We start from the raw sequence: 142,324 nt of genomic DNA on the forward strand, positions 1-142,324 counted from the left end.
TTTGAGAGTTCTTTACAGACAAGAAAGTAGGATATTTGCAACAGTACAGAACCAAATTTTGGACCATAAAATCTTATGTCAGCGCGTTTCAAATTGCACAAGCTCGATTGTCCGCCACATAGCACCAAGTTACCAAAAAACTGGCCACAGGCAAAAATGCTTTCAGAAGTCTTAAAAAACCACTCCATGGTGTTGCAGAATGTTCGCAGATTTTGAAGCGGAGACGCCGTTACAACGGAAACAAAGCCACGAAGCATCACTTTTGTAAGACTGCTGCCGCCATCTACAAAAGAAGTATTGAAGCAAGTTCTCACGGGCATGTCCTCCGAGATTGGCTTTGGAAACGTGCCGTTGCCAAAATTAATCTCGGAGGCCACGTCACGGTTAAGTAAATGTTTGCAAAAACGCATTCATTTGAGCATTGGAGGCTCAAATATAACTGAAATTATTGTACGTTTATTTGTTAATACAACAGACAACGTGAACAACGAGAACCGCTGTGTGTCACTGTGTGTAATTCTGAAGTCAGAGAGGAAGTTAGGAAAGTCGCTTCATTCGTCTAGCAGTTGAACAAAACGCAAAGAAACGTACAAAGCGCGGTAAACGCCGGCCTGTAGCAATTTGCAGTGTGTCCGAGAGGCCCCTAAAGTTCGAGCGTCATGGCCAATTACCATCGACCGGATGCGAAGGTGACGCAGGAACTCAAGGACATAGCCAACAAGCTTCGAATTCTCAGCATCAAATCGACGATCGCCAGCAACTCGGGGTAAGTCGGTCGTGCCCGCTTTCCTGCCTGCCGGACCTGTCCACCCCGCGTTTCTATGGTGATAAGCCGCGGCATGCGTTTGACCAAGCTGAACACGGTAGCCACGTGCCTACTCCTGCTCTCAGCTATCAATTATGGTTAATAGCGCGGTTAGGAAACCGATGTGGACATGTTTCCGCAGCCGATTAGTAGACGCACGTGCCTGTCTGCTCTGGAATCGATCGACGGTTTCCGGTCCCCGAGATGCCCACGTGTTCCGTTTTGCATTTCCCAATCGTTACCGAGACACACCTTCAGCGGTGTCCTATTTATAGAATGACGACGGGCCGACCAAGCCTTGCCTCTCAAGTTCCGCGCGTAGATTTCGGCTGCTCGTTTTCCTCAACGAGCTTTCGCATTGCCGCCAGCGTCGGTGTGGACTGGTGTCGCCGTCTGTGAACGCCTGCAAGTTCCATTGAGTTACAAGAGAGAGACGCGGCTTTTTCGAATCCTTTAGATTGACGAGCCTGTTTTACCGCTGATATGACAGTACCAGTGATAATAATATCCGCGGTGCTACGTGCCAAAACCACGATATGATTATGAGGCACGCCGTTGTGGAGGGCTCCGGAAATTTTGGCCATCTGGTATTCCTTAACGTGCACTGACATCGCTCAGTACACGGGCCTTTATAGCATTTCGCCCCCATCTAAATGCGACCGCCGCGGCCGGGATCGAACCCACGACCTTGGGGTCAGCAGCCGTGCACCGCTACACCACCGCGGCGGACCGAGGGTACCAGTGAAGAATTAACCCACATAGAAGGATTTCCTTTTGTTGTAGGCCAGCTACAGTTAGGTAATACAGTCTTGCTATAAGTATGATTGGAACGAACCTGCATTCCGTTCAATTCAGTTTTATTTCCTCGGTAGGAACACGCAAGACAGAAAGCTGTGAACCCAGCTTGACTGAGGTCCAAATGCAGCAGCTGCATGCAGTATACATATAAAACATGTAATATAAATGTCTATACAAACGAATACGTACATTTAAAATTTAAAAAAGAAATTAAGCGAACACGAAATATTTGTATGATGTATGTTCAGTACGAATCTCGTACTGGCTACTTCCATGTCTGTCACGAGTCTACAGACCCCGACACAGTCTTTTAAGGCAGTTGAGTTGGTAAGCATAAAAGTTGTATAATAAAGCAAGTTTAATATCGTTTTCCCATTTAACGTACGTATACTGTATATAAATTAGTAATTGCGCGTAGACATAATGTAGACAGAAGATAATCCTGCAGTCTATAATAATACTTGCACGCAAATTGGCTTTTTCGCGAAATTAGTGCAATTACCGGAAGCTCAACCACCGCAAGATATCTCCACTGGCTGTCTGTATAAGATGTGACGAATACGCAGACTTGAAAAGAAGTATCGTTCGAGGTGCTGAACATCCAAACAAAAGCGAGAGAGCTTAGTGTCTGCGCCTGCTCCTTGTTTCGTCCGTACACGCTAAAAAAAAGTAGACACAACACGCTTACGCGCTATGCGTTGCAGCGGTCACTCCGTTTTAGAGCTGTGCACGGGCCGTATTTCCGAGCCCGAGCCCGGCCCGGGCCCGCTGACTTTGTCGAAGGCCCACCCGAGCCCGACGGCAAAGGGCTGCGAGCCCGCCCGGCCCGGCCCGACGTACAAAAACACAATCCCGGGCCCGGCCCGGCCCGGCCCGGCTTTTTGAAGATTCGCTGCGAAAACAAAACATCGTTTTCCGGTAATTTGGCATTTTATTGAGCATATCAAATATGACCAAACGACACACGATGAACAGTCTCTATTACACAGATTACAAATTACAAGTAGGCGGCCTCATGCCAGCAACAATAGGGTTCGCTCGCCAAAGCCGTCACGTGTATGGGGTATGCCCATGCAAGCGTCTGCAGCTTGCACGAAGGCGATCTACGTCGGGTCGCTCGTGGCTGTCGCGTGCATTTTTACTCATATGGGATTTTAGCCTTAAATCTAACGCGAACAGTCGCGTGGCGCCGTCACTAGCTCAGGTGGTGTTACTTCTCTGTTTGTCGGAGTGCAACAGAGGCAGTGCTTTACCTGCTTCCCTTTTGTGTAAAGTAGCGAATGGAAAAGAAAAGCGGTAAAGGGCGGTCGCGGAAAAGGCGCTGTATGCGTGCTGGAAAGCGATTCCCGCTCATTCTCTATATTTCGGGCTTGAGTCGGGCTTTGTGCAGGGCCCGAGTTCGGCCCGATAAAACTCCAAGAAGCCCGAGCCCGGCTCGGGCCCGAGGTGAAAATACGTCGGCCCGCCCGAGCCCGGCCCGCGGGCCGGGTCGGGCTCGGGCTTTCGGGCTACCCGGAGCCCGTGCACACCTCTACTCCGTTTACTGACACGAAACTGCAGCAGCGGTACAGTTTATTTCTCGCTTCCTCTTTCTATCTCTTTCTGTCGCTCTCTATATCTTTCTCTCTCTCTCTCCCCTCTCTCCTTGATTCTCTCTCTTTCCCTCCATATTTTTCTTTCTGCCTTTCGTTCTCCCTCTTTCTTTCTTTCTTTCTTTCTTCCTTTCTTTCTTTCTTTCTATGGTATGTTTTATTCTCTCCTCCTTCTTCTTCTCCTCACCCTCGCATCTGTCCTCCTCTCCTCCTTTTCTTTTCCCACCCTTTTGCTTATAGAAGGCTATGCTGTGCTCTGCTATCCGGTCGCCTTCGGATGGTGTGTACGCGGGTTCGAATCTCGCCTCGCGAAGAAAGCTTTCTCGTATAATTTCTCTCTTTCTCTATCTTTATTTCTCTTTCTCTCTCTCTCTGTACTCGTCGTCTCGTCCATCAGAGTTATTGCATCTCGCGCCGGAGAAATCGGTGCTTGTGTTTTCGGAGTGAAGCAGAAGATGAAGACGATGAGACGACGAAGAAGAGGGCGAAGAGAACGCGTGCATACCGGTTCGTGATGATGTTTTTGTGGTGACACCGCACAAACTACGGCGAGCTACAACAGCTTCTGTATTAAAATTTCTGGCTAGGCTGCTGTAACCCAGGGCCCCGATACATGCTTAACAAATAGCTTCTTGAACGTTGCACAGTTTTACCGAGGCATGGCACGCATAACAAGCGCCGCCACCTCGGTAAAACGTCTTAACTATACCTGTAACAGGAAGCGAAGCCGGAAGCGAGGCAACAATTGCTGCAGTGTTTCGTTTTCTAGAATTTCCAAGCTTGCCGCGGAGCGAACCAATAATAACTGGATCTTTTTTGTTTCGTTCTCTCTGGCCAGCCATCTTTGTTCTTTTGCACTGCTTTACTGGCAAGGACGATTGCTTCACGTCACCTGTAAACGCTACGGCTTACGCCTAGGTCTTTCGTTCTTTCTTCATTGCGGTTTTTCGAAGCGGCAAGGGCAGTCTTGCAGAGCTGCTCTGCTCACGGACGCAGCCGGTCCTGGAATACGCTTGGCCATCGATGAGTGATTTGTGGGCGGTGTCTGTCTGGGTCGTGCTCGTGTGGCTGCGATGGCGGCAATTATTGTGCCCGCCGTCGACGCAGTTCCGGAAGGAGCGGTTGAGGGCGCCTTCTTTGCCAGAATTCGGCTTTCTGGCTTTTCTTCTGGTTCCCATTTATCTTGCGTTGCAACTATATATAGATTACAGATGGAACTCGCGTGGATGAATTCCGTTTTGGTAAAGCAAGTTACAGTGTTGTACTTCGCACCAGTTGATGCGGCAGTACTTAAAGGGACACTAAAGAGCAAAACGATTTTTCTCATATTAGTAAAGTACTCTTTCACGATACCAAAAACACCACGCTTGTTGCCAAAAGACGCTCAGTAAGCGAGAAAACGCGCAAAAACAAAATATGGGTGGCGACGCCACCTTGAAGTTTCCGCACAATTCGCCGTGACGTCACATGTTTTGACGGCGCCTCCTAGGGACTACGTAGTTCCTAATTGGAAAAAATTGAAGTACATTGTCCTCTGAGGGGGCCATAGACTTAACATACCAAGTTTGGGGTAATTTTGTTGAGCCAATGGCGTCAAAATACGATAAATACACTTTGAAATCCGTGACGTCACGTGGGGAGATTTTGGCGTGAAATTTAAAAATGAAACTTTGAACTTGATTTTCTCCTCTGTTAATAAGCCTGTGATGGCGAAATTAAGCACAATTATCGATCTAAACCGATTCATTGTTTCTCTTTAGTGTCCCTTTAAGTAACGTGCTTGTTAGTGACGAGGTGCTGCCGGAGCCAACTTACCGCAGCGGTGCTCGAGTGGTTAGAGCGTGCGCTTCCAATGCGGGAGGTAGTGAGTTCGATCCTCAGTGCCGCCGGCCACCCACCGGCTTTTCTTATGGGGTGATAGGTAGCCTGGCCGGGCGCTCGGTCTTGTGGGTACTCGTATCTCGATAAGGCGGCCTCTCCTTTCCGCTTTCTTCTATCACTGCCCTTTCTCCTCCCCCCATCGACGCTGAGTGGTGCTCTATTATGGGTCGCAGAAACAAGCGTATTTTCTATCCCCGAACCACTACTACAAGAACGCTGGGAAGTTGCTTGACAGTCTAGAAAAAAAAGTGGTTCGAAAGTTTATCTGTGCGAAGGAACAGGTAGTAAAGACTGGTAGATACGGACGGACGTACGGGGATAGTGATGAAAAATCGCTTGCGCTTATCGCTTTAACCAGGGTCATATTAGAGAAAATGTATTAGAGGAAGCCGATGGAAAAGGCTGTGCCGTTTTCCATCGGCTTTGCTATAACTTCGCGCAGCTGCATGCTAAACTTCTTAAACCCCCAAACCGTACATCTCGTCGCCTTTTTAACTCTTGTAGCTTCTGCAGCGGTTGCACGGTTCAACGTCTTCCTTCAATCAATCATTTTTGCCTATCGTCATTGCGGAGTGGAACACTTTGCCAGACAATGTTGTCACCGAGCGTAATCCCATTGTGTTCAAACAGTTGCTTACTGATCACCTCACGCTGTAATATTCATAATGACCTTACACAGATTTTTTTTCTTCCTCGTTGTGTCTTGCATCTAAACAGGCATTGCGTTTCTCTGAGAGGTGTGCCTCGATGTTGTGACCCGATCTCTTTTATGTTTTACTTCCTATGGAACCCCCCCCCCCCCTTTCCTTATGCAATACCCCGAGAGGGGCCTTTAAACATGGTGTTGATGATGGAAACATTGAGTATATTTTGCTTTGCTCCTTTTATGATCTACTTCAAATCTATTAATTGGCTTTGTTCTCCAACATATGCGTATGAAAATTACACATGTGCAGAAGGATGGAAAGTTGGGCGAGTTGGTATACTTGCACGATGAAATAGAACAGCGGGAAAAACCGTAGACACAGCGGAAGCAACGTAGCAAAAAAAAAGAAAACAGGACGAGCGTTGACTTTCAGGCAAATTTATTAACAGGAGAAACGTAACATGCATACATCCGGAAGACGCAACTAGGGAAAAGATACAAAGCAGAGGATGGTGAAAAGTACTTACAAGAAACGCCACTTGTGAAGATAGTGCGATCGAAGGCTGGCTTATGCGTTGATCACCCTTACGCTCAACGTGCATTACTGCACATGCGCATGAGCTATTTTCGTTCTAACCGCGGACCTGGTGCTAAAATTTTTACATGTGAGGTGACCTTCAGTCACGAAAATGGCCATGTCTTAACTGTCTCTTGCTCGCGCATCGAGCTTCTGCTGCTTTTCACGTTTAGATTATCCTGTCATGCTGCCAAGGAATATATTATTTCGTGACACCTTCCGGTGCGACTGAAAGAATGCTCCATGAATGCGGAAGTTTGTATGTAGGTACATACCCAATCAAGATGCACGCGCGCGAGAGCACCCATGCTCGTCTTACTTGGCATCAAGTGGTTAAAAATAGTCTATCGCGATTAGAGCATCGGGATCGATATTACCAGGAAGATCGCACAGCGAATACTGTCTGCAAGTCCGCCATTCCCTGAACCGGTTGTGCTTGCTGGTGGAGTTTCCTTCAAGGTAGTTATAGCAACGTCAAAGATTGGGTTTCTGGTTAGTTCTTGACCTAAAACGTTACATCGAGAAATCCAGGTAGTTGCACCTAATTTTTCTAACCTCTACTCGCCCTTACTAGCCTACGAGCATACGGTAGATCCTCAGTGCGTTACCAATGTTTCAGGTCACCTTGTACTCATCAAGGGCCGAAATCACAAAACTTCTCGTTCGGCGTTTTGCCATTGGTCAGCCGGCTTGGCTTAAGATATGTCGCGCATCGTGATTGGCTGAAATATTCTCTTACGAAACTTTTTAGCATAAGAAGATTTTGCGAATTCGGGCCCATGCCTGTATATCCGTATACCTGTACATGAATGCGACGCTTGCGTATACCGTAATACTCCCTATATATAGCGCATCATCACGGTTATTACACGGCCCGCGTAAAATGCCGCTTGCATGTGTCCATCGTTCGACACTTCTACGCATTCTTTCCTGCAAGCGTTTTGCAACGCAACCTTTCTGGTGTCTGCAGGCACTGAAACTGCACCATACATTGACATAATTGGGAGGGGGGGGGGCGCTGCGGCGAACCTTCGCCCCCTGCCCCTGAAGGGGAACTCTGCGCACGCCTATGGTCAGGAGCAAACCGCACCTCACCTGGTTATAATAACGACACCTATAGGAGCTACGCAAGGACATCTGTAACGAAAAGCAGACCATCAGTGAAGCGTCATCGGAGAGGCCCATCGATGGCCAGAGACTATTTTACTTCCCTTTAATTCTTTGTGCGCAGCGCCTGACTTCCACCGGAAAAAAAGTGAGGACACGCTTACGTAGTCATGCGTTTCCTCCATGTCGAAAGATTGTATATATAATCGTCGCTGCCACGTGCATGCAGGGCCCATTATTTCTGTTGCATAAGCGTTCTGTCATATTCGTACGGGTCGACATCACGGTTGACCTTGGCCAGGGTATACGCTGAAGGTCATTGCAAACACGCACGCGGAAGAGATTGTAGTATTGTGCGGTTTGTCATCATGCAACTGACCACCGAGTTCCGTAAATGACTGAAATATATATATATAGAAGGCGGAGAAAAAAGTGCCTGTAACCGGTGGTTTTATTAACGAAACAATTGGAGTGTATCAAGGACTCGTTGTCTTTGTTAGGCACAATCTAATGAAACCAATGGACAATGAAGCCAATAAATTTATAAGGTACATTGTCATTTAAAGGGACCGACAACTGAATTTTCTCGACCCAGTTTTTTACGACGCGACAGGAAGCTTACCCTTCGTAGCGTTTGTAGCTGCAGTGGTTTATCCTAAAAGCACGTAGTTATTTTATAAGCAGTATTTTTCGATCTGAAAGGCTCCAAACACGCATGAAGGCTTGCTCCAGCAACGCTGAGAATTGATAGCGATGCCGCTAGCCCTTATGAAAGCTTTCGTTGTTCTGCTTTCGCAGGAGTTACTGTAACTATGCTTAACCACCTTTATTTTGAGCTTTCCAGCCATTTTTGAAAATAGCAAGCTGTTACAATGAGATGATGTGGCTTTATAAACCTTCTCGGTATTTGTACAGCGTTGTGTGCGCCTGCACCCAAGGTTGTCTGCGTCTGTGTTAAGGCTGCCTACGCCAAGCGAAGGCAGCGCCACTTTGTTGCATACAACTAACGCAGGCCTATATGTACATTTTTTTGAGTAATATCTTTTAATATAAAGAAATGAGCAATATTTCAGTACTAACAGAAAAGTCATCGAACGCGCACACCAATCAACGGTCACGTGACCGGCTTCATCGGACCATTTATGATTTTGCCGCCAGAGGCGCCAAAGGTCATTTTTCGCGACTTTCAATGAAGAAATAAAAATATAAATCCACCTCTCACGAGATAAACAGGGTTGGTTTGAGTCAATGCGACGGACAATCTTTTCATCAGTGCAGTGATCTCATTTCATGTTCTGGGCAGTTGTCGGTCCCTTTAACTGTAGTGTAGTAAATATGATATGAACGTAAAGAAATTGAAGTAGACGAAAAGACGACTTGCCACCTGTAGGGACCGAACCTACAATCTTCGGATAACGCGTCCGATGTTCTATACGCTACGACGGCGTTCGTCCTCCCGTCCACTTCATTGGGTATTTTTGTGCATGTAAACGTCGCAGCGTTAGCCAGCGCCGCTCCTAGCCATGACGGCGAGTGTGGAAAACTCTTGTTTGCTTTGATACACGTTTTGATATGCATATTGAACGGCTCTCTTTCAATATCAACCTTGAAGTGGCAGAAACTGCACGTCGCTGAACGCGAGGTCCCTGAGGACCTCGTGCCAAACCAAACTGCGGTGCGTGAGTAGTGACGTTTCAGATTTCGAGGTATTTCCTAGTGTTTGGGCCGTTCCTCAGCAAAACGAAAGCGCGCACATGGCTCGTTATCTAGGTTGGGTCTTTAGTTGCCTTATTCGCAATGCAGTGCTTATTTATTTTATCGTAAAGCTATTTATCTCGTATTTCCCGAACCGCGACCAATACCACCTAAGAGGTCGTGTGCTCGGCGATAAATGTTGCATTAATATATTCTTAGTTTTGAACACGTTCTTACGTACCCCGGTAATCCAATTTTTTTCTTTTCATTTATATATGACGTTCTTTTCATTTGTGTATGACGTCATGGGTTTTGACTGCGTGTACTGGTACTAGGGCTTGCATAAAATATGTATCGCAAATAGTTAACTGCATTGTGTTCTTGTATGTTATCGAATACTCCACATAGCAATTCTCCGAAAATTTCATTGAGCAACCATGGCCAAGGCACGAAAAAAAAAAAATACGTTCAAATCAGTGGTGTAGGCAGAAATTTGTCTCGGCGGGGGGAGCAAGGACCCGGTGTTCCACCCACTGGCTACGCCACTGCTTCAAATCCCTGAAAGCACGAAATTTAATAAATAAATAAATAAATAAATAAATAAATAAATAAATAAATAAATAAATAAATAAATAAAACTTTGACCTTCATTTTCTCTTCTAATAGACAGTCTGTGATGTCGAAGTTAACGACAGTATATATAGTTCTAAAAAAATCAAGTCTAAAGAGATTTAGTGTTTCACTTTAGTGTCCCCTACATTGGAGTTAGTTTAACCCTATAGCCACTCTCCTTTCAAGATGCCTCGCATCTCGTCTCCAACGCGTGCGCGCGCCCCCACAACGTTTCTCTGCGCGCTTATCAGCCCTAGAAACAAATAATGTGGTCTCTCGTTATCTCGGCGCCGTTTTTCGTTCAAGTACGTGTATGTATCTCCTCCCGCGTGGGTTCGTTTTCGGTACGGATATATATACCCAAAACTCCCTTCTCCTATGCGACAGCTATGTTGCTCGCCCTTCTCGCTTCGTCTTATCGGCTTATCGCTTTCGAACGGAGCTCCCCGTCTGTTTTGCGAGACAAGGGCAGCGACACTGAAAACGACATCTTGCGATACCCGCCGTTTCATCCTGTTTGATTGCGCACTCGACTTGGTTCACTCAGCACGGCGGCAAAACCCTTTTCCTTATTCTTATTTATTTATTTATTTATTTATTTATTTATTTATTTATTTATTTATTTATTTATTATTTATTTGTTTATTTGCGTTCGTAGCAGAAGTTCACGCTTTGGAAAGCTGTTTACACCTAGGTGATGTGACGTTTCTGTAGAATCTAAACCAGTTATGTCGTGGAAAGCCCTGACGTGTACAGTAGCAGCGCCGTCGTCGCGACGGAATAAGGGAGGCAGAAAAATACCAATGTGATACATACCGCGGAGAAGCGAAAGATATAGGAGGTGTAGGACGAATAACGCACCCAGTTTCGCGATGGAGCTCTACTGCAGATATTATTATTATGATCCTTATGTTGACTTCTTGTTAGTGGCGATGGAGGCGAAAAGTCGGAGGCTCGTGAAATTACCGGAGCCCTCCTCTATACGGCGTCCCTCGTGATCATATCGTGGTTTTGGGACGTAACACACCAGTTGTGAATTTCTGTTAATGGCGCTTTGATCTAAGTGTGCGTGCGTGTGTGCGCGCGCGTGTGTGTGTGTGTGTGGGGGGGGGGGGGGGGAGTCATCGTTCATTTGTCGGCAAACAGAAGTGGCGTTGCTTCTGCAGTCCATGATAGAGCGCAGTCCATAATCGATCGATCGATCAATCAATCAATCAATATAGAGTGCAGTTCAGCGCCACAGGGAAGGGAGTACTGTATAGTGGAATGAAAGAATTGAAGAGATGGGAGACTTTTGTACCAACTTTCGTAGCGGCCATCCGCGCACACTGCAACCACCATCGACCGACCGACGAAGGCCGTCTCGCGCACGGCTGCCACGGAACGAAAAACAAATACTAATCAGAAAGACAATGTACGATACAAGGTAGAGCCGAGGGTTCTTTCAATTGCATGACCGGCTTCGATCCCTCTCCTTCTCATCCCATTTCTAACCCCCCCCCCCCCCCCCCCGGGCGATATAGTCGTCATTTTACTTTTTTTTCTTTTTTTTGCTCACGTAATACTGCTTGAAGGACGGGCTCCAGGAAAAGAAAGAAACAAGGAAAGATAAGGATAATCGAAAGGAAAAGAGCGCTTGACTCACGGCAACACCGTTTCATGGGGGTCGCCCACTTTCTTGGCGTCGTTAGCGGTTCACGCACTCTCGTTGTTAGCTCGTTTGCGCGATCGTCAACCCGAATGACCAGCGGACCACGGCCCTGCATGGATGACAGGGCCCGTGCACGACGCGCTGACCTTGGGTCACCACAAAGTGGTGAAATCGAGCTGACCCCTTTGGCTGTCATTGCGTTCTTTGCGTAATTTGCGTAAGCAAGCAGCCGTAGACGCAATGGTGGACGTGTGCATCGGTGTGCGCATAGTGAAAAGGCGCGAGGGGGGGGGGGGGGGGGGGGAGGCGCCCCCCCATAATCATTGCAGAGGGGTGCCAAATCTGCTTCATACCTTTACCTTGTGGGACCTGTCCTGTCATTGTTTACAGGGGCGTAGCCAGAAATTTTTTTCGGGGGGGGGGGGGTTCAACCATACTTTATGTATGTTCGTGCGTGCGTTTGTATGTGTGCGTGTATATATACGCAAGCAAAACAGAAAATTTTCGGGGGGGGGGGGTTGAACCCCCCCCCCTTGGCTACGCCCCTGATTGTTTAATAACAATTGTGGGGGTCTTATATCCCAAAACCACGGTATGATCACGAGGGACGTCATAGTGGAGGGCTCCGGAAATTTTGACCATCTGCTTCTTTAACGTGTACCTAAATCTAAGTACACGGACCTCTAGCATTTCGCCTCCGTCGAAGTGCGGCCGCCGCGGCGGGTCCCGTCATCTTTCTTTCTAATAAGATCGCGTGGAGAGTTCTCTATAATATTGACGAAATCTTGGTTTGGGCCATTCGGTGCTTATCTCAGACTCACGTCGCGTAAAACTACGAAACACAAATGCACATAAGGCAAATAAATTAATAAATAAAAGGGAAAGCGCACGTGGGGAACGTTGCATGACTTCTTGCAAAACACTTTTTATCATCTAAACAGACTCCGCACTATTAGCGAATTCCTTCCCTCCGCCAATTAAAAAACACCAACTTGCAGTATTTTTTATTAATTGTTTCTCTTTTCATTCTACAGGCCTACGGAAATTGCGCTTACTAGGATTACATTTGCCACTTATCGCTGTTTTCGCGCTAAATATAACAGAGCGCTGGCAGAAAGTGAACAAACCCATTTCCTCTGCGCGCGCAGACTACTCGTGCCGCTCATTTTTCTTCTCGGCGTGTGTTCTCATTCTTTATTTCTTTTTCGCGCCGTCATTGTCAGCGGATGCCGGTTCCGGAATGGCGCGCCGCCCGTGTAGCCGTAGCCGCCTTGGGCCACCGGCAGACCGACCGTCATGCGAAGCGTGTACCACGTGACACTGGCGAACTGCCGCCGCCGCAGCCGCCGCCGCCGCCACCTTCTCTCTGATAAAGCAGCGCACCCGGCGAAAAAGCCCGTTTTTCCCCGTTGTTCGTCGTCGGCGCGGCTAGTAGTTGTGTTCTCTCCTCCTTCCTCCGAGACGGTGTTTCCGGCCCAAGCTGCCCAGTGCCCACCGCCGCACACGCCTGCGACACTTGTGCCCTTGAGACGGAGCGATTCGCAGGCGTCTTTTTCGGCTTGCCGGTAGAATACGTCTAGAGCCTGAAAACATGGACGCGAGCAGCTACCAGGAACTGCGAGACATCGCCAACAGACTCCGCATCCTGAGCATTCGTGCCACCAATGCCTCGAACAGCGGGTTCGTAGCCTTTACTTGCAGAATCGTCTCGTTTTTTTTCCGGATAGCCTTGCTAACTCGGAGCGCTCGCAACGACCTGTTCATTAATCGGCAGTTTTCTGTAGGCTTTTTTTTTTTTCTGCTTTCCTCGGGTGCGATAAAGACCTGGGAGCAAGTCATGCCGAAGCACGCCGTTGTGCCGATAAATTTAAAAAGCTTCAGATAGCCCTGCACTTAATCCCAGACTGAGCGCGCGCTATCGCGCTGCCTGCCCGGTGCGGTGTCTCCCGAGTGCGTGTGGCGATTTCGTTCGCGTGATGCGCTTGCGTGCATGTGACGTGAAATGTTCCGAGCACTTGCAGGAAACGCGGCCTTCCGTCGTAGCTCAATTGTTAAGGCATCGGGCGCGTAATTTAAAGGTTATAACGCGGAATTACTATATAGAGGCGCTTGTTTTTTTTTTTTTTTTTTTTCTCGTTTGAATGTTAGCCCCGCCCACTTTCTCTGCTCGGGCTATCTATCTCTCGCGTGAATTTCAGTGTCTTCTCGTGTTTGCTCTTGGGCAGTTTTCAGAACCTTCATTTGTATTGCGCTCGTAGAACATCGTTGCTTGAAGTGCCCGTGCCCGATATGATTTCGGGCACAAATATGATATATTTGAGCTTGTTACTCGAACTTTATTAGGTTGCAGCACGCGATATTTGGCCGTTTCATGCATTATCCCAACATGCTATTGCGTTTATCTCTAGCCTTGTGCTGTACCTATGTCAGTACGCGAATCTGCACCCCCCCCCCCCCCCCCCATTTCTTAGGGGGCGTGTTGGGGGTAGTGATGCAGAACTATCGGTAAATTGACTATCGATAGTATCGATAGTTCTTTTGAAACTATCGATAGTGTAAACAAACTATCGATAGTGCTACTATCGACAAACTATCGATAGTGCAGTCGGTAGTACCATCGTTAATATTACTATAGCGATATTACTATATTACTGCCACGGGTGTTTATTGCTTTGTTTTGACGTATTCGGGTTTCACCCACAAAGACTGTTAGCAACGTTTGACACAGACCGCGCCGTAATGTGTGAGAAGCTTCACAACTGTTTGAGATCATTCTGTTAAGATTACGCGTCGAACGCGAATAGTCAAGTTTATTCGAGAGCTTATGCGAGCAGCAGCGATAACGCTGGAAGGTTTGATGACTGATGTATAAAGGACGACGCGTTCCACCGATGATCAGATTACTCAACGGCTGACAACTGCTCCCGCCGCTATCAGTGCGCAGCATGTATCGCTTGTATTTTGATTTTTGATTTTTCTGAACAAAAGTTCGCCCAAATAAAGAGCTCCGTATTTCTCAGTCTTGCTGCAGCATTCTTCACCGTCACAACCACGTGACAATAGTATCGATAGTGGTGTGAATCATGATGCGGTTGCTGGCTGGCCATATTGCCAAAATATTTGTGATAGCCTACTACCAGCTTCGCTTAATTTGTGAGCAATATTTGGCAGAGAAATTATTTCCGCTGTCAAAGTGGCGGAATATGTCCATCAATAAATTCGTATCCAAAAACATCAGTTACACCTCACAATTAACTTCTTGGTATTTTTTTATTTTGAAATCATAAAATGCAATATCACTTTGAAGCCGCGCAGTCCTACCACATGTAAAGGCTTCCTTTCCGCTACAGCTGAACAGTTTGACTTTATGATCATGTGTCAGCAAAGCACTCTGGTGAAGAACACAAGCATGTCCACTTTCTTGCCCTTCAGCCCCTGCTCCTATGGCTCCTCTGTGTACCACGCGCGCGGAAAACCAAGTTTATTCTGCAGTGAGTTCGCGCTGTTGATTTTATACTATCGATAGTACCATCGAATTTTTTACTATCGATAGCGGTGTCGTACCATCGATAGCGGTGATAGTACCATCGAATTTTTTACTATCGATAGCGCTATCGATAGTATTTTTCACCATCGATAGTTCGATAGTGACTCAGCTATCGATAGTATCGATAGTACCATCGATAGTTCTGCATCACTAGTTGGGGGTGGAGGTATTTTTGAATACATATTAAGTATCACGGAAACAAAATACTAACGAAAGCACAATGCAGCGCTGATGTTGTCTTTCTATCCTAATATTTTTCTTTTTGTTACACTGTTGGTATAAATCTGTACTGGCTGGTGAACAGCATGTTTAAAAAATCAGGATTAGTGACTGTATCACGCGATTATGGCAGATTGTCTTCGGTCAAGTGAAAGCTTGACTTACCTGCGAAACATTCTAGCCCATACCTTGTAACCAGACGTTTCTTCCGTATAAGGCATGCGTTCTGTTTACAACTATAGTTGTATACTGGCACTCTGTCTCTGTGGTGTCGACTATACTTGAGTGTATACCAGGGCTGCTATTTTGTGCTGATGCCTTTTCTTGGTCTGCCTTTTGCACTGAGTCAATGGTGAGAGCAATGGTCTGCCAACGTTGTCAGTGGGATATGCTGACCATGAGCAGTGGATGATAAAGCTAGCATAGAACTGAGCTGAAGGCATCGCTACAGAATAGCAGCCCTGCTCTAAAAGACTGCTTGTGCCCTGATACCACCACCGTAAAAACAGTTTAAAACATTCAAGCAAATAAGATTATTTAAACCTTATTTGAACTGGTTTGCAATGGCCCATTGAGGTTTGACACTGTATTAGGTAAATAATTCTTCTGGAAGAACAGCTACACTTACCTGCTGATATGAGTTCTGATGAAATGCAATTGCTGCTTGTATCGAGTAGTGCTGACTTGTTGAATAGTTGAGCTGGATAATTTTTAAGTGCGCATGTAATTTGTTCATTAGGCAGGTTTAAAGACCTGCTTGATGTTGCCCACGTGAGATAGTGTTTATGTAAAAGTGACAATGAGCCAACATGGGAAATCTCTGCCTAGAGCCAATGCTTCAACAGTGGTATTCGTTGAGGCATTGTCTGCATCCTTGTGCAACTTTCGTTTGCCCTGTGCCTCTACGATAAGGCTTCCATTGTTTATAAACTATTGATGGACTGTTTGCTCTACATCGATCCTCTTCACCCTCTTTGTGAACATTTGTGCGTGCCAAGATAGTCTGTCAAGAGCACGAGTAAAAATGAAACATCTTGCAACTTGAAACCTTTCATGGTTGAATCCGTGCTGCATGTTTGTATAGTCTCTAAAAAATATTAGTATAATAGTAAAATAAATTTTAAGATGTATTCCTGCATGTCTATCCATCAATTTCCAACAGTTGCCATGTTCTGTAATTAACAATGACGCAGATTTAGAAATTCTAAGGCTATTAATTCGAGCTTTACCACAATATGTAGGTGTTTGCTACAGCCGCCCCACATAGTCGCGGCCAGTATGAGTTGTAACACGTCGTCGGTGCTCAAAGTGGTGCCAACGCTGCAAAGCGACACCGACATAGCAAAAATGACTCAAGGAGACACTGTTTCAGATGCTGGTATTCTCTAAACCAATTTGAAGTTTGCCAGGGCAACTGTTCAGGCATGACCAGTGTTGCAACACGTATTGAGCACAACTGTACCTTCCCGCCCTGAAATTTGTGTGCATATACATGCACACATCAACACATGCACATACATACACAGCAATCTGATTTTCCCCCACCGTCCCTAGGTTTCACTTCATGATTCCTTTTCACAATAAGGCATATTTTTCAAGTGAAGGGTATCACGTACATATAAAAGTTCATGGTTGGAGATGTGACAATTGTTAATCCCAGTGGTCACGTTCTGTAAACATGACAGTCTTGTGAATAGAGAATTGCACTTTGCCAATTCAAAAAGGGCTGCACTCAATTTTATACATTGGGTACAGCATTATGGAGGCTAGCAAGACTTTGCAGTAGATGCGTTCATGCCAAGAAATAGTTCAATGATTTCACCACCTTCAATGCAATTTTTTTCGTTTTTAGGCTGAGTGATAAAGATGCTTTATGCCTTAGAAATCGATAAACCTCCTTATACGGTTGTTAATACATTGCTATGGATTACTTAGCATTTTGTTTTTGTTTCTTGATGTTTCATTTGCAACCCATCTCAACGCTTCACGTGCAGGCTTGTGCTTGACTCGCACGAATGTTTACAGCGGTGAAAATGAAGCGCCAGATGCACGGCATGGAGTAAAGAAATGGTTTAAGTGCATCAAGGGATTACCGATGTGAAACTTGTACTGCTCATTCAAACTGTACAGTAGATGATGCACGACTGTTTTTACGATGTGCAGGCACCCCACATCATGCTGTTCCATGGCAGAGATCATGTCGGTCCTGTTCTTCAAGACGATGCGCTACAGATTGGATGCACCTCGTGATCCCTCCAGTGACCGCCTCATTCTCTCCAAGGTGTTTTTTTTTTTTTTTGTCTTTGCATTTGGGACACTATTGAGGCACATTGAATTCTTCTGGTGGTTTGAGCACCCCAACCCCCCTGCCCCTGTCCGTGCCACTGATTAGGACCAGGGTTGCCAGATGCTGCAGAGCTAAGAAGAAAATAATCATCCCTAAAGAAGCCCTACAGAAGTGGAAGTTTAATCAATTTTCTCATACCTCATAAATTATAAGTTTCCCAAATACGAAGGGAAGGTAAAAAATAACCATAATTATTTTGTACATCCAAAATAAGCTGGAAAGTATGTGCAACTATGAACGTGTTTACGTTTTAAGTCTCCAAAGCAGTGTCCACTCTTTTCAATGAACATGTGCCAGTGCATTAATGAAGATGCTTCTTGACTCCTCAAATATATGTTAGATATCAACGCTAGGCTGCAGTCATCGACAAACTTTATTAGTGAACGTGAGGACTACTAAAATAACTATTTGCAGTAAAACTTGTGCATACCCAAAAATTGTGGCAAGCCACAGGAAACTTCCACAAGCAACTCGGTGAAAAGAACTCCAAATCCGCATATTATTAGCAGAACTGGAATCTGATTAGGAGATCCTGTTCTATGCAGAGTGAACTTGAGCTTCAGTTAAATCTCTTTAAAACATGGGATATAACAAGCAAATCATAATTCCCCATAAATCCCTATAGAAACCGATGTATTTAAAACCTAGTTCTAACGAGGCGAGAAATCGCCTGTTACGGGATATAAGGAACAAATTTTCCAATGTCTCGACAGCGCGTTGTGCAGATTTGAGACGGTGTGCAACACAACTGCATTTAGCAGTTCAAAACTCCCGTCGCGCATCCACCAGCAATGCGCACAAAGCTGGACGACGTGCCATGTGCACACTGCTAAGCCTGCGAAGCCATTCTTGCCACTCGTTGCACACGGCATACAGCCAATGCACACGGTGTGCATATCCGTGGTGAGCCTGCCTTTTTGCCCGCTATTTGTTTTGGGTAAGTACAGTGCATATTACTTGCAATAAATGCCCGCTGCAGCTATAATGGAATATTGCTTATAACGAGAAAATCGCGCTGCTCCCCCCCTTCAGTTTAGTTTTGACAAGATTTAAAAACTGTCTGCCATCCACCTTTGCAGGGCCACGCAGCACCCATCCTGTATGCTGCCTGGTCGGAAGCTGGGCTGTTTCCCGAAACGGAGCTGCTGAAGCTTCGCAAGATCGACAATGACCTTGAAGGCCACCCAACACCTCGGCTTCCCTTTGTGGACGTTGCCACAGGCTCCCTGGGCCAAGGGCTGAGCTGTGCCGCTGGCATGGCCTACACTGGCAAATACTTCGACAAAGCCAGGTGTGTGTGTATTTAGCTATTGGGTGCAGGAGGCCGAGAGATCAGTGTTGGTACTAAACTTCTCCATAAAGGGAACTGAATCTGATTATTTTAAAACACGGGAAAGGTCAAGGTTACTATTAGTGCAAGCTTAACAAGCGAGAAAAAAAATTAATCAAAGACAATGATACCGCTTTGGCATTGCAACTAAGAACGCTTCGGTTTTGCAAACTTTGGAAGTTCTCTCCAAATTGCTAGCTAGCGATTTCAATAGCAAGGAAAAAGAAATTATCCGATCAGGCCTCTTTCTTCGCACAACAGCCCTATGCTTTATGACGGGGGTTGAGTACTTGTGGGCAAGGTATGGTTTATACAGCCATACCATGCGCAGCCAGCAGCTCATGAGCTGCTGGAATGTATACAGTATTGCATCATACGTGAAAAGATGTTTTTACATTTGAACAGACACGAGTTCCAAACACTCGTACACTGTACTTGGTTGCATATTGGACGCCAGGTGACCACATAACTCGGAGCCCTTAAACTATGGCATCCTTCATAACCCACCACGCAATTTTAGTCTCTTAAGTTTCATTTTGCAAGTTGGCTAACTGCAGTGATGTGATAGCTGCGCCAAACATGTTTTCATATTTCAAAAACGAAACTAATCTCTCGAGGTCGGAACGCCCTAGCATGCACCTGTCCTCACGTGCAAGCACCACGCTACAGTGGCTGTGAGTAAGCGTAAATTAAGGAAAATGGTGTTCGCTTGTACATTGGTGGTCGGACTACCTTTCTATTACATAGACCGCATGTTTAAGTCGCCAGAGGAACGAATATACGCACTATAACCACAACACCATTTTTCAAAGACTACACATGTGCAAGAAGTGACGGAACAGGCAGCCGTGCCATTCCAAGAATAGTCGTGCGACGGGGAGGTGAATTCCCGTTTTCTTCAATTTGCAAATGTTGAAAGGTTACTGTTCGCGAACTGGCTGTGCCCACAAACGAAAGCAAAAAAAAAAAAACACAGCGCTGTAGAAGAAAGTCTCGGACTAACTTTTCAGACTCCTTGTTTACGCACAGAATTTCCCCGCGGAACGGCAGTCGATTTTCCACATAGTACTTTTGATTTCCCTGACGCGATGTTGAAAGCAGTGGCGAACGCGAACCACCACTTGAGTGTTGCACATGCAAGCCCTCGTTTTTGTTGACAATACAAGTAGTTGCAATCAGATTCGGGAGGTTGTTTCCATCTACCCCTTTCAGAATGTAACCGCTGCAAAGCTTTTCGTTGACTCGGCACCAAACCGTACATCTGCGGCTGCTACCGATGGTGGTTACGTGGTTAGTGCTCGTTAGGCCTGGCCTGCGGGTTTGCAATTTGGCATGCCGCACCAGAAAGCTTGTCTTGGCCAACATGAGATCAGGTGCAAAAGAAATCGCACTCACGAGCTCAACCAAGGGCAGCACGTGTAAAACCAAGTTTGGGTTTGCGGTCTAGAGAACAGTCGCGACAATTATCCTGCAAAAAGCCTGCCAAGCTTGCAAGTCTGCCTGCTGGTGGCAAAGGTGGAAGCGGCTGCATTGCAAAACCTTTAAATTTGCAGATCATCGGCTCACTGATGGTGGAATGCAAGGTGCACGCTCGATATCTGCTCTCTATGACGACTTAACTATTTTCTGGCCAAAAAACAAAGCCGAACAGCGGCATCGTCCACTTGGCGCAGGTGCCTGTTCAATGCGGAGCGTGCGGCAAGCAGCCTGAGGTAAAGCTTCTCCAGCGCCTAGACAACGCCCGCGACGCATCCTTTTTCACCCCGCTCCGCTCCTCATTAGTTCACTAATGGTAATAAGCGTATGCATATACATGGAGTTGTATGTAAGGACAAATGGGAGTGAGAAGACCGCATTAGAGCTGGTCCTGCTTTATAAGTGGTTATGCTACAAGTAGTCAGTTTTACATGTATGGAATGTTCTGGAATGGTGCTTAGTTCTGCTTTATTTAGCTGTTTTAGTTGTCACAAACTCATTTTTCACTCGGCAATGAGCCTCTAGTGGCTCCAAAAGCCATTTTCTCTGCTCTCAAATTCGTTTATGGATGCTCCGAAAGCCTTTCTTCCTGCTCCAAAATGTGCTTTTGGCTGCTCCGAAAACCCACTCCGAAATGGCTTCAGCCGATCGCATCACTGTAGTTGTCATACTCTGCAGTTCAGCTAAGCCAGATCACCTTCATGGCAGACAACAGAGCACAAAAATGCTATACAATGGTCTGATCAGGAACAGCACCGAAATAATTAGCTTTCCTACAAGCTTCATTGTAGTCGGTGGGTACACCCTGTAGTCCATCGGTCGAGTAGCTAAGGTGACCTCCTGGCAAGCACAAGGCTGAATGTACAATGCCCTACCATGATGGAGAGAACGCAAAGAAATTAATCTTCCTTCAGTTAGGTGAATATAACTTGCCTCGTCAAAATGCAGTCTGAAGCCTTCCTCCAAAGCATCCATCACACTGGCAGTCTTTACTGTGCTCTATAGCAACTTGGAGTACAGTACTATTGCTTTACAGATGTGGCCTAGGCAAAGGTTGTTTCCAGAATTATCAGATAGTGTTGACTTGTACATAAGTGCATTTTTTGGATTGTTTTTCATTTATTTTCTACCCAACTTGTATATTGTCACGTGGTCGTGACGTTGATGAAGACAGCAGCCGGCGTGTTCAAGATGAAACTGTTTATTTGGCCGAACTTGTGGCCGGGAAATGAAAAGTCAAACTACAGCAATACACACTGTACACTGATAGCGGCAAACAGGGTGTCGACCGTCGAAAAACTGCTCATGGCTGGGATGCGCCGTCTTCACTGGTTGTGGCGCAAGCACTGGACTACGCGTCTTGTGCGCAATCTTAACAAAACGATCTACTACAATCGCGAAGCTTCTCGAACACTGCGCCGCAGTCAGCTTCGAGAGTTGATAACTGTCCTTGCTGGTCAAACCCGAACATCAAAATAAAAGAAGCGGGCGTGGCAATATACTGTATACAAACCTGCAGACCATGTTGTGACACCTTAGCATAAAAGATTAGCTTTCGTGTATTCGTGCCAGTAGGGTAACTCTGTACTGTTCCTTTCTGCAGCTATCGAACCTACTGCATAATTGGCGATGGCGAGTCGGCAGAGGGTTCCATCTGGGAGGCCCTGTCCTTTGCGGGCCACTACAAGTTGGACAATTTGGTGGCCATCTTTGACATCAATCGTCTGGGCCAGAGTGAGCCAACAGCGTTCCAGCATCAGATGGAGGTCTACAAGAGCAGGCTTGACTCCTTTGGGTATGTTGCACTTGACGTCTGCCACAACAGTACCGTATTTACTCGCGTAATGATCTCACTTGAGTAGTGATCGCACCCCCCTGAATCTCTTTCAGAAAATAGCGCGATCATTACACGAGTAAATGTGGTGTTTGGTTTTGTTCGTGCATGTTTACGCACTTATATGTGCAGGTTTGCTCTGAATGTGCGTTGTTAGCTGCTACCGTACTCGCAAGATGTGTTTGTTAGGACCGGAATACATTTCCTAATGAACTGAATTCAGAGTTATCGAAGTATAAAGAAAACAAACGTCACTCGTTTTCTTCATCAATATGTAAATCCTGTACTTTGCATGAGAGCAGTGTAAAAGCTGCAATATTTTCACCAGGTGACCATGGCTCAAGACCCCCCCGTGTTAATTCACCTGAAACGTATTAACCCACGTCATTGTCTTTATTGTACGGTTCACGCTGATGACTGTGGGAACGCAGGCTGCGCTGCCTTGTTTTGGTTATTCGCAAACCGTTTTTGCTCCTTTTTGCACATTTGCGGTGCTTCGCACTCCAAGAATCGTCCGAATTAACAGGGTTGCAGCCCAGTATGACCAAATTAACCAGATTTTGATGCCTTTAAACGATTAATGTGCTTCCCAGGACCAGAGAACACCCACAAATTATACAATTTTCCGAATTCATGAGGGCTGGATTAATGAGCGTTTACTGCATCAATTGTACGGGGCTCATGATGGTGCCTGCTGTATCATTGGTCCAAAGTAGCATTGGCGGTCGACATCTCTCATCTCTTGGTGCTCATGTTTGTTGGTTCCACAGAGTAGATGAGCAAGAGTCTCTGCTGTAAGGGTAAATAATGATTGTGCTTCAAGAATGGCAGCATGCACCTGCATTTCCTGCACAGTTCAATGACTTTTGATGTCCGTGCGCAGCTTCAACACGTACGTCATTGATGGCCACAATGTCGAGGCCCTGTGTAAGGCCTTCTCGGATGCCGCCGATGTCCGCAACAAGCCGACTGCAGTGCTTTGCAAGACATACAAGGGCAAGGGACTTGCAGGTACAACCTCTGCTGCCGAGGTCTCTTTATCTTCCCTAGTCAAGGTTCTGTTCATTATTGAACAGGAAAAGATGCATGCGGTCTGTCTTTAGAATCGGGTCTACCGCTCGGAAGTACAGTTGAACCCGGTTGCATTGAGCTTACGCAAAATCGCACGAGTTCAATGTATAAATCTTCTAAAAGATTGGATAACATGTTTTTGTACTGTATGTAAGAGCACCTTATCCGAGAAACAATCATTTCTGCATGTTGTCCGAGGAGTTGGAAACTGCAACCGTTCATTCATGTGAAAACTCTGGTCTTGAGTGAGTTCACCTGTCGCCTCGGAGGAAGCGAGAAAAGTCCTATTTGTTCTCCTCCACTTTCAGTTGTGAGCCAATTTTTCGACAAGTGGTCTTGCATTTTTCAAGGCAGTCTTGAAGTCAAACCACTTATTGAAACATTGGCTACAGCGACATGCCCCTGTTAAAGGATTTTTCATCTCTTCAAGCCTCAGTTTTCTTTCAAACTCCTGCCTTGTTTGGATTTCCTATTTACGTTTGTGACGTAGCCATCTCTTTCGAACCCTCCCATGGTCGTGACACCTTCGTCCGTAGTCACTGGCTGCACCTGTTCGTCAACTGCTCACTGAAATACAGACTGTTCGCTCCAACCTGGAAATTTTTTCTGCCAGAGACAAGAGCCACGTCTTGGAATGCACTCAAATAAGTCGGTTATTACGAAATCTCCTTGACATTTGTCAGTAATGCATAGCATTCACTGTGCAGAGTGTGGGCATGACTGAATCTAAAATTGTCGGTGACACTTTACCTTTCTTACAACAGTTGTTAATTGAAAAATGCCATAGTGTGTATTCATTAAAGTTGCATCGTGCTGCGTCATATGCTTTTGAAATAGTACTCTGCACGCAGAGTAGCCCAGTAACACTGCTGTTGCACTACTTAGTTGGAGTTCACTGGTTTCCTCGAAAGACGGCTGCCTTTCGATAGGAAGCAAAATGCAAAAACTTGGGTACTCTCATTCAGGCTCTTCATGAAGGAGCTCCCAAGTGGTAAAAAAATTCGAGTTACTCGCTTCGACGTCTTTCATAATCCGACTGTGGTTTTGTCGCGAAGTGTCCCAGAATCTAATGCAATCCTTTACTGAAGTGCACCGCTAATGCTAAATGCTCCGTCCAGGAATCGAGGACTCTGACAACTGGCATGGCAAGCCGTTGGGCGACAAGGCGCCCGCTGCGATTGAGGCACTGGAGAAGCAGATGGTGAGCAAGGGGCCATGGAAGCTGTCTCCTCAGAGGCCCGAAAAGGAGGATGCGCCCCCCGTCGACATCTCCAACATTCGGCTGTCCGAGCCTCCCAACTACAAGATTGGGGAAAAGGTGACGTTGTACCACTTCTGTCACCTGTTGTGAAATAAATGGCGGGGGTGTTCTGTTAAATCTATAGTCTAACCTCATTACTATAATGAACACTGATATAGATATAGCAAATTATCGCTTATAGCAAACTATGAACTTTGGTTGGTCACACTTAATTGACATTGTCTAGCGAAACCAAAAATGCGAGAGCTGCTGTGATGTTTGCTAGAAGAAAGAATATTTGGTTTGCATAGGCTTGAAACTAGAAAGGTGGCAAGAATATCAAAATATGTTGAGTGACTATTCTCAAACACATCATTTTAAATTCATGTGGTTGTGAATTTGTGTGAAAGGATACCAGACAAAAGACCGCATCCTTCTTCGAATAAATGTGAGCTTGTTTTGTGAAGCTATTTTGTTGCAATTTCATCTTCTCATGCTCTAGTCTATTTAGTTTGAATTGCCACAAGGAGACGGGTAAAGATTACCTTGTTTATAATGGGTTTGAAGCCTAGAATGATTTTTGTCTCCAGAATTCTTGTGCGAGCCAGATTGCAAATGTTAGAGGCTATTTTTGTTCCTACTGCTACAAAAAATATTGGATATAACAAACTAATTGATCCTGATGCTACTTCGTGACGAGATTTGACTGTATATCTTTTGCACATTCATATACTGGTATTGATTTTAGGCCTCTACAGCCACTATGCATCCTACACTGTCATTCGGCAGTTACCTGACATTCGGTCATGGCACCCTTTGTTTTGGTCACAACTGGCCCTTGCACCAATAAACGCTATCGTTAATGAGATTCTGCTCAAACCAGTCACGGTGATATAGTGCTTATGGTGCTCTACTGCTGACCCTAAAGTCGTGGGATCAAATCCCGCCCGCCGCAGCTGGTTTTTCGATGGAGGCGAAAATTCTTGAGGCCCGTGTACTTAAAATTTAGGTGCGCGTAGAAGAACCCCAGGTGGTAAAAATTTCCGGAGCCCTCCACTGCGGCGTCACTTTTAATCATATCGTGTTTTTGGAGCAATAAACCCCAGCAATTCTGAGATTCTGACACACGTGCATTTCTAGCCCGGTTCTCGGTAAAACGAAGTTTCATATCTCTTCAGAGGACACGCATCCTTGGGGAACCTAGCAGCATGGAAATACCACACCTAAAAATAAGCTTGTCTTTTTGTTTGTGCAGGTTGCAACCCGCCTTGCTTACGGTGTTGCGCTGGCAAAGCTGGGTGCCAACAACAGCCGCGTCATTGCGATGGACGGCGACACCAAGAACTCAACATTTTCAGACAAGTTCAAGAAGGCTCACCCGGATCGTTTCATCGAGTGTTTCATTGCTGAACAGAACTTGGTAAGTCCTTTTGTTGGGACTGCAAGAAATTCCCCCGAGTCTTGTGAAAGTTGTCACCCATGGCAGGGAGCACGAGAAGCCTCGGCGTGCAGATGTTTTAGCTCTGGGCTTCATTGCTTCAGAGTAATGATGCATAGGAGTTCCTTGGATTTATTTTCAAGCTGTGTGCACTTACAGGGCCCTGCAACACTTTTCCAGGTAACCATAGAATGGCTTCACTATAGAGCTTATGGCCTCGTGAACCAACCACTGCAAAAATTTTTAGAAACCAAAGTATGAGTGGAGTTAGATTTGTCACACGCTGCAATTGCTTTCTCTCGTCCCGACGAGAAGTGCGGCGTACTTAAAGGGACACTAAAGGCAAATAACAATTTATGTCTTGGTGAAACCTCAGTGTATGACGTCTAAAACGGCAATATCAACAGCAGTGCCCTACTTACAGAGAAATTAAGTTAAATGTGTCGCACGACGTGCGCCACAAGTGGGACATTTTGGAAATGATCCCGGTGATGTGAGAGCGTCCGACTACAATTAATCACTAGTAATCAAACTAGTTGCAATAAAAAAAGAACCTTCCGTGCATCAAGAGACGTAATAAAATGCTGCTTGGTCTTTTCTGTTTGTTTCATGGGAAAAAAAGAACCTCTTTGGCGTTGCCATGGGGAACGGCGCGCGTGGAGAGTCGCTGCCGAGGCTGCTGTCTTAGTGCGCAACGACGCCGTCACTACGAGCGCGCAGCAACATGCTGCTTTCATCGGGGCTAAAGTCGATGAATTGGAGCCCAGCATCGCGAGCCAATGTCTAGTTGTCAGGTTCACCATCGACATCAATTACGGCGATTGCGGCAAGCTTCGATGGCTTCGATGGCCGTTGTTGCTGCTGTGGCTCCCGCTACTAGTGTCGGCGACCGCGCAGTAAAGTCGGGTGACGTTGGGCACGGCAACCGTGCTGTGCTATGTTTGGCTCGCATGTTCTAAGGAACCTTGCCTATCAATTGGCAGAGTTTTCTGACCATGCTGAAAAAGTGTTGCGGGACCCCTGCAAGTTCATTATAACAACATTTAGCTTTGCTATTGTGAGATCGATGTTTCTTTGGAGGAAAGTTACTCGTCGTGGTAGCTTGGCACATAAGGAATCGTGCTGCTAGGCTCGAAGGCACTGGTTGAGCCCTGGCATACTCATTTCAATGGGGGCAAGGAATGCCAGTGTGTTTACATTTACGTGCACATTGAAGAACCCCAAATGGTCTTAAATTAATATGGAGACCCCCCACTATTTCCTCACATTATATCATCTTGGCCAAGCAAAACCCCGGTATTCATTATCTCTAGCGGGAACTTTGCTTTGCCAAAATGAAACTTGCGAGTACTGGTCCATTTTGGCAAAATAATTACCAAGGGCAGACTGAGCATTCTTGCAAATGCTGGTTGGATGTCTTTGTTACGAGAGCCATGTGTGCATTTTTCATCTTGTAAAATGAGCCAGCTGTGCCCGTATTCACTGATGTATCGATTAGAGTAATCTTTAGCTTTGCAAAATGCCCAACAGCAAGGAGCTTCACAGCAAGGAGAAAAAGATCTAGAACGAAAAAGTGAGACATTTGGTTCCTATTCATCTCGATGTGCAGCACAAGCAAGGACGACAACCAACGAAATGCTCTTCCTGTAGTTCCTTCTGTCTTCATTGTTTGCACTGCCCACCGCAATGAGGGAAGGGTCTGTTGAGGGGCAACACTCAAGATTGGGAAAAGTGACCCAAAATATGCTCGGGACAAACATAAAGCGGGGTTGTTTCTATGTCCTGCTTGTTTTTGCAGTTTGTCCTGCACTTTTTCTAATCGTTAATCGCCACCTGGCATACACCCATGCCTTTTTAAGTTGCAGAGTTCAAATTTGACATATAGTGTCCTCGTCTTCAGGTCGGTGTGGCAATTGGATGTGGATGCCGTGGGAGGACCGTTCCTTTTGCGAGCACCTTTGCCGCCTTCTTCACGCGAGCATTTGACCAGCTGCGAATGGGTGCGATCTCGCAGGCCAACATAAAGTGTGCTGGTTCCCACGCTGGCATCTCTATCGGTAAGCTCTCCCTTTGGTGCGCAATGATTGCAAGGGACTGTCCTTTTAGCGTGAATAAATTATGGGGACCTGTTCCAAGTGTACAGATCTAAGAGGATGACAATGTCCTAGTGCTCCCGTGGAGCAGTTTGACCAACTAATGGTGACAATACTCATTTTTAGAGTGTACGAACAGTTTTCTTGAAGTAGGACATCGCATATGCAGACATGACTTGTGATAAAGACCACTCTTTTTAAGCAAGCCTTGTGGTGTGTGGCTAGCCCAGTTTTCATTTCAGTGACGATTGAAAGATCTGTTGGGCACATGTGCATTTTGCACTCTTGTGAATTATGAAAAGGGTTTACGCTCGAAGCTGATAATCTCATCTGACGCAAAAAAAGCTTCATTACGTTCAGGAATTTGTTACAAGCATATATTCATAACACTACCTATGACAAGACCATTCATCAGGGGCGTAGCCAAGGGGGGGGTTGGGGGGGTTCAAACCCCCCCCGAAATTTTTCAATTTTGCTTGCATATATAGGCACGCACACATACAAACGCACGCACGAACATACATAAAGTATGGTTGAACCCCCCCCCGAAAAATATTTCTGGCTACGCCCCTGCTATTCATTATAGCCAATAATTCGTTACATCATTGTTTGTTACATCGAGGTTTAAGTGTACTTTTGCCAGATTGTGGATGTTCTCTTAATGTTGGCAGTGTTGTTGTGCCACTATAATGGGTCACTGTGTACGTTGTCAGACCTTCTACATTTAAATTAAGTGGAGGTCCTGTTCGCAGGCAATACTCTCTTGTTTCATTTTCGATAAGTTTTTGCAACTCCCGTGTACTTAGATTTAGGTGCACGTTAAAGAACCCCAGGTGGTCAAAATTTCCGGAGCTCTCCACTACGGCATCTCTCGTAATCATATCGTGGTTTTGGGACTTAAACCCCAGTGATGAAGTTTTTGCAACTAACTGCACGTTTTGCTTGCCAAATAAAAATGTAAGCATGCACTCCAAACATAATATTGAGAACTTGGGTTTTTTGGTGTAGCATTGCAACCACCGGCGCACGATCGCAACAAGGACAATATCGCAAGGACAATGTGTCGTGTTCTTCCTTGTCCTCATCGTAATTGTGCACTGGTGGGTTGCAGAACTCTAAACATAATTGTGTGCAATTGATTAAACTGTATGAATTTTCCTCTTGCTCCATCTACCAGGCGAGGATGGGCCATCCCAGATGGCACTGGAAGACTTGGCCATGTTCAGATCCATTCCCAACAGTGTTGTCTTCTATCCGAGTGATGCTGTCTCTTGCGAGCGTGCCTGCGAATTGGCGGCCAACTACAAGGGCATTGTGTTCATCAGGACATCGCGGCCAAACACTGCTGTGATCTACCCCAATGACGAAAAGTTTGAGATCGGCCGAAGCAAGGTAAGGGCTTTCTTCTTTCGGGATGGGTGGTCTACATTACGATAAGATTGTCCTGCACGCGCGACATCCACCTTCTATTCACACACACACAATTAAAAATTTTTGGGGTGGGAGTTCTGTCTCTGTGGGAGGCAATTTGCTTTGTTGGCCCATTGTTGCAGAAAAGCTTCTAGTCATTATAAGAATGATTGAAAATTTCTGGCATTCTGCCTGTGGTTTTATCATTCTGATAATTTTAAACGCTCTTATTCTGTATTTTTGTTAATTACCAGCAGGTAGCTGGCCTTTTTCCATGAGCGAAAATAAACTTCATTGCGGTAGACTTACTATGAGCCTCAGTTTCCTTTTCCACATCAGAAACTTTCATTGTAGAAGTAGAATGTTCAGTATGAAATTTTGTTTTAAATAAAAGAATATCAAACTACTGAAGGCTTAACCTCCACATTCACTACTTCCCTATCAAGAATGCTGTATCATGCTGATAGCTTGCATGCTGTTCATGGCCTGGAACTACCAGCTGCCTAAGCAAGGAAATCGAAGAATTTTTTTTCTAACTTCCACCTCTTTTGAACGTAATGTGTTCAAGACTTTTTGGCTCCAGCCACAACCCAATAGCTCCAGTAACACCGTCTTCATGAACTTCATCTCTAAGCAAGAAAAGGCATACAAGACAGACTATTATTGTGCAGCAAAAATAAGTGCCAATGGGTGGGAATGGGCTTCATAAGAGTCGGTGGGCATACTATTCTGCAGGTGGTATTGAGAAGCCTCGAAGACAAGGCCCTGTTGATCGGTGCTGGTGTTACCCTGTACGAGGCACTGAACGCAGCGGAGACCCTGAAGAAGCAACACATTCATGTCAGGGTGTTGGACGTGTTCTGCTTGAAGCCCGTCGACCAGCAAGCCATCATTTCCAATGCCAGAGAGTGCGGCGGCCGCATTGTCGTCGTTGAGGACCACTATCCCGAAGGTAAGTTCTTGCGATCAAGTCTATATTTTCTTTTATTCCAAATTCATCATTGTTCTCACCTGATCGGTTGAAAAAATTTTAAGGTCCGGCAATTTCTACCTGTCCGTCCAGAAAGAACCGCAGAAACCGGCAGGTTGAAATGAGTATGCAGTGGTTATGCTTAAGTGCTAAAAACTTCAAAAATGGGCAGAATTGCCGTAACTGAATGCAGAATGGCAGTAAATTTCAATCTTGAAGCAAAAAAGCTGTTCCACAATACTCTCGCGCCGCCAGCTAAGAGTGCTCACTGCCCGAAGAATATGCAAACTGTATTCTAGTATTTGGCTTGGAACGGGAACCCAGCTGTTCCAAAAAGGTGTTATGTTTGGCATATTAATGCGATTGAGAATCTCTGCCACGTTTGCGGCACCTTGTGACAAGCGAGCAGTGGGCTGCAAGGTTTGGATCTGTCTGGGAGCACTATTCGTGGATGCGGAATACAAATAAAAAAGCAGAACTGCTTTTGTTGTCATGCCTCTGCATATGTGGATGCACACGTCGCATAAAGGTGTGCATGCGTCTGATGCGAAAATTCATTTTATATACACTCAAACCTCAATATAACGAACACTCATATAGCGAATTATCGGTTATAACGAAGTAAATGACGAATAGTCTTGTCATGTAGTGTTACAAATATGTCTAACGAATTTTCGGATATAACGAACTTATTTTCGTGTCAGATGCAACTTTGTTATGAGTTATGAGTGTATTGGAGAATTCCTTATAAAGGATCGCCATTGGTACAGAGCAATTATAGTATGACTATTCTTCGCTAAACCGATAATTCATTAGTATATCTGTATGTGTTATATCGGGGTTCAATTGTAAGAGGGTGAGCTGTGTGCGTTCTTCACTCTATGAGTTAACAGTGCGGCTGGCAAGTGAGTTCGAGTCTGGTGTCTTAGTGCAAATGTCCTCACCTATACTAAACCACCAGATTGCACATATGCAGGACAACCTTCACTCGCTTGGTATTAGTTTTAATTTGTCTGTAAAATGACACTGGATAGGTGGTGCCACCTTGTGGGGCTGAGATGAACCAGGCAGTTGTGCATAGAATTGTTACTGCAGGAGCCTGGTGCATTCTAATTCTCTGCTGGGGGCGTCAATTCTCGGCAGTGGCCTAATACTGAGAGTTGCCTGTGTAAGCAGTTTTTTTTTCCTCAAGGACACTAGGCGGAACAAATGTTTAATCATGGTTGTGCGAAGCGTGGCAAGATGCGGATGCAATCGTCTGGTAATCTGATATTGAATAAACCCTTTGAGTGTACCAGAATACTGGATAAGCTAAAATCTGTATTGTCAGCCTTAGAGTTCAACGTGCAAGTACGACTCTACACCGAAGGAGTTTTGAAACTCTGTACTTTCTGTACATTTTGTGTGCCAGTGTTTTCAAGCGTGCTGTTTTAAAATGCGCATGGTTGTCTATCCAGGATTGTTTCAGCTACCTTGCCCCAGTATTACGAAAATAAACACATGCTCTGCACTTGTTGAATTGACCCAGTATCAACATGAGCTGTGCGCAGCACGTCAGGATATTGCTTCCAAGCTGGTAATTAATACTGCTTAAATTAACTTAATTAGTAACTCTGGCAAAAGATTCTCGGTGTAAATGTTGTAGCATTTGTTCTGACACATTGGAATATTTCATCCATGCATCTGCCAATCCAATAAGCTACTCAGATGCAATAAGTTGGGTAATTGACAAACATAAATATTCAGTATAGAAGATGTAATGTTTGTTCAGCAACATTGGATTATTTCATCTATGCTAAGATAGCTGCCCTGTTTATTTTTGCACACTTCAAAGAGAAGCTGTAAAAAAAAATTAAAGTATACTTGGCGCAAGTAGCTGAAACACCCTATATAGATTTAGAAAGGCAGAAGTTTGAGGGGAAGCTTGAAGAGATGAAGAATTGACACTCCGTGTTGACGAATTTTTCGTCCCTGTATACCTTTGGGCATACATTAACGGACACAGGGTGTATCGAAATTAATTTCACATGCCTCGTTATCATGTTGCATTTTTATCATGTAAAAACCCCAGTATTTTTCTGCCTTAGGTGGCATCGGAGATGCAGTTCGCACAGCTGTGGCGATGGAGAGGGATATTGTGGTGAAGCACCTCGCAGTGCGCAACGTGCCGCGAAGCGGCCCCTCCGCTGCACTGCTCAACCTGTTCGAAATCGACGCCGAGCACATCGTCAAGGCTGTCCACGAAGTCCTCAAAGTCTGATTCATATCCAAACTTCACCAACCATCGTCGTTTCGGCAGAGTTGATTGGGTCCTGCTTGCATTAAAATAATCGTCGTTTGCTTGTTACATCCTTCGAAGATAAATATTTTTTACGTGTTGCGCTCATTAAAAGCAATTATCAAATGTATACACTGCCTAGTAAATTATTCTTTTGTGTTCAAGAAATTGTTTTTGTCTCCTAAAGTGACTGAGGAAGACTTAAATGCCACAATTATTATAAGCAGGAAGACTTGCAAAAAGCTTGTATGTCAGTGTGCACTGCCAATACGTCAAGACGCGGTCGTCCGATAATTTGTAGAAAATATGCTGCACTGTGTAGTCGCTGCCATCCTCGCAGAACTGAAATTCATTTTGCAGAACCTTGGCAAGCAAGCATATTTTTTAAATTTTCTGAACGGAGTTGAGGCCGCCATGCTCGCTCACAGAGGAGGACGCCATTTTCTAATGCCCATTACTGGATTCCAGACCTTTTTAGAACAAAATGCATGCTTTGAGCGTTTTTGTTAGTTTTTTTTTTTTTTACTGCACCATCTGTTCAAGCCAAAGAACTCTGCAAAATGAATCCGAAGCTTAGTTGTGGCATCCTCGCACGCTTATTTCAGCGTGGACGAGCCCAGCTAATCTTCTGTAGGGAAAGGTCTAAAGAGAAAAAAATTTTACTTGCGTTAGTAAGTTAACCTGTCACAACACCAAAAAATGCCACTTTCAAGTGAAAAGACTCTTGGCAAGCCATAAAAATGTGTGAATGTAAAAAAAATGCAGGTGGCACGGCCACCTTGAAATTTGCACGCCAACTCTCTGCAACATATATTTCTCTAGCGTGTGCTACGGCTTTCATAATTTTAGTGCAAGCTGTTCAATTTCACAACAGATTCTGGTGGCGATGTGGTCAGGCTCTGCTATTGCGCACAGCAAGAGAAAAACCTGCGATTGAGTTGGTATCAAAACTAGGAATTCTCCGCGGTGATCAAGTATTCTACCGCAGTTGGGCCAGTGCTTGAAACAGCTTCGGAAAGCTACCCTATAGAGGCGTCTCATCTGGCGAGGAGTCGGGTTAGCAGATATGCAAACGAGTATTGCGCTGCAGAAGCTTGGAACTGTTCCAGGCCCCACACTATGAGAAACATGTCGTGAGTGTGTGCTTTAAAGCCACGCACCCATTACAAAGGGCTCAACCATGATACATCAATTACAACATCAGCAAAGTGTGCCGCAATGTAAGTTCACGTATTGCCATACAGACACATAGTGGGTACATCCTACTTTTCAAAATGATGATTTATGGCATAGTGGGTACTTTGCAACTGCACTTGCAGTAGGCAGCCTAAGGGCTTTTACAACAGGCTCTTGTCTCTGCAACAGGGGTATATATGATGCCGTATTTAATTACATAAAGGAATCAAAGATACTGCCATGCTAATATCACAAGTACCTATTTATTTTATTCATTTATTTATTTTCTTTATCTTTACTTATTTATTCAATTCTTTTATTTAACTTTTTTTTTTAGGAGCTGGCTCGCCAGGTTCTGAAAAATCCCGCGCCAGGTTCTAAAGTCCCGCGCCGTAAGCGTAACCTTATTTCCAGAGGCGACCGCTCGTGCGAAAGAGAAGTATTCTTCCTCTTGTTCTTCGAGCGCCTTGATGATGACATTAACGCAGGCATATATATATATATATATATATATATATATATATATATATATATATATATATATATATAATCAGTAAATTGCATTTTGTCCTGAGGGAGCGAGAGGTGTAGTTGTAGGAAATTTTGTTAAAACAATTTGGCTGATCTACAGTAGCTTCTCGGTAAATGGAAATCTCATAAACAGAATTGCTGCTTAAGTGGAAGTGCCTCTAATTGGTTTTGTACTGAATCGTGTACCCCTTTTCGTCTCCCTGTAAGTGGAAATCCTGTTAAACTGAGCATGTTTTCCTGGTCCCCTTAGGTTCCATTTAATGAATTTAGTGTACTACGAAGAAAAGGTTTCGAAATCCGTGACGTCACACTGACATTTAGGTTGATTTTTCGCGCGAAATTCAAAAATGAGGCTAACCTTTTATTTTGTCATACTATAATGAACCTGGGATCGCAAAATCAACAACGTAGTTCTCAAAGGTATGAACGCTGATGCTGTAGAGCATTAATGTTCTGGCGCACAAGTTCCTAGTTACGTGGTGCTATTAAACTCTAATGCATTTTCTCTGCATTCTAAAAGTATTTCAACCACAGTAACTATTGACAAAAGGAAATTATTTGGGGGATAATATAGGCTATTAAAAATTTTACGTCAGAACCTCAAGTGTTGGCTAATTAGTTATTTTTAATTCATTAATACCAGAGTCATTCAATACTTGATAACACTCGGGGAGGGTGCTGAGCAGTATCAAGTTCTGTTCTGGTAACGCGCATGACAATTGAAAAAATTGGCGCGAGTTCGCTAATACGCCTTAAGCTCCTCGGGATTTGGGGTGAGGGGGGGGAGGCTTGTGTGGGAACCGGAGTAAAAGTGCACTGAGGGATGTACACACAAGATAAATTGATCAATTGTAGCGATCAATATTTCGAAACATATTTGCAAATTGTCATTTCAAGCGGTATAGTGCATACCAAGAATAAAATGTAGCTGTAAAAGTAGGGCTGTGTAAGGTTTAATGCACGCCGAAGGGTCTCCCACGGACCAACCAACCCCCGCCTTCTTCCCACAATGGAGAGGTACGAGTGGGAGAGTAAGGTGAACGAAAGCATCCCTCTGCCTCCCGTTACTGACGCCATCATAACAGCGGCTGTGCCACTTCAAAAGGGGTGCAGATCCTGAAAGGTGGCAGCATGGCACGTAGGGTCGGCTTGCAGTGAAGCATGCCGTTGCGTTGTCCCGGGGAAGCTCCCGAAATGCACAGAAAAGCCTCCATTTGTTCAATGGGGGTGTGAAAAGGCCTCATCTTTGCTCGAGGCGGGCACTGGCTGATGCGCAGTGTGCATTTTAACGCGATAGCGTGGAAGAGCTCGTTTCGCAGAAATTCCGGCGTCGGTGTCGTTGGTTGTAAGCGAAAAGTCGGCGTTGTCCGTGAGCGAAAATTCGAGATAGATGCAAATAAAATAATGAAAAAAAAAAACTTCGGTTCGAGTGGGAATCGAACCCAGGCCCTCTGCAAGGCAAGCAGATGCTCTACCACAGAGACACGCCATTGCTTGGAACTGCTTCGAAAAAGAAAAACCCCTGTACGAATGTCACGTAATGCCAGGAGTCTCCTTGTCGCATATAATGTTGCGTGGCAGAAGCGTAGAATCGCGCCAGGCGTCAAAACATCCGAATTGCACAACGAGTGAGGGGTTTAAAGACCCACCCATTACAAGGCGCTCAGACATATTTAATCATCATCAGCAAAGGCATCAACAAAGTGAGCAGCTGCGTAGATTTGCTTGTTGTCTTACGGGCGCGTAGTGGGTACTTCGCTGATTCGCAAAAGGAAGAATTATGGCGTAGCGGGCTCTTCGCAACCGTACTTGCAGTAGGCATTCTAGGATAGTTTTAAACGATCAATGTTACTCGCACAGACGCCTCTTGCGTCGTGGTTGAGGTGTCCAGCGAGAAGCGAAGCGAGGCTACCTATTGAGAAGGCGATGCGAACGGGGCCCGATTCGCTATCGCGTTCTACTCTTGAGGCGGAGCTCAAACATCCTCCATTTTTTTTTTTCTGAAACACTGGCGACGTTATGTGCATATGGCCAGTACTTGGTCTCATATCTGTGCTGCTCTAATACAAAGCGTTGCATCTTGTATACGAGACGCAATAAACTTGTATATATCTGGGCCATAAGTAAATTATCTGGGTAAGGTGTCGTCACAGTAAAAATACTCACAGACACTCACGCCCCCTTCCACACACACCCCCTCACTCGGCCCCACACATACACTGATACATACTTGCCCACGCAAACGCTCTTTAGGTCATAGAGTTAGTACAGACTCTGTACTAACTCTGTGCTTTGGGTGGTAGGAGCGGGGATGCGCCCAGGCACTGTGCGACGCATGCGTGTGCGTGCGCATGATGAGTGTGTTCTTTCGCGTTCTAGGCAACTTAAACCAAGAGACACACAGATGGGGAGAGTGCTTTGTTGTAGTATCTGCTAAAAACGACACATTAAAGAAGATCGAATTCTCTATCGGCCCCGATCCCTTATCTTTCACGCAGTACCACCACTCCTATGAGGGGGCGTGCTTATATACAGTCAAGTGACCAAACGTTCGTATCATATGACAGAAGCTTATATTCGAAAGAGCGCAACTCTTTTTTTGTTGACAATCAATCCTGCTGCCTCAAGTGCTGTACTACGTGCACACGCACCTCCTGTTTCCGCTAGCAAAAGCGTCGGCCGTATGTGATGCCTCGCGACCGCTACAAGACGCTCTCGAGCGGTACGCCAACGGAAGCGCTCGCGATTCCCAAACCACTCGGGACGTCGACAGCCGAGCGACGCATTCGCGAGGTCACAGCCCGGATAACGCGAAGCCGCACGTTTAAAAGACCGAGCCACGGCGATAAAGATGGCGACGAGGCCACCATACTCAACGAGGAGCGAGACCGCCACCGTAGTTCGTCGTCGTCTTCAACTTCATCTCTGGAGACGTCCTGCCGTACACGACTCGACCCGCCGGCCCCGGACATCAATCCCTCGCCGTCGTGGACGCCCAAGGGCTGCCTCGTCTTCGTCGACTCGAGCGTCGAGTTTGAAAACGAGAGACGCGTCGAACGGACAGCCGTACAAGTTCCAGAAGACTGCCCGGCAAGGCCGAAAGTCTTTGCAGGTACTACGTCAGCAGGCGAACTGGAACCAGACCCGCTGGCGAGATGCGGCAGCCCACCCAGCGCTACTCTTTCGGGCTGCCTCGACCCAGTGGCTGGTTCGAGTAACAGGCCCGCCTCCTGCCGCATCTGCGGCCTCGAAGGGAACCGGCGGGCACCTCTCGTGTCTCTCTGCAAGTGCCCGGGCGCCGCGGGCCTCCTGCACGCTTCGTGTCTGGAGCGTTGTATGGACATTCACAACGCAGATTTGCACTGCGACGTGTGCTACAGCCGTTTTCTACCGGCTGCCGAGTTCAGCAGTACCTCTCGGCTCTTCCGCTGGGTCCTGCTGGGCGAGCCGCACATGCAAAGGGCGTTGATGGGCGACCTGCTTCTGTTCGCCCTTCTGACTCCCGTCGCCGCGTTGAGCTGTCTACTCTGCGTGCGCGGCGCTTCAAAGCAGCTGTTGCGCGGTAACTTCGCTCAGGCCGTGAGCCTGGGCGCGCTGGCCGTCGTCTTCACCACGGCCTACGTATTCTGGTTGTTCTTCGCTGCACGCGTCCATTACCGCGCGTTCGCGGCGTGGAAGACGAGGCACGACCCTGAGCACTGCACGCCGACGCAGTCTTTCACCGACGACGGAGTCTCTTCAACTGGCCACCGCAGGACGTCGTCGGTGCGACCGCTGAGCCCGCGAGAGCTTCTAGACGTCGCCACTGGTAGCATCGACGACGTCGAAAGCACGTCGACACACCAAGATGGCGGCGGGGATATCGACGTCCGGCAAGCGCTGTTAAAAACGTCACCCACAGACCTGTCTTCAGAATTGCAACAGCAGTCTGTGGACCTTGCCCGCCAGCATTGCTCGCGTTCTGGCAGCTTAGTGTGAACTGTTTGTTCCGCCTAACCTGGTTCACTTTTAACGTTTTAATTGTGTTCATGTTGTGTTCTTATCCCTGCTTGTAATGACGTTCAATAGTTTCAACGTCCGTGTAGACTATAATCATGAGTATGCCCATTTCGTTCGTTTTAACATGGTTTTACGTCGTGTTTTAGTGTCTTTATATGCGTTCTTTTAACACTTTCTTACTCCGATTTCGTGCGAATAAAACCGCGAATTGTATGTCTTTCGAAGCACGCAGGTGTCGACCCATCTCTATTCCTACGCACAGTACTTAAGGGCTGTAAAACTGAACATTAAATTCTTTCACATTTGCTATTTTTCAATGCTGATATTGCGTTCGTTTGGCCTCATTGAGGAGAAAGGGGGGGGGGGGGGGGTGAATCCACCCCTCCTCAATGTTTGCGCATGCAAGCACACGCACGAACATAACAGGGGTGTAACCGCTCCCCGAAAAAAATTTCTGGCTACGCCCCTGGCTTAGACGTATATATATACCTTTTCACAAAAGGCTTCTTAGGCGCCGCCATTATCGCCTCTGGGCGTGACCCCCCCCCCCCCCCCCCCCGAAAAGCACTGCCGGAGCAGTGACGTCAGCCTTTGAAATCCCTTGCCACAGTCCAGCAAGGAGGCTTTTCTTCTCTCCTGTAAAAAGAGCTATATTGACGGTTGGAGCGGTCTTTGTTCATGCAGTTTGCTCTGTGGTACCATTCCGGATATGGTCGAATTCCTTCGTGTTGTGTAATTCGCAAGCTCGTAAGCTCTGATAGGTCCGGAGGGCTGCTGCAGCTTCACTGATTAAAATGACGCCATTACAGAAATCGGCAATATTGGCACAATGCGACAGTGTCCAGTATATGCCCCGGGTTTCTATAGTCGCCGCATCTGTTGGCCTGCTAAATGGCGGCCACAATATAAGTGCATTACCGTATCACCAGCCGTATCGCGAAGGAACAAATAAAATAGGTGAGCATCATGCAGGTTAGGCAGCCAGCCATGGCAAGCGAACTCTCTGGCAAGCCGTTCCCATCGTTTTATCTCATAGAATTTGCCTGACACGTGACTCTGGAGTATATCGGCCGAGTGTGCTAGTTTTACTGCGCTGCCGTAGATGTGCCTGCACTGCGCTTTGACCTGATGATCACGTGTTGGGCCGATACCATTGTTTCAAGAGCGTTGCGCTATACTATTTCCTAATTTTTACTTCATCTGTGCTAACGTGGCCGTATGTCGTTACGAACACAGCGGCGCCATTATGGCGGCCGCGACGGCGACCTTTCAAAGGCTGAACCGACGCTGTTTAATATTCCACAATTTAAAAGCGAAATCCAAGCATTAGTTTTTGCTTTCTTTGCAGCAAGAATGAATTGCCAAGCTTTGAGCTCAATCATACTGTCACGTACGACCTGTGACTTCATAGATATTAATGATGCATAGCCCATGGGCGTAGCCAGAAATTTTTTTTCGGGGTGTTCACCACCATTTATGTACGCTCGTGTACGCGTATGTCAGTGTTTTTTTTTTTTACAATACAGGTTATTTTTTCTTTTTTTTTCAAATCCTATGAAAGTGAGGCTCCTGTCGTTTCTATACGTCGAGGCGTATATACTTTGCCCAAGATTAAATGACACTGTTGTACCTAATTAAGAAAAACTCGTTAATGAACTTCTTAATTAGACCTTGGGGGCAATTGTTTACATTAGAAAGCTGTAGTGCGTGATAATTTATGGCATACCCGTTTTTTTATCACAAAAGTTGCACATAGTTGAGATATCCATCATCGAATTTTAGGGCGATATCGAAACTTATCGCGCCCGGCACGCAGGAAGCGCGGCCTCTCTGCTACGTCAGACCCGAAAGAACCCGTGAGACCATAAGTGGTGAAATTTGAATGAGGACGCGTCGTGGCCGTATCTTTTCGTGAAAAGCGGCAAGTCATCTCTGTTGCGCCAGCGGAACGCCTTACCTTTGCGTGTGGTGTTTGGTGCTTATCCGTTTCTTTCGAGCTGTGCACAAGAAAACCGCAATATCAACCTTTTCCTTCTGTGTGAAGGATAAAACTCAGGCGCAGCCCCTGCGGCAGTGCTTCTTGCTTGCAAGCGGAATAGTTTTCCGCGCCTATTTATAATTTAAGGAAGGAGGAGATAAGCATCAAACCTCGCACCCAAAGAATAAGCTGTCTACTTGTGTATTTCAGAACGCTTGCCGATTTTCCTGACCAGATTCTGCTTTGGCGCTCCTTGATTCAAATTTCGTCACTTCCTTGTCACGTGTAGTTCCGGTCTTACGTAACAGAGACCGCGCTTGTTGCGCGTCGGGCGCCGTCAGTTTCAATACCGCCCTTAAAATTCGATTATTAACTCGAATTATACGTACAAATTTTCTGATTTCTAAAAAAAATGGGTATGCTATAAATTGGCACGCGCTACAAATTTCTCACATAAATGACTGCCCTCAAGTGCATAATTAAACAGTTAATTAACGAGTGTTTGATAATTAGTCGCGTCAATGTCATTTTAGTTGTGGCAAAGTATTTCCGCCTCGACATAAGATCAAAAGGACAGACTGATGGGCTAGTTGGTAGTGCACAACTCAGAACAGTAGCGCAAAGAAGCACACGGACGGTGCCCTGGTGGCGTAGCCAGGGGGTGGCACACCGGGCCCGTGCCCCCCCCCCCCCTCAATTTTTTTCCCCATGGGATACAGAGCACAATATGACACTCGACCCCACTTATCTACCCGGACACCACGTCGGATCAAGGAGGTCCCCCCCCCCCCCCCCCGAAAAAAATTTCACCATCTCCCACTAAAGGGAACCATGTAGGGATGCGAAGGAGCGCATAGGTCGACTTAAAGTTCCGTTCATCACAGGAACCTTGCCCGGTCTTAACGCGTCCTTGCATGTTGCTGTTGCTCGTCCCGAACTCTTCTTGGAGCACGCCACGCTGGTTCATCGCGCGTCTGCAGAATCTCGTTCGCCGACGCCATCACGTGATTGCTGAGAGAGCGTAAGGGGGAGAGGCCACAGCGTCCTACCCAGCCCCTTACACAGGCCCGAACGCGCTAGCGCGTGCCAGCGCGTTCTGACTAGGATACAACGCGTTGGTTCATCGCGCGTCTGCAGAGTCTCGTTCGCCGATGCCATCACATGATTGCTGAGAGAGTGCAAGGGGGAGAGGCCACAGCGTCTTACACAGCCCCTTACACTGGCCCGAACGCACTAGCGCGTGCCAGCACACGTGGTTTTGTCTGCGTTACGCAAGCTAGGGCAGCCCCTAAAGTGCTCTGCACGTATCATCATCAAGGCGGTCGAAGAACAAGACGAAGAAGACTTCTCCTTGGCGCGAGCGCGCGCTCGCGCCGAGAAGTTGTATGTTACAGAGAAGCTGTATGTTACAGATGGCTATGGTAGGTTTTAGAAAGCGGACGGTCGCCAATTGAACTACGGACAAAGCCCAGCGCAAAAGCTGCTTCGCATCTAAAAAATTTCTGCCTACGCCACTGCGGTGTCCCGTCTTGACCTGTGGCCGTCCGTGTGCTTCTTTGCTCTACTGATCTGAATCGACGTAAGTGTTCGTGTACGAATGTGACGGGAGCCTGGCTGTCATAAAATTTTTACAAAAAATCCGTATTGTCTAAAAAAATTTACACTTTAGGGGAAGGGGGTTGTGTGCGCAGTGTCATGCTGCATACGGCACGACACAGTCCGGCCATCTCCCAGGTGCCCTATCCCACCGCCCTTTCCAGAAAAAAATTCGGAGCTGCACCTGCTTTTGGGAGAGAGTGTAGCGTACACTATGTATAGGTACGTTAGGTGGCTAAATGCCCTCGTCTTATGCGACACCACGGCATTAGGTTGGCAACGCTGAAACGCGAAGTTATTGGCGGCTGACAGTGATTTAATTACACGCCTAGAAACGAATTTTGCACACACACATAAAAAAAAGAAACCGTTGCGCTGTCAACTCTACACCAGGTTGGCGCAGAACTGGACCACGAAGGCGTCGTCCTTGAGGAAACCGTTTGCCGGGTTTTCGATTTCCTCCAAAGCGGCCAATGGGAAACCGTACCCGACGTTCCTTTCCGCCCTGGGTCTCCGGAAGCTGTCCTGCTCGTCATCGCACGCGTCGGCGGGGTCGAAGGTCAACGCCTTGTCTGCCGCGGACGCCTCCTGGTTGACCAGTTTCACAGTGGTCACCGTACGGTAGGGCCACTTGAGCGCCGAGTCGAACATGCCTCGCAAGAGGTGCACGTAGACGCTCAGGTAAACGCGTCCGTCCGCCGGGTTCTTGTTGAACGCTCCGGACAGCGCCACGTGGTAACCATGGTGACCGACGTAGAAGTCTTCGCTCTTGAGCAGCGTGTTCTTCCTGACGGCCGTCTTCCTGAGCTTCGAAAATGGCGCCACCTGCCAGTCGAACGTCCGAGTCCCCAGGGCGTTCCTCAGGTGGCGGACGTCGCCTACCACGTCCTCGCGCCACAGGCGATGCTGCTCCCGGAGCCGGGACTCGAGGTCTTCGATGTCGGCGCGCGCCTGCTCGGCGTGCAGGTTGACGGACTCTCGTACGTCGTTGAAGGCGTTCTTAAAGTCCTCGTACTCGCGGCACATGTCCTTCATGGCCGTTATCATGCCCAGCACGTCGTACTCCTTGCTGTTGCCGTTGAAGATGACCGAGAGCCGCGAAGGCGCCGGGCTCGGCGCGCTCGGTGCAGGCGGTGACGTGGCCTGCGCGGCGTCCCCAACGTTCAAGGTTCGCGTGATATCGGGGTAGAGGTCGCCCGTCACGACCGTGTGTACCTGTCGATGAACCGGCGCGGGATTTTGTTCGGAGCGTGCCGCCGCCGTGCAGCCCCTCGCCGTGTGGTCCCTGAGCTGGTAGCGTTTCAGCCAAATGCCGCAGATTTGGCACTGGATGTTGTAGAAGCCGCAAAGGCGCGTGTGGTCGCGCAGCTTGTCCATAGGGCCGATGTGGTCGCACCCGAGGGACCGATTTGGACAGTACACCCTGGAACCGTACGAACGTGGTTAGACAAATGTGTCAACATGCGCTGTATATTATTTAAAGGGTCCATGCAAATTTTAACTACACAGTGGAACTTGCTAGGCGCTGTTTGGGGAGAGTTTTATTGAAAAGAGTCCTTAAAATCAATTCATTATTTTGCAGGAGTTCAAAGACATCGGAGCTGCCCTGATACCATGCATATGCCCCCCACGCATATCCTATTCTCCATTTCTGTACACCCAATGTAGGGCAGCAAACCGGACACTGTCCTTGATCTCTTAAAAGTGATGTACAGGGTCGTCCACAGCTAAGGTGAACACCTAATTAGTATTCAAGACCTCATGTTCAATACACAATTCGTAAAATTATTGTGTTTATCGACACCGTGATTAAACGTCATATAACGGACATTGCCCTCGTGAAGTGCAAGAAACGTTCTACTTTTAGTGACTTGAATACTAATGAGGTGTTCACCTTACGTATGGTCGACCCTGTACACAGCGGTCAACAGCTAAAGAGAAGTGCGTGGCTAGGGCGCCTCAATGCCAGCGTTCCTTTGTGCAGGGTAGTGACACCCAATGTCCACGCCGCCGCCATATTGGGTCAAACAGTGGAGCTAGCGCTTTGTGTAATGCTGCCATATTGGTTCTAACAGTGGACATGGGTAGGGCGACTCGATTACAGCTTTCCTTCGCGCAGGATGGCGGCACCCATTGACCGCGTCGCCTTTATATTGGGTCAAAAATTGCTCCATATTGGGTCAAACACTGGACGCTGTCACCACCCTGTACGAAGGGACGCTGCCAGGCGCCCTACGCGTGGCGGCCTGTTGGCACCATCACTGGCCGGCGGCTGCAAAGAGTTTCGCGCAGGCGCAGTGAGCACCGTGCGTGCTACCATTTCGTCGCGTCGACGGTTCGCTTTTTAGAAGCGCAGCAAAGAGCACCATTCACAGCGCGTACTGCGCCTGCGCGAAACTTGTTGCAGCCGCCGGCCAGCGGTGGTGCTGAGAGGCCACCACGCGCTCCGATGTTCCCTTTGGGACACTATAGTAAAACAAGGAATCGGTTTAGATTGATAAATTGTACTCTGAAAACTTTTTCACCATCATACGTCTATCAATAGAGGAGAAAATCAAGGTCAAAAGTTTCATCCTTAAATTTCGCGACGAAATTTCCGCGCGTGACGTGACAGATTTCAAAGTATATATTTTCGTATTTTGGCGACATTGGCTCAACGAAGTTTTCTGAAAGCACAGCGCGCTTTATTTTTACCGATTAGGAACTATACGTAGGCCCTAGTAGACGCCGTCAATATCTATGACGTCACGGTGATTGCTGCGGGAACTTCAACGCGGCGTCGCCACTCGCATTTTCTTTTTCCGCGTTTTCTCGCTTACGAAGCGTCATCCCGCGGCAAGCCTGGTGATTTTGGTATTGTGAAAGAGTAATATTCTAGCAAAATCGTTTTTTTTTTCTCTTTAGTGTCCCTTTAAATAACTGTAGACCACCTCTTGTACATCAGAATTGCTGCGTGCATATATACCTGAATGCGAGCAGCACTTCGAGGGCGACCTTGTCCCTGTGAAGGTCGTCCAGCGGAGTGACGGCGCCGTCCAGCGGGCACGCCACGACGCCCTCCTCGCTGCCCATCATGGCCGCGCAGAGAGGGCAAAAGACGTGCCAGCACCGGGACCAGAACATCTCGGACGCGATGGCGCCGCACACGAGGCACGAGGTGAAGCGAGGGATCGGGCTGGCGAACTCCATCTCGGTCCAGTCGGCCAGGCCCGCCTGCTCGAAGCCGATCACGTAGCGCTTCTGCAACGCCGGCACCGAACTGACGGCGGGAGCTGCGGCTGCGGGTCGATCCATGGCGCTGTACTTGCGAGAATTTTGCTGTTCCTCACTCGCCAATGTCACTGGTCGCCGCCTGCGCAGCCGCCCCAACTTCTGCTTCTTCTTCCTCCCCTTGGTAATGGTGGCTCGCGCGATGCAGGGCCAGCTGTGGCATCTTTATTCCGATGACGATCGTATCTCAAGGGCCCACGCACACAAACAAAAAAATACAAAAGATCTGGATGGACACACCCAGTGAAAGTAGGCAGAACGTTTTCTCGGGAGGGGTCATCCAACATTTATGTATGTTCGTGCATGTGCTTGTGTGGGTGTATATCTACGCATGCGGAATTGAAAATTTGCGTGGAGGGGGGGGGGGGTTGTATCGCGCCCATATGTAGCAAGAGTTTACCGTTGAGCTTGCAGTTTCCAGAGAAGGGATGGTGTACCGATAGAGCGTGCTTCACCGGTGGCATCTGTACTGCTACCTGTACAGTTTCTCCAACGCACAGCGCCACATCCAGGTGGTGGTGAAATATTTTTATTGACACTTTTTGTAGAGGAGCGCTGCGGGCGGGGCCCCTGGTTCAAGGCTGCGTTCACGTAAAGCGGCTGCCCAGGCTCTCGATCACCTGCAACGTGGCTCTGGAAATCATAGCCGAACAGGGCTGCCTCTCCCACACCCCGGCTGGCTTATTTGCCGGAAAACGCAACTGGATTTTCCTGGCAGGCCCGTAGCACGCACCGTAACATTTGTATATCAGTTCCCACAAACAATTCCACAAGCTTTACTTCGAAAAGTTTGTTCTGGAAGCGCTAATTGAAATTATGGTCACTGTCGCGACGGGTTTGTTCAAAGTATTCAAAATATAAGTATTTAAAATGAAATTAAGTAGTTCACTAATACCTGCCAAAACCACCGTCATCGTAAATCCTCACAATATCTGTAATTCGTGATCAAGCAGTGTGCGGTCTATCGCAGCTTTCGCGCGCACGGCGTCATCGCTTGCGATTTTTGGTACATTTGTATTATGAGAGACCACCTTTTACGGTCACCTTTCTTTCATTAATTATTTGTTTGCGGCTACGTGCGAGCCAAAGCAAAAGTGTGGCGGAGAGCACGTGCCTGCGACCCAGGAAATAGCCGCTGCGCGCGACCCACGCGGACCACAAGAAAAGAAGGAGTAGAAGAAGAGGACTGTTCTTGGGACTGCTAAGAGACTCCCTTTTCATTATTAAATATATATTTTTTCAATCGTTATCCTGCGGCTTTGTCAACTTCTCAACTCTTTCCTTTTTTATTTACATCGCGTTTCGTGCTTATTTTTTGCTTTTTGAAGTTTCATATATAATTGTCAGTGTGGCCAATCCCCCTCGTGGGTATGTGCCAGTCTCCTCAGGGCAAACAAACAAACAAACAAACAGACTCCCTTTTTGTTTATTCCTTCTCGGGCACAAGTTCGCCCCAACTAGTTTGGTTTATTAAAAGTGTATTCCTGAACTGTGCGTTACAAATCTGGTGGAGCTGCTGGGTATGATGCCAAGTCCTTCTCGAGTGACAGAACGCAGTCCAGAACCACAGCGACTCGGACCCAACGAGCTGACTCCCGTTCATCAGCGCTGCAGTCGACGCCTACGTGGTGAGGGTCCTGAATTTGCACCTTTGCCGAATTCTCTTAGAACCTCAACGGCTGTGAACGGAGACGCGACCGACATGGCAGCTCAGGTTTCGCCAGCTAACATTGTAGTTAATCAGCCAATGGTGCCAAAGCATTTCCACGGCGACAGCTTTGAGGACTCAGAAGATTGGCTTGAACACTTTGAACGAGTCGCAAAGGCTAACGGATATGAGGCAGATCGGAAACTTGGAAGCGTTTACTTCGCATTGGAAGATAGCGCTCGAACGTGGTACGAAAACCACGAAGCTGCTTTCCTGTCATGGGATGACTTTCGACGGGAGCTGCTCGCTGCTTTCCCGAATACAGACCGAAGAGAGAGAGCTGAAGCTGCCCTCCAAACAAGAAGCCAGCGCAACAACGAAAGCGTGGCGATGTATGTGGAAGACATGTCTCGCCTATTTCGCCGAGCAGATCCAAATATGAGCGAATACAAGAAACTGCGTCATCTGATGCGAGGCGTAAAGCAGGAACTCTTTGCCGGGCTGGTTCGGAGCCCGCCTCGCACCGTCGCTGAGTTCCGTTCCGAGGCGACTACAATGGAAAGGACGCTACAACAACGAGCAAGGATATACAACCGAGACATGAACATCACGTCTCTGGACGTAATGCCACCAGTCTATGGAAACAGCATGGAAGTACTACGGGAGCTAGTGCGGTCTGTTGTACGAGAGGAGCTTCAGAAGCAGCGGCTTGACCAGAACGCTCCGATGATTTCGTCCCTGGCTGACGTTATCCGCGAGGAGGTTAGGCAGGCGGTACGGGAACCTCAGCTGAACACACAGCCAGAATTGCCACTACAACAGCAACCGAGAATGTCCTATGCCGATGCGCTACTGCGAGGACCTCCCGGACGTGTCGACGTCGCAGCCGCTACCCCTATGCAGCACCCGATGTCGCTAAGCACACTGCAGCCACCACCCGAGAGGAGACCAAGGAAGAGCGATGTGTGGCGTACTCCCGACAGAATACCACTTTGTTACCACTGCGGGGAGGCTGGCCATATCTACCGAATGTGCCAATATCGCCAGGCAGGACTTCGTGGTTTTCCCGTAAATGCACCTCGACCACGAAATGGTGAGCGCCCCTTCGAAATCGAGGAATACCTGTCGAGTCGTCAAAGCTCACGTGGCTTTCAACAACACCAACCTCGAGCAACGACGACGGAAAGGTACCGGTCGCCGAGCCCCCGCTTTTCAGCAAGCTCTCCAAGGCGTCGTTCACCAAGCCCACGTCGGGAAAACTAGAGTCAGCGACCTGTGGAGGCAAGGCCGCTGTCGACGCTGATGCAGAAGAACCTCCATCGCTGACTCTGAACGACGACGACCGACTCGGAAATCGGTGTTTTGATGGTGACGTTGCTTCGGATTTACGTGTGTTCGTTGATGGCTACGAAGTCATCGCGCTGGTGGATACAGGTGCAGATTATTCAGTAATAAGTAGCGAGCTTTCTAAAATACTGAAGAAAGTGCTGACTCCTTGGAAGGGACCACAAGTTCGTACAGCAGGAGGGCACCTCATCGACCCGACAGGAATATGCACCGCAAGAATCGGAATTCGGGGTTTCACGTACGTCGCCAGCTTTATTGTGCTGACCGAATGCTCAAGAGACTTGATTATCGGCATGGATTTCTTACGAGCTAACGGCGCTGTGATCAACTTGCGAGAATCTTGTGTCTCATTCTCGACGAGGAACGCTATCGCTACCTTCGACACTGAAGAAAACGTATATGACCTTTGTATTGTGGATGACGACGTCATGGTACCGCCGAGATCGAGCATGTCTGTCGCAGTAACCAACAAAGCATTCAGTGACTTCGAAGGATTTGCTGATAGCAACACCGCACTGACACTTCAAAAAGGGATCTGCATGGCACGCGGCCTTGTTCAGCTACGTGAGGGATGTACCAATGTTCTCCTTACCAATTTTGGAAATGAGGTGCAACACATTGCAAAGGGAACCGTCATCGCCAGTCTGAATGATTTCGTCCAGGTTACGGAGCTGCAGACTTCTGAAACCACGGAATCTGATTTACAAGACGTGGACTCTATACTTGCTGCCATCGACATCGAACCAGGACTACTACCTAGTCAAAAAGAGCTAATAGAGAGCCTTGTAAGGGAATTCGCCGAGTGTTTCTCGACGTCATCCGACGAACACCTATCGCCAAACATCGCATCATTGTCGACGAGTCCGTGAGGCCTATATACCAGCATCCCTACCGAGTGTCACCACAAGAACGAGAAGTTATCGGTAATCAGGTTAAAGAAATGCTCAAGGACGACGTGATCCAGCCGTCAGCAAGTCCCTGGGCGTCGCCTGTTGTCCTTGTGAAGAAAAAAGACCAGACTTTACGTTTCTGCATTGATTACCGAAAACTGAACTCCGTCACAAAACGGGACGTTTATCCGCTTCCAAGAATCGATGACACTTTGGATAGGCTACGAGATGCCAAATACTTTTCCTCACTGGACCTTAAAAGTGGATATTGGCAGATAGAAGTTGACGAAAGAGATCGCGAAAAGACGGCGTTTGTGACCCCGGACGGCTTATACGAGTTCAAGGTACTTCCCTTTGGTCTTTGTTCAGCTCCCGCCACATTCCAGCGAATGATGGACACAGTGCTCTCCGGTCTGAAATGGCAGTCTTGCCTGGTTTATCTTGACGACGTTGTAGTCTTCTCTGCCACCTTCGAGCAACACATGGAAAGACTGCGGGCTGTGCTCACCGCTATCAAGTCAGCAGATTTGACGATAAAGCCACAGAAGTGTCATTTCGGCTTCCGTGAGCTCCTTTTTCTCGGCCATGTCATCAGTGCGGAAGGCGTCCGCCCAGACCCTGGGAAAACTGAGGCCGTGGCAAAATTTCCGAAGCCAACTGATAAAAAGGCTGTTAGGCGATTTTTGGGTCTCTGCGCCTATTACAGAAGATTCGTCAAAAATTTTTCACGAATTGCGGAACCGCTAACGCGACTGACGAAAGAAGACACGCCTTTCGTATGGCTTGGCGAACAGGAGGATGCCTTCAACGAACTACGGAAGTGCCTTCAGAGCCATCCAGTTCTTGCGCATTTTGACGAGGAAGCAGAAACAGACATCCACACAGACGCAAGCAATTTGGGTCTCGGAGCCGTACTCATCCAATGGCAAAACGGACAAGAACGCGTCATTGCCTACGCCAGTCGCACTCTTTCGAAAGCTGAGATGAACTACTCGGCGACAGAAAAAGAATGCCTCGCCGTGATATGGGCCATCACCAAGTTTCGGCCATATTTATACGGTAGGCCTTTTCGAGCTATAAGCGACCATCATTCATTATGCTGGCTGGCTAATCTCAAGGACCCATGTGGACGGCTTGCAAGATGGAGCCTGCGATTGCAGGAATACGATGTCACGGTTGTGTATAAGTCCGGTCGCAAGCACAGTGATGCTGATTGCTTGTCACGTGCTCCGATTCAACCCGCTGCCTCTACTTCCACCGAGGACGGACAGGATTTTGCATTCTTGGGAGCTGTGACAACATCAGAGATGGCACATCATCAGAAATCCGACCCGGAACTACTACTACTGATCAAGTACCTGCAGGGGCAGTCTGTCGATGTTCCACGAGCTTTTGCCCGCGGCTTGTCGGCGTTCGTCCTCCGAAACAACGTCCTGTACAAAAGGAACTTTGAAAACAATACAGCGACATTCCTGCTTGTCGTGCCTTCACTTCTACGACCAGAGATTTTGGAGGCTTGCCACGACGATCCGTCCGCAGGGCACTTAGGAGTAAGCAGGACGCTGGCACGCATCCGCACTAAATACTACTGGCCGAAGTTGCTCAGCTCTGTACAACACTATGTTAGAACTTGCCGGGACTGCCAGAGACGTAAAACCCCACCGCTGAAACCAGCAGGTCTTCTTCAACCGATAGAACCACCAGAGGCCCCATTCGCACAAGTGGGAATGGACTTACTTGGCCCATTTCCTACGTCGTCTTCGGGGAAGCGGTGGATCATAGTCGCGACTGACTATCTAACACGATATGCCGAGACAGCGTCTCTTGTTAGGGGAACGGCCGTTGAAGTCGCCGAATTCTTCGTCACCAACATCGTACTGCGGCATGGAGCTCCTACGGTACTGATCACGGACCGAGGAACCGCATTTACGGCCGATCTGACAAAGTCTATTATGAGATTGACGCACACCAGTCATAGGAAGACGACGGCATATCATCCACAAGCGAATGGACTTACTGAACGACTGAACAGAACGTTGGCTGATATGTTGTCGATGTACGTGGACATAGAGCACCGTACATGGGATAAAATATTACCCTATGCAACATTCGCCTATAACACCGCACTGCAAGAGACAACTCGAATGACGCCATTCCAACTTGTGTTTGGCCGGACGGTCACCACACCTTTAGATGCAATGTTACCTATTGACGAGACGTCCGAGAATGACTATGATGTCAGCGATTATATACAAAGAGCAGAAGAAGCAAGACAGCTGGCGCGACATCGTATTCACCAACAACAGAAAGCCGACACGCATCGATATAATCTGCGACGAAGAGACGTCCAGTACGCACCGGGAGACAGAGTATGGGTGTGGATTCCCGTACGGATACGTGGCCTATCGGAAAAGCTGCTTCGCCGCTATTTCGGCCCATACAGAGTGCTCCGCCGCCTTGGCTCGTTGAACTACGAAGTTATTCCAGAGGGACAAGAGAGCTCATCACGACGGCGGCATCGCACAGAAATTGTGCATGTCGTCAGGATGAAACCCTATTACGACAGACAATGAACCATCGAGGACACAACGCTGCTGGACGATAACTGCATCCACGAAGAGGTGTTAGGATTGACAGCCTGGCAACCAGTTTGTCGCGAGCATCGGGACGATGCATTCTGGAAAGGGGGGCAATGACACAAGATGATTTCAAACTACGCGCGCTGGCCGATCCCTACGCTCTCCGAAGTGTTTGCGGCTGCGTGCGAGCCAAAGCAAAAGTGTGGCGGAGAGCACGTGCCTGCGACCCAGGAAATAGCCGCTGCGCGCGACCCACGCGGACCACAAGAAAAGAAGGAGTAGAAGAAGAGGACTGTTCTTGGGACTGCTAAGAGACTCCCTTTTTGTTTATTCCTTCTCGGGCACAAGTTCGCCCCAACTAGTTTGGTTTATTAAAAGTGTATTCCTGAACTGTGCGTTACAGTATTATGAGAGACCACCTTTTACGGTCACCTTTCTTTCATTAATTATTTCATTTTTCTTTCTTTTTTTCAGCGATGGCATAGTGAAGAAGGTGTGATCATGCATAATCTTCTGAAACAAGAAAAAAATTTAGAGCCCTTCCAACTGTTTGTGAAGAGGAAAGATCAGCGAAGCTGTGGAAGCATTTCGACGGCGAGTCATCGCGAGTGCGTTTGGCTTCACTTGTCCGATCGTCGTCGATGGCACTGGCTCGACGGCGACGCGCAAACTCGCACTTTTGGGCGCGCCGACGTTCCTCGTACTGCCACTGCTCCTCTTTGGAACGTATGACAGGCGTCCGACCCATGGCGAGTCCAAAGAGCAACTAAACACGTCGCTAGCGCAATCTCTTACGTCACGATACGACGGACAAGTGCAAGTGGTCGACGAGACGTATTGGAGAAAGACTATGACGTCTTATTAAAGACGGCTGCGCTAATCGCAGCGCGCGTACTAGGGCGGACGCGCTCACGTGGCTGCCATTGTGAGCTAGGTCATGTAATGAGGATGCAAAAGCTAAGGTCTTGCGAACAGCGCGGTGTAATGCACGCGTTTTACAATTCTAAGTTCGAAAACGACGCCACGAGATGACGCGACGTGTCTGTCTGTATTAGAGATACTGTATATGCTACAGCATATACAGTATCTCTAGTCTGAATTAGTGCTTCGAAGTCAGCGCCGCCTCCCCCGGAAGCAGGGCGGTCATATCCTCAGCCATTATATTCAAGGCGTCTGCCATAGCGCGCGGCTGCATGCTCCGACACAACATGGCGGTTCTGTCGTAGCTGTTGCCGCCACAAGTTTTGCCTACATGAGTACGTCCTTGATTTTAGCGCTAGACAGCTTCGCTGAAAAACCAAACTGAAAACTGAGAAGCGTGCTTTTCTGCACGGACGATCGTATTGCGGCGAAGCCCACTGTCACAAGATATTCGTCGTCGAGTTTTGTAAGCGTCAGTAGACACGTAAAAGAAAGAAGGAATATAGCTCGACGCCGCAGTAGGAAGTCACCAAGACGCGCAGCGGCAATGGCGTTATTTTTAATGCAGACTCGAAATACCTAAGACGAACTTCAATGGCAGAATAGATTGGGACTGGGATGTCAGTTCCCATGTACTTTGAAGAGATTGTTCTTTGAAGTTCTAATTGAAATTATGGTCACTGTCGCTATGGGTTTGTTCAATGTGCTCATAATTTAAGTATTTGAAGGGCTCATGAACCACCTTGGAGAGAGGAGGAGGGCCTGGATAGAGGATGAGGAGGAGGACGAAACTTTAAAGTAAAGAACCCGGCGGCCTCGGTGGTGCGGGTCCCACGCCTAGGCTTGGTGAGTAAACACATCCTGCGGATAGCAGAAACTTCTGGGAACATCTCAGCCAAATTTTGCACTCGAGCGGGGCCAAGACAGTTTAGAAGGGCGCCCTCTTAGGCGCCCTCTTTTATGCTCACTCTCTTCGGAGCTGCCGGCGCCTGCTGTTTGACGTCTCACAGCAGATCAGTGGCGGATCCAGAAGGGGGCGGTAGGGGCTCCACAGTCTGATAAATTACACAGTAGCCACACTAGTGAGCACAGGATTCACAGCTGGAGAGAGCGATCGCGTTTCATGACGCGCGCTGACGTATCTTCTTTCGCCCGCGTCATCCCACCCTGCGTGGCTTCCAACCAACACCACCTAGACTATTTACAAGGCCCCTCCAGGGAGAGCGTGACGTCACGCTAGTTGCCCACCTGCACGCACCCCGTCCGTCGTTTCCACTCGTTCTCGTTATATCTGCTATGGGCACTTACTGAAAGCCGGTGTTTCTTTTTTTGTTCCTGCGCGGTCTGCATTTGTTTACGCTTGCCTTTACACCTTACAGGCATCAAACTGTAACAAGAATCAGAAATGCATTTGTAGAAGTGGTTTTATTAGGACGAAAGGCTAAAACCGTCCTACCTCATTTCTTGTTCAAGGTTTTCATCTTTCTGTCAGCAGCATTTTTTTGTGCGGTGCTTTGGATGGTGCAGTAATGCTTTCATTTGGGCCAGTTGGTGCAAACTTGTAACTTGATTCATGGCTGCGCTAAAAACACGGACAACAGAAGAGACGTACACAGGACGGGCGAGACGTCCTGTGTACGTCTCTTCTGTTGTCCGTGTTTTTAGCGCAGCCATGAATCAAGTTACAACTTTGGATGGTGTCGTTTCGAAGTCTACAAAAGTTGTTCAAAGCGACATTTGTTGCAACACGCACTACATGCCGCACGATAGTCTCAGAGGTATGGCCATTTTCGCAAGTCTCTAGCTCAACATCTCCTAGCAGTGATGTGGAAATGGAGCTGACAATGCCTCGTTGGTTGTTCGACGCGAGGAACGCCTTTGCATTTTCTCCCTTGGTGAGCTTTTCGACAACAAGCGTTGTCACCAGCTTCATGTGCACAGTACATAGCTGCGGAAGCTTTAAGCTTCCTCTTGAGAAGCTGTCATTCATTGTGTTAGCTTCCACATCTATGTTCCTGCTCTTCAGAACGAGTACGCTGCTGCAAAGTCCTTCCCGACGCTGCGTCGAAATGTGACAGCTTTCTGATGAAGTGAGCCTCGAGGAAGTGGAGTTCGCAGACCTGCGCCAAGCATAATACAGACTTAATTACTTTCTTACGAAACGGGCTAATGGGAACTTTGACACGACCCTGAGTATTTCTGCTCTATCTTACCGCACTGCCCTACCTGAAGCGCGACAAAACTACCATCACCGCACACGATACTCGCTCCGTTCAACAGTAACAGAGAAAGAACACCAGTAATGCGATAGAGCCGGTAAGAGAGCAAATTTCAGCAGTTTCTCACCTTGGAGTGTATGCTTGGTGTGAAATCCTTTCGCGGAATGGCTTTTATCCAAGACTTCTTCGGAGCTTCATCCTTGGGGAATGCGAAAACACGCACTTTCGGACCACTGTCATAATTGCCGCGGCATCCGGAAACACAACAACGTCCCATGTCGCACTGATCGAGGTGTAATCACATACTCACAAATGCAACACCAATAAAATAAGACACGTGGCAACGGACGAAGACTCAGAGCAGTGCGATGCAGCACCAAGGCTGCAGTCTAACCAGCGAAGCAGGTAGCGAAGAAAGGCAAACCTGTCGTGGCTTGTCCGCCGTTCGGGGTTTAAAAGTGCGCGGGGTCACCAACACCTACACCTGAGCGACGCATCCTCGGCCACTGGACAGTAGGACAACTAGCGTGACGTATGCCGTCTGGAGAGAGGGGTATGAACAGGCCTTGTGAATAGTCTAGGTGGTGTTGTTCCAACGCGCTCTTTTAGACGAGAGAAGAGAAAGCGCTTAAAGCGCGCGACAGATCCCTGTAACTCCTCTCGTTCTTGACGGATTCTATCAATTCTGGCGGCGATCGATTCTTGAGGCAATAAGCTCCGATACTGAGGTCATTCGATGATCACTTGCAAAAGTGGTTCACGACTCCTTTAAAATTTTAAGTACCCGGGTTTTACGTGCCAAAACCACAGCCATCGTAAATCAAACCCGTGTTCTCGTATCTAGCAGCGAAACATCATAACCGTTATGCCACCCACAGTGGTTATAGCAAAGAATGGTGTCCAGAGCTTGTCTGCTCAGTGTGTTTGTGTCCCGCTATTTTTTTTTCGCGCTGACGTAATGCAGAAGCATAGAGTACGCATTTATTCTCCAGCTTCTTCATCTCGCACTGTTCGTCCCAAAGCCCGCAGGTCTGTGAATGTTACGGCTCATTGAACATGGCGTGGTGCAGCCAGGCACGAGGCCTTGTGTTCCAATTCCTGGCCGTGGCTGCTCCATTTCGATGGGCGTAGAACGTAAAAACGCTCATGTACATGGCAGCAAAAAACTCCAGGCGGTAAAATTTAACCTGGAGTAATACTTCCTTTAAAATTCACATAATAGCTTCAGAAAAACAAATCCCTCACCCTATACCGCCCCCAACAATAAAACACACAGTTTGTGCTGCTACAGACACAAAGAGAAAGAAATCGTACAACATTTCATTTGTTAACAAGCAACATTTATTCTAACGTATATAATAACTTAAAAGCATTTTAAAACAGTCCACCTATTTGAGGCATGCGCTAAAAGGCGATAAAAATTAACACGTAGTGGTTTCGTCATCAATCAGTTCCGAAGTACTTCTGGCCAAAGTGGTTGGGAGCAACGGGATGAAGTTCTGATGTGAGGACTGTCATGGTTGGGAATGCCTTCATCACCGACTTGGCTGCTGTAAAAGTGAAACACAAAAGGAAAAAGAAATTGTGTCAAATTTCCCCTATGGGAACTGTTGTAGTCTTCTGCAATGCATTTAATGGAGACAGAGACGTAGCAGCACGAACATATCTTATTAAATTACTATTAGAGTGTACACTATGATAACCCAGCTTGAACCATCCCTAGCAGCTATTATGCAAGTAAATACAGTAACTTTTATGCACACCATAAACCTTTTTTCTAAAATAATTAATGTCGTAGTGTATACTTTATCTGGATTACAGTTTTACATGACAGTTTACATCTCCCACATTAGATGACTAGAGCATTTTTTCGTTCCTAATTTTAGCTCGAAAAATGGTTTATTCAATGCTGACTCAAAAACTGCTTCTCAAACCCCAGTTTACTTTTCGTGGTATGCTGCACACTGAAACGGAGCAGTTCAGTTGCATGCAATAACTTGCGACCTCATGAAAACTACATCTAACTTTGCCTACACACCGCAAATCCTCGTACTGCAATTTTGCACAAACTCAAAATTGAAAATCTCATTAGTTGATATAGTTTTGTAAACATTTTTTTCACCATTACCATGATAAAAAAGGTTGCTCATCTAGAAGAAAGCAAGACTCTCACATTTCAATGACCATGGCTAACCCTTCCGCAAACGATTTCACACGAAGCTGGTACCTCTAGCCCCATTAGAAAAGCTGGCTATTACTGAATGTTGCCCCAATTACATGCCATGATACGTTTGAAATGACCTAGCAGCAGTGAACCCAGATTAGACAATGTCTGCCGTAGAAGTGCCACAAAATGGCCTTGAACTGGCTAGCCAATGCAGAGAAGGTGCTTAGATACCTTTGCGAGTCGATTCATGTGATGGTGCTCCGGTGCCCTGCTTGGCACCGAAGTCATTGGTACTTTATATGGATGCCCAAGCGAGTGCTGTTCCGTCTCCTAAATATCCTTGCTTTGAAATTTCGTGATGAGCCGCACCTTTTTTTTTTCTGTGTCTCAGCAAATGACAGCAATCTTCAAATGTCTCACATGCCTGATAAACCACCACGCCAGCTCTCTTGCCACGTGTGATAGAATCCTTAAGAACACTCTCTTACCGATGATAAGGCGAGCGGAATCAAAGAACAGATTCATGTCTAAAACAGGTGTAGCTTACCATGAGGTGTGCAGAACAGGTTCAACAAAAAGATGTTTTCCTCCTGCACTCCGTGGTCCTTCAGAACCTCAACAGCTTTGTTCACAGTGTTTCCAGTACCTGCAAAGGCAGATTTAACAAGACAACAGTCTTGGTGCAAACTTCATATCACGGCACATGTGCTCTGCCAGTTTGAAACACCCGTCATTTCTGGTTCTGATGATGGGTGATGTGGTTTCAAACAATCTCTCATGCTAGACCACCAAGGCCAAGAGACATGCATTTTAGTCAAGAAAAGACGATCGACGTCAAGAGCAGTGCTTACTCATGATTGGGTACATCAGCAGCACCTTTCGGCTGTGTACATCGACTGGAAACTTGGCATACACGACGCTGGCTTCGTGTGTTTCTTCATCACTCTGTATCAGGATTTTTCCAATGCGGATAGAACGGCAACAGTCCCTGAGGCCTTGCTCCATGGCTTCACCTGAGGCACAAATAGAGCTATGAGTTAATGCCATAGTTCCCAATGCGCCAATTTTTTTTTAAAGGTACAGTTTTCGCTCACCACTTCGCACGATGCTCACGCCACAGCTTCCTCTGAGAAACTTGATTCCTTGGTAGATTGATCCTGCAAAACGAACAGTAATACTTCACCTCAATGTTGCAATGTGCCCCAGTTATTTAAAGGGGCCCCCGAACCAGGCCTCATTGCAAATTTTGGTCATGCATTGGAAGTCGCCTCGTGGCGCACCTTAAGGGGCGCCGTTGCGCGTTCCTCATTGGTCCGTTGTCTATGACGTTTCAAGCGGTGCCTGTTACGTAGATCACGCGTGCTACTTTCAAATTCAGCGCGCGGCCTTCGGTATGAAATTTGAACCGCTTTCGCACCATGTAGCCATTTTATTTACTTTGCAGACACGGTCGCCACGGAACAATTTAGGGGCCCTTTATAAGGTGCAACGATCGACACACCACTCACCTGTCGGCGTAGTAACTTGACATTCAGAGTACGACAGCTGGTTAAGCCCTTCTTCGACTACAATGCGAATCTGAAGGTAAACACAGAGCATGCCGCTGTCAGTCAGTGACCTAATTGCTAATGCTTGTGACCTAATTGCTTGTGACCTAATTGCTAATTGTGATCGTCAATCACTTGAGCGCGTCTTACCAGTCTGTCGGCGTAAAACACGAACTCGCTCCTTGTGGTATTCCTGTGAATGAACAGAAAGTTTACGTTTACATACAAAACTGCGGTCGGACGGTAGATGCGTGCGACACATTCAATCACGCCGAGGCACACTCACCTATCGCGAATGATTGTTTGCAGCTCCTTGATTTGATCGTTCATAGGAATGATCTTCATTCGCGTGCCGAACCTAAACTGGTCGGGATTGAATGGCTTGATCTCAGTGGGAGACTTCGTGTTCGCGTTTTTCACGACGTCCGGCTGATCGGTCGACGTCATGCTTCTCCCGATCGTTTTCTTCTTCGACTTATCTTGGTATGTCGCCAGATGTCGCGTGCTCCTTCGGTCACACTTAGACGAAGTTGTTGCGTTGTTGCTACACTTTGATCTTAGCTAAGATGACGAAGTGTCAGCGAAGGTAGCGAAGGCATGGAGCAATGTATCGGTGGATGGATAGGATGTGGTCGTAGAAAGAGGCAGGTGTAGCTTGACGATCGAATCCCTCAAAACAGCAGAGCAAAGTTAGCTCCACGTCCTTGCGCTTGTGTAAACAAGTTGTAAACATGCACCACACAAAGCACGTCGACAAGATACAAATAAAACCGCAAAATAAACGAACTCGAGAACTAAGAGTAGTAGACGTATGTACACAGTTTACTTTACGAATTGTGATGGGAGTTAGCGCCACGGTAAACACTGTTGGGGTTGTTGATTGTTTCTTTAATTTAACATAAACATTATTTACTTGGTTTGAATAGCATAAGGTCACTTTGAGAGTCTTGTTCAACGTCTGCGGCTTTGAATTTAATTAAATTTGACGAACTTGCCTTAACGAATTTAGTTTCGGTTCTAGATTTCTCCACTACTCTCCTTCTCCGGCTTCCGCTGCGTGCGTACGCCCGCGTTGTGATTCGCGTCCTGTGAATGTGAAAATATGTGACGCCTCGGGCTATCGCCTTCGCTACAAACGACATAATTTAACCTCTGAGTAACCTATCCAACGAACGAAATTCCTCAAAAATGGGAGGCAACAAGAAGGCACCCAGAACGAAAGGCAATACGCGGGTGAGTAGTGCAGCGTGTGTCACATTCACGGGCCCGGCCTGCCGAAAGCTGACGGCCGTTTCTCGACGTCGCAATTCACTGACGCGCAGCCTCTCTGCATCCCGAGTGTGTAGTGTGCGTGGTTTAGTACAGCGCCTAATGTATTCATCAATTTCGTGTAGGCGAGTAAAGGATACGCGCGTTTGTGTCATCGTACGACTGTCGCCTCATTGCCTCTTACACATGCCAAGTGTAATCCGTGCATGCTGCACTACGATCTTTTTCCTCTTTATTATTTTCTTTTCCTTATTTCTGAGTCGACACAATCATTATGCATAGTTTTAACTCGGAGATTGTCACAGCTCTTTAGCTTTTACGTATTGCGCATTTCGAGTTTCATGCTCATGCATCTTGAGTTTACGTTTTGAGAATTCACCTTGCTAAACACTGACAGTAAGCTTATTAAAGGGACTGATGTGTTATACGACAGGAAGCGTGCTTCAGACGTGTTCGTTAAAAACTATTCAGCAAGAGTGATTTTGAGGCATTTTGAGGCATTGGCGGGCCTATATACATCAGTGTATACTTCACTCGGCAAGTTATTTCGTTTAAAGTTTGCTGAGGGATTGTGTTTACCTCCGAAGGTGACTGCACGCTTGATGAGTTTTTCATGCTTATTGAGGAGCGCCGATGTATCTACACCAAATTTTTCTCTGCCCAGCCATCAAGCAGTGGACGGAGTGCGCAGCTCCTCTCAGCCAGTGGCGCCTCCGGCCTGACTGGATTTGTAGGATTCACATCACTGGCCGGTGACTGCCCTGCTTACATACCACCAACGGGGCAGCACGTAATCGATGACGCAGACTCAAGCGTGGACAGTGACTTCCGAATGGTCATGCGCAAGTTAACCAAGCGTGACCAAACAACAAGGCTCAAGGTGACAATTCTAGTTTCTGCAGCGTGGTGCTAACTGGTCACTGCTACAAAGGAGGGTCTCGTACTTGCAGTGTTAGGTTTATTTGATTTAACAGCGCTAGGTAACTTCTGCCAGCTGGGAATCTGAATGGAGACTGGTCGTGGTGTGACTGGGTGGGCCCATGGGCATGCCAGCTGTGACAAAATAAGTAAAACAAACGAAATGCTCTCTCGTGGAAACTGCATCATTTATTTCCAGTGAGACGTATAGATATCAGCTTACACATTGAGCTATGCATTGGAATTTCAGGCAATAAGCATATTCCTAGGCCAGCATCTAATGCAGTTCTACGCGTAGTCAACATTTTCGGGGCTCTTCATTGTTGATTAAACTGAGATATATGAGCTTCCATGTGCTGCTTACAAAATACCAAGTTACAAGTCTGAATTTGTGCCTACTGGACCCACCCCTGTGTGCACACCATGGATGAACCTCTGAATCTCTCAATTTGTTGGTTCAAATCTGTGTCATGCAGTAGTAGAAATGTAGTCTTTGAAATTTTCATTAGTTTTCATCTGTTGTGAGAAAGAGCAAAAATTATCGAGTTGTCATACATTCAGACACATTTGCCTTTGATATATTACTCAAAAAATGTGCAACGCGGGGAAGTGTTGTCATCGTTGTTGATGATATTATTTTTTTCATGTGGTTGCAGGCACTACAAGAACTCCTTGATCTCGTCAAAGAGAAAGATGTGGAACTGGTTAAAGGAGCCCTCCCTTTCTGGCCTCGTCTGTACAACAGGCTATCATTGGTAACCGTACTGCATCACTGCATTTGTAACTGCACATACTTTGTCTTCTCGGTATGAGCTTGTGGAAGGCCACAACACACTGCTGGATATTCCACCTTGTGAGGCTGCCAAGATCTCGTCTATACCGATGTTGAATTGTGTGAAGCAAATGCGCAGAGTATTGTTAACATGGTTGCTGAACGGAGAGCACAAACTGTGAGACTGCAGAAAAAAGCCTTAGTCTCACATGGCATATGATGGCAATGTTAACTTGACTTTTGTTGCTGACCAACAGTGCGTGGTTCAATAAAGTAAAGTGAAATGACATTCATTCTTTAGCTTCTATGATGCACGTCAATCCTGTCAGCTTTTTTCTGACAATTCTGCTTTTGATCTGTATTTAAGAGCCATCGGCAACAACATTCCAGGCCGCATAAACGCCCTCGTCTCAGAGATATATGGGAGTCTCCGAATGAAATTTGATGTTTCAAATATGAGTGAAAGCGTTGTGAAAAGCTTGCAAAAACACCGTTTGACATTACGAAAAACACAGTCTACTGAATTGATCTTATGCTGTTATCACCTGCACGGCCTTTTGACATTAACAGAGCACGTGGCAGTGAAAACTATTTTTTGATATTTACGGGGATAAATTGATAAAGTTAGACTCAACGATGTGAATCGTTATGCTTATATCATAAATGAAATCGGTTTTGAGCTATCTCTTATAGTTATTGAGTTACAACACTTTACTGACCATTATAATGAAGGGAACAGCGCAGATACTGAGCGTTTTCTTAATGCAGAGAAGAAATGACAGTACGGTAAAAGCGCTGGTCTTCAGCAGAATTGACACTTAGAAAAGCACCTGGCAAGAAGTTCAAAGTGCATGTGTACAAAAGAGAACCTTAACAAAAAAAATTACGAATCAATCGATACGTGTAGCATGGAGGCATATATCGAGGCATTCTTGTTCTTTTCTGCCCAGAACGATTGAAGCAGCGCTCACACATCTATCAGATTCAGCCGATATGCACAAGGTTTCCGAGTGTCAATTCACTTGAAGACTGAAGTTCTTACTGTCCTGTCATTTCTTCTCTGCTCCATCTTTAAATTTTTCTTCTCATGCTGGCAAATGTGATCTTCGAAGTTCCAACTAGCCCAACTTTAAATACTGCTCTCCCAATGTGTACCGCTTGTTTTGTGTACCGTAGGACAATGATCGTCGCGTACGGGAAGCCACACACCGTGTCCATGAGCTCATCTGTCAACGGGTCAGGAGGGACCTGGCTCCCCACACCAAGGCACTGATTGGCGCCTGGCTTGTCTCTCAGAGCGACCCGTTTGCGCCCGCTGCGACTGCTGCGAGGGCCGCATTTGAGGCCGCTTTCTCAAGCGAGAAGCAAATCCAAGTGTTCCAGTTTTTCAGCCAGGAGCTGTTCAGTGTAAGCCATCGTTTCGTGTAGAATCCACATAGGCTTGCACAGGGTTCCCGATGAGGAGGGGGAGGGGGCAAAGCTACATTGCAGCCCCACCCCCTTGTTGGTAGAGTCCAAAAGACAACTGGTTTTACAATGGACGAAAAAAAGATTCAAGTGAAGCGATTACGTGCCTCTCACAATGGCCTGCCTTTGGTCCTTGGTTTTCTGGGAGTGAAGATGAAAAGTCAACAGTTCTTGGAATGTAACATCAGGGGCCCTCGGCCGCCATTATTGTCAAAAACCTGTGTGGCCATAACCGTGCTCTTTAAACAATGACGCGACAGTTCCTACCGAGTAAAAGTATGGGGACAGACTTTGTGCATCTCTTAGGTGACTAGGTGGGGTGGCTGCACCCCCCAGTGCTCATGCCTATGAGAATTCATGCCAGCTTCCTTGCACAATAGAAACACTGATGTGATCTCTGCTGTAACTTTGTTATTGCATTATTTCCTGGTGACACTGTAGTTATGACCAGATCTTCATATTTGTATCGTGAATGTCTTATTCTGCTTAAGTAAGGATCTTCAGGGACCCAGTCAGGATGCCTAGAGCAGCTTTTAGGCCTGAAGACCATCCAGATTTTTCTAGTCAAATAAATATTGATTGATTGATTGGAATTGGGTGCTTTGAGTACAAGACAAGTGTAGTCACTTGATTGTACTGGTTGGCCATTTGTTTGCTACCACTGTGCCTACTCCCTTGCTCTTGACCTGGATAACAGTGGTGGTGGTTGCAGCGGGAGGGGGTTCTTGTTTGTAACTGTGGGTCAGGTCTCGCACATAGGGATACGTTTGCTTGTTTATTTATTTTAGTGTGATTTGGTGCTTTCAAAGCTATGGTAGAACAATGTGGTTAAAGATAATTTTCATAAATATGGGTGCATAAAGACAAATGAGGAAAACAGGAAGAAAATGTTTGTAGTGAATCTCCCTAAGGAGAAGGGCCGTTCCACATGAAGCATATAATGGACTTAGGCAAAGGCACAGTATTACACATGTCAATTTATCACATTGTTATAACCTTGGAGAAGCAAAACTAGGTTACATTAGCCAACATGAACCAGTGCTAGCCTACGTTAACCTTAACCGGTGTTAATATTAAATGAGTAGCAAGTACGGTAGACTTCACAGAAACTAACCGATGTTGTAGTGCTCAATTCACCTCGATTATTGTTTTACTGTTTAGTCTGTATATCCTACTTGACACCACCAGAGACTCTTTTCCAAAATTTAGTTTGAAAAGTGCTTTGCATTTTGAAATCTATGAATGTAAAGCTATAAAATGCTTTGCTTTGAAAGCTACATTACTGTAGTGTATGGGGGAGAGCTGTTCAAGCAATCAGTTAATCTAGTCAATAAATCATTATATTATTTCCATCAATAGCAATACTAGAGTCTAAGCACCGGCACATGTGCGTATCTTTATTTTCTACATCTTCTCATTCCAGTATATAAATGATGTCATTCTACAACAGACAGTTGACACCGTTCCAGACTCCAAGTAAGTGGTATGCTCTGTTGTAAATGAACAAGTTAGTGTAATGAACTAAACAGGGGTGTATTATTGCTTGCTATGTTTGTATGATTTTCAAGAGGCAAGTCTTCCTAAATGTTGCCGTGCATCAGCCAGCTTTGATTAACACATCTCCCCATAACACCTGTCGCTTTATGTTTTTATTTACATATACAACTTATTGCAGATGTTAGTGTTAACAACCACATCATTAGCTGTCTCCAGTTTGTAAAACTTAGCTGGAGTGAGGATGTGTGAACAAGAACGTGTCTTGTGTATATGATGAGGCTGTTGTTTCACTTTTTGAAAGATGGGGGTAAATAAGGGGAGCTGTTGAAAGACTACGTACAATGATGAAGGTGGGGACATACAGGTCATTGTGCTACACCCACGCATACATGCACACTAAAAAAAAGTATCAAAAGGACCTGTTAAGTGCTTTGCAGAATCTGTCGGGATTAGCAATATTACTGGCGATAGAAGTGGGTGGGCGATTTCAGTCACGGCAAGCCTTGGGTAGAAAAAAAAATGCATGAATGCATTGTGGTGTTTGCTCGAGGAATATAAACTTCGTAAGCGTAAACAGGGCGACCAGGCTGCATCCAATGTGATTTAAGTAGCCAATGTTGCCAGCCTCAGTCTTTGTGTTCCTTTGTGGTTGTCGTTTCCAGGGAGCTTTCTCAAGAAGAACGAGAAGCGAAGTACCATAGGTGGCTTTCCTGCGCATTGCTCGGCTTGAAGATGGTCCTGGAGTACCTCTCGCCACTCCCCGAGTCGGGCGTCGAGTCGCTGGACTCCATCCTCAAGGAGCCCAAGTTCTGGAAAATGGCCAAGCACAAAGAAATCATGGTATGGACCGTGCTTGGCTTCTTATAGTGTACACTCGTAACAAGACATGATTTTCATACCTTCTATGTGCATGTGGTACTGCGTGTATGGATGTTTGTAATGTTTGTTTGTAATGTATGTTTGCAATGTATGTTTGTAACATGACCTACTGGAACTCCTGACCTGCACGGGTGACCCCACTTCAGCACGCCTGTTCAATCCTTCTGTTGCTAGGCACGGAATGTATGAGATGTGTGGCGCTAGTCAGCACTTGTTTGCTATTGTTGGCTTCAGTGCTCGTGGTGATGTTTTGGCCAGTGCATAGCGCTCATATCATGTAATTCTTATGCATAAATGCACAATGCCTCGAAAATAGAGGTATGAGAAGTGACTTAGGAATTCTTTGCATTTGAATGGATGCGACACGGCATCATATTCATCGTCCTACATCACGCAAGTCTGCAGCTTTACATGTTAGTCAACCGCTATACAATAAATACTTAACTGCACTGAATAGGTTACTTAAGCCTCTGTCTAAGTTTCAAAAACAGTCACATATATGCTGGCAGTTCGTCACAAAATAGGGGAATTCTCACTCCAATGCTGTCCAAACGACTGCAGAGTAGCAGACGAACAGGTTATAGAAGTGACACCAATGCCGAGAGGTTGAAAGAGATCTGGCGCACATGCTCCAATAGAAGCCTGGCTATCTGTGCAGGTCAGGATTTCCAGTAGGTTGTGGTTTGTAATGGATGCTTGCAATGTCCAATACGAGTTGCAGTGTGCGAGCTGGTCATCGAGCGATGCCCCCGAGAAAAAAGTGGAGAGGGCTTCGCTGTTTGGTGAAACTGCCTTCACGACATGTTTCGATTCCACCACATATGCACGGGCTCCACCAGCCCTACACACATCGGCATCCCTTGCTGCAACGATTCAAGCAGTCCTTTACGTTGTGTAGATGTCAGTGACAGTTGTGTCTTATATTTTTCTTGACATTCTATGTTGCACTACAGGTGCGCAAATCCTGGTACAGCCTGGCACCGTCATTGAGTCGTGTGGATCACGTCTGCAAGACTTATGGTGCCAAGCTCTGCTCCCATACCCTGGGATCTTTAGCCGAGAACGATCCAGTGGTGGCTGTGCCCATCTGGGAGGCTGCTCTCTCGGTTGTGTCAGCTGTGCAGGTAAGTTTCTTCTTCAACAGAAATTTTTCGTGTTCTAGTTGGAATGATTGCCAATTATAAGACACACCTGAAGCTGGAAAGAAAGTGTCAAGGAGGCCTCATACTTTTCTTATTCTTTTTTCTTTAATTTCTTAATGAAGTAATGACATCTCGGGCCTGTAGTTTTGCAGTGCTTGAGATTGCTTTTGTGAAAGCGAGAAGCATTACCCTTAGCTGGTTCAAAATGTTATGTTCTTCTAATTTTATGACTCTTCCTTTAGCTAGTACTTTTAGCTGCTTTGAACTTTGTCATTGTAGCAGTCATCTAGACAGAGAATGTTTCTGGTCATGTTATCACAACATGTTGAACATAATCATATTTTGTGAGATCGCATCGTAACTCTTGTGTACAACCTACCTCTCACTAGTATGCTTGAACATGAGTTTTACAAAATAAAAAAGCATTACTCACTGATATTGGTGTGCAACAAGTATATGTTGCCACACATGCTGGATATATTGCCTGTCAAATGCGACTGTCATAACGTGGTACAACAGTACAAGAATTGCATTGTATATGTTCTCCTTAGTTAATTACAGGAGTGCTGACGCCAGTTTTCAGAGCTGAGTTTACTCCGCCATACAAATGACCTGTGTACAGAGACGGCTGTGATCAAGTGTGAAGCTCAGTAAAGGCTGATAAGGTATTTTATTGTGACATTAAAGTCAGTTTTTGCATGGCCTATCGACATTGACACTATCCTGATGTCAGGCTACGGTATCAGTTCTGGTGACTCAATGCAGCAGTATGACTAGTTGCGATGACGTCAGGCACCAAACATACAAAATGGCGACTTGCACGCCGCCAATGGAGCAGAATTGCTGTGGATATGTCACGATATCTTGCACAAGTACGTGACGAGAAGCTCATAATGTGTTGTGACATCAGGGTACAGTCAGAACTGAGACTAGCATTTAAAAGCATGTTGTGTACGGCTTTTTAGGGCCCACTCACGCTTACCAGTACATTTTCTAGGCTCTTGAGGGCTTGGCCTTTGAGTTGGCGCAATAAGGCAACTGAAAATTTTCACGTCACTACCCCGTTAAGCTCGACGCTTAGGAGGGCTGAGTAAACTGAGAAATTTATTCCTTGATTTGAGGCCGGTGTATGCCATTTTACGCATCTGCACCAGCGTTATGACAGTGCCAGTTCTACCTTTGGTACAGTGGTGACCTCTTGTTCTCCGCAGGACTGCTGGACGCATGTGGACGCCAGGAAAGCCGTCCTGCCTCAGCTGTGGAAGGTCTTGAAAAATGGCGGGTTTGGCAGTGCAGTGCACATCTATCCAAACCTGCTTCCATTCCTGAGCCTTGTCCCTGCTGAGGTCGTTGGCATTGGCATCCAGTTTTACAAGTTGTTCTTCGACTCCTTCCGGGAAGGGTGAGTGAAGCAGTTTCGACGAGTAGCCTGTTCAGTGCCTGCATCTAAACGGCATGTTCCGTAATAATGCATCAGTTTTGCAGGTACTAGAAAAGGTAATAATCTGTATAATATTGTGACGTAAATTGTTACTTAACGAAAGTAGAAAACAATAAATGAAATGCTAGATGTGCACCTTGAGTCATTATCATATGCATGCGCAGGGCTATTCATTAGGGAGAGCGAAATTTCACTGCAGACCCTCTCCCCAATTGCCTGCATTTCTTGCAAGGCTAGATTTGCTGGCAACATACAATGTCCTCCTCCTCTCTACTGCCATTGGTTGAGTCAGTAAAACAACAAGCCTAGCAATGGATGTAAAAATGAAAATGAAACGGCGACGTGCACCTCACAATGGTTTATAGATGGGAAGTAACCAGTTCTTGGAATGCTACATCAGGGGTCCTTGGTTTGGGAAGTTTTGCGTGTCTCGAGTTCCGGCGCGTTTGTCGCGGCAGTGCTCACTGAAATGGATGTTGAGTGCACTGCGGGGAACAGTGCTGTTGTTGAGTTTTTCGGTTGGTTTCTCTCCATGGTAAGCGATCGGGAAAAACCTGCATAGCCATAGCCCTGCACTTTAAACATTGACCGGACAGCTACAACTGAGTAAAGGTGTGAGGCAGACTCGGTGCCCCCTCCCCTGCCCCCCTATGTGCACTCCTATGGTCATTAATGAATATTTGCATCGCAGAATTAGTTGTGTATGTGCACTATGAAATCAGTGCCTGTAATCTATGGACGTGAAAAATCAAAACTTGTGCCACTACCACAGTTTTCCTTTTTGTTGGAGTGCACCCACTGTATCACACCACTGTCACGTCCAACTAGTTGTGTTGCCAACCACTATCTTTGAATGTCTGGGTGTGCTTATGTGTGTGAATGCAAAGTGATAGCTCCTTTACTTTCCCTGGTTTTTGTAGCTCACAGTGTGCCGAGAATAATCATAAAGCAAAGGAGAACAGTAAAGAGCAGTGAGTAAACGAAATGCGCTGAGGAGTAGGAGAAATGAAGGCAGGTGTTTGGTTAAGCGTAAGCGGTGAGACTGGATTTCATTTTCTAACAAATGAACAGATATGGGCAGCCGACCACATTTCTTTCTCATTAGTCACCTGTGGCAGACAGTTTTCTTGGATGTTGACTATTTGACTGAAAAATGCCGAAACAAAACACTTCAGCTGCACTGGTGCCACACACAAACGTCCCTCATGAGATGAATGCTAGCTAGTTCCTATTCCTAATCCCGAGCGAGCTACCACCAGCAGTTATCTTTCTTACCTGCGGCTCAAATAAATTGTCATTAGCTACCAGCAGACGTGCATGCACAACAAATGTAATCTGTGCTGTATTGCTTTTCAATTTCTTGCTTTATGTTGTACGATTGGAAAATTTTGTGTATACCGTGTGCAACCGGCAATCAGTTGTTACTAATGCCCTGTGTCTTCGTGTTCCCTTTAGTTGCGTGATCCCGGTTTACAGTATTGCATCATGACCCTTTTTTATGTTGGCTGCCTACCTTACGTTACGTTTCCTTGCTTGCAGACTGTCAAGCCAAAAAGTGCAAGCGTCTATGGCAGAGTGCAATGCTGTTGTTCAAGCTTTCATGGAGTGCCTTCGTTATGTCTTGACACGACACCTGGCTCAAGACGAGAATGCCAAAGCAGTTCGCAGCCACATTCTGGAGGAGCAGGTAGGCTGGACCCTGGCATGATCAGGTTACAAAAAGAAGAGCCCCATTTGTGTAAAATGGCCAGTGCCTTATGGGATTTTCATGTGAGCATACATGTAACCAAAATTAACAACACTGTGAATTGCTGATAAGTGCTAACTAGAACGTCAGTGCTATTCACCACCTTCTTCAAGCACTTAATTCTCAAAAACTGTTGTGAAGCACAGAAATTCTGATAAATGAATGCTTGTTTCCATTCTATAATTGGCGCATGTGCTTTAATGTGAATCATTACAAATTAGTGAAACTTCCTTATCGAACATCGTACTCTGGTTTGTCATCCAAGTAGACTCCACCTCAATGTAGTAATCTAGGTCATGTGACGGAATCGTGCTCACCAGCCATTTGGTGTTCCAATTTGGTGTTCACTTGCCATTAAAATCAAGCTATTGTTACGATGGGGTGTGTTTATTTACAAGTGAATAGATGAAAGGGACGAAGGGTTGCCGCGCTGACACCGAGTTGCTTCGAAGACAGCCGCACTTCGTTCTCCTCTTCCTTCCCCTCCGTTGTCGCTTCAGCGTAACACTCCTCCTTTCCCAGACGAAGCCCTCTGGGCGAGTATACATTACGTGCGCTAAGAGTCACGTGGATGACAGCGCTTTAGGCGGGCGACGTGAGCAAGCTGCGTCTTCCTAGAACGGTAGCCGTGAGCTACGAGGCGAGCGATCGAATACGTGACATCACTTAAGCGATCGACGATGACGAAAGGGCCGGTGTAACGAGCCAGAAACTTTTGACACAGACCGCGCTTGCGAAGTGGTGTCCAAAGCCACACTTTGTCCCCTTTTTCGTACGACACGTCCTTGTGTCGCGAATCGTAGGCGAACTTGGAGCGGTCCTGGGACGCCAACGTACGGAGCTGAGCAATGCGACGTGCTTCTTCTGCGCGGCAGAGAGTCTGGGCAATAGAAGAGTCCGCACGAGCGTTTAAAGGTAGAATGGTGTCAAGGAAGCTTCGGGGTGGTCTAACATAAAGAAGATAGAATGGACTGTAACCAGAGGCTTCATGCTTTGCAGTGTTGTAGGCGTAGGTGATAAAGGGCAAGATGTCATCCCAATTTTTGTGCCTGGAATCGACGTACATCGAAAGCATGTTGGTCAATGTCCTGTTGGTGCGCTCGACGAGACCGTTTGTCTGCGGGTGATACGGGGTTGCGTGGCGAAACTGACAAGCACAGAGACGCAAGAGCTCTTCTACTACATCGGCCACGAACTGGCGACCACGATCGCTAACAATAATACGAGGTGGTCCATGGCGCAGTATAACCGAAGACAGGAGGAAACTCGATACATCGATAGCCGTGGCCGTTGGCATCGCTTTGGTTTCCGCATAACGTGTCAAATGGTCAACGCAGACTATAACCCAACGGTTGTTGTTTGATGAACGTGGAAATGGGCCGAGAAGATCCACTCCAACCATTTCGAAAGGCGATGAGGGTGGTGTCACAGGGTGAAGGAGACCGACCGGAGCCGTATTTGGTCGCTTGAATCGCTGACACTTATCACAACTGGCCACATACTTTTCTGTATTGCGTCGCATACTAGGCCAGTAGAAGCGACACAGTATGCGGTGGTACGTTTTGGCGAAACCCATGTGCCCAGCAGATGCGTCATCGTGCATAGCATGAAGTACGCGCGTTCTCAAAATTTTAGGGACCACTAAAAGAAGGCGGGCACCATCAGCTGTGTAATTCTTTTTGTATAGCAAGCCATCTTGAATAACAAAGTCGGTTTTACCTATCGGCTGAGCGGCTGAATCGAAGAGGGCATCCAAGCTGCGGTCGTTGCGCTGTTCCTTCCGGAAGGTGGCGAGATCAGGAAAAGCAGTATCGTCGATGGCAGCTAGAAAATCGTCAAAATTGTCAGCGTCACATGCAGTTGTTGGTAGAGGGAGCCTCGAGAGACAGTCGGCGTCAGCATGATGGCGGCCACTCTTGTAACGGATTTCAAAGTCAAATTCTTGCAAACGTAGCGCCCATCGCGCAAGGCGGCCAGACGGGTCACGGAGACCAACCAACCAACATAGGGAATGGTGGTCAGTAATGATCGAAAAGTGCCGCCCGTAGAGATATGGGCGGAACTTATGGACAGCGAAAACCACAGCGAGGCACTCTTGTTCAGTCACGGTGTAATTCTTCTCGGCCTTGCTCAATGAACGACTGGCGTAGGCAACGGCATGCTCGGCGTCATCGAAGCGCTGGATTTAGCGAGCACTGCGAATTCGGCTTGATACACGTTATCAGAGAAATGAACGTTCGCGGTGCACACACCAAGGGGTCGGAGCAATTCTCCACTCACAGCACGAAATGTGTTATCGTTATCCCACCGAAACATCACCTTACGGCCTAATTGGGTTTTGAAGTCCATGCTGATAACGGAGACACTCGCTCCCGTGTCCACTAAAGCCAGCGTAGTAACATTGTCCACAGAAACACGAATCTTGTTATGACACATGGTGACTGGCGGAGGCATAGGGGCATGTAGCTGAAGATGACTGGCGACCTCACCTCCATCGGTCGCGCCACCTAGTTTCCCGGTGGCGGTGACGTGAGACGTCGTCGAGGAGATGGGGACCTTCGGTGGCGCGAAGACGGCGGCGTCAAGCTCCGCACAGAAGCCGGCGAGTCGCTGCGGTAATTCACCCGATGGCTTGTCCTGCTGTCAGAGTCAGAGGGCCAGTGTGTCCCGTCAACGGGCTGATTGCTGCGCCGATAGAAAGTACGCGGTCGCTCATAGGACGGTGCTGACGTGCGACGGCGATTAGGACAATATCGGGCGACGTGGCCGCGGACGCCGCAGTTGAAGCATATAGGGCGCTCACGGGACGCACTGATATTGTCAGTAGAAAGATGAATGGCCCGGCCGTCCCACTCCTGAGAAACTGCAGGTGGTCTGCGTGCGTAACCATCATACGACTGGTAACTCGGACGCGCATTCGTAGAAGGGCTTGGCACTCTAGGACGAGGCGCGAAGTTGTAGGCATCAAAGGAGGCGGCGTTGATGGACGTCGCGCCAAAGCCGCGGGGAGGAAAGGGCTCTCGGGCCTTAGGAGTCGGGAGAGAAGCTGCCTCACGTCGGTCGAGCTCTTCGCGCACTACTTGCCGAATCACCGACGCAAGGTCAGATGGGGCGGGAAGAACATCGACACTGGCGACATTAGTTACGTTGGCCAGGTGTCCGAACTTTGGCGTAATTCGTCGAGCTTTCAGAGCTTCAAATGTACGGCAGTGCATAATGACATCACTTACAGACTCCAGATTGTCTTTTGCTATGAGGAACTGGTATACGTCCTCCGCGATCCCTTTTAGAAGATGACCAACTTTGTCCTCTTCTGTCATCCGAGGGTCTAGTGCCTTGCACAACTTGAGCACTTCCTCGATATACGTCGTGCAGGTTTCCCCGGGAACTTGAGCTCGCTGCATGAGGGTTTGCTCGGCGCGCTTCTTTTTAGCTGCGGGATCTCCGAAGCACTTCCTAATTTCATCTACGAACGTCTGCCACGTCGTCAAGCTTTCTTCATGGTTTTCAAACCATACAGATGCTGTTCCCTTAAGGAAGAGGCCTACATTGTTCAGCTGGCCGGTAGCATTCCAGCCATTAAACCGACTCGCCCTTTGGTAGAAGCTGAGCCATGCGTCGACATCCTCCCCAGGTTGTCCGGCGAAGGTTCGGGGCTCGATGTAGGGTTGCCATGGAATACTGGAAGCAGGTGGCAGGTTGTCGTTGTTGCCGTCAGAGGCCATCGCGGGTGGCAGGCCAGCAATTCGTCGACTTCGGCGAAGCTCCACGTATTGCGCCTCAGCGGTCGGTGCGTCGTCGTTCGTCGGGGGCGCCGTTATCGTACCCAGCACCTTCCACCAAAAACTGTTACGATGGGGTGTGTTTATTTACAAGTGAATAGATGAAAGGGACGAAGGGTTGCCGCGCTGACACCGAGTTGCTTCGAAGACAGCCGCACTTCGTTCTCCTCTTCCTTCCCCTCCGTTGTCGCTTCAGCGTAACACTATTATCAAGGAAGCTTGGTTGCATTTAAGTATGCATGATATTTTCCTTCTCTCTTTCTATCTTTTTAGCTACATTTATTCTTCTTTTTTTTTTTTTGCAAAATGCAGCTTCTCGAAGTTTTGAGAGTGTGCCTCACAGACTCATCGAGCCGTCTCTCCGGAACACGACTGTACTACGAAGTTGCCAGCCTGCACGCCTTCGTGCTCCAGAAAGTCCTTTCCAGTGACATCGAGCCCGCCGCAAAGAAGTCTTACCAAGAGTGCCTTGAACTCATCTGGTCCAGGTTGCTGAAACTAAGTCTAGAAATAGCCTCGATGTCGCCTCCGAATGTCGCACTAGTGCGCCGGCTCACGAAGCTCCTCTGCGCCATCCACTCTCCGCCAGCGAGTCCGAGGAGTCAGATGAAGGTCACACTGGTCGCGCCCGAAGACGTTGACTCCGCCGTGCACCCCAAGAGAAGTTCCCTGGTTCTCGACGCACGGACTTCACCCTTGGAGGCCCTCCCGACCACCATGGCACACACGACGAAAATCTGTGCAGAAGTGTTGAAAAGGGCGAGGACTAACCCCGGCAGTGCCGAGAGCCTGGTGTACATGGAAGCCGCCTCTGAAGTTTTGCGTGTCTCGAGTTCCGGCGCGTTTGTCGCAGCAGTGCTCGCTGAAATGGGTGTTGAGTGCAGTGCGGGAAACAGTGCTGTAGTTGAGTTTTTCGGCTTGTTTCGCTCCGTGGTAAGTGATGCTGCTTTAGCCAGCTGCAAGGATCGCTTGGAAGAGTATTACGGACATGTCGCAAACTGCTTGCTGGTTGCTTCCGTCAGCGCCGCTGCAACTGCAACAAAGGTGGCAGAGCTCTTCAACAATACTGTGCTGGTGAGTACGGCTGCAAATTTAGGTGGTGCAATAGAAAGTGAACGCTGTGCCCGCATGCTCGTTTGGAAAGTAACCTGTTTGTCATAACGAAATAAAACTACTATACACTCAAACCTGATTATAACAAAGTCACATCTGCCACGAAAATAACTTCGTTATATCCGTAAATTCATTATAAACCTTTTTTGTAACACTATCTATGACAAGGTTATCCTTTGTTTACTTCGTTATAACCGATAATTCGTTATATCCGTGTTTGTAATATCGAGGTTTGAGTGTATATACATACCTGTCGAAAATTTGCAAGTACGTACAGAATGAAGTACCGACATGGCTATGGATTTATGTGGCAGCGTTATGTTAGTTGCCTTGCTTGCAGGTAATTGTGACGCCCTACGTGTTCAATAGCTACTGGTGCAGCATTTCACTGGTAAAACTCGAATGTCTTGTGGGGAATTTTTCATTCAAAGTTGGGGCTTTAACGCAAACTTTTACAGAGAGCTCCTACAAACTGCTGCTTTTCAAATAACTTTTCTCTCTGTTTTCTTGTTTGTTCATGGTACTTATCGCAAGACGTATGACAGACAGACAGACAAAACTTTATTGAAGTTCTGAGGGACTAGCCAGGGAGGATCCCTTGGGGGCCCCCCGGCTCGCCATTGGCTGCTCCCATGTGAGATTAAAAATAACTCGTATAAAGCATGCAACACTCTGTCATGAAGGTACAGCAACGGTGTGTTTGCCAAGTCATTTAGCCAGCAGGCATATAGTAGTCACATTGTCACGAGAATAATGTTCAGACCTGCCAAAGTGTTCGTTAAAGGTTTCACTCTTTATCGGGCATACTTGCACCCAGCTAAATGAACGGCACACAAAGCGCAATGATAGCAACGAGCGCAGTTGTTATTTGTTGAAATCTGTTCTACTGTGAAGCACATCGGCCATTTATACATGTGCAATCGTGCATTTCATCATAATCATGGGTACTCACAGATGTTCCTGAATTCCTGTCTCAACTTGTGCTGAGCATGCTGTCTGATTACAGATAAGATGAATCGAATTTACACTGACTCGTGAAAAGGTTCCGATACATGATGGCATGTCTTGTGCTGAGTGGTATCGTGTAACAGCATTTAGCCTATAAAACGCCGTTACTAGGAAAAGAAAGACCTGTACAGAATCGGCCATGTTTAGGACAAATGTGTTATTAGAATTCAAGAGCTCATAGCAACCGATGTTTACATGTTCAGCATGAACTCCAGAAAGCTGCGCTTAGCACGAAGTTCATAAGCTGCTCTTTCATTTATCAATGTCGCCATCAGGCATCGTATAAGGCACACTTCCCTTGCAAAGTATGAGAAATGTTGAAGTTATACAGGCTCAAATACTTGTAATAAGGTGTTTTTCTTAACAATGGTGGACCCTGTATGATTGTGCATGTTTCCATATCCTGAAGAGTGCAATAGTGGAACTTTGGCATCACGTGTGGGAGAGTCTAGTGACCTGAGCAGAAATATCAGGTATGATATCATTGGTAGAGCGGCAAAATTTTGAGAACCGCAAAGTGGCGCAACGTAGGTTACCGGCCTCCCAGTGACGCAGGCCAACCACTGACCCTGGCAAGATGGCAACACTTATGCAACACCAAGCAGAATGTTCCCTTTCGTTCAGATCTTACGGTGGGGGTATGATGGGTCACATGACTCTCTTGCATGTTACAGTGACTGAAAGTCCTGCTTTGTGCATTTTAGCATATGGGAACACACGTACACTTGCTGATATTGTCAACATTTTTTCCTGCTCGTCAGGCTTTAATTCAGACTGCCTGAGTGTCTTGTTTTTGCTTTTCCCTTGTCATTCTGTTCATGCTTCATCAGGACAACGGGCACCTCTTGGCTGTCCTCCTGGAGAAATCCTTGGACTGCTGGAGGAGCCACGCAGGCATTCAGGAGTGGCTCAGGAGCAACGACCTGGCCGAGAAGCTGCTGCAGCTGTCTCAGAAGCTCGTGCCGAGCTCCTCATCGGAGTCGGAGCTCATCTGGAGGTCACTGCGGGCGAGCCTGGAGATGGGCAATCTGTCTGGTACTTGTAGCGCATGCCAGTTTTATTGGCAATGGCTAGTGTGTGCTGTCAGATCTGTTGGTCATATGTAAGGGTGTGCAAATAGAGAAATTTTCAAATCAGATCGAATGCAAATATGAAAAAAAAATCAGGCTTTGAACATTGATTTGAATACAGGACAGGACATGTTAATATTTCTGATATGATTAAGCACGAAGTCTGCACAGAGTCACTTTGATGTAAGAATAAATTGGGCTTATAACACACTGACATACATATATATATAGCGCTATCCACAGGTAGACATTCAAATAAATTTAGGAGCTTGTAAATGAGAAACAACTGCTTTGAGTTATTCAGGGCAATGTATTGGTGACATTAACGAAGTTTGCTGCCAGATGTATAGTAAGGTCCACTGTTAAAGTTAACACTGTAATACGCGCTTCTCATATTGCTGGTGCCTCAACTCTAAGTGGCTGCGAAAGCAACATCCGTTCACTGCACAGATGCATTGAAAGGTGTCGCAGCTGCCAACCGCAATTTGTGTGTTGCAAAAATATGTGGCTGCTCAGGTTCGCAACTTTCATTATGCTCCAGTTCTCCCTCTTAATTGTGGCCTGCGCTAGCACAGACAGCAAGGGCAGAGCTCGTTAGTGATTATGACTGATAAGATTGTAAAAGAGAACGAAGCTGCCTGAGACTCTATCGCTGTTATGTGAAGCTAGAAATGTTAAGTGTGTGGCACGTGCACGACACAAGCACAAATTCTACAAATTTGCAGCTCCTCAGCTGGTGACTGCTTGATGGCTCGACAATTTCTTTCACCACTTTTGGTTTTGAAAATGCACTGGCAAAATAGCAAAACAAGAACTTCACATTCCATGCACATCCTGCCTGTAACAATGCCAGCGTTCTTGTGCTGTCGTACAGGCATAATTTGAAACATATGACATGCTGTAGAGCATCAGTTGTGGTCATTGCATACATATATTGGCCTCGAGGAGTTACGGAGTCGCCCTCTATCGGACGCGCCTCGATTGCGTGCTAGGCAGGATACCACCGGCGCGCTCCCCATAGGTTTTGCTCTCGGCGCTCTACAAAAACACCTCGCGGAAGCCCTCCTGGGCATTTCTGTAAGTACTTTCGAAATGAACTGTGTTCTTTAATGTCAAGATAATCATTTTCGACGAACTGAAAGCACAAGATAGTCTACAGTCGCTGTCTCTTTGCAGAAAACCGAGCATCCGCTTCACGCTGTCACCGCGTGGGTGACCCCTGAACCGACTTCTTGCGTGAAAGGTAGTCACTCGCTGAGTGCAAACTATGTGAAATATCTCGTTAGAGTAGACTGCCTGTATAACCAAGCGGAGCATAACAGAAAGAAGCCTCAAGCCAGCGATCGCACGGGTTCGCGACGACTGACGGTGCCTCTGCATGTATGAACGTCTGCATGTATGTTCGTACTGATGGTTTCGCTTTTGCTACGAGCGCGTTTTGGCACCGCGCTGTGAACTTTAGGCGGCAAAATATGAGAATTTGTGAGTAAACAAACAACTACTGTTGCGCGGACGCTATCAGAGCAGTTCAAAAACAATTTCCTTACAACTGCGGCTTCGGTGCGCATGGCAACTTTGTGATCTGCCGTCCCGACGATTCAGTGTTTCTTTTTCTTTTTCGGTCTAAATTCGGGTGCGTTTCAATGTCATTTGACAAGCTGTCTCGCACTGCGTATTGATCGGTCTTCTCAGCGGGCAAATGCCGCTGCTTCTGTTTCTTTATTCAGCGCATTCGTTTCGTTTGGTGCTCACACAAAACGTGAGCAAATGCGACGCCTTTTTTTAATGCTCCTTAATTATCGTTCCGTTTGCATTCCAGTGAACTTGCCTCTCTCTGTCATCAACAAATTCATAGACCAAAGCTTCACCACTTCGAGATTGCTGGTGGAAGAAGAACCAGTCTACGAGTCCGAGCATGTAGTAGCATACGACGCCTAGGAAAAGAAAGAAAATACAGTAACGTTTGCCGGACTTTTTCTGCAAGCGTCGGCTGTGAACTAGGACCCACATGAACTTGAAATAGCGGTGAATAAAACAGAAGTTATTGCAGTAACCAGCAGCCGCAAAACGGGATAGTAATTATTTGGCGAGTACCCAAGCAATTTTGGCAGCAGTGTCGTGCCTAACGCGAACAGGGTGGCATCTTTCCCACGTAAATAAATGAGGCTCCAAGAAAATACATGGGGTTGGCCGGTGGGCCGATCACGGAGGCAATGCAAAATTTATGTAGCTTATGAAGCAATGCATGCCTCATCAAATGGGAAGGTTGCTCGTCGGCGTCCCGCATCGGCGGCGTCAACACGAGTGATGCAAAAAATAATCGTCACGTGATGGTGTCACCATATGACGTCATCATGATGTCACAGATCGCCAAAATATGTAGCGTCATTATGACGTCACATAATGTGACGTCAAATCATGACGTATTCACGCGTCATGGTCGCTTTGCATTGCCTCCGTGATCGGTCACGGAGGCCGTGCAAAACCGCGCTAGGCGCAGAACGCTTTTGGAGGGGGGCGCGGGAGAATCAGTACATCGACTGACAAGAAGAAGATTGCTTTCGCCTTCTAGTCATCTTTAACGAATGCATAAGGGACCCTGTGCGTTTTTTAATTCAACGTATCTAAACAATGACTTGCGCATCTGCAGCCGATTTTGTGGACGCTGAGCACGGGGCCGACGATCAAGAGGTCGCATTGGAGGGTTCTGAGATGGCATCGCACGTGGTAAAAGGTAGCGCTTTTACCATCCTGTGGCAGATAAGCATCATTTGCCGGCGGGAAGCGCGCGCGAGCCATCGTCTCAGTGCGCGCTGTCTGCTACTCACCGAACATCGCAGGCCCGACGCAGTAACAAGTCTTCGTCGCGGAAGTGCTTGTTGCACACAAGACTCGTAGCGGATGACTACTTGCCGGTTCTTAGCTTTACAACCCACGCTTCACGCTGTTTCTTGTCCCGCGGTTACCAGTGCAGGCTGACACTGGGCTCCTTTGCGTAAGCGCGGCACTGCGGCACCGAGCGGTAGAGACCCATATTCGTTGCCTTCGGAGGCAGCCACTCTATTACAATGGTTTCAGTTGAGTAGAAAATGAGAGAAAAATTCCGAATTTGAACAGACCGCAGCGCATGTGGGACTTGAAACTCGTTTTCAAAGCACGCGGCAGTGCGCCACAAGCAGCCGACGCGGCCGCTGAGACCACGTGATCCTGCCAAGCACGTCACGCCGACGGTGGCGCCGGCGTTTCCAGTGGTGGGCCTCGAGGCCAATAGGAGCCAGCAGCAGCATAATTATGAATTTATTATCAATATTGATTGACCTTGAGTAGGATTGAAAATGCACTGTGCGATACTGGTATGATTGCAACAATTTACGTTGCCACCCAAAATCTGGTTTTCTAAAGATTTGCCGCTGCCACCATATTGTGAAGCAACAATTGCTGATTCTATCCGCCAAGTCTATGAGGCGGGGAGCGACCTCAAGGTTAGGTAAAAAAAAGATGGTTGATCCCTCCTTCATAGGAACCTGAATAACACGAAAGTAAAGTGTGCCCTTACAGAAGTAACTGAATGTTTACAGAAGTACCTGAACTGATATAAGAGAGTTTGCACAATGTATATTGATGTCTGGCAGCTATAGTACCGTTTACCGTTTACTTAGGTGCACGTTAATGAACCCCAGGTAGTCAAAATTTCCCGAGCCCTCCACTACGGCGTCTCTTATAATCACATCGTGGACTTGGGACGTTAAACCCCAGATATTATTATTATTATAGCACCGTTTAACGTGGATGCACCCACTTCGATGATTGGTGGTACATCTCCATCCCGACGACTAACGTCCATGTTAAATGATTAAACAAACCCTTGTGGTAGCTGTAGTAGTTAACGGTGAAAGCGTAATCAGAGAACGAGGTGTGATAGCCAGAAGCGCGTCGCATATTGCACGCTGAACTTCGTCGCCATGCCGCGGCATGTTAAAATGTGATTGCACACCACGGCCAGACTACAGCGAAACGCAAAGCGCGTCCTGCTGCCCCAGTAGCCCAGCCGCGATTTTTCTCGGGGCGAGCGTGTCAGTGGTGAACGCGGTGTTACAGTCAGGTGAGGCAGGCGCGCGTCGCAGAGCTATTTTTGGTTTGGTTTAGCGTGATGCTATGAGCGAGGCCGACGCTTTTACGACGCTTGGTCTAAGATCGCCACCTCACGGTGTGTTAAGGCATTGAAAAAATTGAATTTTTATTGAAAACGTGCCGAATGGGATGGACGTGTAACGCGTTGCAGGTGCTAATTGCGGAGGACACAGTAATGACGAATTACTTTACTTTACCGCTCCCAGAGGGCAACACTACCCCGCCGACCGGTAGAGTGGTAGATATAAAAGGCACGTTTGTAAAGCCTCTAGAGTCTGTGGCTGTGGCGCAGTGGATAGCGTGCCCGGCATCTGTTGTTGCGCACCGAGCGGTCGTGGGTTCGATGCCCGTTGACGGAACTTTTTTTCTTTGACATCTGATCGTGTATATTTTTTCTACGTCATTTCCGTGACGGAAATATGTCACTGAAGTCTTGGTGGACCCCGGCATAAAACACTTTCGTGTTAAAAAAAAAACACACACCTTATATTTGAATAAATATGGTAACCTTAATAACGGTGAAACTTCAATTCACCCTTCAACTGTGTAAGTTTTTGCTGCAAACACTGTTTAATATTCTGTGGCATTTTGTTGCAGTGTTCTTTGCTACATCGATGTTCACTATGCCTGAAACAATATAATATTGTTTTGTGTTCTCCACTGTCTTTTTACGTGGCTTTTGCCACAGGAGACACTAACATCAAAGCTGCTGTCATGCTGCGTCATCTCGCTCATGTTATTAATGTTTCTTTTGCAGAGCCTCTGATTTCACTTTCCAACCTCAGTAGCATCTTGAGCACGCTCCGCAAGACGCTGCAGAACTTTACTCAGGCTGAAGGGAAACAACTGCTGAAGGCAGTGGACTTTGTATGCGAGATAACAAACACACTTTTCTCGAGTTATGAGGTAATTTCAGTTTTTTACTTGTCAAAAACCTCCTTTTCACTTGCAACTCCTTGAGTCAGCAATTCATTTGTTTTTATAAGTCATTACAGTGTGCATTTTTATACAGTGGGTTATTTATGTAAAAGTGATGGTGATATGTAGTGATATAGGAGTTGATTTGTGTTCAAGGACATCAACCTCCGACTGCTAGAAGTAAGGTGACGCATGCATTGCCCCCAAGTAGTAATTCTTGTAGTAGTTTCATACAGCCATGGCATATGTTACCTGTAGCTCAGCAAGCCTGTAATTTTACCATCGCCACCAGCACCCAGAAAGTGACCAGCGCATCATTGTGTTTGAAGTTGGTCGCAGCGTTGGTTAATGTGATTTGTTTTAGAGTGATATATTGTCTTTCTTTTTTTTCTTTTCTAGGGGTGTTGCAATTTGCCCGAATCGGAAGAATTTGTTCTTGCCCTGTTCCTTCTGGACTGTCAGAGTACCCTCTCTTCATCACCGGGTATGCGTCTGTTGGCCTGTTCAATTTTGTCGTGACATGCTTTGCCATGGGTGGTTTGTAAGAACATGCTTCACTTTCATTTGCTTTCCATGCAGTGTTCACACATGAGTGACACTCACATTCTGAACATGTCATTGGATATGTTCTGATTATGTGATCTGATAAACAGTTGAAGTATGCATCTTTGAATATACATGATTGCTTCATGGCATGCAGCTAACTTACCTTTTTATTTCTTGTGCCAGGTAAGAATCTCTGTGGCTGTAAGAAAGGTTGTGTGATTAACCATCGTCACACAAGCTGATTTTTGCTGCTCATCCCACATAACCTAGAACACTGCCCAAGACAACTTTCGTAGCATTCCTCCCATTTGCACCGTGTATTTGGTAAACACCATGTTGTAACTTCTAGAGCCAGCAGTCAGAATGGTATACAGTAAAACCTCGGTGATACGAATCTCGTGGGGTTGCCAAAAATATTCGTATCATCCGAAATTCGTATCACCAGAAAACATGGAAAATTAGTATGCGACAAAATAAAGTTGGCATACGCTTTGATTTAGTGTTTCTCAGGGCCGCAGCGATGTCATCAACAGCTCTGAATGATTGCCAGTAAACTTTTTAGACGTCAAATACGATCATACTTGTACTCGTAAATATACGGTGCGTGCGCGCGTGTGTAATTAATGAACCAGATGTGACGCGTGACCGCTAGTAGCCCCTTCCTAATCGTACTAAGCTTTTCTGTATGACACCAAAGTACTGCGGCGAAAGTAACTTAAGGAGCGCTTTGCACGCGATAGATGAAGGCCAGAAAATTTTAGAATCGCTGTCCTTTGTTGCTATTATTTTCTTATCTCGGTGGTGTTGCGGGCGCTGTTCGGGAGATTTACGGCCGTGGCCGCACAATCGGGAGGTTCGCTCAAAATTCGGGAGTCTCCTGTGCAAATCGGAGAGTTGGCAGGTGTGCGCGTACGTTGCGAGGCCTAGCTCCTTCGCCAAAACCGTCCGCTTCGTCTCTTGGGGTCTTCGTCCACCTTTCATGGGACTTCATGATGGACCCACAGCCCAAGTTTTAGTCTTGTTTCATAGAACGTCTGACTGCGATGACATAGTTTGCATCGACGTGGCAGGCATGTGTTAACGCAGTACAAAAACGCTGCTGCCTGGAGCACAGCAGCACGCGTGAACGCGTTGAAAAAAAAAAGAAAGAAAAAGAAACGCGACGTCAACGCCATCTCTAATCTAAACGCGAAGGCGCATAATGGCCTCCAAGATTCGGGTGCACAATCTCGGAGGCAAGGTTGCTGGTCGGTTGATCTCGGAGGTTGATGGTTCGTTAATTGATCTCGGAGGCAAAGTTGATGGTCGCGCAGCACGCATGCCCGCGCCCGCGCGAGACTGCCGCGTCTTCCGTGACAGTGCGGGCAGCACCTGTTTGTACCTGTGCGCGAGCGTAAGTTCGTATCAAACGTCGCGGGGTGAAAATCGGTTCGCAACAACCGCACTACAATACATTGCAGGCTAATGGGCCTTGGCCGGGACAACAGAAAAATTCGTATCACCCCGAAATTCGTACGAGCCGTGATCGTATCACCGAGGTTTTACTGTACATACCTGTGAATAAGAGAAATATCCTGAAGTCTTGCTTTATTTTGACAGCACTGACTGGGCCATTGTTTTGTTGTTACTAAATGTTGCTTACTATCTTGTGTCTGTGTTGCTGTCCCCAACATACATGTCTCTTGCACATTCAGCTATTGCAGTTGCAGTTGTTCCTTCGGGGTGTTCGTGCGTGCGTGTGCCATACACTTTGTGATGTTTTATGTCCTCGTAACCACTGTTGTCCTGTTTACAAATAGTGTGTAGTTACTTATTTTACCCACGACTGTCTTCTGGCTGCATGTTTTTGTCAGAAAGTGCTGCTACTAGTGTGTATATTGTCACGTGGTCATGACGTCGACGAAGACAGTAGACATCATATCCGAGATTAAACTTTTTATTTGGCCGAACTTGTGGCCGGGAAATTGAAAGTCTAACTACTGCAATACACTGATACACAGCGTACGCTGATAGTGGCGAACAGAGCGTCGACCGTCGAAAAACTGCTCATGGCTGGGACGCGCCGTCTTTTATACATCATGCATCGAATTTTACAGTCTTATCACTGGTGGTCGTGCAAGCTCCGGCATAATCTAGGCTGTTCGCGGCCTGTGCGGAATCTTAACAAAGTGATCTAGTACTACAATCGCGAAGCTTCTCGAACACTGCCGCGCAGTCAGCGCCGAGCGTCCCGTCATTGCTGGTCAAACCCGAATACATCAAAACAAGAATCGGCGTGGCATTGCCCCCCTCTGAAGCGTGGCAATATATAGCCTTTGAAAAGGCAAATACTAAAGAGTTTTGTTCAATTCAACTTTCAGAGATAAGGGAGAAAGTGTGCTGGTCCTGGCAGCAAGGGATCTCGATGATCGTCAAAGCACGGGGTGGATTCCTGGCGCCCGGCGGTCTTCTTCAGAAGATTGCGACGACGCTGAATTCCATGTTACTCAGCCGTCTTTCCTGTGATAAGCGGTGAGCCACGTTGTAGGATTCAACGCTTTCTACTAAGTGAAGTTCAGGAGTTGTTTGAGCAAGCTTTGCTTTAGAATGTAAAGGAACTGTAGAGTCAAACATCGCATGTTTCGGCTGGGGAACCGACCTTCACTTTTGATCGGGCAGGTCTCGTGCGGGCTTGTCCACTGTTAGAGGAAATGCCTCACTTTGTTGTTTTAGCACTGATGACAGCTTTACTTCGCATCATAGTACTATTCAGACTGACCTTCCATTAATGGGTGTTTGTGTAGCATGTATTATTATGTAGCTGTATATTTTGTACATAAGATGTTGGCATGTATATGTTATGTGGTGTTTTGAAGGACGGATAACTGTGAGTGCGTTATTTCTCGTGAACCCTCCCAGCGCACCTGAGGTAACTAATAATGCCATGTAGGTGATAGCGCCTGGAAACCATGCCAGCGTTTTCGAAGTAGTTCTTGGTACATTGAAAATAAACTTTGTGGTCTTTTGATTCAGCCTTTTCATGGTTACCACATGCCAATGACTGAAGTTGTCAGTACAGATAGTATTCTTCCCCAGTGTGGGTGTGCAATATGTAAATTGAATAAATTGAGAGTTGTAAATGCCCATACAATATGAGTCTCGCTGTGCTCGTCAGTGATGCTAAAGGTGTGTGAGCCTTCCGTATCGTGAATAGCTTGTTGAGTGCAAATCCAAGGTTGAGGTCCCACCCTGTCCCAAATGTGCAGTTGTGGTTAAACCATGCTCACTCTCGCAGTGACCACCATTTGTTAAAGGTACGCTACACTTAGATGAAGTACACTTACAACAGATAATAGTAGTCTTCAATGTTGACTTGGCAGTTTCTCCCGTTACTTCCTTCCAGTCTCAACATGCTAAAAAAAAAAGTTGCTGCCACTGATAATTACAATTGGTGGCTTGCCCTCTGTAGCAAAGCATGCTACTACATAAGATCCTGTACAAATAGGTAGCCTTGATTTCACTTAGCTTTGCAGTGTACTGTTTATGAGTATGTCTGCTTGTTTCACAGCCATTGCAGAGGCTCTGCGAATAGGGCACCACGCTGTAAAGCACAAGTGTGCAGGTTCAGTTTTTGGCAATGGCAGCTGGATTTTGAAAGGGGTGAAATGCAAAAACAAACATGTGCTTATATCTAGGTGCACATTAAAAACGCTAGCTGGGTCAAACTTAATCCATAGTCCTCCACTACAGCATGCCTCATAGTCGTATCGTCGTTTTGACAAGTAAGGCCACAGAATTTAATCGATTTCCCTCCTTTTTTTTGTTTCCTCTGCTTTCTTTCTCTCAATAGCCAAGGACTCGTCAGGTGCTGCTGCCGTTTCTTGGAAAGCATTTTTGCAGCCATTCCTAAGGAGGAGCAGGACCCGGTGGCCCTTCTTCTCGACCCAACCGTGTCGCTGGTCCTGGAATCCATTCTTCCTACATCGCAGCAGTGGGAGAAGCTCGTCAGTGACACATGCCTTTTGGTGCGTGTGCTGTGGGCTTACTTGCGCTTGTGTGCTTATTTGTGCTGTTGTGCGGCTCACTTTTGTTGTTTGAATCGAGATGAGTGCTAAGCAGACCTAGTTCTCCCTACACCACACCATCGCAGTGGCTCAGTTGCTATGGTGCTCAGCTGCTGACCCAAATGACGCGGGCTCGATCCTGGCTGCCATGGCCGCATCTCAATGAAGGCAAAATGCTACAGGCTCGTGTACACTGTGTGATATCAATGCACGTTAAAGAGCCACAGGTGGTTGAAATGCTTTGGAGCCCTCCACTATGGCGTCTCTCATAGCCTTAGCCACTTCGAGACATTAAACCCCAGAAACCAGTTCTGCCTGCGCCAGTGATAGCCACATTGTCCCTCTCAGGTTTGAACAAAAATATAGGAGCTAATTCCAGGATAGCAAAAATCCAGGTGTAACTCATATTCAGTGTCTGGCTGCATATTCAGATGGCCTGGTCATATGACTGCATCTGGTCTGATGAACAAGTTGCTGAATGAAGAACATTGCTCGAGGCAATGTTTTGATACGGGGGATTGTCTTTGTCCACTGGTCAAAACGTAGGTGCCATTAACAATTCATGACCAGGATTTGGGGACATATGCACGTAGCGCCATCTGTCGTCGGGGACTGCGGTGGCCTGCCGTAACTGAATGGGAAATAGGCGAAAAAAATCATATCTGACGAAAAAATACAGATATCAAAAACGACTCCCGGTTCTATACAGCAGAGACTTACTTGAACATTCTGTTAAAATTACAGTGTGGCGCTACAAACCGCGTGGCTTCCCAGAGTGTTTAAAATTTTACAATGGGGCCCCATGTATTTCTAATGGGCGGTGTTCAATTGCCCTGGGAAGCCACAGGCTTTGTAGTGCGATACTGCAATTTTACCAAAATGTTCCAGTAGGTTTCTACTATATAGAACCCCGAGTCGTTTTTGATAGCTTGCTTTTTTCAAGAGATATGATTTTTTTTTCGCATATCTCCCATTCACTTACGGCAGGAGGCCGTCGTTACCGCCGAGAGATGGCGCCACGCACAGATGTCCCCGAATCCTGGGAATGCTTGTTAACAATTTATCATCACTTCTAGCCTTCATGTTCCCCTGACATCTGAAATCATTAATGCCTGCAACACATTGCCACACAGACCACCACTGCTGCTGTGAGTTACGCACAGAAACCATTGCAGAACTTTTCTCCACAACATTGCCATAGGAAATCAGAACGGTAAAGTGCACATAAACTCATTGACAAGAAATCATAGTGGAGAATCGAAGAAGTTTATGAAGGGGAAAAGTTGAAAGCTTGTCTGTTCTGTGAAGCTACAAAGGAAATTCAAATGGATTTATCAAAAGGAACGCTTCATAGTTGACAAAAAATTCGTCCTTGTCTGGGATTTTAACCCACGAATGCCTTTCCTAGACAGTTTTCAACAGTGTGAGCTAACGAGCAGGCTAGCAGGTCACAGTACGAGAGTGAATTAATCGACGTCTCGAAGCACAGGGATGCTGATTATGGCAAATCGGTTCTGCAGAAGCTTCTAAGGTGGAGAAATAGCTTTCAACTTTCGCAAGCGAAACTCCGGCATTCTTTTGCAGAACTTATTTGCTGAGGCAGAATGTTATGTGGTCGGTAATCCACATGTCCAGAGCTTGTGTGTGTAGTCCCTTAATGAGATTTTGTTTTGATAGCTTAATGTTTGTGCTGTTTGTGTTGCAGGAGCTGTTGGCGGTGCATCTAGAACATCCCGAGGACCATCCCCTCTACACGACACAGGACTACCTCTACAGGGAAGCCGGCAGTCAGTGCTCTGACCAGGCGCACCTGGCGGACGTTGCTGGCTTTGCAGAGGCCGTCTTTGATCACATGCTGGCTTCTGAGAGCGAGTCTGAGTCCAAACCACTGAAAAGTAGCAGCTTGCTCCTTAAATGTGCTCCATTCCTGATACTGGCACGCTGTTTCCCTCACCGGGTAAGTCCACTTTTATTCAAGCGAAGCTTGTTATAACTCGCAGAATTCGGTGATGTCATATGCGAGAAACCCGGCACTGGCAAGCGTAAAGAGATGCGGTTCTCACGGGTGCGCCGGTCACAAGCGTATTTCTACGTGCCATGTTCTCTCAATCATGGGCTTGTTGGCGATCAGCCGTTTTTTATGTGGCAGTCTGATCTTTTATCGAGGTGACTCATCATTTTATGTTGCTACATTTCATTGTTGCCCGGATATAAACAAATGACCGTCATCGTTGCCTGTAGCCATTGAAATGTTGCACTGCTAATTCCCGGCATGGAGGAAGGAAACAGTTAGGAGGCAACATTGTGAACTGCGATAGAAAGAAAGAAAGAAGGAAAGAAAGAAAAGTAGTATGTCAAGCACGCACATGACAAGCTTCACTTGCCCCCATTTTCCTGATAGGGCAGGGGCTCCTGAATTTTTTTTTTTTTGTTATGCTGTATGCGCCTTCATTTGTGTTTCTTTCCAATGCCAAGTTTTTACTTCATTTTTACTTAGAACGGAGAACCAGCGTTAGTTAGTCTTAAAGCCAAATGACAAGTAGGCAGGCACGTGTTATATCTCCTTTCAGCTGCCTCTTTCAGCTAACAAGTGGCCGCAAGTAGTACGCTTCGCCACATGACAATTAGTTTGCTGTTCTTTGCCGCATTACACAGCTGCGTTGCGGTGGAGCTTATTAAATGAAATCTGTCATTGCAGAGTGCACATGCCCAAGAACGTGGGCGTAAATATCCTAAAACAATTTCACCAATATGTATTATTAGCACTCCTCTCTCTCGAAACAATTCCTAGTGTTATATAGACAGAGCAAGGGTGTGTGATACTATTACAAAAATCAACTGCTACTATAACGTAGTGACTCCTCTTGCTTGATTCTGTTTCTTTCTTATTATCCATCATTCACAAGCAGCCAATCCTGGTGAAAACATGGGTGTAGTGATGCTCAAACCATTAATTAAGCATGAAAGAAAAATAGCAGTCAAATAAAATTGTTACGTGAGCCATGCCGCAGTTTATTGTTCCTTATGAGCAACACAACCTATTTTTCAGGCGTTTACAGTCTCTGTCGAAGATAAAGAGGGCACCGAGAGCCAGTCGGCCTTGAATGCAGCTATAGAGACATTCTCTAATGACGTCTTTGATTCCATCGTCAGCAAGTATGTAACTCCATGTGTACCATAGATTCATGATACTTCCATATTCCTTGACTTTCCCTACTGAGTTTTCTGGCGAAAAATGATTTGAGAATACCAAAATTTTTTTATTTACCTGATCAATTCTTTGTGTCTTAAAACGACTGCAAATATTCATAAAAGCCGTTTTATTTGTAAGAATGGCAGAAAATATATTTTTTTATGGAAATAATATAATTAAAGCCCTCCTGAACTGTACACGCACTTTTGAATTCTCATCGACCTTATTTCTTGTCCACAGGGCCCTCTCGGGCGAAAAGTTGTGGCTAGAAGCACTTGTCTATTTCTTGAAGAAGCTAAAGGAAGACGGAATTGCAAGAAGGATTTGTGACTCTCACTACATTGTTGCCAAGGACAACTTGTGAGGCACTTGCACTATGCTCTTTATGTCTCGTGTAGTACGTGCAAAAAAAACTTGGAGGACGCCTGAGCTTCGCTTTCAAGAGTAGAATGCAATAGTGTATCCCGACCGTGTTCGTATTGCCTTCCCAATCACTATCCCGGCTTCGCTTCTCGGTGGAGACCTATACCGTGCCGCAGGGAAAGCCAAAGTGCGGATGCCCTCCGGCTCTAATATTCATGCGTGCAGCATGACAAAACATGGCCATACGGCGGGGTGACGCCGTTTAAAAGCGCGCCCATGGGCCCTTTTTGCTGTATTACGGGGGATTGTCAAGCCACTGAAAAGCCTCTAAGATGTGTGTACCATGAACACTAAATGGTGTAGTATATAGATAGCTCGCCAGTAGTATGCCAGTGGATGTATGCGGGGGGGGGGGGGGGGGCCGAGCGGCATTGCGCCACAGAGCAAGGGGTTGCAGGTTCAAATCCCCGGTCCCACATGAACCAAAGATTTTTGATTATTTCTTTATTTGCATCTACCTTGAATTTAGCTCACAGACAACGCTGATTTTTCGCTCACAACCAAAGATGCCACCACCTACACTGACACCGGAATTTCTGCGAAACAAGCTCTTTAACGCTATCGCATTAAAACTCACGCATGTCTGGCTAATTAATTTCCTGATGCACACTTCAGTGATACAGCACGTGCTCAAGTACTGTGTGCATTTGTATTCCGTGCACTATTAATGCGTTAGCATTAGCTAAGACGCTCTGGCAAAATGTGTATGAGTTTGTGTGAAGCCCTCTTTACTTCATCACATTTACGTTATATTTGAGAAAAAAATTATTTTGTCGCTGTTACATTGCGATACTTCTGTCACTGTGTTGTGAAGCTTGGTTTTATATGTGCTTAATATGCCCAAGGACATTGCAAGCAAACAAGCATCTTTTACCTCGTTTCAGCTACGGCCACGAAAAGAAAGCAGAGCTCTTGGTTGTACGGTCGCTGTTACCTTTCATGTCCCAAAACAACATTGAAGAAGTGTTTCTTACTGCTGTTGGCTGCATCAGGTCTTGGGAACTAGAGCTTGGCTGGGGTGGTAAGTTTCATTGTCTTTTTGTATGGCCTGCATCCACTGTCAGCAGAGACATATTTTGATGTTGGTTTGCTGTTTGCAGTGTGCTCATTTCATATTGTCCCTATCACTGTCACTAGCCTGGGACTTATGTGTATCCTTTTGTTACATTTTCCTACACCTTATCGGCCATGAGGACAGTGTGGCCTGTGACGAACGCTATGTTTTTAAGACCGCAATGTACGTCTTTGTGTGTCTGCCCACTACATGCTGTGCAAAGACGGTCACTGATAGAACATTTGTCATAATTTATTTATGGACCAGTCATTATCTGATAAAGGTTTCATCGGGACCTTAGCTGGTTACTCGTCATCAGCGTGATATCAGGAAGCTCTAGGCTTAGTGTAACGCAAATGACCTCTCCATATGCATATGCTCTGCATATGTAAAGCCCCGTGTTCTGCTTGCATTCCATCGTAAATTATTGTTGTTGTTACGTTAGTTGTGGTGGTAGTATAATGTTGTCGCTCTCATGTTGACCTTAGATTTTGCACTGAAGCATTTACCACGTAAGTGACTCTAAGACCTCTTACGTACTGTCTTCAGCCTCTCCTCATGTTCACATTGACTATGCCTTTTATTTTCTGTCCTCAGTGGCTGTTGATCTCTTGGGCCTGGCGTGTAAGGCTCTGGAGGGCTTGGACTCTGGAAACACCGAATCAATTCACGAGGCAGTGGTGTCTGTTCTGTACTGGTTACAAGGAACGAGAGGTGCTCAACCGAAGCTCTATCTGAGAGATGAAGAGTGAGTATGGCATGCGATGTCGGCGCATCAGTTTGTTGCTCAATTCCTGGAACTAAGAATCCTGCTTACACGGCTAAGTTTAGCCTAAAGTTTTGTATATGCATTCTTTCTCACTAATTTAATCAAGGGTTTGATGTAGAGCTGTGTGACCAGGTAAAATAATAGTACAGCAATTATAAATCTTGCCACTGTCCAACAAATGGGAAAATCGATGTTTCAATGCTCATGTGGGAACCTTGTTCACAAAAGGAAAAAGGCCATCGCTGAAACGGTTTATGTATTACTGTTGAATACAAGCTCGTGAATCGCTTGTGATGAAGTGACATTGCTTAGATTGGGCCATGATTGCCGCCCATTCTTGGAGATATGGGACAAGCGTATTGGCAACGGGCCAAAATGTGTCATTACAGCTTCATCATAACTCACTTATCAGTATTACTGTTGAATACAAGCTCATGAATCGCTTGTGATGAAGTGACATTGCTTAGATTGGGCCATGATTGCCGCCCATTCTTGGAGATATGGGACAAGCGTATTGGCAACGGGCCAAAATGTGTCATTACAGCTTCATCATAACTCACTTATCACTTTTAACTTTTGAGTCCTGGCAACACCTTTGACAGAAGGGACGACACTTTTCACCCCATCTGTGTGAAGTAATTTCGTCGCATAAACACGAGTACACAGCTATTTCCGCGGTGGCCTTTATGCTTTTGTTTTTTGCGAATAAGGCTCCCGTACTGGGCACCGATGTGTCAATTTCGTCATTTGTTGGTTAGCGACACGGTTTATAATTCCTGTAGTACTATATTCTTTGCAAATTGAGACAGGTTGCTGATGTTTACAGCGACAGGCTTGATTGCTCTGTGATGTTTAAATAGCATCAGATACAAGAGCACAGAGAAAAAGAAAGGTCAAACTACAGCCTTGTGTTCTTCAATTTACTAAGCTTTCTGCACTTCATTATTTAGTAGTTAGTACTTAGGTGGGGGCCATGCTCCAAGAATAACAAGAAATGGGCAGGGATACGTTGTCGTCATATGATGACCTCCTTAGGTGTGTGTTACCTGTTAAATGTAGCCTAGTATTTACATATTATCTGCATAATGAAAATGTAAAACACTCTTGATCTTTATATGCATATGGTATTGCATAATGCTGTCTATGAAAAGTTCTTATTTGGTGTGCAAGCTACCACATTTATCCTTGCTTTTATCTCCATTCTTAAGCTTATTTGCTAAAATAGGCTCACTGTGCATGTTTTTCTTTCGGTTACCCGGTTTTAGGTGCACATTTTATTGCTAAGATGAGCTTTAAATGTTCCTCTACAATCCTAACACGGATTTCATGGTGTTTTCATCAGCGCCGGGCTCTCAGAAGACCAGTTTGAGTGGAGTCGTATGGCCTGCCATTTCTACCTGGTCATTCTGAAGCAGTGTCCCCAGGCCCTGACGCCATGCAACTGGGACTTTGTGTTGCTGAGCATTGCTACATGGAATCAGGCAAGTTGCTCATTTTTCTACGGTATTCTATTGGACAGCAGTGCGTTTACTTAATCAAGAAAGAGCTTAGAACGATGGGAACTTGAGCTACAGGTTGGTCGGGATTCATCGTGTAAGAAGTTCAACGAATACACAATTTTATTTCGGCACAAGAACGAAGAAACATGTCTATTGGCTGAGGCTTGGCATATCAATAGTAGGGTAAGTGCTAGCATGAGCCAGCATTCAATTAACTTGCATGATGAAGAAATGAAGTGCCGATACAGTTGTCTCTTGCATAAGACAGCACGTGTGCCTGATTGACACGTGTAGTCACCATACCTGAGCTTGCTCAGATATGCTCTTTTGTCTACATTCTTTTCGGGTCACGGTGTGCCCTTTCAATTGATAGTTGGTGTTTGTGTTGTCTGGTTTCCTTTCTAATGTCCGTGACAGCGCACCTGAGCTTCTCTTATGATCAAGAAGGAGCTCTGTAAACTGTACCTCTCGAACTTGAATTTGTGGCAAAACTATTCGAAGTGGAACTGTCGTGTGCGCAAAGCATTTTGTCAATTGGAGCTTTTGCAACTCCTGCACTAAGTGGTGAAGCTTTGGGGTGAAGTGTAGGGAAATGTAGCCAACAGTAGCCACCGCTAGCCAACAATTGGTACTGCAACGTTTTCGAAACAATGCAGAGGTGATATTTGTCAACTGCTATGCTTCTTGCATTCTCCAGAGAGGTTGGTCTGAATGTTTTTCGCTGTGCTGTGCCATAAGCATTGCATTTCGGAGAGCTTAACAATTGTGGGGTGAGAGGGAGTTCCAGTATTGCTTGCGCTTATCAAGATATTCGACATTTATTCAGCTGAATGTTTCATTCATTCATTCATTCATTCATTCATTCATTCATTCATTCATATTGCCATGTTTTGCTGTTAGAAAGTGCACAGTGTTACTGGTCATAATTTACTGTAATTTTTTCTTACGTTGTCGCTGTTGTTTATTCATATCATGTGATGATGACAATAACGATGCGTTACTGGTGGAGAAAATGGAGGGTGAATGTTGTGCTTACAGTACAAATACAAGAATATTTGAGCACGCAGAAGGGGTAAGGGGACCTCCTGTTATGCAATGAAAAAAAAAAAAAATTGGACAATTATGGTGCAACAGCATAAAATAAAATGGCCCTGTTGTGTAAGCGTAAAAGATATGTACCAGTAAAGAATATTACACAATAATCGGGTAATGACAGTTACATTACAAGCTGGTTTCATTGAATTTTGCTAAACTTTACTGAAAACTGCACCCGTTTCTTTCTTTTGCTGCTTGGCAATGTTTCCGGGCTCCTTTGATCTCCTTGACGGCAGAAGATCGAAGCAATGTCTCCTTAACATTGTACATTGTTGTACAGGTCTCGCTAAACTTTGTTGAAAATTTTGGCTTTGTAAATAGTAAGATTTTCATTGCTGCTACGGCAATGTTATCAGACTCCTTTGATCTACCTTACAGCGGCAGAACATCAAAACGAAGTATTATTTACTTTGTGCATTATTGTGCAGGCCTCATTCTAAGTTTCGAATCATTCTACGCCTTCCTCAGTTCGACAGCAGCAATGTGTTTGCTTTGTTTCCTCGGCAGAAGTTCAACTGGAGGAGAGCAGTGGAGCTTTTTTCAACAAGGGAGATCATCTTCACCTGCGAGCTGCTGAGTTCCCTGCTGCAAGTCGCTCACGTGACCGACAAGGCACAGCCGATCCGCGAGCAGTGCAAGCTGCCTGAGGGCTTCGACGTCGAGTGGGAGGAGTTCTACACTCATGCCGTCTTCTCTGTGCTCATTCCTGGATTCATTGACATAGCTCGTACGTGTAATTTTCACTTCTTTTTACCACTCTAGTAGTGTGCCCATTGACTGATATTCCACATCCGCATTAAAGGGACACTAAAGAGAAACGATGAATCGGTTTATATCGATAAATTGTGCTCTGAGAACTCTAATGTCGTTAAGAGGAGAAAATTCAAGTTCAAAGTGTCATTTTTGAATTTCGCGCCGAAATCTCCCCGCGTGACGTGACGGAATACTTATCGTATTTTGGCGCCATTGGCTCAACAAAATTACCCCAAACTTGGTATGTTAAGCCTATGGCTTCCTCAGAGGACAATGTACTTCATTTTTGCCGATTAGGAACTGCGTAGTCCATAGTAGGCGCCGTCAAAACATGTGACGTCACTGCGAATGGTGCGGAAACTTCAAGGTGGCATCGCCACCCACATTTTGTTCTTGCACATTTTCTCGTCTTCTCGCAGCAAGCGTGGTGTTTTTGGTATCGTGAAAGAGTACTTTACTAATATGGGAAAAATCATTTTGCTCTTTAGTGTCCCTTTAAGGGGGGTGGATTGGGAAGGGGGGGGGGGAGCGCTTAGCCTGACTTAAGTCTCAATGTCAAGCTGGGATTTCTCTTGCGAAAGTTAAAAGTGCAATAACATTTGTTCAGATGAGCTTAGAGCATCCATTCTTGTTTCATTGCGTGCAGTTTCATTCCTGATTACTGCGATATGCTTATTTACTTTGTAACTCTCGCAGTTCAGAGAAAGGTCTTGCTCCTAAGAAGACTCACTATGTGTTTGATATTTTAGAGAATACATACTGTTCTGGAAAAATAATTGCATATATGAAATCGGTACATAGAGACACATAAGCTTTGAAAGTATCATAAAAGTCAGCTCAGAAATTTTAAAAATATGTTTCTGAAGCAGGCTCCCCCACGAAGCCAGGCTGTGGAGTTTAGGCTTGCTGAAGTCATCAAATCAATGTGCATTATGAGAACGATGAATCCAACGAGTTGTTTATTTGTAGTATTTCACTGAAGCTGATGAGAGTAATAAAAAAAATAACTGAAGACAGCAGAAGCATCAAGGGTAATTGTACAACTCACAATTCAGTAGGGGCTTTACTTAAAGTCGAGCTCGTATGGTGTCATAGGTTTATACATTTCATTGCAAAGATAATTCAATGACTGTTCCTTGTTGATCTTACTGTTGTTGTCGTACAGAATCTTGTTTCATTGTATTGAATTTTATAACATCATTTATAACTAGGCTTGTGCGAATAGTAAATTTTTGATTCAAAGTGAATTCGAAGCGATTTGGTCGAATAATTTCGAATCTAATTCGGATCGTATATATCACATATTATAAAGAAATGAGCGCATCTGTCATGACCCAACTAACCTTCACAATATCTTTTAAATTGAAACAAGGCATGTGCAAATGTCATTCTTTTTGGTTCAAAGGGAAGTGGAAGCAACTTTGAATAGTAGCAGGATTTGGCTTTTGGTAGAATCCAAGTGATAACCTGTAAAATACGTTACGTCTTAAAATTTACTATACTTAGAGCATATAAGCCAGTATAACGAGCTTTTAAACTTAAAAAATGATGAATCGATGTGAGGATAATTTGTTCATTTAACTTTGAAGTGGAGCTTCGCGGCAGTGTGAATTTCCCCTGGAAAGGTGTATTCACGATAAAGCACCCCTGCACTACAGTGAAACCACCTTTACAGGTGGTTACATGCGGTTTACATTATGTTCGTTCATTTCGAATACTTCGAAATTTAGAATAATTTAAATTCGTTTCGAAGCTAATTTGAATACTGCAATATTCGTTCGAATATTCGAACTGCTCGAATATTCGCACAAGCCTATTTATAACATCTTTTGTCCTATAGCTTGTCCCATACAGGCAGCACCGGTAGATTCTCACTGCATCTGTAACGTGGGTAAGGTATCTTCTTCTGCACGAATTTCCTTTTCTTCTGCAGAGCTTTCAACCTGTCCAAATGAGACGGCTTCTGTACTTCTGAAGAAACTAGCTTCGGCGCTGGAGTTTGCAAGCGAGAAATCTGTGATAAAGTTCATGGAGGGCTTCCAAAACCAGGAGCAAAACGCAGCTTCCCTGAACACTTTATTGTCAAAACTGACACCCCTGGCCACATCCAAGTCGCTCGCACTGCAGCTAGGTGCCCACACACTGCTTCAAAAGTAAGGATGTCAATGTTTTTGCATGCTGTGGTTGCAATGAAAGCTTGTATGCCGCCAAAACACGTGGTACTGTCAATGGCAATGAAGTACCTGTAATTTTGTATTTTTATTCACAGGATTGTTCCAACAGTTGCGAGAGAAGAAGCACAAGGTATTGAAAAGCAAGACAGCGACGAAACTTCCAGGTATGAGAATGCGAGTTCCGGGTGCAAGTTTAACTCCTTGCGGTCCGAAACTAATGAAATCAAAGCTCACGTAAAAGAAGTTTACTTACTCATTCAGAGATGGCGCATAATGCAATGAGAAAATGGGCACGTGAATCAACCACAAAAGTACTTGTTGGGCAGTGCGCGAGCACGGACCGCTGCTGCAGTGTTGCGTTTTTGGGAGGGGCCCGACAACGGACTGCAAAGGCATAAGGTTGAATAACCTAACTTTTTGCTTGTGTCACAGAGGCTTTACTGAAGCTGTAATTTCAGAGTACCCAGAATTTGACAAATATTGTCAGGGGTACCTTCTCAAACATAGCTCTTATTGATTACTCATGTATGGATAACAGTGCTATGTTACTAGTATCCATTCTGCATTTACTCAAGCCTGTCTGCCATTTGATTGATTGATTGATTGATTGATTGATTGATTGATTGATTGATTGATTGATTGATTGATTGATTGATTGATTGATTGATTGATTGATCTTTGCATTCTGCCTTTTTCACGTTTGTCATCGGTAGAGAGCATTAAGAAACCACCTCCTTTTGTGCTGCGCAGGAGTCCCCCGGAACCACTGCTTTCGTCGCTGCTCGAAATGGGCCACATTGTCGACGTGCTTCTGTTGGACTTCGACGTTGGTGACTGTTGTCTGGTCGAGGCCAACACAGACAGCTACACGTACACTCTTGGCTACCTTCTTTCGTGGCTGGAACTTCTCGCTTTCTTCGGCGCATCACCCGCTGAGGTAAGTTAGCTACAAATGTGCGTCTGGGGCCATAATCATTGTTTACTTGGCTGCTTCCTAAAGTTGCAGTACAGTGAAAAGCAAGATTTGCTAGTAAATAACCCTCCAATGATACATAACAACACCGCTCTTGGTGTTTTTGCGGGCACAGGCAAGGTCTGAGTACGCCAGCTACCTCCAGGAAGAAGGCGTGCTGTCCTCGCTCCTTCAACACCTGTTCTGCCTGATGCCCTCCAATGTCAATTTGGGCTCCAAGGGCAACACCATGTTCACCGAGCCAGTGAAGCTGAGCCCACAAGGTAAACAGTCTTTTATTGACTTGACCGTGCACTTATTAGTTCTAGATTATTCGCTTTTTAATTCACGAAAAGCACCAACTTACTGTTGTGGCTCAGTGGCTGTGCCATTGCACTGCTAAGCACAAAGACGCAGCTTTGATTCTCGGCCGTGGCAGCCACCTTTCAATGAAGGTGAATTGCAGAAAACGCCTGTGTACTTCAGTTTCACTTTCATTAAGGATCCCCGGGCAGTCAAAATGAATCTCAAGTCATCCACTACAGCGTGCCTCATAATCATTTTGTGGTTTTGGCACATAAACCACCAGAATTTAGTTTAATGAAAAGCGTCCTCTTGACTTTTTATTTTGTTTCCCGCATGTATTTGAGTTATGGATATTGTTGCGTATGGGTGTACACAACATGGATACTGTTAACAATAGGAAAATGTGTTAACAATATGAAATTGTTAAAAGTTGGGGAAAAAAAAGGCCTCTTGTAATATGAACTATCTTTCGAAACTGTAATCAAGGCTTTAGCTAGCAGGTGGAAAGCCGGCACAGTGATGACGATTTCAGTATCAGCACTTCGTGATCGGTGATCCTGCCCCATATCTCTCCCACAGCCCTGACATACTCACTCTGGTGTGTTGCGGGCAATGTTTTAAAACGTAGCTTGTCACTCATCTAAAGTTTTATTTTCATGGTCAGCGTTCACCATTGTTGAGCACGATTATCTCCAACCAGATGAGTTTGCATGAAACGCCCGGTTCGCACTATTTCTTGCAGAGGTGTTCAGCTCGGCCAAGCTGCAGCACGTCGCATGCCAGGTGTACCTGGACACCATATGCAAGTTGCCAGCCCTTGTGCGTGCCTGGTGGAACAGCCAGAACAAGCGTGTCATGGACCACGTTGAAAAGTGAGCTTAACTATGCTTTTTACATATGAGCGTATATTTCCCCACCGTGAAGATTCGCAATACATGTGTATGAAGCTTTGCTCCCCGATTTTGTGCCACTTTACCATCTGCAGGTTTACTTCAAACCACGTGACAAGTGTCATTTCGTCAAGGGAAATCCAGGCTGTGCAAAATGCTGATGTATCGCTCGAGAACATGACTGTGAGTCTTGGCTGCTTTGACGCTTATGTGGATAACATATGGCTAGCTTAAAAGACCAGCCTTAAATTTTGTGTATCATTCATTCAATTTATTGGTTACTCCATGCTTGGAATTTGAATTTCTTCTTGTTAATTTTTGCATTATAATTTATGTTTTGGCAACAACATCGAGTGGTAACCTTGTTGCCTGTTCCTTATTATAGCAATTCTGCAGCTTCTACTTCGACAGAAATGTTCTTTTCTTTTTTTTTTTCATTTATACCTGTGTTTTACATGCCAAAGACACCATATAATTATGAGGAACGTAGTGGGAGACTCCTGATAAATTTTTACCCCTGGGAATTTTTTAATGCGCACCTAAATCTTAATACGCGGATGTCTGCGTTTCGGCCCAACTGAAATGCAACCACTGTGGCTGGGAATCGAACCCGTGTCCTCTTGCTTAGCAGCGTAACGCCACAGCTGCCTAGCCACCGATATCAAGGTGCCTTGATATGTTGCTCATTGCCATTTCCTTTAGTAACCTCTAGCTCGTTTGTCCACTTCGCAGGTGAAGGGCCGACCCACAGCACGAGAAGTAGTGGCCACCTACACCATCGAAGAGGTAGCCATTGAACTGGTCGTCAAGCTGCCGGCGAACCACCCGCTCGGCGTGGTCACCATTGATGGAGGCCGGCGCGTCGGCGTCAGCCAGAGTCAGTGGCGCCACTGGTTACTGCAGCTCACCACCTTCCTGACTCACCAGGCAAGCCTCAAATGATAAGCTCCAGTCTAAAATGTGCTGCTATTTGTGAACACTTTGGTCTTTTGTCTACTGAGAAATATGTGTATCTAACATATGGTATATGTAGTACTTTCCTTATACATGACTCTAAGGAAGAGCAAGATATGTTCCATTAAACTGAACCTTCATTTTAGCGACGTGCATGAATACCACTAACAATTTTTTTACTATTCAAGTTAGCGTAAGAGTGTTTAAATTATTTGAGGTGCAGAGAAGATACTTTACTGTGCTCTGTTTTTAACATTGTAGCTTCCGTTTTGCAAGGTCATCTGATGAACATAGGCGGAACTTTCAGCTGGATACTGGTCAGGTTATGTTATTTCCAGAACAGATACATATCAGTGCATTTTACAGTAGCATATTAGTTCCCAGAAAAGAGATAAGCGGGTTCATTATAAGCAGTGGCGTGAAGGGATTACGATATTTTCGGGCATAGAATGATGCGTTTGGCTGGTTCAGCATACTGAATAACATTGTGCGTAAAACCAACATATTCCTGTCATGCAGCGATTGTGGCCTTAATACAGAAATTGTGGTATTTGTCAACATTTATCCGGGGTTGACGTTGCTGCTTGCATTGCTAATAGAAATTGTAAGTCTTCTGGAGAAGTCATTGAGCTTTTGAAAATAATGATCTTCACATTATCGCTGCTCGCTAACAAAAACTGTATGTTGGCTTGTACGAGAACGCTTTTGGTGAATAAAACACGGGAGGTTACACACCCTGTTGCAGAACGGATCAATCCTGGATGGTCTGGCCCTGTGGAAGCGTAATGTGGACAAGCGCTTCGAAGGAGTAGAGGAATGCATGATCTGTTTCTACGTGCTTCATGGCGCCACCTGCCAGCTACCCAAGCTCTCCTGTCGCACTTGCAAAAAGAGGTTTCATTCCGCCTGCCTGGTGAGTTCATCTTTTGTCTTCTATTAGAGGAGTCTTGAGAAGGTATGGAGATAATGTTACACTTGAATGCCTGCTATCGTCTATTACAACCAACGGAAAAATGTGAACTCTGCCCACAGCCATCGCTGTCACTCCCACAGAGAATTTGCATAAGTGCTCCATCCAATAGCGCTTACTCATTCTCGTGATGTTAGACACTTCTCAACTGTATTAGATGGTCGACTTTTCCATACAGACCCACGTTTGTGTCGCTGGTCTTAGGTTGGAAACTTGAACATCCCGGTAAATTTAATCAGGGATTCTGACATCACTGCTCAGCGAAACGTAATGTTTTAGGCAGTAACGGCGAACCTTTAACTTTTAATATGCATAGTATTTACATTAGTGAAGAAAAAATACATACATATGGTGCAAACGGAAACCAGCTAGCACGACGTGTCTTTCACAGGTGAAGGGCAGGCGCGGCATTTGTGTGGGCGGGGCTTACACATTTTCTTCCGTTGTAACTGACTAGTATACAACAAAATATTAGACTGCATGAAAGAAGCCTGCCTTCAGTTAGTGTTGATACAGAGAAGCGACCGCGAAAGATATTACTTCTGAGATACGAGCCAATATTCTCCAAATAATGCAAGCTGCTGTAAGTACAACTAGAAAATTTCTAAATTATTCACCGCTCGGGTAATTGTTCTTTTTTTTCACTTCTGCTGTCATCCCCTTCAACTTGAGATGTATTTTACCCACTGTTACTGCTAATTAACAGTGTTTTATTGTTATTTTTTTCTCTCTCTTCAATGCAGTTCAAATGGTTCAACACGAGCAACAATTCCACCTGTCCGTTATGCAGAAATGTGTTCTAATTTTGCCTACAAAAGCAACGTCGGTGCCACCTGTTAGAATGTTTCAATGCACGGTGTTAATAAAAATACAACAGCGGGATCTGAACACTGTCTTTTTAGCAGGAAACATTAACCTCATTACAGGAAGAACCTGAAGCATGGTGTGTGCGAAAGAATTTCAGTTGAAAAAAACACATTCATAAAATGTGTTACGTGAAATCACGACGTTCTTAGAAATACGTCATCCTGATTCAAATGAGCTTTTTTTTTTTTAATTGTGAAATGCGTAGTCTTTGTGCCAGCTGCTGAATGTATGACACACATTAATAGATACGAATAGTAAACAACATTGTTAGTATGTTTGGATGCATGGGGTTATTACAAAATCCCCGCTTAAACTAAATCCTCGCAATAGTGATCTTCATCATCTGCATACAAACGGCAGTCATCAATCTTTGTCGAAGGAAACTCTTCCTTCTTGAAGTGCAGCACCATTGTTGCCGACATCTTGTACTTGAGTACGTACTTCAGGTTTGTCTGTGCACACGAGATGAAATCTTGGCACAGCTTATTCCTATACAAAAATATGGTTTATTGTTTTCAGTTGGCATTGGTGTTGTTTGGTGGACCTGTCGCAATGGTTCCACGCAAAGGCATCGTCGCTCCTTCATTCAGTCGCTTTCTTCTTTGTCTTGTCCAAGGCGAACTGGGTTTAATAACCGCTCCTCGGTGTCCGACCTGCATAGTGTAATGAAGTACATACTATTATCGAATTGTGATGATGATAAATACAGCAGCGTAAGCTTCAGTAACGACTTAGTGCTTATTGGACGAACTTATGTCCAGCTAAGCAGGTATAGCACTCATAGTACAATGATAGCACTGAGCAGTCATCGTCGAAATCTCATCTGAGGGTTGAACATGCCAACTATTTATACATGCATCGTAGTACATTGCAGCATAATCACTGGCGCTTTCATACTTTCTGGGACATACCCTACCTACTATTTACGTTGTTCATGCGCTCTGATTAAAATCAGTAATAGCATACCAAAAGTATCCAGTATATGGAAGCGCATCTTGCACTGAGCGATCACTTCGTAACATTTGTTAGCCGGTGAAAGCCGGTCACCACGAAGCCATAATCAAGCATACATGTCAGTACTGATAACTGATACAAAAAACATTTTGCACTGGGGGTCCGTGTCAACTGGAATATTGTTCACTTACCCATAGATGACCTCCTCGTCAGAGTCATTCATCATCGATAGGGTTGGATTGTCCTTCAGATGAGATTCTGGAGGAGAAAACACAAGTGATAAGACATTTGGAGCACTCTTGTGTGGTGGTGCCCTACAACTACAGTTGAAACTTGTTACAAAGGAGTCGTGTTGGACACTATTTTTTTGTGCGAAACGCTAAAACAAGGCTAGTGTTATGGCTTTGTCTTGTCCAATAGTTTATTATAGCTGTGTTTGTCCGTATATCTGTATCTGTATGTCTATTATATCTGTGTATATATGCACATATGAAGGTTCAAGTGTATTAACTTTATCTTGAAGATTAGAGAGTAACAGTAATAGAGAGTAATATAAAGATAATTAAGCTGCTTGCTTTGTAGAGTAAGCACAGCGCTGGGGTACTATATGAAGATTGTCCAGTGTGATGTCTACAACTGAACTTGTTTTGGAGATTAGGTAATAATATTGTGATAAAGACAGTTATAGTAAAGATGCAAGATGAATGTAATTATCTTATTATGTGTCCTCTCACTTTAGTGAGACTGAACAGTACTGGTAGTGGTGCTTTTTGAATGAGCTGTTCTGAAGATTTGAGAGTAATAGATTATTATAATAAAGATGTGGATAAGTTCAATAAAATTGTGGTATGTAGCCTGCAAGGTTAGAACTGAGATAGTTCAAGGGAATGTTCCTCAACTACAAGAAGTGTGTGATGTGTCATACGTTCATCTACTGTTGTTTATGCGTATGCCTACACAGAGCTTTCTTTTATGGCCTTTTTTTTTCTACATTACAAAAGTTGTGTGACATTAGTTCCGAAACAGACACTTGTGTAGACTTTTGGCAGACTTTTCTGTGTCGTGACAAGTATAATTTGGGTTCACTGTGCTGCAGAGTTTCATGTCACGATGGTGAACATTTTCTCACCTAGAAAAGCATTTGGTGGTGGTGAGTACACATACGCCATTGTGTACAGATAGAAGTTGAGCAACCCGTAGAAGGACATAAATTCCGCCGAGCTCCCATACGTCGTCGACAGGTCAGCCACGAAGTTGTCTTCGAGGACAGAGATCCCAAACCGCATCACCGTGATGACCACACTTAACGTCAGAACAATTAGCATCAGTGATGTCATGAACTTTAGCCGAACGTCTGCAAAAACGAAAAGATAAACTCGTGAAGGTGTTGCAGTGGTTTGAATGTGAGGACATGGCTAGATCTGGATGTAGAAACGCATTACTTACCAAAATAAGGCATGGACCTTAGCTCTGTGTATGCCTGAACAACCAGGTAAAGAAGATAGGCCAAGTATATTGATCCCATGGTGAAGAAAAATATCTTCAAGGCCTGTCAGAATGAAATCAATTTTGAAAAGATAGTTAAGGATGAAAATTGGGCTGTTTGGATTGGATCTGCAACTACAAACAAAATTTGGCAACCACAAGACCTCTCGTCTCACAAGTAAACTTTTTACTCAGACCTATCAAGTAAGCAGTGCCTGTACCGCCTAAATGTAGCAGACTATCTGGTATACTGACCGCAAATCCCTGCGTGTCGACCTTGTAGTTGTACGTGGGGTCCCTGAGCTCGTTGTACCTCTGCCAGGAAGCGAGCACAAAGGCGGCCGTCCACAGCATGCCCACCACGAGAAGTTTTGGCAGATAGAAAGTGGCGAAGCGACGCTCGTTCTGCACACAATACCCAGCAAAGTGTTATCTTCGTTATCATTCAGGCCACTCATTATTATTTCTCTGGGCATGCACAAAACCATGGTATCAGAACCAAAACTGTAATATCCCGTTAGAGTGATTCCCGAAAGCTCTTACTCTCCTATCGTTGCATTCTTTACCGTAGATTCACGCCTGAGCCCGTATTGATTGATGGAGAGGCTCAACATATGAGTGCAATTAGACTATAAATGACAAACAGCTCTTGAATGCCGTGAGTCTATTTTAGATGTCTGTCGCCGGCAGCTCACACTGACTAAGTGGTATACAAGGTGTGTTCACATTTTGCACATTGGACATCATGTAGTAAATGTGTCTAACAGGCCAAGGCAAAGGCAAAGGGCCTACAAATGCCTTATTTGACCTGTAATATTGTATGAGACACTGTGACAGACAATGAATAAATTTTACATATGTGTAACTTTGCTGTAGCTGTATAATGAGGTTTGTAAAGGTTTAAAGTGAAGTGGATCAACCTTCTTTAGCAAGAGAATTAGTCAGCACTGTTCTTGTCATTTTGTTTATAGCAACTGCTGTATGTATATATATAAGTATCTCAGTGTCCGCATGCACGCCTAAAATATTGGTCCTGCTTGTACCACTAGTTGCACAGATTTCGAAGATAGTGCGCCGGACATGAACTCTTGATGTGTGCAGCAGCCGATTATTAGTTGGTGTAGGCACATACAATGTGTTGCTGATAGGGCAGCAGAGCTTGGAAGTGAACTACTCAGTATAGCATCTAAAGCTTGGAATATGTTTTCTTTTGCTCAATATATTCTGTGTTCTTGTGTTGCAATTATGCTGTAGTGCTACGTGCTACTATGTTTTGATAGCTCGCCTGGAAGACGTCTAGATTTTGTGCCCGATAGCATGTGTTGTGGCGTGCATTATATTCTTGGACTTCGTGGGTCCCCTCTAAATCTTCTTTTATCCTCGCTGACGAAGCACTTTCTCGAAGAAAGGATGTTGTGAAGTAGTCTGCCTATTGCTGCGCTTGTGTTGGGAATGTTTTAACGGTATGTGAATGCCCTCACCTCACCACCATAGATGGGCTTTAAGCGATGAAAATTCGTCCAACAAGGAATGTATGTCACTTCAGTCAACATTTGCACAAGGAGCAGTCTTTTTAGCAATAAGGGAGGAGGACGTATATAAGTTCACTTATTTTCCTGCTCCCGCTTTGACGATGGGACAGAGTGAGTTTAGTGTACATAAAGATGCTACTAAAGAAAGTACCTGAAGAAAAAAAACACAGTTGTTGCTCTGATGAACAAGTTCAATGACTTCTCGTCATCTGACCGTTCTCAACCACATGCAAAAACCATTCACAATTTCTCACTTGGCGGATGCCATGGTAGACGCAGAGCCAGAAAAGCAGCAGTGCACACAGAAATGACGCCTGGAAAATCGCATCCAGCATCCCGGGTATCCAGCTGTTCACCAGCAATGACATGGGGAACACGGGGTCTGGAGTAAAGAAAGAGAAACAGTTGCACATGGTCTCTGCAGCACATGGTCCCTGCAGGCTGACAGTCTGCTGAAATGTTACGGTACTGTTATAAACGGTATGGACATGTGAACGAGTGAAGCAGTGAACCCTGTCTGCAGTACACAGGGGTTTATCCAGAATGTCGATCATTATGGGGGGGGGGGGGGTCGCTGTTACCAGGACGTGCCGTGGGGTAGGGGGGTGAATGAGTGCCTGTTGGTGAAATGGGAAGGGGAAAGGGTTGGCCTGCATAATTTTTTGGGGGTGTCGGGATCCTCCTTTGGGGGAGGCGGACTGGGAGGGGGATATTAGGGGAGTTTATAAATCCCTGGCAGTACGTTGGTAGATCTAGCCGTCACTTACCGTTGTGCAACAGCAGGCATGGCAGGAGGATGGACATCCACTTCTGTTCGATGGACCAATCCCGGAAGACGAACCTCCGCAGTGTGTGCGCGAACCAACACTGCATGCACACGCCGTGAACAGAACTTTTTGTCAGCATATACCACATGTCGCACTTGGTGATTTATAATGTCATTCACATATGTAATATGAACGTTTGAACGCGTTGCTTTTCTCTTGGCAAGGTACAAAGCGGCAGTCTAACATACTGCGATACAAGGTGATTTTGCTATAACAGCCTGTGCCGTCTGCTGTCGAGCTAGCATATACGTGAAATTTCTTGTAAGTTGACCACGGGGGATAAGTTGGGCATTTCAAATTTCCCGCCGCAAGTTCTCTTCTGAGCAGGTGCCGTATGCCACCGTATGTTTCCTTGTAGAAAGGTCAAAGCTCCCTCTAAAAACTGCAATTACATCTACCCCCCCCCCCTAAACTTCCCCACCAAGAAAATAAATGCAGCTTTGCCAGAATGATGAAGCAGCAACAATAATGACAAAGTATTGGGCAATTGTACAGCTTTATCCGTTTCACAGTTTTATCCGTATTAGGCCCAAGTACGATAATATTGCAGTTGCACTTAATACGGAACACCACGGCGACGACAACGGTGATAATTAACCTGGAGCGTCCATGTGTAATTGTGCGCACAAACCGCATTGCCTGTTGTGTTTAGACAGATGTTAGCACCGATGTTGGGCCAATACAGGTTGTGCTACGTGATGCACAGTCATAGCTGGCCAGTGCACGAAAGCATGTAGCATGTTAAACTGCCATTTATTCTTATTAATAAATGAATACCATCTCTTGTGTGACACAAACTGTCAGGTGTCTGCTATACTACTGCGGTGACTCTGAGGAAATGTGTAAAAAGCACGACTTCGTCTGTAAACGACGTGGTAAAAAGCTGCTTTGTTAAATCTCGTCCGTTATACTGCTATGTGTACGTCACACATAGAAGTTGGCTACCCACATGTAAGCGGCCAATGTGAACGCGTACGTTGCTGTTGCGCTGCACTTACCGTGACAAAGAACGTCACGAGTAGGAAGATGAACCGGAACCATATCTCCAGCTGAGTAAACGATGCGTTGTAGCTCTTGTACTGAAAAATAAGATGCGTCACGCTTTGTCATTGGGAGCTTTCAAAGCTGGTGCAAGCTGCATAATTAGGACAACATCGCGCTTATGTAGTCTACAATAAACCTCGGAGCGCCAAATAATTTATGGTTTATAGGCGTATCGCAAGGTGATGACTCTTCAACATCTGGTAAACTTACATGAAACGTGACGTCGTCTATGTGGTATTTCTCGTCGATGGTCTCCAGACCATAGAATGTGACGGTCAGCAAATATCGGGAGTAATCCAAGAAGCCCAAATGCAGGACCGTGAAGGCATCGCAAACCTGCGATTTTTGAAGGCGGTATATGTTGTAGATGAACACTTAAAGGTGCGCATACATACTTTACCCAGAGCGCGCGGGCTTCGTATACCAGAGAATGAGGTAAAAAAGTCACAGTTTCACCGCAAGGGCGAAGCAATGAATGCGATAGCAACAAATTGTAGTGTTACACGATGTGAGGCTGGTAGCTAACTGCTTTGTATCCGATCTCGCGTAACTACAAAACCCTGGTGTAAGAGAATATATATATATATATATATAAGCTACTTTTGCACGAGCTGTATACTATTCATTATACACGCCTGTAGCAACAGGTCATGTCACGAGAACAGAAATGCAGTTTCTGGAAGTTCCGTACTCGCCTTCTTCGAGCAGATGAGCTGGCGCACTCGTATGTGCGGTCGTGAAGAGCCATAGATGTTGACCACGTGACCCTTGCTGGTGATGCCCTGAATGTTGACCTCAAGGTGGAACGCTTTCCGAAACGTCTCGTCTTCTGCAGAGAAAGACGGAGAGAGGCATCATGCATAAAAACCGCAACACCTGTCACTTGGCATTGCTAAACATAACTCGATAATTTCAATTGTGCCTAAAGTTGAGAGGTACAACGAGCTTACTCAGGAGTTTAAAACGCTATGGCAAATAATTTTATATATTTAGGCTTTGTGTGCGCAAGGGTGAGGTCAAGCCACCAAAAAACTTTAAAATGGCTGTGAGTTTTCCACTGGGGAACTGTCGCATGTACGAAGCATGAGATTCTTATGCCATGCATCGGCAAACACTATAGCCAGCAACATGTAGAACGTGTTGTGTATGCTAGCAGATGGCGGATGCTTGCTGCCTCGCAAAGGTTATGTATATGCACACATTAACTAATTTGTGCCTTCACAGCTATACTCACCGTCCTCCTCCTTGGTGGTGATTTGCGCGATGACCCAAAGCTGCTGACTGTACGCCGATAGCGGAGGAGTCTTTAGCACAAATGGCCCTGTCTGAAAACAGCATGAAAACAAGAATTACAATGGGTTCCCGTAGTTGTCGCCAACTGTTCGCCACAAATTAACACTGGGCATAACATTTGACTCGATGTTAAGAATGGTAACAAAGCGCAAAAGACATTCAGTGTCTAGCTATACGTGTTTTTTACATGTGCACATGTATTTTGTAATGCTTTATACCATTCGCATTTCCTTTACTTTTGGTGGGTTGTATGTCAAATTATGTCGTGTACAGGTTCACCCGCTCTTTTTACGTGTAACTTGTTACATGTAGCATACTAATTACTATACGGTACGGTACGAAGAACTTTATTTAAGGATCTGCAATCTATAAAATCTTTCTGTGCATTAAGGGGCGGGGGGTACTTCCCGACATTATTTATATGCATTTCCATACACTATGTATAACTTACTCGTAGCTTCTTTAGAGACAGTAGGTGTGTTGCTGTGATCGTACTACGACTAGCTTTGGTTAGCAGTGAACTTCTAAGACTCTTTCCAATAGATGTCAACTATTCCAGACATCTATAATTGGCAGTGTCAGGTGCTTTCGTACTTCAATACTTAGCAATAAGCAATACTTACGATGAATACGATCAATACTTAGCATATTTGTAAACAAGGCAACTCGTTTTCTCAGTCGAGAGCTCATGCGACGATTAAAATGGTATTTACTAGGGCTAGCAGAGAACAAAACGTAGCTGTCAAAGCAAAACTTTGTCCCATCTGCCAATTCTCCCAACAACGTATTGATTTTGGCGGTTCTGTATTAGTACTATTAAAGCGTTACTATTTGCTTTTAAGCTCTACGTTGCTGACAGAGTGGTAAAGATGTGGTAGCGAGGTTAACCAGAATATCATCCCAACGCTATGGGAGTGGGGGACAGTTACAAGAGCAATACAAGATTAAGGGAGAAGAGCAGAGCCCTAATTGCTTTACGCAAAAAAAAAAGTTGATTTACGTAAGCCTGGCCTCACAGCTCATCAGCGCAGAAAGCAGCTCGACACCTCCTGCAATACTTGAAGGCGCATTACTGAAGTTCCCGACTGCACTTACGCTGGTGCATCAAGCTTGTGAATCATCTAGACATATTACTTATCTATATCTCTCTCGCTGTCCTATTCGCCTACCCACGTTTCGGGATAGCAAACTTGACAGTCTTTAACGTCCTTGCTTTTCCTTCTCTCTCTGTTGTCGTGCCCATAAGCGTTTTCTGATTGGCCGCCCAGCAATTGTAATAGCAACGGGAACGATAAGGGCGCAGTTTGTGCACGGCCTTTGCAAAACCTAGGTGGCACTATAATCGCCCAAGAGAATTCCAGCGTGCAGTCATAGGCAACGCTAGTTAACTAGCTGTGTCTTCATAGTCAGAAAATCGCGAAGTCATAGGATAGCTTGCTGTGCATTAAGCGTCGAGTATGTCAAAGTCGTGGCCACTTACCGCCATGTTGAGTTTAGTGGCGTTGTCTCCCGGCGTGCCCAGCTCAGATGCGGAGCGCACCACGGTGGTGGTGATGGGTGGCCCCGCGAGCCCGATGAAGAGGCAGAGGCACAGGCAGGCGAAGAACACCAGAAACATAACGACGAATTCCCGCTTGTGCATGGTGTACAGCCGCATCTGCACCGACCTGCGCCGCCAAGCAAGTTTGTTACAGTATTTATGCAATTTAAGAGGGCCGGGTGATCAGCGCGCTCGCTCGCTCGCTCGCTCGCACGCACGCACGCACGCACGCAGGCACGCACGCACGCAGGCACGCACGCACGCTAGGTTCTTACGCATATGTACACAGTGAAACGGCGTTTTCTTGCTCTTAACAAGATCTGTGCAATGAAAATAGGCTTTCTGTCCTGTAAAGGGTGCTTTGCCTTACTACTACATTGTATGAGGTGAAGCCAATAATGCATGATTTTTTTTTTTTAATGTAGAGCGTGCGTTGCCTCTTTATGACCCCCCCCCCCCTTTTTTTTTGCGGCGAAGCCAGATATTAAAAACATCGATGCGTGTATATGCATCTCTGGGCATGCGCATATTTGCACGTTGTGCAAGAACAAGTATATGCATTGTAACACCGAATAATATAGCAGGACCGTACGACAAAACGCATGCATAATTAGAGACGCACCGAGCTTTTTTTTTTCTGGCCTTCCTTCTAAGTATCATATCTTCTTAAATGTCGTTCATTTTTATGTTTTTATCCGCTAATAAACACAGTAAGAACCTTCAAACAGGTTTCTGTTATCGCGGATATTATTACCTTTCTTATCAATAATAAGAACCATTGAACAGGTTCTTAATTATCGTAACAGATTGTTAAACATCGTAATGTCCTGCTATCACGTGACCACCTTCTTCGTCATGAGGCAGCACCCTTCTCGGAAGCGAAGCCAAAACTATGTGCAGAAAGGCCAAATTAGTATGTTATTTAGGGCGCTATGGAAGCTTATCATTATATTTACTAAATTCTAAAGGCATAGGACCTTCACTTAACGCAAAGAAAAGCATATATATATATATATATATATATATATATATATATATATATATATATATATATATATATATATATATATATATATATATATATATATATATATATATATATCATTGCTCCTTTAGAGGGCCGCGTGCTGAAGTTGTTTTCACATGGTACTACACGCAGTGGTTGCTCCCTTGCGCGTTTACAACTGTAGACAGAGGTGGGCCTAAAGGTCGCCAAACCCATCGCTCTTGCAACCGCAGTATTTCGCCACTCGCGCTTCGGGTGGCATGCGTAAGGTCTGCACGTTGCGCAGGATTAATTGGTTAACCGCGTAAGCGGCTCGGCGCTCTACATTACGTCAGAGAACGCTTTAACAGGACGGCGGAACGCGTTTCGAGGCGCGCCGAGCCGGTTTCCCCGCTGTGAGCCACGCTCAATGTTTCTTCACCGGAATCCGTCTCTGAAATACCATACCACCAGCAGTCAAAGCCTCTCAACCAATTGGCAAATTCAAAAAGGAACTCAATACTTTCCATACATCCATTCCATACTTTTCATACTTGTGGTTACCTCTTTTACCCTTTCATGCCTGCTCACAACCTTCTGTTGACGAAATATCGCATCGTCATCTTATATTGCGGAGATTAGGTGCGACCCCTTTTTGCTTTGTTTTTGTCGCTTATTTTTACTATTTTTCAACGTGTAATCATCTGAAAACTGCTTAGGAGTGTTGAATTACCTTTATTTTTATACTGGCTTTTTTTTTTGCTGCTTTTGTTGTTAATTTCTTATGTCGAATTTGTTTTGCCTGCGATGTCTTTTATTGCTTGATTCCGTACCGCTGTTTGCTACTTCAATTAAGTATTCCACATTCACTACTGGAGGCGACGCGGTCCTTATTCAGCCTCTGAATATGGGACCTACTTCTGTACACACAAATTTTGTAATTCGTTTAATGCCTAAACAATACCACTTCTGACTTTGACGCAACAAAACGGCGCTTTCTAGATCCTAAAAAGCGTGCTTTGCCTCACTAACACCGTTAATGCTGTGAAGCTAAACATTTTGAGAACTTTTTGTTTTGTAAAGCGTGCTTTGCCTCTATTTTACCCTTTCTGCGACGAAGACCGAGGTTCAAAACACCAAGGCTCGCGTGTGTGTACGTATGTATGTGTGAATAGTGCTTGTGTGTGCACGTTGCGGCGGGAAGAAGTGTCTGCAATACAACGCAGAAGAATGTAGCAGGATTGTGAAGCGCACGCAAGTTGTGAGGCGCACCGAGTTTTTTAAGGCGAAAGCATTATTTGCCTCATTGTTGCTTCACACGCCTCATCGACTAACGTGCTTTGCCTCGCTATTGCCGTGTATGCGGTGAAACCAAACAATTTAGAACTTTCTGTTTTGTAAAGCGTGCTTTGCCTCATAATTACTGCTTATGCGGCGAAGCCAGAGCATCAGTGTGCGTTTGTATGAGAGACACTGCGTGTGCGCGCGTCTGAAGCGTGCTTTCCCCATTGAAAAACATCTGGCGGTAGAGCTGAACGTGTAGGACACATCCAGAGAAAACTGTTTTGAAGTTAAAACTCAGCAGTGCGCTTTTCTTTCGAGGCGGAGAAGCTATTCGCCCCGAAATCTCGTTGTTTTTTTTTTTTTTTTGTCGCTGTTTCAGTGTTCTTCAAGCTACTTCTTGGTATCATTGCGAACCACCGTAGCAGTTAACAACTGCATCTCACAAGACACTCGAAGCTTTAATACGAAAGATAAAATGAGTGTAAATGACCAAATTCTGCTTCTCTCGTAGCCTGAGTCGCTTTGTGATGTTAAACCCCATAAATCAACCACTTCCCCATGAACTCCTGCATTGTTTAGGTGACGCTGTATCAGTCGTACAGCACTACACGGTAAGATATCACGCACTTCACAATAGTACCGAAGCCCTCGATATATGGCTGCCCATCAGCATTTTTAAATGTTACATTTATTTCGTGCCTTAGTATTGTCTGTACCCATCATAATCAAGTCGTTTAACTTGTGAGACGGGCTAATGCTTACGCCTGAAGCGGCCTTCGTCATGAATATTTCACTATTTCAACCACCACATCTGTTCCGAAAAGGCCGCGATATCTTGGCTATTTGCAAGCCACGCGGTAGTTTATTTGCGTATATTCATGCGCTACCTCCATCTGACTTATTGACCGCTGTTGCGCGCTGAACTTATCCATACCAGCTGTGCTTTCAGCGGTAATTTATGACGCTCCTCCCCCTTTTCCCCCTTCCGAACCGACGCACAGGCCGGGCGAGATAGCTCGACAAGCGAGCCGGAAGTCATCTCGGTAATGTAGGACGACAAGGCACGCTATATATCTAGCTGGCTACTTTCACGAACGAGATAGCCGCGCGCCTTTCCTTTTACGACCAGTCTATAGGCAACAACGGACGATGAAAACCTGGCGTTGTTAGCGCCGAAAGTAATAAACCACAAGCGCTGCCCGCGAGTTATACGCACTTGACTCCTTTGAAACGCCGTATGCCCCATTGTTGCCCTGCTACTCGCTTACCGCGCAGTATACAAATAGGATCGAATCCGAGGTAACATCTGATCGAGAGAACACCAATATAAACGAGGTATTGTCGTGCCCAGAACATTGAAACGCGCTTAGCCTCACCGGACCGATTATCGCAGTACGGAAGATGAAGTGCTGCCTTCGGACAGCAACTCAGGCGAACGGCTACAATAACATAGTGCACGTTTTTGAATTCGTGCATGTACGTGTTGAGGGTTCACTGATGGTTTTGTTACTCTCTTAATCTCTCCCTCAGCGGAGGGTAGTGAACCAGATATACTGCGATCTGGTCAACCTCTCTGCTTGATTAACTTGTTTTATCTCTCTCACAGTACACACTGTTAAATGGAGACATCCGTTTAGCTTCCACAGGTTTTTAAGTGCAGCTTTACCCTTAATCTAAACTTCTGGCAGTGCGAGCGAGATTTACAATGTTCCCTCGTACAGATCCTCGTCCGCCTCGGTGGTACAATGGTTACGGTGGTCGGCTGCTGACTAGGAGGTCGCGGGTTCGATCCCAGCCGCGGCGGCCGCATTTTCGGTGGAAGCGAAATGCTAGATGCCCGTGCACTGTGCGATGTCAGTGCACGTTAAAGAACACCAGATGGTCGAAATTTCCGGAGCCCTCCACTACGGCGTGCCTCATAATAATATCGTAATTCCGGCGCGTGAAACCTCAGCTATTATTATTATCGCGTTGATCATTTTGCCGTACATATATTCGACGCGTGTATGCGTCCAAGCAGTCTAGGTCCAGCAGGTCTGGGTGGGTCGCGCGTTGAACCCTCTGTGGGCACAGCCGACGCGTTGGAGCGCGCGGAAAAGCGGCGCGATTCTTCCCCGTCCGCGAACAGCGCGTTGGCCGGCTGGCTAGCCAGCCGGCGGGCGCGCGACTATCCCGTCTACGAAGCCGATCCGTTAGGTATACGTACGGGAGGAGAACGAAGTCGCACTTGTACGCACGTATACAATTCGAGTCTCGACGCGCGGACGTGCTTACCTTTCGCACCGGTCATGGTAGTAGGCGGGGGCGATGAACTTGCCGAACTGGCTGCAGAAGAAACCGAAATGGGAAAGCATGTAGCGCGTCTTGAGTCTCCAGCTGGCCCAGTTGAAAGTGCGTCCCGTCGGTTGACCGCTGGGATAAGGCATGCCTCGCTAGCGCCGCCGCGCCTGGCGACGAAGGGAACAACGACACCTCCTCGGAACGGGAGACGCGCTTTCTGCGCAGCAGCGCCCGAGATGTGCGCGCTCATCCGACGCCGCCTTTTTTCACAATTCCCCGACCGGCGCCGCGGTGGCCCTTCGATACACGAGTGCTCCTCTGCGGTGGCGTTTTGTCGCCAGCAATGGTGGGCGAGGGTGACGATACATAAGCACGCTATGAAAACACTCTAAGGAAAATGAAAGAGAGGGAGAGCTAGAGAGGAGGATGCGTCCAGCTTCTCTCCTCTTTTCCCGTATTCCCTCCTCCTCCTTCGTACGTTTCGCACGATCGCGTTCTTCTCTCTATCCTTCTGTTTCTGCGTGCGTGCGTCTTGATAGCGTGCCTGCGTGCGTTCACGCTCAGTGTAACCGCCTGTGGGAGGCCCATCCCGATCACTTGCTGACACAAGCACACATCGCTTCCCTCCCTCTTCCTCTATCTTTCGATTCCTTCTCGCTCTCTACATAGCCTATTCGCTGGGTGTTGGTATCTTCCCTGATCGCGAACGGCGGGTCAATACGTCGGCGCCTGCGCCGTGCGCCTTCGCGTGCGTGGGCGCAGCGGGCCTTACAACTTGACCGACCGCGCTTGCCGTTACATATTTTGGCGTCGCGCGGTGGTTCAGTTCGGTTAACGGCGGGATTATGGTGGTCTTCAGTGACGATTGCCCACAGTTGTCATTATAATGATCTACAGTGACATTTGCCTTGGACACCACGATCTGTCTCAACCCCATCTGTTTGTAGGCATGGGGAGATAGTGAAACATGCGTTTATAGGGCAACTATAAATAGGTGGGTTACCTTGTGGGCAGCTTTTAAAACTTCTTTGACATGCTGCAATTTCCGCCATGAGGTACTGTACGACGACAAAGGAGCCAGGCTCCAGGCAAGATTTTGTTTTAGCGTATGCACGAGAAAGCGGCAGGGGAAATGCACTTTGATCAATATATAGTACACATATAAGAAATGTGCAGGCAGCTATTGTCATAGGTCATTTTACGCTAGCTATCCTATATAGCACACAGAAATTACGGGTAACCCAACAACGGTCGTGTCATGCGGTGAAGTAGTGTTGCAAAACTATGCCATCTGTATCGTAGGTGCCAAACTCAAAAAGTTATACCTCGTCTAATACTAAAATTAATATGGGATATTGAACGAAACCGAATGCCAATAGACAGGTCGATCTTAATGCACGTGAGTGCATGCTTTTCCTAGGAGCAGTTCCGTGCGAGATTGACAACTGAAAGTGGACCAAAACAAGAAATTTGGTGCATTTGTTGGTGTTTTTTTTTAAAGAAAATACGCGCGGGTATGCGATACCAAGTATTCTTACCGTGGAGAGAATGCATAGAACAATGCGATGTATGAGCAGCAGTAAAAAAAAAAAAATCTGGTATTTTTCTTAGTAAAAAATCGTTTTGGCAAAATTGTACGCGAAAGGTGACAACACAAGAGAACATATCCATTCCACTGTTACAAATAAACTCTACTGCATATTAAATATCAGTTATGCAGATGCTCTTCAGGCGAACCTTTGCTGCTCCGCCAAAAAATTAATTTTATGTTAATTTTTTTTTCCTGCGGCGAACACCGAAAGTGCCATCCCGTGAGGATAAGCTTTTTTTTTTTCGGCAAATATATTTTTGTAATGTGCCCTACACAAGACAATAGATAACAGTAATTTTGTAAAAGAAAATCTGAGATCGTCGCCGAAACTCCTTGAAAACTCGAGTTGGAACCCCCCTGTAAAGGTGGTTCCACCGCAGCTTGTGGCTGCGGTGCTGTGAAACCACCTATCCAGTGGATATCCGCACAGCTACGAAGAGACACTTCAAGGCTGTTAGCATGTTCCACCTGAGGGTTGAAATGCTGATGCAAGGCAACAGAGATGTTCGGCTATTTCTCAACTTTCTTGGTCCATAATATGTATTGGTTGACTGTACATATTCCCTGCACATTGAATTTCTTTGTTACTTTTTTAAAGTTTAAAAGCGTGTGATGGCTTATATGCACTAAGTAGAGCAAATTTTAAGACATAACATATTTTATGGCTTATAACTTGCACTTTATGATTTAAATCCTGCTGCTATTCAAGGTTGCTTCCACTTTGCTTTGAACCAAAAGAGGGGCATTCGCACGACCCTTCTTCTAATTCTTAAAAATATTGTGCAAGTTAGGTCATAACAAAACTGCTAATTTTTCTTTATAATATGCGATATATACTATTTGATTTAATATTATTCGACCTAATGACTGTTCACTTCAAACCGCAAATTTACTATTTGCCTGCCCTTAGAAACTAGTTACGAAACGCACGCTTTATAATGTATTGAATTTTACAGTGCAGAATACAGGATGAAAGACGAGAAAGCACACACGTGTTTTAGCCATTTTACAGTTTCTTGTTATGGTACAGTGATTTTATTTACAGCTATGTTTTGCAAAGTGCTCAGTCCCAGAACTTGATGGTGCCGTCCCAGCCAGCAGTGGCCACCTTTGACGTTTCATGTGGATGCCATAACGCGCTGATGCAAACAGCATCGTGGGCCTTGAACTTGGTGTATAACTTTGTTGTCTTCCAGTCCCAAACATACAGCTTCCCGTCAGCGTCACCGGATATCAAGTAGCTGGAACAGAACCAAGAGGAGTTTCAAAACGAGCCAAGACAAAAAAAGGCTCTAGGTGCTTTATGAACAGCCAAAAATGAACAGCCAATGAAGAGCAATATGAACAGCCAAAAAAGCACTTAGAGCCTTTTTGGCTGTTCATATTGATGTGGCTAATTTCAGCACATTAGTATACACCGAAACATGTGCTAAAAGTGAGCATAACAGTGGGCAAAAAGCTGTGTCATGGAAGGTACAAGATTATTTCTACAGTACATTACAGTATCTGTATTATTATTACCATTATATTTTAATAGTAATAGTAATACAGAAAATAATGTGTACCAGAAAGAAAAAAAAAAACGCCTTCAGGACAGCATTTTTGATACAGCATTCCTTGATAGCACTGCAAATTGTCACCGATCAGTCTAAGCCTATCAGAGTATGCTGGGTTGACAACACTGCAACGGTCGCAGACGATCAATACATGACCGTGGAACCAGCCAATGTTATGTTATGCCCTGTTAAGTGAGAGGTGAGATTAACAGTTAAAATTTGCTGATGCCCATAGGTGGCAACCATTCAGGAATTCCACGGCCCAACGTAGTTGTCAAGTGAAATTTAAAGGGACACTAAAGGCAAATAACAATTTATGTCAGAGTGAAAGCTCAATGTATGACGTCTAAAATGGCAATATTATCAACAGCAGTGCCCTCCTTGTCGAGAAATTAAGCTAAATGTATCACATGATGAGCGCCACGAGCAGCACATTTTGGAAATGATCCCGATGACGTGAGAGAGTTCGACTACAATTAATCACTCGTAATCAAACTAGCTTCAATAAAAAAAAACCTTCCGTGCATCAAGATACGTAATAAAATGCTGCTTGTTCGTTTCTGTTTGATTCATGGAAAAAAGAACCTCTTTGGCGTTGCCATGGGAAACGGCGCGCGTGGTTCAAAGGTTCTGTTTTCGTTGAACTGCGCTTCGCCTGGCACCCTGCTTCGCTCGCGCAGTCGCGTCTCAGTGGTAGTTTCGGTATCGCGTACTGCCGCGTGTTTTGCGCATTTGTGGAAGTCGTTCTGACAGAAAGTTCGACAAAATGCCGCATGCATGTGATGTTGCCGGATGCCCGAATGGCGCACACCGCCAGTTCACGCCGCCGTGCAGTAAAAGCGGGCAACATTGGGCATGGCAGCAATGACATGAGAAACACTGCTTTCAGGCGGGTGATTTGAAGTGCGCTAACACGATCCGGACCACTAAAACATGATTTTATTTCAAAATAAGCAATTCCTTGGCACAAAAGTAGCACTACGAGGTTTCTGGACCGTTATTTCAACAATCAACGTCGACTTAATATTTGCCTTTAGTGTCCCTTTTAAGATAATTCCAATTTTTATGTCTTTACACTTAACAGGCAACTCAAGCTTAACGGACACCCAGCACAAAAATTTAGCCAATGTTGTCAATGGTAAGTCCAATGTCGCTCATTGAAAAAGGCTTATGGACCAATATTGGCCCGACATTGGTTCTTGCTTTTGTGTCTGTGCTCCTCGGAAAAGGCTAAAGAATGCTTACCTCATGTCTGGTGAGAAGTCCAAACTACATGCGTACCCGGCAACCTGAATAGAAAACAACATGTCAGATTTATGGTCAGCTAAAAGACCCAGGGGAAACAAAAGTGGGAAACATAATGCCGATAATATTTTGTTAAAAACACGCACCATGTGTCCCTCAAAAGTCTTTTTCCGGTTCAACTTGAAACGGTTGAGGGCCGAGAAAATCATGATCTTGTTGTCCATTGATTGGCATGCCAACCATTTTCCTGCAAAGGAAGCCGTGGGATTGCAGTTAAAGCTGAAAGTTGGGCTAGTTGGTTTTGACATTAAAACATATTACTAGTGAAAATAAAAGGGACAAAGAAAGATCCACACAGGATGATCGCTAGTTTACCTTAACTGATTGTAGCATCACCAGTCCATCAACAGCTACACGTGCCAAGCTATGTGACGTGCATGCACCCTTGCAAGAAACTAATACTTTTTCTTTCCGAGTACAATTGAGGGTACAATTACGCACCAGTCTGCCTCCCTGTGTATGTGCATAGCCTCACAGATCTCTTGTCAGATCTGTTCACGACCCCAACCCAACACTCAAGTTGCATTAAATGCTCGAGTTACAATGGCTCGCCAAGTGGCCCCCCCGTGGCAAGCCATGGGAGATGTTAGTCCACTTACATAATGAGTCGTTATAGTTAACTTGACCGTCTAATGATACTGCTCTGATGCTACATTTTCAAACATAAGCTAGCAAAGAACTTTTACGGCCACTGCAGAAAAAGATTACCACAAGTGACCAATGGTCAGAATGGTCACTTATGCTAATCTTTTTCAGCGGTGGCTGTACCTTACTTGAATGTTTTCACAAAGAAAGTGACACTAATACACACAGCACTGTCTTGTAGGTTGCTAACACGTACCGTTAGGCGAGAGCGTGACAGCAGGCATGGAGTGCATAGAAGGGTCTGCGATGTATTTCATGTCGACGGGGATGTCCCACTCCCAGACACGCATGCTCTTGTCGTCAGACGTGGAGACAAAGCGGCGGTTATCGTCAACGAACGTGATGGTGTTCACGGCGCCAAGATGCCTGTCATATTCCTGGACGATCTCTTTAGTCCTGACGTCCCACTGTTTATAGAAGGAGGGGGAGGGAGTCAGATGCAAATCTAGCACATAACTGGCACAGATACAGTGGCAGCAACAATAATACTAATCCAAAAGCTCTAACAAATGAGGAATAAAAGTTTTTTTGTGATACCAAATCACATAAATCTAGCCAGAAATCATCAGGGGTGAGCGGGTTTGCGCTATACGCAGTGAACTAAGCACCACCAGTTTCGAGTACTTTTATAAAAGCCCAGACTGGTGAGCTCTGCCACCATGAAGTTCACGCACCCCCTTGCCGTGACGCCATAGATTTTGACAATGTCTCCTAGGGCCTATGTAATTTTTAGCGACTAAAATGGGTTACATTCTGAACTGAGTCAGCCAGAGACTTAGCACAGCAAGTTTCAGAAACTTTCGTTCACCCAATACTATGGCCGAAATGTGAGAAAACACTCTGGAGTCTGTAATGTCATGCCAATGTAGCTGCTTTGGTGGGCAAGAAATTCAACAAACCGAACTTTGAGCTTCATTTTCTATTCTAATAATGAACATATGATCACGAAGTCAAGAAGAATATTCTATCAGTCTATGCTGATTTAGTGTTTCGCTACTGCGTCTCTAAATCCAAACAAGTGAAAGCCAAACAACAGGCATGGTAGAATTAAAAATTAGGGTTCGAGCCGGAATCAAACCCAGACATTTTGCGTGACAGTTAGGCATTCTACCATAGAGCCATGCGAGCCACGCATTTCGACGATGTCTCCAAGGGCCCATGTAATCTTTTAGTGACTAAAATGGGTTACATTCTGAACTGAGTGAGCCAGAGACTTAGCACGGCAAGAAATACAGTGCCACTTACACAGACGATCTTCTTGTCAGAGGTGCCAGCGACAAACAGGTTCTGCTTGTCATTGTCAGGGTTGAACTTGACACAGTAAGCCACTTTGCGATTGGTGAACCTTGCTATGCAGTTGCCTGTATAAGTGCGAGAAATGAAAATGTGGAGATGTGTATCGCTTACAGAAGTTTGACAGTTCTACAAAAATGAACACTACACTGGTAAAAACATGGAACACGCACAGGTGCAAATAAAAATTGAGGGTTTGTGTCAGGAAAAGGATTCAATCTGTGCATTTATAAAGCCAAGTGCGACGTTGTAGCTGCTAAGATGCAATGAAGAAATCTATACATACATAAAATTTGCATACATATATGTATATTGAATTACAGTCGCACATAACATTCACCTGAATTTTTCATGCACAGAACTACATGTGTGCCAAATTCCTGCTGCCATCACATTCAATGCATTACACACTTTACCATTCCCCTTGCGTCTCTCCTAACAGGTCCGTGGTCATTCGTGGTACCATCAGAAATAGTTAATGCTCCAATCTCCAAATAAATGGGAAGCACTTGTTAATATATCTAACGTGTCCTCATTTGCCATCCTTGGGCACCTTTGTTGGAAGGTTTACTACAGGTATATCATAGAAAGAAGACAAAAAATGCAGTGATAAGCTACATAGCTATCAGTAACATCTTGAATGACGGGAATAACAAAAGTACATATTGTGTTCTTTATATCTCCGTTATTCAATGATTAGTCGATGATTTCTGATGAAATATTACATACATTGAAGACATGAATGGTTTTCCGGTGTGCGGCTAGTTTAACCCTTTCACTACCGAATATGAGGTGAGGTCGTCCACGTGTTTTGTACTGCTCCAAATGAAGGTGAGTTGGGCTTGTCCATGCTGAAACAACCGTTTCGCAATGCCGTAATCAAACTACCCTGATACATTTTGCCGAGTTCTCCTTGGCTTCGACAGGTGACTCCGTAAAAAGTTTTAAAAGCTCGCTCGAAACATTGATTTTGGTAAAGAAACAATATTCTGGCAACAGAAATTAAAAATGTCGTCCTCCTGTGTTCATGTGCGCGCGCGTACCGGCAACAGCTGCACTAAGAAAGAAGAAGAAGACTCTGGTCTGCCGAAGTTCTGTCGGACTCGGAGAGTGAAGAATAATTTCTTTTCTCCTTTGAGTGCAGCCGCCATGACACAGAGCAGTATATATCTTTTTTGAACTATCCGATTTGGATGAAGACCATGTCTCGATGTACTATTGCCAGTGGACGCCAATAGATGTAAACAAAACTCCACTGCCCAGGACATCCAAGGGTCCTTTCCACGACCTCACTACTCACTGTGCTTTATTTTATAAATTTTGAAGAGGCACTTTCTGCACCGTAGATTAGAGATGCTCCGACACTCTCCGTGGTGCAGAACAGAGAAACCAATCCTTTGCATATTAAAGAAATATATATATATTTTTCCATGCATCTACAAAGCGCCATTTATTATTTTTTTCAATTGTTTGAAGACATGTAGAATCAACTAGGCAAACAAAAAAAATTGGTAATTTTGTGTCATTTCTGGCCAAAAAGCTTGGTAGGGAAAGGGTTCAAGTTGCAGGGCACCTTCAACGTATACAGTGGGATAGGCGAGTCACTCACCCGTCTCTGTGTCCCAGAGCTTGACGTAGCGGTCGTAGCCAGCGGAGAGGAAGCGCTCGCCCTTGTTGTCAAAGGCAATGTCTCTAACCGCCTGCCGGTGGCCATTGTAAGTCCGGACGCAGCGCCGCTCGTTGTACACCTCCCACAGCTGCAAAAAAATGTGCAACCCATGAGCGAGATGGGTCGAAAAAGACGATACAGTTCACTTGCATAAGCTGCGTTAAATGCTACTTATGGCATATTAGAGCATTCTGGCAATTTATGTGGACGTCATATGAGTAGCTCTCACTCCCAAGTTCTCAGAGCTGCACATGGAAAACAAGCCTAATTATTTAAATGTGAGATGTGGCTAATAATCACAGGCACATGCAGGGTTCTCCATTAGGGGGTTTCCCTTCAGGCCCCCCTCCCAATCAGTTGAGTTCAAAGGAAAATAAGCTTGGCAATGTGTGCAAAAATGAACATGAAGCGATTACATGTTCTCAGAATGGCCTGCCTTTGGCCCCCAGCTTTCTGGTGGTAAAGGTGGGAAAATAGTTCTTAGAATGCAACATCAGGGGTCCTTAGCTGCTGCCATTATCATAAAAAATCCGGATGGCCATAACCACCCCCTTAAACAATGACAGGACAGGTCCAACGGAGTAAGGGTATGGTGCGGACTTGGTGGCCCCCTTAGAAAATTAGGGTGAGGGGCCACCCCCTACCACCCCTGTGCATACACCTATGCTAGAATAATGTATTTAGTAGCAACTACTAAACTGTTTTCCTGCTGAATGTGTGCATAGCAGGAACTTTAGAAACTCGAGGTCCTCAGTTTTTAATCAGGAGGAAACAAGTTGGACTGACTGATCAGGTGTGTGCCTGTGCTTTGATCCTACTATGCGGGCAGGACATACCTTGACCTTGCAGTCCATGCTGCAAGAGAGCAGCAGGTGGGCGGACCGAGGGAACCATCGGATTGCCGACAGGCCCTTCGAGTGGCCCGACCACGTGTGGATGAGACGCTTGGGCAGGAAACACTTGTCGGGGGGCTCGCTCGCGCGCAGGTTCACCCCCACGTCCTGTGGAACGTGCAAGAACGACCGGCCTTGGTAGTCGTAAGGGTCCTTGACTGCGACGGCACGAAGCACGTGTGTCAGTAATCAGCAGTGCAGTGTCAACAGTTTTGGAAAGCTGGTGGCTGTTTAAAGGGCCCCTAAACCACTCCGAGTTCCAACACGAGAGAGTGGTATTTTTCTCGCCTTCACTACCCTTCCTACAGGCGATACCACCTCCTCGCCACTTATCTCTTCATACATCAGGTGTAGAATGTCAGCACTAAGTGCTGAGCCTATCACGATATTGCGCTTGTCGACTACATGCTGTTATCTGCGCTTGTGCTGTTCGATATGGACAAGACGAAGTGAAATCAGTTGGTCGCGCACGATAGTCATGTGCGACAAGGAAGAATGGGTGGGCGACTGCATGGCAAAGCATGGCAGGAGACAATTCACAACTGATATTCCTCGTATATGGACCAATCGACAGTTTGCACCTTAACTACGTCACATCAATTGCCATTATGGCATCACGAAGTACACCAAAAAGATTAGAAACGCCAGGAGAGAATAACACGCTCTTTTTTTGTATTTTCATAGGCTGTTTAGGGGCCCTTCAACATTAGAGCAGGACATGGAAAGAAGCAATTAATTTTGGGGTCGTATGTGTCAAAAACCAAAACACGATGCAGACAACGTGCATCAAACCGTAATCCTTTGCAACACAGCATCCTCACTTGGAGATGCGACTTACTTTTGCCATTTCTGTGCACTATTTGGCAAGGAAGAGACAACAAACACTGAGCTAATGATAAATTAAGCATTCTTGTTGCCTAAAGTTTGTTTATATCACTTCTGGGGAAAATACTTTGCTACACACGACAGCTTCGGTGAATGCAGTACCATGCTTAACGTGATGATGGACATGGGGCGCTTCGACACTTCCACTCGCTTTAAATTTGGTCTCCATAACATTGGCATCAAATTACTATATAAATTTCACGCATTTATAGACAGTCGATCATAATGTGTGTCGCAAAGGGATAAGAACATTTCTCATGACTTGGATGACAGAGAGAGAAAAAAGTAAGGTCGCTTACTATGCAACACCGTCTTCTCTTCCATCGGCTTATCCTCTGTACGTCGGCCCTTTTTGTTCCTTTTTGCAAGAATTTCATCCAGTTCTTCTTGCTCCTCCTGCAAAATGCACAGCGTCACAATGCATACAAGCTACACGACTCCTCATATGCCCCACATTCAGAGCAGAAAGCAGTCCATGAACTTTACAATTTCCACTTTCTCCATGAGCAGAATATGATCTTTTTCTTCTTGAAATGCCTTAAATAACAGGAATGCTCAAAACGAAATCGTGCGTAAAGTGCAGCACGCATAGGAAATGACGGACGAAAGAAGAAGAAGCAAACAGGACTAGCGCTGCCCTGTCTCTTTTGTCCGTCGTTTCTCGTATGCGCTGCACTTAACACATAATGATGTACCAGCTAGCTCAAGTTTCTATATTATTGCTCCAAACGAAGCTGTGCAAGTTAATGGTAAGTACTTCCAGTAGAAATTTTCCTTTCTCGAGTTTAACATATCGCGCTTGATGGCTAATGCCTTTTTCCAAGCTTGTAGTAGACATAGGACTGTGTATGTGTAAGCTGGTCGGTAGATGGCTCACTAACAGTACATTCAGCTGGTTGAAATCAAGCACTTGAAACACATTCACATTTATACTTTCAGTGTAGCCACACTCCGGTTTACAGCACACTCAGTTTCAACCTGGGAGCATGACCAAGACCTGCTGAAGATACATTTGTATGGCTTGTGTAGCTTCTACTGTTGATGTGGCATTTGCCGCAGCAGTAGCGACTGTGTGCACTGTCAAGGTACCAGTACTGTCTTGAGACAGCTATGATACTGTGACTCGATGGTTAATTGACGTCTGTGTCAATCAGACATAACACTCCTATGAACAATCCAATGCAAGCGGTGTGCATGAACGCTCGACGTACCTCACTCGGCTTAACGTTTCGTCTCTCGTCCTTGTACGGGGCCCAGGGTCCCGCAAAACCATCAATGTCCGACGGGTCATTGTTCTTCGCTTTCTTCCTTTTGTCGCCCGGTCGAGCTTTTGTCTTTTCAAACACTGTCAGAGAACTGCTCGACGAAGCACCTTCCGATGTACCGACCATCCTGTGGCCCTCATCCATGGATCCGTCTGCAGTTGGGTCGATCGCATAACCTGTATAGTAATATATAGGAAAAAATTCACAGCATATCCACGGGTGAATGATGAAGAGCTTGGGCGAAGCTCCTGAAGCAATCATGGTTACACCGTGAAATCTTCAGTGTTTTCGCCCAGCAGTAACCAAAGCGACAGCCTAGTACATCATCAAAGACATGACAAACACTGTTTGTCGGAGAACGGGAGGAGTTCAAGCTGGTTGGAGCTCGCATGGTCGTGCGTGCGGTTCGCGGTCGGACTTGCCGCGCCGGTCGTGATTGCGTGTGCTTAGTTTTTTCATGCCTACAGCTGTTGGTGTTAAAAAAATCACATACGTTGATTACATTTCTGTGGATAAGGCCGTCCTAAGCTCCGCGTTTCTATCCATCGACTAGATCGCAGCTGAGCGCGCCAATTTTCGTGCTGCTCGTAAGAATTGAAATAAAATTCTGTACCACTAAATATTTTGCCGTTTTTCCTGTTTTTCGGCTCTTACGTTTCCCGTCTCTTACGTTTATTTCCTACGGTCCCTTCAAAAACGTATCAGCGGGGTTCTACTGTATTTATACAAGGAATTTTATTAATCGTAAGTGGTAGCTAGACGTGGCTTCCGTTTCCCCTTCATTATAACGGCTTTATGGTCGGTGAAGTGATGGATCGGTGATGGGTCGTAGTGGGATGTTTGCAAAGACAAAGTAGTGGGCAGTTTGCAAAGGTGGCTTCCGTTCCCCCTTCATTATAACGGCTTTATGGTCGGTGAAGTAATGGATCGGTGATGGATCATAGTGGGATGTTTGCAAAGACGAAATAGTGGGCAGTTTGCAAAGGATCGTTGATGGGAGATACTGTTCGGGAGATACTGCCGGTTACGCCTTACGCCGGACGCGTGACAAGGCTAGACTAAGAGGAGCTTCGCCCCTAAAAAGAAAGTTCAGCATTTAATGTAACACTAATGTTGTTCTTGTGAAGGTCTTGGTGTGGTTATAAATCCTGCGCTCAATGCAGCTCCATTACCGTGAAACCTGAGGAAGTGCGAAGCACCGACAACCCAACGAATCCATTGGTAATCGAGCGCTTGCCGAGGTGGTGGCACCCTCTCTGGCGCGGCGCGGGTCTCAGCCGGATGTTTCAGAAGCGTTTTTTTTTGCGATTTTAGGCAAATTATTGCGATTAATTCTTGGTTATTTCTGTAGTTTATATTATTTTAGACCTTGTTAGTTTACTTTGCACAGGTTTTGAGCATTGTTAGCTTTGTTTTAGTCCTGTATTGGCCACTGCGTGACCATGCGAAATGAGACAGTGGGTGGACGACAAGCCGGGCCCCTAAAGTGCGGAGCACTTCAAACATCTTTGAGCTCTCGTGCAATGCATGCCAAACCCACGATACCGGTAGTTTGCGTACATGTTTGTAACTGACTAGCAGTTTCATTGGCGATTCTACAGCGGCTTGCAGGGATCCTCGCTGCACCACAATACGTACTCACCATAGCTGTTAAACGTCAGCCTCTGAGACTCAAAGTGGAAGTCGTTCACGTGTGCTGGTTCGACGTAACCAGCCAGGGTGTTCTTAACAGCTTTCTGTTGCTGACTTTTGAAAGGGTTCTCTGGCCCAACCTGCAAGCAAGAAACACACGTGTCAGCACGGGATACTGTAGTTATTACGATGGTGGTAGGGAAAAAGACGTGCTGATGGGAAAAGGCTACAGCGCGAACTAGATCAGCGACTCCGATAGCTTGATTGCAAAGATTGATTTTTATGACAGACACTCTCATTGTCAGTCGTGAACAAATGTAATGCGATACTCACGACAGGAGCGAAGAGGTTCTCAAACTTCGGGTTAAACAGTAGTTCCTTGCTTGTAGGGTCGATCGGCTTCACGCCGCAAACCGACTCCTGAGGGAGAAGCGAAAGAACGTCTTGTTACAAATGCGATCACAATCGAACTGTAAGTGCCTTAGCTCGTTCTTTATGCACTGCATATGGGAGCAATGCCGATGGCTACCACGTGCTTACGCACAAACACAGTGACTGCAGCGTTGAGCTGCCTGGGGACAGCTGAGCGCGATCGGCTTTATCGCCTCCTCACCTTAATGGCCACGTCTGGAGCTGCATTCAATTGGTATTTTTTCTGTATCGCAACAACAGACTGTGTCGTGTGCGGCAGCTTAGTGAAATTCTCCTTGGGTTCTTCATTTTTCGTGGCATCGTCGTCGTCGTCGCTACTGGCGTACTCGCAGATCGACAACATTGCCGCCATATTGGCGTTTGACACCATTAGGCCCGCATTTACAAAATAAAACCTCAAGTTTAATTTTAAGACGTAAAACAAACTTTTTTGGATTTTAATTAATACAAAAAATTATGTGAAGTTATGAGCGCAATTATTGTTTAGAATGTAAGTATTAAAAGAAGTGTCATCCAGGTCGCCATCTTGTGCTGAAGGTTGTGCCAGGAGTGCTCGGGTGGTCAGCGAAATGTTGTTTTTAGAGTGTTTTACCGCAAATTCTTAACAAATCTTACGCGCGTAGGTTTTAATATACTGGAAGAAGTGCCACCGGCAACGGGTAGCTCCGACGCGGGTTGCCCGTGCTCAGTTTAGATGTAAAGGTGAGCTATTTTTTTACCATCGTTTTGATCCTCGATTTCCCAGCGCTTCTTGCGCGTCCCGTTTTGCCAAGCGCTCCCCGAAAGAAAGCGCTCGCGAATTTCTCGCATTTTCCTCCGGGCTTTTCCGCATCCTTAGCGCCCGTGCTTGAACTTGGCAGCTGCATCTAATCTTCGAACTTCCTGTATATACATAGGCTTAATACGTGGAATCATTTGCGTGTTTTTGAGTGCAGAAACACGTGTGGAATTTTATCACCTTTTATATTGCCTCGTTCTCGTCGATCGTTTAATTGGCTTTCGCTCTACTACTACTGCAACGCGAGCAGTTGCGTAGTAAATGCGAGAGAGCGCGCCGTTCAGTTCGCTGGTAGCGCTCAGAATGCGGCGATCATCTCATGCCTGCCTTCTCAACACTCAGTCTGAACGCATTGTGTGAGGCGTTCCTGTTGCTTGCTGCACACGTAACAATCTTATTGCACCCTATTTAGTTGCGTAATGAGTCGCGTAATGTTGCAAACGAATGCTGCATCGAGATCCGTGCTGCTGCGAACGACATCCCCCCTCCGGATAACACAGCCGAAGTGGGTGAGGTCATTCCTTTTTCCGCTTGTGCCGTTTTTGTATTTGTTTCTTTCGTTCTGGCTCTCGCGCGGGATTCCTTATGACGAACGACACGGAGTGCCTATGCGATGTGTTTCGTAATCCTCATGCGCGTAGTACGCGATACATGGGGACAAGGTTAAAACACGACGGGCCCGTACTTGGCGGGCCGCGCCTCTTTTGACGCTTGGGGTTCTCTCGCTGCGCTCGGGCGGCAGCGCCGGTCAATCATCGCCTGTGTCGCGGGCTTTCCGGACTTCCTCATCCTGCGCTGTGTCTGAGAATGTGACGGGTCTAGCTCGCTCTCTCGGGGTGCTTTTCTCACACCCGAAAACGACGCCTTCCTGTGTGACTAAAAGAAGCTGTTCGGGTGACGCCGTCTTGTTTCCGGTACCAATTGTTTACGTTCGGATTTGGGCAGGGGCGGGCCGGTGTTATGTCAACAACCGCCTAGTCTGCTCCTGCTGCTCACGATTGCTGTGTTGTTCGCTAACGCTTTTTTTTTTACGTGCTTACTTCAGAGTGTCTTGTTTAACAAGCCACGGGCACGTTGCCAGCAGAAAATAACGCTTTTACAGTTAGCATTACTTGGACAAGAAAGCTGACCCTGTTAACATTACAGTTGCAAGTTTCAACGTTCTAACTTGTTACAGTTATTGCCGATGGAGTGACGCCGTTATTTTTTCGTTACTGCAAGGACATTATTGAAATGTCACAAGTGAAATATTTTGTATAAATTTTAGATTCGTGGCAAAAAAAGGGGTAATCGCCTTTCTGTGATATGTCTGTATCTGCATTGTCACCGGTGCTTTAATTTTTCTTTCACAAATAAAATGTGTTTGTTAGATGCGATCATATATGTTTTAATAAGTAACGAAGTAATGTTGCCTTACTGCATGAAATATAAGTGTTGCAGTTATGGGTTATTTAAATGAAATAGTAGGAGATTACCCATCACTTTAAGTAGCACAAAGTTTTGCTGAGGACAGATATAAAAAGAATGACCCACAAGCACTTTTTATTCTTTCCTTAGTAAAGTTTCATGCTACTTACAAAGATGGATTGTTGCCAACTAGCCCGATCAAATTGTCTGTTAAGTAACACATTAAATTGAGAAGTCACCTGATGGAGGTAGCTCGTTTCCGGTAATGCGTTATTATAACAGCCTGAAACTGGTTACATAACCAAGGTGTTTGCTCTTGGATACAGAACAAAATTTCTACTGAATGCATTTACCTATCTGCAGTGCATGAATATTGCTGTTTCTGTGCCAGTGAATTTAAAAAGGCAAGCACCTTTTCAGTATTTTTTATTGGCTAAGGGAGTGCTGTTTTACTGTTAAAAAAGACAAATTGGTTGCGTAATCTTTTGTACAATTTTGCCTCTGTGAGATGGCTTTTGTGCCCACCGATCTATTGCACTTTGTGCGAGACGATGCAGAGTAGACGGACCGAGTAGAATGACAGAGTTAAGTCGTAGGCACTGTGAGAAGTGCTACAGAAAACAAAAACTAACTTGTATCGCCGAGGTCAAAATGCCAGCTCGCATTGCATACCGACGTGAAAGAGGATTTCCTCTGTACGTGTATAGCGTTCGTTCATTGGAGGCCTTGTAAACATTTTGTCTTTTGTGTCTGCAAGCTTGTCAGTGTTGCTGTATGCTTTGTCTCTCAAACGTTGAACGTTGAACAGTAGTGTGCTTTCTAGGAGAGTGGAATGCAAAGTGTCTTTGGAGTTCAGCGGTGTCAGTAGCATGTGGCAAACCCATTTTGGTCTCACAGTGTTGTTGGAATGAACAGTGATTAATTGATCAGCTATTGCACTAATGTAGTAAGATCGCCAGTGTATTGGTGGGACAGCGGATGTTTACTAGCACACCAAGGCCCTGGGAAGTCTTTACATAAACAAATATGTGAGTAACGCATTGCGCTCATGCAACATGCTTTTGAATTGCCTTCTTCTAGCGGCAACTTAAACTCAAGATAGAATGACGGAAGCATGATCAGTTTTCTGGTCAATAAGAAGCATTTATATGATAATTGCACTATGTTTTGCATGGGCATATATGTGATTAAAACCTATTGTGCAAAATGTTTTACGTCCTTGCTGAAGCACAAAGCTTAACATGAGTTCAGGGCCTGATAGTGTTCATCGTGTACTGCTATTGTTTGCTGGGCATACTGGTTCATATATGCAGTGGCGGAGATTAATAGCAAAAGTGCTTCTGACATCTTTTTATGGCTTTTTCGTTGAAAAATGTTTGTCTGACACCTTGTGTAGCAACAGCAGTATGAAGCCAAAGAGAAAGCATAGGAGGCGTTACTTATAGTTTTCAATTGCAAAGGTTAAGTAAGGTAAAAAGAAATGAAAGCGGACGAAGAAACAACTTGCCGGGGATGGGAGTCCTACCCGCAACCTCTGCATTACGCGTGCGGGGCATTACCAGTAGTGCCATGGTGATGTGGCTGCTCCCCAGTCCATATTCTTTGTTACGTATAGGTGACCCTGGGAGTGTTAGCCCGTGCGACTTGTGGATTGTGGAACATTCTTTTCTGCCCAATGAACGCTTCGTATAGTAACCAAAGTTCAGGAGCCAGCCATTCAACTCTTGCATTCTACCTAATAGCGTCAAAGTTGCTGGAGCTTGAGACCCTTTGTGTCCAGCAAAAGTGGGTCCCTCACTTGATTCCCTTTCTTCTTGTCCTTTTATGCCATCTTGATGCTATGGACATGAAAAAAATTTTTAAATAGTTTGCCAAAGATGTTGAACACTTTTGTTCTTGTATGCCCTTTGTACATTTCTTACAAGCACAGTTGCAAAAATTGCAATTTTCAGCAACCTTGTTTCTAAATGTGTGTTTATTCCTTCATTGTGCCCTAACGTTATTAGAGCTTTTTCTAAGCCTCCTTTAGGGCCCCTTCACTCTAAAAATGAAGAGGGGCCATACTCGAGGTGCTTTTATGCCACCAAACAACAATTTTCCTGTCTTGCTTGTGTTTCCTTTCATGAAGGCTGTGAGCTCACTACTTTCCAAACAAGAATGCTATTCACTCTGATAGCGTGCATGCTATTCGTGACATGGAATTACTGGACACAGCAATAATACATGAAAAGGCATCAGACAGACTATTATTATTATTGAAACAGAAATATGCCCCAAATATCTTTTTTTTTTGTAAAACACTATAAATTCAATTAGTGTGCGGTTAAATGGTACCCTTTTGTTTCAGTGTTTGCCAAAACATGTTTCTCACTTCTCTTTTTTTATTTTTTTTCGGTTGCAGTGTCTGGGGAGTAGTGTGTGGCTGAGCATCCCGAGGCAGGCAGTTGGCAATGCCACTGGTGCAGCGGCTCATCGAACCCGTGCATGTGTCCAGGGGTACCTTGCCCCTGGATGCAAGAGGTGCCCCTGCAGTACAGGTATGTGAGGCATAGTGTCTGTGTGACTGTTTCACTGCAACTGTTTTAGCTCAGCCACTGATAACCACGAGCACTGAACTTTGACGCGTAGCGATGCGCCTCTTGATTGCGCGTCCTTGCAGGTTCCCAGTGAGCTTGAGTGTGTGACGAATGGCTCCTTGGCCAATGTCGTGCGGCAGCTCTCGTCGCTCTCCAAGCATGCGCACGACCTCTTTGGCGCCCTGTTCCAAGACGCCACGGCCCTGGTCACTCGAGCGGCTGCCCTCCAGGAGAGGGTCGACCGGCTCGCTCTCAAGGTCACCCAGTTGGACTCGACGGTGGAAGAAGGTGAGCACGCACGTGACAGGCGTGACATCTGTGGCTCGATGGACACTGAATGAAAATCTGCAATGCTTTTGTCACACTCTGGATTGTCACATGCCATTTGTATCAGATGACATGTCACGCTTATTAGTTATAGGGCTACTTGGCAAAATTACGAGCCCTCATTAACTTGAACTCTGATATCTTGAAATATTGATTGTCGAAATTTCTTCTGTCGTGGCATGAAGTACCTTACCTCAAAAGATTTTGCATTGGACTCACTATGCTTACCATTACATTGGTCGCATGCCTTCAGAACGGCATGGTCCCCATCCATGATTGTGTCAATAACCAGTAGGGTTTCGTTCACAGCGGTTGATGCAAATGGTAGTTTCGTTTTTGTTCATGGTATCTTGGCTGCTTACCTTCGCAACTACATGGCTGCCATCCGTGATCACATTGTTAGCAAGCTAGGCGTCATCCGCAGCAGTTGTAGCAAGCAGTAGTTTTGACTTGGTGCATGTAGGTCATGTGCGTGCATTCCGACGTGCATGGATGCTACCTATGACTGTCGAGCATGGTTTTGTCTGCAGCGGATGTCACGCTCAGTGGTGTCATTTTGACTCTATGCAATCTGCGTGCATTGTCACAATGAACATGGTGGAAGCTGTTGAAGGAGCTTCAGCTGCAGTCTGCATGCTAGCATAAAACTCTCTGGCTACATTGCGATGGACGAACGATCAGTTGCCGGCCATTTTTCTGGTGAAAAAATTATCATCATGTGCGCGTTGTGGTGTTGGTGGGGGCGTTACATAATAAGGGATGGGTTCAGAGCACGTTTCGGCTTTAGGCATGGGGGTTCTTGAGCTGCAGTCACATTGTGAACAAAGTCAGAATTGCAGCTTTTACTCTGCTCTTGTGCAAAGTAAGTGCTGTAGACTCTTAGTAAATGGAAATCTGTTAAAGAGAACTGCTGCTTAAGTGGAACAACTGACTCTGATATGATTGGTTTCGTACATGAACTTGCACCCCTGTTCATCTCTCAGTAAACAATACTCATGTTAAATGGAACACATTTTCCCGGTCCCTTCAGGTTCCGTTTAACAAGAGTCTACTGTACTTGGTTTATGTATTCATCAAGAAAATGAATATGTGCATTGATGTAATAGACATGTGTTTGTTGTTTACTTGATACTTTCAATAATTAGACATTCGGTTAATTCAGACATTTTTTCCGGTCCTGTAAAATCCGAATTAATGAGCTTTTACTGTATGTGAAACCTGAATTAACGAGGTTTTACCATATGCCAACTTAAATGGAGAAAGCTGGTTGTTAAACTGTTTTACACTACCTTTGGCCTTTGAGGCTTTGAAAGTTGGGACCTTTGCAGTGGCGTAGTTACGTACTGAACATTGGCCAAAATGAGCTTCCATTTGCCTCAGTTGTCGTACCTGATACGCTTTATGTGTTGGAAGTGTTTGCCAACGTTGATCTGACCTTGTTGTCCTGTCTTTGTCTTTTCTTCTCACACAGTGTCGCTGCAAGACATTCACATGCGCAAGGCATTCCGCAGCTCTGTAGTGTACGACCAGCAGGTGGTGTGTCGAGGGACCATGCCTGCGGGCATGCTCGAGATGTACCAGGCCTGCGACAAGCCGCCACCCCTGGACAAGCTGAATCCTTACAGGTGCGTGCTTGTGCGTTCTTGGCCTGTTCTTGCGACAGATGCGCAACCAAATCCAGGTCTTCAAGGCGGTTGAAGGTTCTTGAAGAAGGAATCGGCAGAGCAAATACATTTTTTGGAGAGCTAGTCGAACTTCATGAATTTGGATTCCATGAAGGGCTGAAAACTTGTTCAGAAAAGACAGAGTTCAAACTAAAGAGAGCGTCTTTAAAGATACTGCCGGATGACCCGTATGGTACTGCATGACCATATTGGCCTTGTCATGCATTCCTGCCGTACTCTTGTAAAGTGCCACTGCCAAACACATGTCACCACATTTACGTATATTTCCGTCTTTTCTTCCCTCCTCTCCCTCTCTCATCTTTCCACACCCCTTTCCCATTCCCCCAGCGTAGGGTAGCTAACCAGATATGTGTCTGGTTAACCTCCATGCCTTCTCCCTTTTGTTTTCTTCCTTCTTCTTCCTGCTGGACTATCACTGCACTCAAACCTCGATATAACGAACACGGATATTACGAATTATCAGTTATAACGAAGTAAATTAAGAATAGTCTTGTCAAATACAGTGTTGCAAATAAATGCTTATAACGAATTTTCTGATATAATGAAGTCATTTTTGTGGCAGATGTGACCTTGTTATAATGAGGTTTGAGTGTACTGTGCTGGTATTCACATGCGCCAGCAATGAATAGGGGGTGGAGGAGCGTTAGAGGAGGCAAGCATGCGTGCAGTAGAAGGGGTTGTAGGGGTGAGCGTGTCTACTCTTATGGTCGGCCTGTCTGTAGCACTGAGTGTGGGAAAAAGTGAGAGGTTTCACTGAAGCTAACTGTGGGCGGTTCTTGGAGTACGAGTTCACGAGAGTTCTTCTCTTTTCAAATACACAAGTCTTTGCCAAGACCAGCCATGCTTAGAAATAATCCTTTAATTCAAAATAAGGGATTTTATGTTACCAAGATTCCGCTGTAATTGCATGTACGTAAGGTGCAAGCAATCGGATACCAAGCAAAATTGACGTTTTCCTTGCTTTCCTTTAGCTGTTAGCTCTGTTTTGTACTTGCAGTGGAGGAAATGGCATTTGCCTTTGTGTAAAAATTTATTTGTGATTGGTTGGGGGTGTGGGGAGTAAAAACAGTGCTATCGAATCAAAATTTGTCCAGTCGTTGGGATCATACCCAGTGCCAACACTGTTTTGAGGCAGTAGTTGTGCTGGCTGTGCTAATCAGAAGACTGGTACCACACTGAAGGGACTGATGGTGCGTGTAATTATTTCGCAAGTTGAATAATGCGTGAGATAGAGAAAATGACAAAACATGTCGCCCACTCATTTGTTGGTATTCACTGATTGTAACATGTCCCAAATCACACATGGGCCCCACGTATAACGGGTTTAAAGTAGTGAATTACCATTTTGCACTGGACTTTTTAGCAAGAAAAGGATACTGTGTGGGAGGTTCTGGCAAAAAAGAAAGATGAAAGCAGCGAACTCTGCCTTCAAGAAAGAAAACTTTATTTTGCTAACATCCATCATCAGAACTCTGAGGCAGGATTCTATCTCCGTGAAGAACGAGATGTGTTGTTCTCCTTTACAGTCGGGGCGATAGCATGTCTAATGTTCCGCATTTATAAAGCGACTCGTCAATAATTGCGAACACCACCCTCGCCAACTTCTCCGGTCCAGTGTGCGACACGTGTGATTCTCTGAAACGCCAAGAACATTTGACACGACTTGTTGCCACTAGCTGAACAAGTAAAGCAACTTAGTATTTTGAAATGCACTTGTAAAGAGTTGGAAAGCAGTGTGTCGTTGTTATGATGCCACGTGTACTCGCCATCTCTGCTCACCATTTTGTGATGGCAATGATTCTGACCTGGCCAGCTCCAGCTTTGGTTGCGGATTGGATGGCAGCAGTGGGGAATTTTCAGATTCTTTTGAAAAGAATCGGAATGACATTAATCAGAATTTAATACGTGTAATAACTCGCCGTGAACTACAGTTTTCACGTCAAAATCTTCTTGGGGCAGGTTGAAAATGTTTTCAAAAAGAGATGGTGGTGCATGTGACATGTTCACTGGGCCCTAAGCGCCATGAAGTGGAACGCAGCTGCTATTGGAACCATTACTGTGGTCATGGTTGGGGTCTGACGCGCATATGAGGACCTGCCAAGTTTGAGTTATCTGGTGAAGGCTAATTTCAGTATAAGAGTAACGAAAGCTTTTTCCCATATAAATGCATGGGTGCCGGCCGGTACCTCCAGTTAGGTTGAATTAAGCGGAGTCGACTGAACGGAAGTCTACTGTTACAAAGCAACGACAGGGAAGTACCTAGGTTCATGCCTTGACATGTTCTTCGTCTTTTAGGGGCTGCCTTCACAATTCTTTGCTTCTGCATGTCATTGGGGGTTGTTGGAGCTACATGAGAGTGAAAGAAGAAAAGAAAAAATTGTTGTTCGTCTTCCTTGCTAGGGATGATGGCAAGGATGGTCTCAAGTCATATACCGACCCTGGCTACTTCTTTGAGCTCTGGAGGCGAGAGATGCTCAAGGACACGGAAAGGATAATGCTTGACAGGGGCAAAAAGGTGAGTGCTTTTTCAAGTACAGTTGTCCTTGTGTTTGGTTTGGGGTTCAAGTGTAGCACCATGTAAGCATAATTTGATTAGGGGACGAGAAGGGTGTTTCCCCCAAATTTTTTTAATGAATTACCGTAATTACTCGAATCTAGGCCGACCCCGATTCTAAGCCGACCCCCTAAAGTCCGAAGCCCGAAAAAAAAAAAAAAAACTTACCTCGAATGTAGGCCGGGTAAAATTCACAAAGAGAAAACATTTATTGAAAATATGAAGATGAAACGGTGCAGTTGGTTCATCATCAAGATGCCGCGCTCATTCAGAGTCGTCTTCGCTGATCTCTTTGTCGCTGTCCTCAAACAGTGCGCAATCCTCGGTGCCATCAAGCGCATTTGATATGCCGCACTTCTTGAAAGAGCGCACGATCAAAGTTCCTGGGATGTCGTCCCACGCTGCAGCTACCCAGCCTGCCAACTGAGACAGTGATGCCCGCTTGATGCGGCCCGTCGGCGTCAGCTGGTGGTCCTCGTTGCTTAGCTGCTCGCTGCGTCCGAACGAAGTCGGCCAATGCCGTCTCCATTTCAGGGTGACGGCCTTTCCGTGGACCGGTAAAAGCCATCCTCGTTGCAGCGCACACGAAGAGCTTCTCCCGTTGGCCCCTCCAGCGACGAACATTCTTTTCGTCCACTCTAAAGTCCCGCCCGGCTAAACGTTGGAGGACGACTCCGCGGCTAGCACAACTTTCCTTTTATACGCCGCACTATAATGACTACGCTCGTTTGGCGCCATTGAGCTATGCCGCACACAGCCCACTCGAAGCGAGACTCGAACTGACGAACGGCTCGCCTCACTCGCCACAAAGATAAAAATGGTGGTCTCGCGTGCCTACTTAAGCCAGGTGTTGGCTCGGCTACTAACTGCTACAATACTGTCTACCGTATTTATTCGAATATAGGTCGACCTTTTTTCCCAAAAATGTTGCCCATAATCAGCTATCGACCTATATTCGTGACCAAAGAATCTCGACCTATATTCGCGATCAATGCGACCAAAAGCACCGCACCTATGGCGTTCAACTGCCGCGCCTGCTGTTCTTCAAGCAGTTCCTGCTACATACGCGCATTATATACCATAAAATCTGGTATAAAAACCGTACCCGTTCGCCTTTTCCGACTAAGTAACTAAGAAAAAAAAAAGTTATTTGTGCAATAGCTGCACACCGCCTTTTCAAAGCCCCCGCGAAATGCAGCCGCTCCGCCATGTTTGCGCTGGAACCCGTGATTTCCCTAGGTAGGCCGTGAAGTCCCTAGCCCCCTAGCCGTGCTGCCTGCCATGGAGGAAGGAATACTAAGGAGAGGCCCTGACGTCACATTCGTGAAGCCTCCACATCGCCTCCTAGCGAAGGCGCAGCGAAACATTTCGCGACTTCCGCCGCGACGTTCGCAAGCGCATGCGCGCATCACGAAACTTTGCAGTCTTTTTTTTAGTTTGTTTTTCGCCGTGCAAGCGGTGTAGTCGATTCACGCGTGCTGCTCTTTCTGTGTGTTCGTTAGGAAAGCTACGCAATGTCCAGCTGTTGCGTATACCCTGTGCAAATCGCGTGCACTGCGGGCAGTACCGGTTGTCACTTTTCATGTGTACGTATACGTTCGCTTCAGTACTGATCATTAAGGCATGGTATTTGCATGCGGAGCTCTCGGATGTGCGCTCTGTTGCTTCTTACTCGCTGTGTCAACTCGGAACACACGTGAAATTTTGTTTTTGGCGTCTGGCGCTGAAGGCATCGTACGTTTTAGAGGCTGTGCCGTGCAAGCGAAATGGCAATAAATTTTTGTTGTTATCGGACTGTGCGGTGACTGTACGGAGTGCGGTGTGCGCTCGTTGCGTGCGCACTGGAATTACAAACTTTACGTGCACGATCGCGTATACAATCCAGCGGTGTCTTCTTTTCGACGTGACGTTACGTCAACTATAGGTTGGCGTTGCGCCGAATAGCTACTGCGCTCACTCCATATACACGAGCAAATAACCGCTAATCGGGCAATAGATCTGGAAATCGGGCTACGAGAAAGGAAAAGAAAGGCCTAACGCCCAGCAGAACGCGTAAGTCACTGCGAGGTGAGTTCGAATACGATGAGGCAAAGGCTGAATGTTTTTGATTACGGCACGTACCGGTACTTTCTGTACTGTTGCACAAAAGCGCTCCGCGAAGAATTTCAGCACGCAGCGCTCGGGCCTGCCACGCACGAACAGCCTGGTAAACGTCTGCTTGCAACATTTTACTGCGTGCGAACCGCACAATACCCGCTAAGTTTACGCCGGGACTACAAATCCGAGCAGAAGCGAACCACCGCGGAGAGCACGCCGCGGGGCGTCTGCTGTTTTGTTTGCCCCATACCGGTTTGTTTGCCCCATAAATCTGACGTCACTTCCGCCACACTTTTCGCAATGCATTGGGATACGATAGGGCCTCTCCTTAGTTTTTCCTTCCTCCATGCTGCCTGCCGACGCGCAGCCGCACTGGCACTGGCCTAAGGCCTCACTCTTTGTTTGTTGTTTGATCTGACGTGACGGTTCGCATTTGCAAATGCGCGGTTGCGACGGTGTCACGTCGGTAGAGCTACACAGCTGACTTCAAGCGTCAAGTGATACTTTTTGCCGAGAATTCCAGCAATTGTGCCGCTCAGCGTGAGTTCGACGTAAAAGTTGATTAGGGGTTGGCGGAAGCAGCGGGACCGACTGTTCGCGTGCAATGGATAGCGTCGTGCTTTTCGCGGCCCAGCAACTGGCAGGCATGACGCTCTTGAAAAAGAACTGAGGCTCCGGGCGTCAAGGAGGCCCTGCAGAAGGTCAACAGACCTGGTCGTCATACCGCTAGGTATGACGTCCCGGCTACATTAAGGACCGGGTGGCGAAGAGTTACAAAGAGTGGCTTGAAGGAGGATGCTGCAATGACACCGACGGGACGCCGCGAGAAGGGCTTCCCTCAATGAAGTTGCGACGTGGTTGAAGGACGCGCGGAAAGACTTGCCAGCGGAAATTATCGTGACTGGCTTTAAAAAGTGCTGCATTTCCAACGCAATCGATGGCAGCGAAGTCGACGTCATTTGGGATGCCGAGGATGCCTGCGAAGAATCCGACAACCTTCCTTGCACATCTGACGAACATGACACTCCCGGCAGCGACTAGGGCGCTAAGTTAATTGTAAATAAAGGTGTGCTATGTTTCAATTTTCCTGTTTATAAAAAAAAAAACATGGGTCGACCTATTTTCGAATATTTTTTTTTATTTCTCGTAGAGTGCTATAAGTAGGGGTCGACCTATATTCGTGCCCGACCTATTTTCGAATAAATACGGTAGGTGGCACTAGTTTTGCAACGCTTTTCTCGATGAAAAATGGCGCGTTTTTCAAAATCCTCGAATCTAAGCCGAGCCCCCACTTTGGCACATCGTTTTTTCGAAAAAACCATCGGCTTAGATTCGAATAAATACGGTACTTTGCATCACCCAACTTACAGCAGAACAGGATAGCTTTCTCTTTTTTAATTTTTTGACATGACCTTTCAAATTGTTACAGGCATGTGTATAAATACAACAATTGCAGATTTTAACAGTGAGTGAAACATCAGCTTATCATGTAGGCTGGGAAAGTATGTGCAGCAAAGCTAGCGTGAAGCCTTCTATTACAGGTCCGATTAGGTGAGCTGTGAAACAAGACTTTAATGAATAGAGCATCTAGAGGAGGGTTCGATGAAGCAAACTACTACTTCCTGCTTGATTTGCAAATCACTCAATGTTAACTCAAAGGGGATGTCAGTCAATGGATTGTGAACATTGGGTGTGGAGGCATGCGAAATGTTGTTCATCTGAATTTGCAGTCGTGTGTAGACGGGAAGAGAGTAAGCATAAGCAATTCAGTGCAACAAAATTGCGTTATGTTAGAACTAGGCAAATATTAATAACAGGGATCGAGGTAATGAAATGGTATACATAGCAGTCATGACCTGTGTGTGTGTGTGTGTGTGTGTGTGTGTGTGTGTGTGTGTGTGTGTTTTAATTTACATTTTCTACTGTAAAAGATTGCATTACATATAATTGCATAATATTTGCATGGCACATGCAGTAACTTCCCGAGCATGGACTGCACACTGTATTCTCTAAATCCTCGGCACTTGCTGTTGTTCAAAGGCACGCCACATCGCAGCTTGCTTATTAAAGTGCGAAACTGCTACCACTACAGTCACCAGCTGATGATTTGGGCACAATCATTCATGAATTGATTGTGCCCAAATCAATCAATCAATCAATCAACAAAAATTAGTTGACTGGGACTGTCGCTTTTTAATGCAATGAACAAACGCCGGACACATTGTATTAGTGTTGCTATATAATGGTTAACAGCTTGACTGGTCTCATGGCTTAGTTGTGGCCGGCATCTATAGAAACATCAAGGCTTCTCTAGTTAGGGTCTTACAAAAAAATTTTTATTAGTTGCGTTAACTGAATGAAATTTAATGCACTTATTCAGTTT

At 45.9% G+C, this 142,324-nt stretch overlaps 8 protein-coding genes across 9 annotated transcripts in view; 4 read left to right on the forward strand and 4 right to left on the reverse strand.

The window, feature by feature from the left end:
- The first annotated feature begins 12,804 nt into the window (after window positions 1–12,804).
- On the forward strand, window positions 12,805–32,674 carry LOC119396295 (transketolase). Its single transcript, XM_037663447.2, has 11 exons — window positions 12,805–13,044; window positions 17,294–17,411; window positions 18,557–18,768; window positions 21,887–22,078; window positions 23,001–23,128; window positions 24,307–24,506; window positions 25,684–25,848; window positions 27,767–27,923; window positions 29,137–29,351; window positions 30,105–30,321; window positions 32,427–32,674. The coding sequence occupies exons 1-11, from the start codon at window positions 12,956–12,958 to the stop codon at window positions 32,597–32,599; spliced, it is 1,866 nt and encodes a 621-aa protein (XP_037519375.1). The 5' UTR covers window positions 12,805–12,955; the 3' UTR covers window positions 32,600–32,674.
- A 4,264-nt stretch (window positions 32,675–36,938) lies between these two features.
- Window positions 36,939–38,634, forward strand: LOC119396297 (uncharacterized). The gene has a single exon (XM_037663448.2). It carries the CDS (start codon window positions 37,013–37,015, stop codon window positions 38,300–38,302), a length of 1,290 nt encoding a protein of 429 aa, XP_037519376.1. The 5' UTR covers window positions 36,939–37,012; the 3' UTR covers window positions 38,303–38,634.
- Window positions 38,635–42,261: 3,627 nt separating this feature from the next.
- LOC119397508 (TNF receptor-associated factor 5) lies at window positions 42,262–45,274 on the reverse strand. Its single transcript, XM_037664933.2, has 2 exons — window positions 44,863–45,274; window positions 42,262–43,320 (listed from the first exon to the last, which is right to left on the reverse strand). Exons 1-2 carry the CDS (start codon window positions 45,189–45,191, stop codon window positions 42,282–42,284), a joined length of 1,368 nt encoding a protein of 455 aa, XP_037520861.1. The 5' UTR covers window positions 45,192–45,274; the 3' UTR covers window positions 42,262–42,281.
- Window positions 45,275–56,141: 10,867 nt separating this feature from the next.
- LOC119396299 (uracil phosphoribosyltransferase homolog) lies at window positions 56,142–59,236 on the reverse strand. Its single transcript, XM_037663450.2, has 7 exons — window positions 58,772–59,236; window positions 58,636–58,678; window positions 58,447–58,516; window positions 58,033–58,095; window positions 57,790–57,951; window positions 57,486–57,584; window positions 56,142–56,321 (listed from the first exon to the last, which is right to left on the reverse strand). The coding sequence occupies exons 1-7, from the start codon at window positions 58,930–58,932 to the stop codon at window positions 56,215–56,217; spliced, it is 705 nt and encodes a 234-aa protein (XP_037519378.1). The 5' UTR covers window positions 58,933–59,236; the 3' UTR covers window positions 56,142–56,214.
- Window positions 59,237–59,524: 288 nt separating this feature from the next.
- LOC119396298 (E3 ubiquitin-protein ligase listerin) lies at window positions 59,525–102,142 on the forward strand. Its single transcript, XM_037663449.2, has 31 exons — window positions 59,525–59,718; window positions 60,419–60,634; window positions 61,329–61,427; window positions 62,621–62,851; window positions 64,335–64,387; window positions 65,071–65,248; window positions 66,241–66,411; window positions 67,641–67,831; window positions 69,410–69,557; window positions 73,712–74,473; window positions 76,351–76,555; window positions 81,479–81,627; window positions 82,039–82,123; window positions 84,546–84,696; window positions 86,015–86,189; window positions 87,934–88,185; window positions 89,278–89,384; window positions 89,662–89,781; window positions 90,729–90,865; window positions 91,496–91,646; window positions 93,010–93,148; window positions 94,769–94,988; window positions 96,948–97,167; window positions 97,284–97,352; window positions 97,939–98,125; window positions 98,277–98,424; window positions 99,189–99,318; window positions 99,432–99,519; window positions 100,069–100,263; window positions 101,036–101,203; window positions 102,004–102,142. The coding sequence occupies exons 1-31, from the start codon at window positions 59,674–59,676 to the stop codon at window positions 102,061–102,063; spliced, it is 5,250 nt and encodes a 1,749-aa protein (XP_037519377.1). The 5' UTR covers window positions 59,525–59,673; the 3' UTR covers window positions 102,064–102,142.
- Window positions 102,143–102,610: 468 nt separating this feature from the next.
- Window positions 102,611–115,681, reverse strand: LOC119396300 (transmembrane protein 181). Its single transcript, XM_037663453.2, has 13 exons — window positions 115,346–115,681; window positions 110,743–110,929; window positions 109,204–109,294; window positions 108,665–108,798; window positions 108,180–108,305; window positions 107,924–108,004; window positions 106,866–106,965; window positions 106,353–106,480; window positions 104,822–104,971; window positions 104,528–104,630; window positions 104,211–104,435; window positions 103,273–103,339; window positions 102,611–102,780 (listed from the first exon to the last, which is right to left on the reverse strand). The coding sequence occupies exons 1-13, from the start codon at window positions 115,495–115,497 to the stop codon at window positions 102,714–102,716; spliced, it is 1,611 nt and encodes a 536-aa protein (XP_037519381.1). The 5' UTR covers window positions 115,498–115,681; the 3' UTR covers window positions 102,611–102,713.
- Window positions 115,682–117,946: 2,265 nt separating this feature from the next.
- LOC119396302 (pre-mRNA-processing factor 17) lies at window positions 117,947–128,896 on the reverse strand. Its single transcript, XM_037663457.2, has 12 exons — window positions 128,699–128,896; window positions 128,419–128,505; window positions 128,096–128,225; window positions 126,400–126,629; window positions 125,488–125,584; window positions 124,247–124,461; window positions 123,351–123,498; window positions 121,694–121,809; window positions 120,645–120,855; window positions 119,890–119,990; window positions 119,744–119,787; window positions 117,947–118,183 (listed from the first exon to the last, which is right to left on the reverse strand). Exons 1-12 carry the CDS (start codon window positions 128,885–128,887, stop codon window positions 118,006–118,008), a joined length of 1,746 nt encoding a protein of 581 aa, XP_037519385.1. The 5' UTR covers window positions 128,888–128,896; the 3' UTR covers window positions 117,947–118,005.
- Window positions 128,897–129,019: 123 nt separating this feature from the next.
- Window positions 129,020–142,324, forward strand: part of LOC119396303 (wiskott-Aldrich syndrome protein family member 3) — a 27,310-nt gene continuing 14,005 nt past the window's right edge. For both annotated transcript variants that reach the window (XM_037663458.2, XM_037663459.2), the window contains exons 1-5: window positions 129,020–129,219; window positions 133,104–133,239; window positions 133,362–133,566; window positions 135,077–135,230; window positions 137,691–137,805. In XM_037663458.2, the coding sequence (XP_037519386.1) occupies window positions 133,153–133,239; window positions 133,362–133,566; window positions 135,077–135,230; window positions 137,691–137,805 (561 nt within the window). In that variant the 5' untranslated portion in view covers window positions 129,020–129,219; window positions 133,104–133,152. The remainder of the gene's footprint in view (window positions 129,220–133,103; window positions 133,240–133,361; window positions 133,567–135,076; window positions 135,231–137,690; window positions 137,806–142,324) is intronic.

This window comes from Rhipicephalus sanguineus, chromosome 6, assembly GCF_013339695.2.
Source record: "Rhipicephalus sanguineus isolate Rsan-2018 chromosome 6, BIME_Rsan_1.4, whole genome shotgun sequence".
Taxonomy (NCBI): domain Eukaryota; kingdom Metazoa; phylum Arthropoda; class Arachnida; order Ixodida; family Ixodidae; genus Rhipicephalus; species Rhipicephalus sanguineus.

Bases quoted from the DNA above. Each gene is read 5' to 3' on its own strand.
- LOC119396295 (XM_037663447.2), top strand. From the start codon at position 12,956: ATGGACGCGAGCAGCTACCAGGAACTGCGAGACATCGCCAACAGACTC. The intron at 18,769-21,886 runs GTGTGTGTGTAT...TCCTTTCTGCAG, and splicing joins AAATACTTCGACAAAGCCAG to CTATCGAACCTACTGCATAA. The intron at 23,129-24,306 runs GTACAACCTCTG...TGCTCCGTCCAG, and splicing joins CAAGGGCAAGGGACTTGCAG to GAATCGAGGACTCTGACAAC.
- LOC119396297 (XM_037663448.2), top strand. From the start codon at position 37,013: ATGCCTCGCGACCGCTACAAGACGCTCTCGAGCGGTACGCCAACGGAA.
- LOC119397508 (XM_037664933.2), bottom strand. From the start codon at position 45,191: ATGGATCGACCCGCAGCCGCAGCTCCCGCCGTCAGTTCGGTGCCGGCG. The intron at 43,321-44,862 runs GTATATATGCAC...GTACGGTTCCAG, and splicing joins GAAGTGCTGCTCGCATTCAG to GGTGTACTGTCCAAATCGGT.
- LOC119396299 (XM_037663450.2), bottom strand. From the start codon at position 58,932: ATGACGTCGACCGATCAGCCGGACGTCGTGAAAAACGCGAACACGAAG. The intron at 57,585-57,789 runs GTAAGCACTGCT...CTGCCTTTGCAG, and splicing joins GCTGATGTACCCAATCATGA to GTACTGGAAACACTGTGAAC. The intron at 56,322-57,485 runs GTAAGCTACACC...TCACTTTTACAG, and splicing joins CCTGTTCTGCACACCTCATG to CAGCCAAGTCGGTGATGAAG.
- LOC119396298 (XM_037663449.2), top strand. From the start codon at position 59,674: ATGGGAGGCAACAAGAAGGCACCCAGAACGAAAGGCAATACGCGG. The intron at 89,782-90,728 runs GTGAGGCACTTG...ACCTCGTTTCAG, and splicing joins ATTGTTGCCAAGGACAACTT to CTACGGCCACGAAAAGAAAG. The intron at 97,353-97,938 runs GTATGAGAATGC...TGTGCTGCGCAG, and splicing joins GACAGCGACGAAACTTCCAG to GAGTCCCCCGGAACCACTGC.
- LOC119396300 (XM_037663453.2), bottom strand. From the start codon at position 115,497: ATGCCTTATCCCAGCGGTCAACCGACGGGACGCACTTTCAACTGGGCC. The intron at 109,295-110,742 runs GTAAGTGGCCAC...TGCTGTTTTCAG, and splicing joins CCACTAAACTCAACATGGCG to ACAGGGCCATTTGTGCTAAA. The intron at 108,306-108,664 runs GCGAGTACGGAA...CAAAAATCGCAG, and splicing joins AGCTCATCTGCTCGAAGAAG to GTTTGCGATGCCTTCACGGT.
- LOC119396302 (XM_037663457.2), bottom strand. From the start codon at position 128,887: ATGGTGTCAAACGCCAATATGGCGGCAATGTTGTCGATCTGCGAGTAC. The intron at 128,226-128,418 runs GTGAGTATCGCA...TCTTGCTTGCAG, and splicing joins AGAACCTCTTCGCTCCTGTC to GTTGGGCCAGAGAACCCTTT. The intron at 119,788-119,889 runs GTGCGTGTTTTT...TTTTCTATTCAG, and splicing joins AGACTTTTGAGGGACACATG to GTTGCCGGGTACGCATGTAG.